The 128,320-nt window shown below is 37.7% G+C and overlaps 3 protein-coding genes and 5 non-coding genes across 8 annotated transcripts; 5 read left to right on the plus strand and 3 right to left on the minus strand.

Annotated features, from left to right (window-relative positions):
• Window positions 1–45,861: 45,861 nt before the first annotated feature.
• Window positions 45,862–62,943, minus strand: LOC128673097 (uncharacterized protein). Its single transcript, XM_053750707.2, has 10 exons — window positions 62,334–62,943; window positions 52,684–52,840; window positions 52,296–52,458; window positions 50,406–50,539; window positions 49,994–50,153; window positions 49,195–49,360; window positions 48,740–48,817; window positions 48,056–48,173; window positions 47,457–47,650; window positions 45,862–46,884 (listed from the first exon to the last, which is right to left on the minus strand). The coding sequence occupies exons 1-10, from the start codon at window positions 62,513–62,515 to the stop codon at window positions 46,707–46,709; spliced, it is 1,530 nt and encodes a 509-aa protein (XP_053606682.1). The 5' UTR covers window positions 62,516–62,943; the 3' UTR covers window positions 45,862–46,706.
• Window positions 50,731–51,242, minus strand: SmE (Small ribonucleoprotein particle protein SmE). Its single transcript, XM_053750708.1, has one exon. It carries the CDS (start codon window positions 51,139–51,141, stop codon window positions 50,854–50,856), a length of 288 nt encoding a protein of 95 aa, XP_053606683.1. The 5' UTR covers window positions 51,142–51,242; the 3' UTR covers window positions 50,731–50,853.
• On the minus strand, window positions 52,167–52,238 carry TRNAG-UCC (transfer RNA glycine (anticodon UCC)). The gene has a single exon. It is a non-coding gene; the product is annotated as a tRNA-Gly (tRNA).
• Window positions 62,233–62,304, plus strand: TRNAE-UUC (transfer RNA glutamic acid (anticodon UUC)). The gene has a single exon. It is a non-coding gene; the product is annotated as a tRNA-Glu (tRNA).
• A 91-nt stretch (window positions 62,944–63,034) lies between the features above and the next one.
• Window positions 63,035–63,108, plus strand: TRNAN-GUU (transfer RNA asparagine (anticodon GUU)). Its single transcript has one exon. It is a non-coding gene; the product is annotated as a tRNA-Asn (tRNA).
• A 3,868-nt stretch (window positions 63,109–66,976) lies between these two features.
• On the plus strand, window positions 66,977–67,048 carry TRNAG-UCC (transfer RNA glycine (anticodon UCC)). Its single transcript has one exon. It is a non-coding gene; the product is annotated as a tRNA-Gly (tRNA).
• Window positions 67,049–85,237: 18,189 nt separating this feature from the next.
• Window positions 85,238–86,311, plus strand: LOC128673250 (uncharacterized). The gene has a single exon (XM_053750979.1). The coding sequence runs from the start codon at window positions 85,238–85,240 to the stop codon at window positions 86,309–86,311; it is 1,074 nt and encodes a 357-aa protein (XP_053606954.1).
• A 38,639-nt stretch (window positions 86,312–124,950) lies between these two features.
• On the plus strand, window positions 124,951–125,021 carry TRNAG-GCC (transfer RNA glycine (anticodon GCC)). Its single transcript has one exon. It is a non-coding gene; the product is annotated as a tRNA-Gly (tRNA).
• Window positions 125,022–128,320: the final 3,299 nt, after the last annotated feature.

Below are 128,320 nucleotides of genomic sequence, written 5' to 3' on the forward strand. Positions count from 1 at the left end.
TTACAAGCAAGCAGACTTTTTAAATAATGTATAGCCATATGAATAAAAAAAAATGTATATCTGTAATAACTGCAATATAATTGCATAGTTTAAGCCGGTCCCATTACGTAAACAATTTATTTAGAATTTTTGTCTGTCAGTTTATTTGTTCAGGGTAATCTTTGATACGAATTATCCGATTTTGATGGGATTTTTAGTGTAAAGTTAAGAATGTTACGGAGCACAACTTAGGGTAGTATTTATCTAAGAAATCCACCCCTAAGTGGGGGAAGTAGGGGGGGAGTGCAAGATTGTATGAAACTTCGTGATTTTAAAGTTACAGTTTCAAATGGATTCATTGGATTTTGGACATTGGCTCCCATAAGGGTGAAATAGAGGTTGCAAGTTTGTATAGAGCATCGTCATTTTTGAATTAAGTCACAGGAAAATTAAGATTTCAATTGCATCCCTCTAAGCATTTTTACCGATAACGGGACCGAATATGTTCCGGGAAACGTGATGAGATAGGTAGCGGAAAATGGGACGAGACACGTAGCAGAAAACGGGAGGGAACACTTTGGCTGGACGAGGTACGGGATACATTGCAGGAATTAGGGTAGGACACGTTGTGGGAAAAGTACGGGACATATATTGTGTGAACCGTGACATGTAATGGAAACTAACATTGTTGGAGAATGGAGCGGAAATTAACATTTTAACAAATTATTTTACCAGTCTTGCAGAATACGCGACTTTACTTCGATTCTTTTCTTAGAAGGGGAGAAGCCGCGGAGAAAAGCTAGTTATAAATATATATTTAGATATTGTTTATTAATCAGAATGTTTATCTGCTTTCGCTGATTTGCACGTGATAACGCAACCTGGAAATATCAAATCGCTACGACCTCTACGTCGTAGCACTCGTAGCGCCAACCACCAGCGCACACGCAGCGATACGCGCGCGATCTATCGCTCTCTCGCACGCGCGCACAATGATATCGCGTGCTGCTCATTACCACGCCACGCGACGAGCTTGCCTTCGCTAGGGTTGGCAATTTGGCACGTTTCATCATTTTCCTAAATATCGAGACGCTACCATTAATCAGGAATGTCAATATTAATGAACGCCATTTTGGTAAGTACCTACATAGACAGGAAATATATTGAACGAAAACACTAGGTATAATCGAAAGATCTAAATTATATTAAGTTTCGTTAAATTTATAAGCATGTTCAAATAGAAAGCGGTGCAGTAGACTAGTATTATTTTTTACGTATTTTATGAAAATTATGATTTTTTTAGATTCTATTCTAAAAAATAAGTACCTACATCTCATCTGACAGAAGGTGCTGTACATATATCATTGTGAAAAACTATTCTTGTCATAGACTTTAACTCTACTCCGGCGCACGTGCGGGAAACTCCGCCAATCAGACACACCTCATCATTATCATTATAGTTACGCGCGCTACGTGTGACTTCATTAAGATGATCACAATATTATGGTCTAAAACTGATGCAGCTTGGGATTTACCACTGCGGTTTTAACGCCTAAAATTTTATTTATACATAACTATTGAAGAATTTTACTAGAATTTATTTCACAATTTACTCTGCATGGAGTTATAAATCAAAAAGAATATATATTTGTTTGCGTTTATGTTCACAAAAAATTACTAAACATATAAATTTAACAGTAGCTACTTAAAGATATGCAGATAGGTATATTTATGCCCTAACAGAAAGAAAGGTATTTTTATGCGGATAACAATTTAAAAAACCTTAAATTTTAATTATATTTAGTTTAGACAAATGAGGGAGAAGGCATCACTGGCCGCCTCGGGGTGCAGTCGACGGATCCAGTCAGATGGGCGGGTTTTCCACTGATGTTGGGGAAATCGCGCCGCTAATAATACCTCACATTTACCTCACATACGGATACCTTCCTCGTGCCCGCTTCTTGTGAATTTAATAAGAATATTTTCATATATTCGACCCGGGACTAGGACTAGGACAACTTTTACGAATTGCTTGGGAAAACACTACTGGCACCTACTGTATAAATGACGGCTCGTGGTGCAGTGGACTGTAATTTATTGTAGTTATTTCGGAGCCGGTTAAATAAATATGCCGAGATTACTTGGGAGAACTTTTTATTGGCAATGGAGACAAAAAGGAAGAGAGCATTCTTTTTAATGTGAGCGTAAATGTTGCTATAGTAAAAAAAATAAAAATATAATTTAGTGTTGGGATTTCCAACACCTACAATTGCTTTTGCTTCATACTATGGTAAATTTTCTTCGGGTCAAAGAAGTCAGGTACTTATTCTATACTAAAATAAGTAATACATATATGAGAACTAAAGTACTTATCTGGACAACGATATTCAGGTTTTAGTAAAAAATAACAGTTAACGACGAGTAGCTGGTGCATTGCGTGTGACAGTATTTCACTCCGGACATGATTCAAAATTAAAAACCAAACCAGCGCAGTCTAGGTCCTGCAGCCTAGTTCCGTATTACAGATTACTCAAAATTCGGACTCAAGGATGTTGCATCAAGCGACGCAACCCGCGCACTTTCACCGGCTGAGCGGACCATACGTCTTTCTCCGCGACGGCCTTGACACAGTTCGTAGTCGCTGCGACGGCGCACGGGTTAACGGGTGCTAATCCTTGGTGGAGAAAGTAATGCATTTTTTCCTGTAACGGTATTTGCGAGGCATTGACTAGTATAAAATAAATAATAATGCGGTGTTTTTCGTAAGTGTTAGATGTCTTAGTGTAATGTGTGCCTCGTTTCTGTAAATAAAACAAGACGAGACTTCAACAAGTGATTAAATTCACACTTTATCATTCCAAATAGAATGTATGTGAATTTAATCACTTAGGCATATTATAGAACGAAGTGTAGATAATGAAAATATTTTTAAGTAGACCCTTTTATGTTAAAAGGCTTTCCAAACCATTTCATGATTTCCAATGATATACCTATTTAGTTGACGTTGAACTAAGTTGACTGCTCGCACGCACCATGCCATGCAATTATTAATTAGAATTTATTTGCCTTTGTAAATATACAATGTTTCATTAGTTATTACATAATTTGATCATTTTATTGCAGTATGACGTGTGAATCTGGTAAACACGGGCTGAGGCGCAATGTTGCCAAATGTTGCGCAGAGTCGCACGACTGTTGCAAAACACACGTGGCGCAACGTAATACTAGGTACGTTGATGTTTACGTCGCGGACGCAGGCAGCAGGTCAGCGTCACTGTGGAACATTCTACAGACCAGTGGTCTGCAACCTTCTTATGGAGCCGTCACCTTAGTCGATATGACAGCTGCTAACTGATACCACCACGAGATGGCTTTCTTTAGGGAAAGAGTGATAGCATCGGTTGAAACATTGTTGAAGAAGAAGGACATAATAAGTTCCTGAGAAACTGCTCCAAAAGTAATAAGAAAAAACAAGGTCTTTGCTGGAGAACACACTCGACATATACTAATCTTTGTAAGTAGCTGCTAGCAGAAAAGCATAGAAAATTTTTTTGTTACTTAAATGATTTTTATTTATCTACTGCTATTTAATATTGTAATGTTTGTTACATGAAACATGTTCTTAACTTGTTACTCGTATATAACGCAGCAATAATAAAAAGACGATTTTTTTGAACTTATTAACGAACAAAATATATCGCCTATGAAAGGCACACTTAATGCGTATACGGTGTATGTAATAAACATTATAATGCAATTGTGGCTAACACAATGCTGCTACACGCGTAGGTACGCACGTTGTTTTCAATTCCATATTGCATTATAAATTCGCACGCCGAAAACGGCTGCACATATCTCTACCCTATAGTTTGACTTCGCGTCATAGAAAAGTGTGAACCACCAATATAATAATAGTACTATGCGAGCAATGTCCATCTGATAAAAGACTCGCGATGATCTTTTTATTAGTAAATTGGGAGAGGTCATGGATTAGGCGAGGTAATAGGTACACACACCAATATCTGGCCGATGCCTCCGTAACTATTATATGATACATATTTAAATTGCAAGAAGATAATAAACGAATTCGCAGAACAAAATAGGTGTAGAGGACGAATAAAACGATTGCACGATGCAAGCAATGACAATCTGATAAAACAAATGAGTTCAGATGATCTTCAATTACTAAAGTACCTAAGGGGTGATCGAATTCATAGGATAGGGACGTTGAACCATCAACACTATTAGTGATATGTACTTGGAGGGTTCGCAGGTTGACTTATATATTTTGTAGGATAACAACTGCATCTCGTACTCAGTTCCTGTGAGTAATACAAGAGCACCTGTCGTAATCAGGTCAAACCGTACCCGTGATACTTTCGTGTTATCCGGTCTATATTTTGATTGATCGAGTTCATTTTTCACTTTAAGAAAATATATATCTTCATGAAGTCGTCCTTAATATATGAATTTAAGAAAGATATCTAATCCAAACGACTATAATTAAAAGTAGTTATGACAAACTACTAGCTAATTGCCTAAACAGCCATGCGTCATAAGATGTTCCAGACGGAATCAAATGGCGTTCCCGTACAATATTACACTAGTACACAAGAAGAGTGATTCACTAAGTGTTCCTGCGATTGCTACGAGATGAATAAGCGACACCAAATGACTTCGCTGCTTTATTGACAAGAAACTGTATTGTCACCATATGTCTTCATTTTTTTTTTTGTAAGAAAAATCAAGAATTGCCCGTCAGACCGCAGTGCTGTAGATCAAATGTCCCTGGGCGGCGGTGATCTGCCTCATACCTTTCATAACACTTATTTCACGTTACGTTACGTCACGCACAAACCAGGAGCCGAGGCGTATATACCTAGCTAAATAGCCTGATATTTATTCCATAATTTACTATTTATTCTATGTAGTGTACGCCAGACTAACGGCATAACGTAATATTGGTGTAGTACGCAACGCTCGCTCATCAATATGTTACATGTATTGTGGAGGTGTGACCGGTAGGGCCGTGCGTGCGTGACGCGGACCTCGTCGGCTAGGGCTCCGGACGTGACGCGGAGCACCCGGGGACTTGTCCAAACTGGTTGCTGAGAACGGACGATAAGGAGATATTTATATAGATAGGGCAGTGACAGCTATGGTGACTTGGGAATGAACTCGACATGAGTAATGAGTAATTTTTGTAATGTTCCGTCAGGGTCGCGTTTGTACCGCACCAATATCAAATACTGGTGTATACGAAGCAGTGAATGTTTATTTAAAGCTATCTCGAAAGGATCAATGGCCCTCGGTTAGGTCACAAGAAAGTTTATGTCAAAGTCTACGAGTATCCGCGTTGCGTCAACCTGACGCTTGCTATCACGGTCTAAAGTCCAACTGCTAGTACACATATATTGCATCTAAGGAGATCTTGCGGAACACTCATCCAAGGTTGCAAGCCTGTACTTTGGATTCGTGTGATCATTGTATCTTTTGCTCCAGCTTATTGGTATTTAAGTCTGGCCGGTGTTCGCGAGTTGGTATAATAATAGTAAACGATATCTAGAGCGTTCAACAGGTTGATACTGTATCACAGTTAGTGCTATACCCACACTTACATAATATTCCAATTAATTATAAGTAACATGGATCGAATAAAACATTTGTGAGATGTAGCTAGATTTGTAAATAAGTGGAGATTAATACTCGTTAGTTTAATGATAATCTACAAATCTATGGCAAACAAGCCACTACGTAAATAGGAAAACACCAATACGTGTGACGCGTTAAATGTGTGAAGACGTAGGCGGCGAACAGAAATAGATTCATTTAATGATGTATACAATACAATACCGGTAACTTCGGACCGCGTCATTGGAGCAGATTTAACTAGGAAAGGTTCCATTGACGTCCAAAGTTGTAAAAAGATAAAAGGAGCGGCGATTCTGCTTACTATGACGGAGGTCCGTCAAACAATTACAAATATTTGGGCTTTGTAATTTGTGAATGGGTGTAAAATCACAGGCGCCGGCGCTAAGTGCGCAACGGATGCTGCCATTCATGTGCGAGGTGACAATTCACACCATTTGGTGTTGTCGGCGAGTCCTTCTCAGTAAGTAGTTAATCTTGATTCGCCACGACTTTTAATTTCGATGAGTCAAAAGATTAAAATTCTATTTTTATTGCAAGTCTTTTTGGATTTCGGACGATCGGTGCATGCTCGTGCCAGGCGCGTGATCTCCGGAAACCTGTTCCATCATGTTACTTTATACCGTTTTATGTTTATTACAAACGTTGTATGCATCTTACAATGAACGTTTGTATTCGTTGAGCGGTCTGACGGCAGTACACGCTTCGAGCATATATTTTGAAAATTGTACAGTCAATATTCTTATTTTTTTCATACATACTTAATATCATGCTAGTTTCTTATAATTAATTAATCGGACAGAGCAGAACAATGCAAATATTCTCAGCAAAAGGCTGAAATAAACTATTAAATTCCCAAAATTCAAGTAAGTATTAACAAACAATTATCCTCTCGTAAAACAGAAAACAATCCTACGCAACTAAAATACCGCATCATCTTAGCCAATGATGTACAGGTCGCCGTGACGTGTGATGTTGACATCAAAAACCCGACAGCGGAATATGTTAATGAGACACCTGAGTTAAGCACGACCAGCGCAACGGTATATGGACGACCTTCGAAGTGTCTTCGCCCTCCGCGGAAGGTCGGTCGTGGGAGAGGTCAGCAAAATTGAACATACAAAGTTTAATCTAAGTTACCTGAAGGAAAAGAGTGATAGGAACGTATTACCGTAATCGTTAACGAACATGATAAAAAAACGTCATGAGTCAATATAATTTACTTTCAGTGTAATCGTTAGGATCACTTCGAATTTAAATTGTTATATATGTCACAGATATTTTTAAACTTATTTTTGAAAATAATAATAAGATGAGGATAGAATTTGTCATTGATATAAAACAAAACAAAAATGAATATTTAAAGTAATGTGTGTAGCGTGTGGATCCCCTCTATATCCTCCCGTGAATGTCATACGAGGCGACTAAGGGACACATAGCCTAGGCGTCTGATAGGCAACAATAGCATTCTCATGGAGAGTCGACGTCAGGCAGGCGGTCGGTTAAAAATGTAAAATCACAGACAAATCTTCAAAATTTTAAGGTTTTTTCTTACGCTGACCCCGGGCTTCGCGGCTTCACAAACCCGAACAAAACGGGGAGCAATAATATGCATAGAAGAGAGAGAGTTCCGAAGAAAATGAAAATGATTTTTTAATTATTAGCACAGGTGACTACTACTGAGCTAATAGTAAGAACCTATGTAAATCTTTTAAGTAAAGTCACTTCACAAAGTTAGTGGTTAACCGCAGGCTTATCAAATAAAAATAACACTGTCACTGACAACTTTCAACATCATTGATTAACAAATTTGCATAATGAATGAGAAAGGTTTTAATTCTGCGGTTACTTACTCAATAATCCTTTATTCCATTATTAAATAACTAACCGCAAATTACAAACTATTACCAAATCTCTAATAACGACGAGGTTTAATTATCTAATTCATTTTTATGATTATTGAAAGTCAAGCTTTATAGTTTCGCCACCAAATTCAAATTCTTTATTATACTTATTGATGTCAAAAATTAACTTAAAACTAAGTCGGAAACTCACCAAAAGGTTTTATAGTTTTAAACAAAATTATAATTTGTCCACATATTAATAGGGATGAATAAATTTTGGTGAAATTGTTATAAGACCCTCTACTTTCAAATACTAGAAATAGCTGGAATGGAGTAAAGTTTCGGGGTGCTCATAGACCTACGAAATCGTGATCGTGATTACTCATATGAAAAATTGTAGTCTACTCAGGAAACCCCCATTAGTCTACTTTGTAATTGGACCAACCGACAGGTAGACAAATAAATTCAAAATTAACTACCCGCCCGTGAACAGAATCTTGTACAGATCATTTTATTGTTGTTTCAGTTATGTTTAGGTCATAAAGTATTGTAGCTATGTGAAAGTTAATAATATAGTTCCATCCTGAGCCTCAACTGCCATAAAACTTTAAAATTGCAAGTTATGATAAGAATTGTAACAAAATATTAGGTTACAGTTTTTTTTTTAAATTGAAAATCAAAAGAGTTTCGTAAAATTCGTCATCAGTAATCTAGGTCATTGTCAATGTATCATCTACGATTTCATTATTAACATCGTTTTAAACCGAGAATCTAGTATTTCCCATGGCAATATTATATGGAATTATTTCTATGTCATTATCACATCGGCACCAGCCAATTTGGGCGCACTCGAAATCAAATCATAGCTTCTATGTCGTCAGTCAAAATCACCACAAGTGGGCCGCGAGTACGTCATTTTTGAAGGTTTGGAGTTTTGGCGTGCGTCAAGGTGGTTGGCGTGGCCCGTGCCGCTATCTCGTGATCGCGTGTCGCTGGACTGACTCACATCGGGTTGCAGCATCGCTGGGTTTTACGCGAGTTACTCAATGTTTTATAATGTTAGATTTGAAGCCAGGTTTGCATAGTTGTCTGGGGGTTTGAAAGTTCAAGTTTGTTTATTTCTAAATGTAACTAGGTTACAATATATCACTAACCGGCGTTTATAATGTTATTGCAATTTCCAATGGGTAGAGAGAAGCAGTGGTGCAACAAATTTCCACTGCACGAAAGTCATAGTTGTATCAAAATTTGATTGAATTATATTAATCAAGACAATAATGTCCTGATTCATAATTTTCTTCCACTAAAATTTGCATATGTTACAAAAGTCCTTTCTCGTTTAAGTTGGAGTTAAGTATCTAAATGTAGTCAGGATTTATCAAAAGCTACATAAACTTTTTTTCTTGTATTCTTGGATTTCATTAACAAACGACCTGACTTTGAAAGCTTTGAGCGTATTCTGTAACGAGGGTAATTTATGTTAGGATTAAGCTGGTTCAAACAATAACCGCTTTATCTTCCAATGTTCTTAAATACAAAACTATTTGCGTATCGTATCTCAATGGTAGTTTGAACGGAAAATGTGTTAACTCAAACAGAAATTATCAGGACTAAGTGACGGTTTTTTGTTATTTGTCGGCGATAACACAGACACGCCTCGACACGTTAGCCCACCGCAAGAATTGGCCAGCCATTGACTAACACAGTAAGAATGCAAAAAAAAAACAAAAAGGGAATTTAGTTTTAATCACTTGCAAGAAAGGTTGTTTGAAAGCAATTCATCAATTTTTTGTCGCATCTTTTAGCTGCAAGTGCAAGTTTGGGAAATGTTATGAAATCCTCAACTTAACGGAAATTTTGGTCTCGACACGTCATTGGATATGAATGGAGGCAAAGGTTTTTTTGGTCTCTGAACTAAAGGACCGCATGAATGGAATCCGCTGAGGGTGCCGCACTCCACGGTCTTACAATAGGATTTATGAGTTTGTGTGTTTTTGTGTGTTGGTTATTTGTATCATAGACTTTATTAGGTTTTTGTTCTGTTCGATGCTGTAGACCCAGGTTCTTTGAAATATCTGATACAACTTATTGCACCCATTGCGTCGTGAAATGTCTAAAATATTGAACTTTACAAAAAGTTAGGATCAAAATCATAACGATTTAAAGATTAACGTAACTAACCTACGTCAATACAACTGCACCACATTTCATTAAAGCATTAGTCAGTATGCAATGCAGTAATGCAGTCGAGCATGTTGGATGTGAATGCAATGCTCGCACGCATGCGGGCGCCAGCGAGGCTTTTGCCGCGGGTTTCCCCGTTGCTAAGACAATATGGCGTAATGAGATGAAATGCTGATAGTTGACAGGTCGGAGCCACCTATACCACTCTGTCCATCGATACTAATATTATAAATGTGAAAGTTTGTTTATTTGGCCTTCTTTAACGTCGAATGGAGCATTGGATCGAGGTGATTTATGGTGTTGAGATAGTTTCGAGAGCGGGACAATGATATTTACTACTTTTTGCGGCAGCATTATAGCATTATAGGTAGGTGATGAAGTGTAAGCTATCGCTGCGGTTCTGTGTCAGCAAGGACATTCCTCTCCAGTATTCTAGTTACGAATAACGTTTGCAGAAATATTGACAGCCCCGAAAAGACAAGTAATTTAGAAATAACGTTTTAGTCACACGTTCATTTACATATTATAAGACATACAAGCAATTGATGTATGAATGGAATATGCATGAATGAACGTGAACTATTGGCCAACTATGACTCACACTTGGCCAAATTTAGTATGTTCTGTGGTACATAGGCCAATGTTTTTGCAATTTCGTAGAAACACTGACGTTTGCTTCTTCAAATGTTGGGTAAGTACATACTTCTTGCATTAGCAATATTTCAGATTGAATCCGGTATTATATATATCACGAGCCCCGAAAAGTGCTGAACTAAAATAGTAAATCATACACATTAAATATACACATTTTACAGTAAATTAGACACATTTTAAACGAGGCTTCATATCCGCTGAATTGTCGATTTACGATCTTTATTCGATTGCGACGAAATTAACAATTAACAATAATATTATAAGAAGCATTCTTATATTTGTGTCTGTAGTGAACCTTTTTCTTTTGTAAGAAATGCAAGTTGCAAACAAGAAATTCATAGACTGATATCTTTCAGGCGGTTTGCACTCAGTTGTGATATGAAACACGAGCATGAGTAGAAAAAATATATATTTGCTTTTTGCACTGAACTCAAGTATTGGTTCTTGTTAGATACAGTCGTAATCTAATATACTTTCACTTCTACCTATATACTCTGTTCTTATAACCCACATACCTACTCCTATTTACCTTTAAGAACGTAATTTTTTAATCGCATGGCCTGTAGCGGCAACACCAAGAGTAGCGGTAGTAACTAAGAGAATATCCAAAAAAATGATGTTAAGATTCAAACCACCATCATCATTCTGTGTCGCTGTACCGGCCCGCCTTGCTCTTGTACATTACAACATTACCATGCTAATTAAATGGAGGTTATGCTCGTGTGCGAGAGTGAAGGCTGCGCGACGTCCGCGAGGTAAGTCCCCGGTGGTTGACGTCACATGCGAGCCCACGTCGCGCATGAGCTAGTACTGTGGCCAGAGTGCGGACTGGTTCGACCTCTTGGGCCAAGTGTAACAGTTTATATTTTCGTTTATGATTGAGACTATATGTTTTTACATAAGCATAGAATAAATGAATATGAATTTGTATCTTGACGTCATAAACTGGCGTAGAGTCAGTTTTCATGGTATATAGTCACCTTTATCATCGAATCTTCTTTTTTTCCTAAGCGTGTTGACTAGGCGAGTCAGTACTCATTTAATTAACTTCTAATTACATGATATCTCCATGAGAAGTTGCTCAGTGCGTATAATATACACCTCTCATACAATTGGTCGCTATACCTTGAAATCCTTGAAAATCTTTGCGGATTACGGTTTTATCATCTACATCGATGATAATGATGTTATCTTTTGCAAGTCAAATTTGGTTTGGTGGTAGAAGCTACAAACTACTATAATATCGGAACGACACGAACGACACACAAACTCATATCAAACAGTTATTAGTCTCCGTCGTGCCGAACCACGTCGAGTCAATGATAATAACATCTCTTTATGAAGTTACTCTGTATATATGGTATCCTGCCTCACAGCAGCGACACCTGTTGGAGGCAGGTCCGTAGCTCGCGCGACCGCGTCGCCGCTCGTGTCAAGGTTAATGTCATTTTGTTTTGAGCGCTTTATACTCGGCACAGTTAATCTACTTTAATTTATTGCAAATTCGTTGCTATTACAACCGCATAAAGGTGCTTGTATAATTTATTTTCAGTTGATACATTAAATTTATGTTAAAATGTCGTATATATACGTGAGAATGAATACTGTAAATATTTTTCTATTTTCAATGTATATGCAACTGATAATGTCTGAGCGCATTCCCAGTTTCTCATCCCAGTCCTAGAGCGACGGAGTCTACACTTTATTTAACAATGTTTGAATTTTTCAACAAAGGCCGACCTTTTCTGAACTCAGAGAAAAAAGCGTTAAGATATGTAATATTTTATAATATTAAATACTTTATATTCCCATTCCATTCACTGACGGAGGGAAAAGGATCGCCTGATCCTTTTGACAGGAATGGTAAAGTTTACACAGTTTACAAGTTTGAAATAAAAAAATAGTTTTGAGCCGCTAGCAAATGTAAAATTATTAAGAAATGTTAGAGCCTCGAAGCTCCGCCGAGCCGCAGCCGCAGACGATATGTTTCGAGATGAACGATCTCTATTGTGCCTATAATATATATACATTAATAAAGTTATTACAAAGTCCGAATTCCGTAAGTAATGAGTATTAATGACGCAAGAACATGTTTAATCACTAAATATAGAATGTAGTTTTCTCCGAAACATTTGTAAGACCATTTGTATACCATGTGTGCTCAAGGCTTTCCTCGTAGAGACGTACAGGCCCATGACTGTTCTCGATGACGACAATGGTGGGATAAAACTTAGACGAAAATGACAATAAAAAGGCGTGTCATGTGTAGGTACTGTATGTATACAGATAGACATCCTTATATGGCCCGGTGAGGGGTCGCCGAACTTTTGTTCTTCGTCCCTGGGGTCAGGTCTCTCGTACACCTGGGTCAGAGATCTCCGCTCTGGTTTATCATAAATATACATACATATTATGCCTCTGGTGGAAGTTGGCTTACCTCTGAGGTCGGACCATTCGGTTGAACTGAAACCCTGCCTTATTTGGTAGTTTTCGTTTCTTATATCTCCGCACCAAAATATTTAAGTAAGTATTTGCTGTAAACGATCCTAACCAACCTAACTTTTGTCGCCCAGTGAAATATTTTCATTTCATTGGTATAAAGTTGTTATTAATGAGCTTTTGTAAATAGTCAGTCATAGTATGATGAAGGACTTATTACGATTTTGCAAAGCTTTCCTTTTAGTGTTGATGCGATGAGCAAAATCCACATCAAAGTTTGCGTCTGGAGCTACCACTGAACCTACCACTACCACTGGACCAAATTGCTTCTTCTGCATGGCTATTGTTTAGTAAACCCAAGAAAATGTTTTTTACCAAATTTTCAGCCTAAGCCTGGAAGCTCAACATTACGATACAAATTGGCAAAGGTGCTAGCATTACTTTATTACAAAACTTTGTAAAAAGCGGACTTAAAGTTACATATTTCCGGCTTTTCAGCGGTGATGCAGAAATAAATAATGACCCTTGAATTTTTCGGTTTGAGTCTGCAGGGGTCATTATTTAGGAGGGAGTGTCCGGAGTGAGGAACCTGGCCAGGGACAGCGCAGGAACTCTACCAAGCAGAGTCTGACGAGAGCGAAGGCCCACTATCAATCGATACATGTGGAAGTCTATAGGAGAAGCCTATTTCTAGCAATGGACCATCGTCGTCCATCAGATCTCAACAGGAATATCGTATATGGATGACGAATCTGATCTAATTTGAGGTCCGAGAACTGAGCTCAAATGCCGAGAATGAGGCAAGACAAATAACGATACAAACAAATAAATAAACAAACAGTTACGTTTCGAGAATCATCAGCGATTGCTCTGAGTGAGTCAATCATTTGTTTTCCTCGAGGAAGCTGTGGAGCACGACGCTCGCGTGCCCGCGCTCGCGATTACGATACTTTGCCATTTGATATAAGGACTCATTTACACACAAACTTTATTAATGCTCGATATTCTCACAAATCAGCAAATATACAAATGTTGAATTAATTATAGAAAGAAATAAATAATTTATTCGCCAAACACATAAAATCCAAACATTAACACTTAAGAGTACAATATAAAGAATAACGAATAATGCATTTGCAGCAATGTTAATAACAGTGTCTATCTAGCGAATTTGGAGTAATAAATAAATAAATAATCATATCATAATCATAAATAATCTATAATAGAATAAGAAAAATCGATATTAGAGCTATAATCAGACACACACAGCCACCATTCAACAATGACTTTAATGTTACATATTTTCATACATGTTCCTATTTGAGTATTCTTTTGATTAATATTTAGCCATATCTCTTCATGCACTATATGTCTAATACAAGTCACATCGCAGTGTGCGGCGACCCTAGCCTGCGCCGGCGCCGCCGCGCTGTCTGGTCGTCGTCATTACGACTTAAAAGGGAAAAACAGTAGCATGATATGACGCAACGCAGCACTGTTATAGCTCGTGGCTATAACTATGAGGAATGTTGGTAAATCCAGTGCTTGTGACGACGGCGGGCTATTGCGGAATGAGGAATCTTAGGGCAAAGCGGCGCGGAGGAAAATGGGAGTCTGGTTGATGCTGACGTAGGTTGTACATTATTTCTTGGAGGGAAAACTGGAATTTGATGACACGTTGTTCAGGTTCAAGTTCATGTTTATGGTCGAACTTTTTAGCTCCAAAAATATCACTAAGACAAATGCATTAAAGCTTACTTATAGTGACGTAGAACGGAAAAACGAAGGAATGGAATTCCTTCAAAGCAGAAGGCAGGAAGAGTTGCATCCAACATTTCATGATAAATTTGATCAAATGCGTGGTGTAGAAGAAAAATAAGGGTGTATTAAAAAAAATCGAAGAAAAAAACCTTTAAGAAAGGCCATATACACGCATATTTTCTATCAGGTAATTATATCATATTAAATCACCTGTATGTATCTTACAGGTGTATTTCATAATAATCGCAGTATCTCAAAAAGATGAGTCAATCACGCTGAGCTAATAACTATCAGAAAATTGAAAACAGATATTTGCAGAGTTTAATCATGGTTAATCAGCGACCGCAATGAGTCAGTCTCCACACATCAGCACATTCCGACTGGGACACACGCAGCCTCCGACTGACAGGTTTAAGGTGAAGTCTATTTCCTCTATCCAATCAACATATACGAAGTATTCGTTTATTTAATTGCTAACAGCGCTTTGTGAAATATTTTCAGACTAAAAATTACCGTATCTTTGTATTCCAGGTTATATTAGGATCCGTTCCTTTATGCCGTAGAATTTGTGTGATCAGACGCTCGTCCACCGAAAATTTAGCATTTATAGTATTATATTATAGTGGGATGCAAAGTTTTAGGGTATTAAAGAAAGAGTCACTCTTCTTGACACTAAAAGCTACTCATAATTCTTACGAATCATTTTATGTTTTTGATACCAGAAGAGAATTTGTAGTTTACTACAAGGTTACACAAATTTTAAAACATATATTACTTATATGTGCGATAACTAAGTTACAAATACTTATTAGAGTGGCCCTTAACTTGTCGATGTCAGAAACCACAAACAGACAATCTGTAATTTGAAAATGACTAATCAGTGGCGCTGAGAAGGGAGGCCACGCGACTAGATCAAACCCCATCATAGAAAAAACTTTTTGCTCCTAATTGAAAACTTCTATCGAAATTATAATACTTACTACTATTACGAGACGAATCAATAGCATTTTAAAAATATCCACTTGTCCCGTATCAAAACATTTTCAACTTGCAATATTTAAAAAATCCTAAACATTCTGCTGTCTTTATATCATTATCTTTATATATTAACGCACAAATATGTTATGTAGGGTGATATGTGAAGTGAACTCAGCCAGGGTGCAGCAAACAAATCGATCCCATTCGCTCTGAGGTTCATTAATTCTTAATTTGAATTATATAATCGTATACGTCAAACTACACTCGTCCCTATTACCTTTACTTATTTTATAAATTAATCTATATTCTCTATATACCTCGCTTTGTTTGACTGAAAGAAAAACATTTCCTTTATAGGTATTTATTTCCATTAAAGTTAAAGTAGATCTCAGAATAAAAATAAATTGATTTTTCATGAGATATGGGCCTGTCACCCCAAAACTGGTAAGGAATCTAGATCGTTGGGCTACAAAGATACTTCTCTAATTTCTTCATCGGAAACAAAGAAAACTGAGTGAGACGGACGCATCGAGAAATTCGTTGATGTCTTTTGTATGAATGACATTGGTCAAGAGTTATTTCACAATATTTCGCCATATTTGCTGTCAATTAGCGGAATGGCGGCAAAAAATGGCGCTAAGCACCTGATAATCACCGCTACTGATAATGAAGCCTCGAGTTTTGGCAAAACATACGATAACAGAAGAATTTCGTATGGAAGTGCTTAAAAATATATGTTACAAAAAATGTCTGGCGTGTTTTCCACATTAAGGTTCCGTTCATAACTGCGTGTGTGTGAACGAAGTTATGAATGATAGCCATAGGTATACATTATCATACTACTAAACATACCTGCCTGCACAGTATCACCGACAATAAGTGATGGAAGTAGGCTGTGACGTCAGCTTCAGTTCACGATGAAATTCAGCTTGTTCTTTCTGCATATTTTTTATTTTTTTTAATCTTAAACCGGCCATGAACTTAACAAACACATACACAAAACCACAATGAGATGTTACGTTGTGTGCGTGCCTTCCTAGAATCGGCATGTGACCGCGTGTGCAAAAGAGTGAGTGCAAATGTTATATAATGCAGCGATAACGACAGGAAGTTAATAATTTTGATTATATATATATATTGATAATTTTTCATATGTTTGTATTGCATGTTCACTGTAAAAAGAACACATGTTAAAAGCACATACATAAGAGGAAGGTAAATGGCGGACTTATCACACGAAGGGATAAGTCCGCCATTGTATATTTACCTTCCTGTCAGCCAGCGAGACTTTGTATATGTTTTCTTTTTATGTATACAGCTGCTGGAATCCCTAATCGTGGCCAGTATTCATTAATCTCTTCTTATTAGCTTGCACATTCCTGTCATAATCTACTTCTGCACGCTTAATCTAATTCATGTCTTATCGTATACAAGCCTTTGAAGAAAATCTGTACCCTTTCAACCCATGGCCGAATGCCGTCAATTGCCGAGTCAATAACTTAGAAGACTAAGGTTGTTGCACCGCTTGCTGATAATATATCTGATAGTCTGTACGTAACATATCTTACAGATAGCGTTAAAAATTGTGTTTCACGAGTACTGAAAAAAGGCTATATCGCCAATAACATAATATAGATTTATATTGCAATTAGTTGTTTCTATCAAATTGCAGTATAATATTATATCAGAAAGTGGTATGATAGACCTTAACACTTTTTGCCAAAGCGATCAATCGACACGCCACGTCCGAACCTTCTAGTGGACAATGTGTCTCACCGATCAATAATAAATTGACATTTCATCATAAACCGAAGGTGTGTTACACAAACATCGCAGTGACTGATATTTGAGGACGTCAGCTGACTCTGAATATGTTACATTTTGGGCTCGATAAGGATCGATAACTCTTACACAACGGAGCGCTTATCACGCTACGGATGTTGCGTCAGAATTAACTTGTAGTGTAACATAAGGGCTATCCCTTCCAATAATGTATTGATCAGCAGCACCTTGGCCACATTCATTGAGAAATCTCCTTTATGACCGCTACATACAGTGTATGTAGTGTAGTAACACATTGTGGAGCTGGCTGTACGAGAAGTGTCGACAGTTGTGTGGCGTGATGGAAGTGGTAAGATTGTGGCGTGACGCGACCGAAACCGGGTTACTAACACGTATGCAGTTATTTCATCAATGAAACCATGATCGTATCCTGTTATCAAGGTTTGTTTATGTACTTTAAAGATTAAAGATAAAATTGTAACTTTTTATTTCACTTTGATTTATAAACAATCGAGCGAGTATAGTCCAGCTGGCTTCGACCATATAAATGTATTAATCTACTTACGTTTAACTGTTGTTTAGTGGCAGTAAAAAGTAGTCTATATTACTCGCCAGACCTCCATTTCCATAAAAAAACCAATAATTCATAAATATCTTTCGTCGGTCATCTTGCTCTCAACATGCTCAAAGCATCTTCTAAATGTTTGTCACTATATCTTCTTTCACTCCACGCATATTGTTAATATTCACATTAATATGTAAATTCTTTATTCGATCTATTATGGATGGTCAAAATCAAATTCTTTATTCAGAAATTAAGCCTTCACAGGCACTTTTCCACGTCATATTCTAAATTAAATTATATTTACCAAAGCTACAAACTACTAGCATTTCGGAACGACCACTGCTGAGAAGAAATACCGAAAGAAACTCATTAAAACAGTGTTGGTCCCTATCATGCCAGAAGGGCTTACCATTTTTTAAATATAAATTTGTGTATCATTTTTATCAGTAAATAATATAACAATGTACTCGTAAGTACACAATAAAGTACATGATCAAAAGGTATACTGAAACATATTATGATTGTGATAGAGTGCTGATGAAAGGAAGAAAAATGTATAATTAACCAAACGAAAAAACTTTTAAGAAGAGATCGAGCTGACCAGTTCCCCCCGGCAGCACCCGTTCACGAGTTGATGCGTGAGTCAGCCATTGCAAAGCTCAACCACAATAGAGGGAACCTCGAGGGTTTGACCATTTGAGTGTGCATGACATACTCGATCTCCATGACCTAACATAATAGATATTATGTCACTTTCAGACACGTGAAGATCACAAATCACGTAAGTAAATGTTTTATAAATGAATGTCAAAATATATGCATTAAATATGTCAAAAACAAATTATAAAAAGGTAAGATCAAGTGTGAGCGGGAGAAGTATTAGAAAGGGTCCAAGTTTTTTTATCATTTAAATAGTCGCTAATTGTATAAAAGCATTAACCATCTCAGGATTTTTAATATATGTTTTAAATTTTGGCATTGGCAAGTTAATAGCCTCTACAGGGAATTTATTGTCATTAGAATGGAAGTAAGTAATTAAACTTCCATACGATCCATTGAGGAGCCCAATGGCGCTGAAGAGCTCAATTAAGCATTAGTTAGCGCTCTCGGCTTGCGATAGTAGCGGTAAAGACACCCTCGCAATAGTCGGTCATTGGATTGGTGACCACAACACACGTTAAACTGTCGGTCCCGATTGTATTTGCAGTCGTCAAAATCCGCCAATGGTGTGATGGCCCATACTCCTTATCCATTACTAAGCCTTTGCCCCAGCTATGGGAACATTTAATGGCTTTTGATGATAATGGCGATCCATCGTATGGAAGCAATGGATTCCAGGATTGACTCAACCATACAACACCCAATTTATAAAACGCCATTCATTGGTTCAGGCGTGATTTAATAACAATACCCATTCAAAAAATCATATTTGTAACACATGTTTATTCACATATTCATGACTAAATAATTAGCTACCGGATCTGCCATCCCTTGACTGTGATTGACCGTTATGTGTGTGTGTGTGTCTAAAGCACACGTGATACTTTCCTATGATATAAAAATCGTTTTATTTTATCGCTTTAAAGTAATGCAAACTCTTGCTGCAGGACCCCTTTTAAATTTAAAACTACTTTCAACGGTATATATGTTACTAGCTACGCGTCCCTGCTTCGCTCAAGTAAAACCTTAATAAATTATACACCTAAACCTTCCTCAGGAATAAAACTATATATAAATAAAACTCGCATCAAAATTCGTTGCGTAGTTTTAAAGGTTTAACCATACATAGGGATATAGGGACAGAGAAAGCGACTTTGTTTTATACTATGTAGTGATGATGTAAAATATCTGGGTACCAACGAAATAACATAATTAAATAGTCATCACGACCAACTCTCTTCTGAGCGTGTTTACAAGCTTGAATGTAACTGTGTATGTATGTCCCTAAGTCTCGAGTGAAATCTTGCAACTCAATTTCAAAGTTAAGCTGAAATTTTATACACACGTTAGTATGGATGACAAAATGCATTATTATGTTAAGCATGACCTAATGGTGGTCCAGGAACGGCTCCAGACGTGGGAACTCCTCAATGGTTTACTGCATGTACATGATTTTTTTGTCACACATTGAATGCAATAAGATCTGTCTGACAACAAAAAAAACTTGTGTAAAAATGAAATTTTCGTAAAAAAAAACTTATTATTTTTGCTATTCTTCCTATTATCACAGATTATACAATACTTCAAATTCTAATACTTAAATCGGTTATTATACATCTAGATACGATCGACTTAGAGGTATGGACAGCACACTACAATATAATATATGAAAATGTAGCCAGTCTGCCTCGGTTGGCAACCAGTGTCCAGTGCGAATAGACGGTAATCAGTTATAATATTTAGCACACGGCTTTCCGGGCGACTTGAGGACAACACCACGACTTATATTAAATACTTCAACAAACTATTTGTATATTTATTTTGCACAAGTATGGCTTTTCGTGGCCAGGTTGAGAAAAAGCCGTACCCGTGCCAAATAAATATACAAATATATTGATTGCCTCATCAGATACTTGTTAAGCAAAAATACCTTGACTTTGAACTTTTCAGTGCGCAGTTGGCTGGAGCAATCAGACCTAAAGTCTAGTCCATGAAACTGAATCATAAAAATTATACAGGGACTGCGGTTATACTTCTACAAGCCACGGCTTATTATATAATGAATGTACGTGTGTGTCTATGGTCTTTCATGGAAAACTATAATACTTTCTAATAAAAATCTTTATCTAGTGTGTTAATCTGCTAAAATATTTTTTATTTTTCGCTAAATTGTTAAAGATGTAACGGTGGCACCTTAAGGCGATATTTTACATAACAACACATAGTATAGGTTATAGGTAAGCATTATTTCTTCGAAATTATTACGGAAGCAACAATATACCTACAAAAGCATGTGAAGTTTTCATTACTCAATAAATATAAAGATACAATTTGCGGTTACTTCACTGCTGACTTTACCAATTTTCATGGAAATCTAGTTTCCATGCGATTGTGTGCTCACACGCGCCGGGACGTTTGCCACAAATTAGATAGGATGTGTTTTATGTTTGCACTCAGTCGCTATTGTCAATGTCTGTTAGGATCTAAAAAAAAATATTGTGTTCGCGAGGTCTAAGTTCGCGGCGAACAACTAGTGACTATGCAATGGATTTTGATGCGGGTTTTTAGTGGATAGTGATTCAAGAGAAAGGTTTAGCTGTTTAATTTTTTATGGTTTTACCCGAGTGAAGCCGCGACCGACCGCTAGGTAGTATATACCATCCCTAAATTCTTGTTCCCGCGAATGTTACCGAATTCCCGATCCCGGCGTCGATTTTTGTCACTTAACAGGTTAATAAACACAGTGTGATTAGGACTGACTTACTTTATTACTTTTGGTAACTACCAAGTGAGCTGAAACCATAATGCACTGCTCCGTGAACCATAACAAAACGCATCTTTGGACATAAAATTTGTATAAAACATCCTTCACGCGCATGATCATAATTCTTCAACCTTATATCAGCCAGTTTAAAATGTCCTTGCAGGTCCTAGTTCTGTCATTCAGGTATTATTCTATAATGCGCATCAAAATAAATTTAAGAATGATGGAATCGGATCGGCTTGTAGTCGATTGTGAAAATATTTGCGCAGTCAGTTTGCGCAGCGGTTAGCGCTATTGCCGGCAGTCTCCGCGGCGGCGTGACCGCCATCTGCTCTGCTCTGCCTTCTTCACGGGCAGGGAGAATAAACACTACGACTTCTGTACATTTGCTGACTGAGAGCAGCCCTCCACGCTTCTCTTCTAGCTAATTCGGGATCTGACTTGACGCTTGATTATCTGTCCCTTCATCCTCAGTTTCATCCTGTTGCCATCTGGTGCAAAGGTCCGCATTACGAGTATGTGCACTTGGTTTCTTGAATTTCCTTTTGGGACATGACACCAAGTTGTTACTTGTTTCAATGATTGTTTCTTGTCGTCTGTGGTATTTTCCGATTGAGGCCTTCTGAAGATTTTACTTCATTTATTGATTTTTTTTATTTATCGTTTGAATCTGCATCAACTCAATAAGAGGTCAACTATAGAATCAAATATATGTATATCTGGTTCACATACATGCTATGATATTATTTTGTGAAAAATAAGTAGTTTTGAAAACGGAATCCTAATTTGGAACAAATTAATGTTGTATTTTTATACTTATATATTATGTTACTGAAAATGCAATGTGAATGCAGCTCGAGTACAATATCTTGTGATCCAGAAGGAGTTCACTCATTGGATATATTCGTATTTTGGCTGATTTTGAATAGGGACGTGCGTTTGTATAGGGACGTGCATTTGTATAGGGACGTGCATTTGTATAGGGACGTGCGTTTTTAGTTTGTTATTTTTAATTTATTAGTTTAATATATATGCAACTAACATTTAAGCTTCGACAACATTGTTATCACTACATAGTATAAGACGAAGTCGCTTCCTGCTGTCTGTCTGTCCCTTTGTATATTTAGATATTAAAACTACGCAACGGATTTTGATGCGGTTATTTTAATGAATAGTGTAATTCCTGAGAAAGGTTTGTTTTATTTATCTATTACGGTTTTACCCGAGCGATGTCGGGGCGGGCCGCTAGTAGATAATGCTCGACCTTATTATAATTCATATATATAGGTCCTTACATATGAAATTGCTGTTTGGTATAGGAGGAACAAAAAGTCGAATATTTTTTAATATAATATATTTATTTAATCAAAGTAAGAACCATTATTATCTATGCACTTTTGCCATCTCATAGGTAGTTCATTGATCCCTTTACTAAAAAAACCATTCGGGAATCAATAAAATCTTTGAAGGCGGTTTGGACTGCCCTATCGGAGTTGAATTTGAAGAAGTCATCCAAAATTTGAAAAAAATAGTAATCTGTTGGAGCAAGGTCCGGGCAGTACGGTGGATGTCTTAGACATTCCAATTGAAGCTCCTCTAATTTGGTAGCCATCTGTTGTGCAGTGTGTGGTCTAGCGTTGTCGTGAAGCAGCAGTGACGTGGAGCGATTGGCCAGCCTCGGTTGTTTAGCAGCTAGCTTTTCCATCATAGTTTGCAATTGCTGACAACAGACGTCTGCCGTAATCGTCTGGCCAGATTTGAGAAAACTATAATGAACGACACCGGCACTAGTCCACCAAACGTTCACGCAAGTAAATTTTTTTGGATCAATTTTCGCTTGGGGCAGGATTTGGCTGGCTGGCCAGGGTCCAGCCATTGCGATGAGCGTTTCAGATTCCACTTTTCATCACAGGTAATGATTTGATTTAAAAACCCTTCATTATTGTGCCGGTTAAGTAATGTAACGCAGCAGTTTGCCGGTTTGCTTCACTCAATTCGTGTGGTACCCGCCTTTCAAGTTTTTTAATCTTCCCAATTTGCTTCAAGTGGATTAAAATAGTTTTATCACTAACATCGAAGCCTGAAGCTAACTCGGACGTGGTTTGCGATGGATCCGCTTCCACAACAGTCTTCAATTCTTCATTATCATCTCCGGCCGTTCACGGGGCTTGTTCTGCAGGTTCGAAATTTCCAGAACGAAAACGTTGGAACCAAACAAACAAGACACGACCGCCATACACATCATTAACCCTTCGAGCCGTTTCCGCAGCACTGATGCCACGGTGGAACTCGTACTCGTAAATAACGCGATATTTCAAGTTTTCCATTTTGTAAACTGAGTGACGCAAACAGAAAAATCAGAAGAAAAAAAAACAAATGAATGACTTACATGTATTTGTATTGGTATACAGCTATACATGTATTTGTATTGGTTAACGAAATAAAAATACATGTATAGCTGTATAAATTTGAATTTGGAATTCCTAACCAAAGAGGAGAAATTTGTGATTAAGTGATTAAGTTAATGTGAGTGGCCAGTACAACAAAACGCCAATTTCATATGTAAGGACCTAATATATCAAATATATACCGAAGAGGTAAAAATGACAGGACCTTAAAATATCCAAAGTCAATATGGTTATATACTTCATATGGGTGCTATTTAAATACTGGCAACGAAGTAGCAATGTGAGGCTCCCATCTTGCCAGATATTGGCCACACCGACAATCATTGAGCATACACACATTGACACTTATGCATAGTTTTCATATTGTCAAGGTTCCTGTACCCACCTGTGGCAATATGTCTTGGCCATGTTTTTAAAATTCTAAATGCCTTTTCCGTCTTTTATCCTCAAATAATAGGATATTACACTGATATTGCTTATATCATAATTATTGTTCAAAATATAATCATAATTTTTAGTAAATGAAACAAAGTTTAAAATATTTTACTATGACTTATTACTTTATTCTAAATTACTATATTTCTTTAACTTTATTTAAACAAAGGAATTACTATTAGATTTTTTTAAAAGATTGTCTATAGTTTACTGGCAGTGTATAGTTGCCGGTCCATGCAATTTCGAGTGCTCGGGCAATGACGCCGATTGCCGAGATGATGCCGCCCGCATATGATTATACAATGTTTTCCTGTCGTGAAGTTATTTTTGTTAACGGAAAATAGTAACAAAAATAAATATGATACTAAAAACAGGTGCAATTTCTATCAGCTTTTGTTCAAATTTTATAAAATTAAATGATTGTTGCACTTTATTACTCCCATTTAATCTAAATAAAAACTAAATTTACTACTTGAGACTTCTCGGACAATTCAACTTTGACGACCTCGGTGGCGCAGTGGTAAAGAAATTGCCTCTGAACCGAGAGGTCGCGGGTTCGAACCCCGGTCGGGTCATGATGGAAAATGATCTTTTTCTGATTGGCCCGAGTCTTGATGTTTATCTATACGTATTTGTTATAAAATATAGTATCGTTGAGTTAGTAACCCATAACACAAGTCTCGAATTTACTTTGGGGCTAGCTCAGTCTGTGTCATTTTGTCCTAATATATTTATATTTATTTACTCTCATAGGCGACGGATCATCAATGCCACTATATTTTAATGTCAATTCCATCAACAAGCACATCGTACATAGACGTGGCCATCGATTTTTAGTCACTCTCGACTCTGTCTACCCCGGAAGGGATAAAGAGATACTATATATGAAAAAATAGTTTTAGTTTATTTGAAGGGGAATATAATCAATTAGCAAAATACTGTATTTTTTAATTTTCGCGCCTTTTTCCGCTCCTGCAAAAAGTGCTACAAATATACACGGCGCGAAAGTTTAAAAGTTTCCAGTGTGAGTCATCCCGGACTTGCATAGTGGAGCAGTCACAGGTCTCCGCCGCTAGCGCTCCGTCGTTGAGGGTACTCCAGCCTGCCTGACGCATAGCGAACGTCACACTGATCCAGTGCAAGTCCATACTTAATTTTATTTAAAAAACAATTTGAAATAAAGAAAATTAAAGACAGATTAGAAAATAAAACTAACAATTTTTAAATCCCTGGAAACTTTCCACTTACAAAATGTTATCGTCACGTCGACGGGACTTACAAAAATATAATTCGCTTCAGGGAATTTTGATTCAAAAGTTTGTTGAGCAGTTGATTATATATTCAGTGTTATTTATACATTCTGAACATAACTGTCATACAAACAATTGTTAATCATGTTTAATTTTCAATCGATGAAGTACTAGCATTGGGACACCACGGCTATTAAAAATAAGATCAGAGATAAAATTAAGATTCAGTAAAAGTTCAGCAGGCACGAGAACGCATTACCTGGAAGTCCCTAGTCTCAAGAAAACCACATGAAAACGACTGCTACTACAAACTCGTATCATCACACTGACTATGATGAAATGAAACAAAAATTAAGTACCACGCCTAATATGAACCCCGAGAGTAAACTGTAATCTAACAACTAGATGCAAAGAGCCCGCCGGGAAGGATCCTGTCAGGTGTTCATGTGTCCATATTTGCATTATTCCCATTGACTCACGAGGTTTAACGAGCAATATCTTCACGCAGTGATGGTTGATACGCGCGATGACTCAGTGAGAATGCTTGTGCATGCTTCTTTTTAGTTTTCTCCCGGTATTTGTCTTCAAATCTTGGTAACTAGGTCAATTTTGACTCGTTTCTAATTGAGCTGTGTTGTCAATCAGAAATATAACAAGTACAGTATACTGTCATTAAATGTTAGATGGGAAAGTTCGTGGGGTTGCATGGGTGTTTAATATTTGTTTATATTATTAATCGTTATTTTGTCAAAATTTGGTTTACAGTTAGAATGAAATGAATATTATATAGAATAACACAAACCAAATTAAACCGGTTGAAAGTGTAATACTTTCAACCGGTTTAATTTGGTTTGGAAAACTAATCGATTAAATAACTCGAGATCAGATTCGCCGGATTCAGAGGCGCTAATCACTACATGTTCACCGCGTATTTCTGTACTGATTTCTTTTCAAGTTAGTATCTTTGTGTAAGTCACGTTTCGTTTCATAAATTTACTCATTGTAATTATGGTATGGTACTCTTGAACATCACCTTCATAGTCGATCTTCTGGCTGTGGATGGTGACCGCCGGTAGCTGTCCAGCCAGGAAAGCCCTAGTCATGAGAGCATGACTAGTGCTTTCCTGGCAATGCGATCTTGTGTTTGCTTCACGACTGACGAACTTTACTGCGTGTAGAAGTCCTTATCATATCCATTCGTCTATTTGTGCTCGTCCTTGACTTGGACGTCCAAAAATATGACCCAACAGGATGAGTTTCTCATCGCTGTCAGGTTTAGCCATCTTTGTGATCTCTTTAGATCAAAGGGATGGCTGAGGATAAACAGACACGGATGCCACTCCACCGACAAGGATAATGTCTTAAAATTAAAAATTGCCCTATTTAAAATCTCCGAGGGAACACAGTCCCCACCGTCATACATAATGTGGTGGGTATGGTGGCCAGATTACTGTTGTTGGGCTCAAGAGGTTTCTACAGACCCAGGTTCGACTAGATAAAAATAAGTAATTGCATCTAATTTGATCAGAACATAGACGTTAATTTTCAGATCAAACATATTAGTCATATTTAAGCTAACATTTCGGAATGATCTCTCACGCACTCCCCACGATCAGAGGGGCTTCATTATGTTATGTATATTTTTCCATTGTAGGAAATGCAAATCATTGGTTATTAATACAATAAATCCATGAATCAGAATTACAAATGGAAAAGCAAAAGAGGTACTTTTACACGAAAAATTCGAAATAACGAATCTTTACCTAAACTATCAGTATTTATTATTTTATTCGCCGACTTTAAACAGCAATTGTTTGTTTCGAAACCTTTTTTTGTTTATAAATATCTGCAAAATTAGTCAGAACCGGAATAAATCTCGAAATAAATACTATTTTTTGCTTGTTTGTGCTGACTCACGCGCTAAACTTCTATAACACTTGTCATAAATACTCAGCGTGCACCGAAAGGCTTTGACCCGTCTGTGTGTTTACAAACAAACAAAATATAGTCTATTAGGGCTGTTGTCTATACTGATATTACTTACAACGCTGAAAAGTTTGTGTATCACATAATTATTAAGAGTAATTTCAAGATTCTGAATTCTAAAATCCAAAACCGCGGCAATGTGCTAGTGTAATAAAATGTTATAAACTAAATAACTACTACTTCTTCATATATTGCCTTGGCTCTGATGGATGAATTTTAAATACATTTTTCTTCTAATCTTATAATCTTTTGATTAAAATCAATGAAATATTAATAGAAAAACTAACGTTCAGCATAACCACAACCTGATTTCAAATACAAATTTAAAATAGTAAAATTAAACATTATCCCTGAAATATTAACACTTTAGAAGATAAGATAGGGTAATTTCTGAGTAAATGATAAATTGGTAAATTAGAAGGTTGGTGACTGAAGCACTACATCTTGAATCTTGTTCTCACGCACGCGCGGCGCTCGCAGGCACGCGTAGAGTTTCCGGTGCTTCCAGTCTCACGCCAAAAGCCTTTCTAATGCCAACCATTGCTTGTTTCCTACGCTGAAGTCTCAAGATGTCAGTACAAAACCGGCAATGGACTGCGTTGGCAAGTGCATGAATGGCATGTCCGGACGAACCACCAACCCGTACGCTACTCAGATTGGAACGTGTTGAAATATTCTTGAGTCTCGTTTTAACTTTGGGATACACTGCGCAGATTTCACGTCAAATCTTTATGATTTTACTTCTGATAAAGCAATGTATAGAGGACTGTTGGATGATAGTCGTGTTCCTATGTGTACGAGAAGGTCGTCAGGTTGTCGTTCGATTCATCTGAATGCAGCCACAGCGTTCGCCAATCAATGACCTTATACGTAATTTTGCTTTATATTTAGTTGAATCACGTTTGATATTCAGTCATAGACAGACACGCCTTTAGTCATTTGTCACTAAAACGGAGTCGGTACTTCCCAATGATCTATCCCATACTCGCGCTTACGTCTAGTTTGACGCAAGTTGGTAGGAATAATGCCTAGATGTGAACCTAAAGTCGGAGTGCGGAGAACCGCAGAAGTGATCAGATCACATATATTTTTCATGATTTATATTATAAGTGGGTTATAAGGTAAGTGGTTACCATTGCAAAAGGAATTGTAGGCGCATTGTTGACTCAACCAACAATTATAGTACATATAATACATAAAAAAGTGGGGAATTGTAATTGTATATAATAATGTATTTTATATATTTTATATTATTCGTTTACCTTATATCGAAACCAGTCAACGTCAATCCATATCCATACATCCATCCATACTAATCTATACTTCCATACTAATTTATACTATATATACTCGTATATTTATAAAGAGGAAAGATCTGGGGGCACGGCAGTGCCCCCGCCAAGTCGAGCAAAAAAGTGGCACAGCCGTACCATCCTGTTCTCGAAGCAATTCAGGCCAATTTCGTACCTCTTTGCATTTTTGTTTGTAAATAATAAACTCAAAAACTGCAGGGCCGATTTTAATGAAATTTGACGGATATAAACGAAACCTGGGATAACATGGGCTACTTTTTATTATGGTTTTACCCGAAAGATGCTGAAGATAAAATCATAATGTTAAGACCTTCGTATCTAAATGCTGAGATCGCAATCGACAAAACAGAAGTCGCCAAACAGTCCAGGCCCAAATATGGCAACGTATCATGTTGAGCGCAAATGCTGGGACTTCCGATAAATCCAGGCGTACCACCAACCTGGCTCATTTCAATGTGAACCACAGTGACGTGAAGATTCGTGATGCATTTTGAGCATGCGCGTGCGAGGTCTTCAACGTAACTTCTGTTTATTAAATTCATAATTTTATACAATCCTTAAGGCTAACCTAACTTATGTATGTGGTCTGAGTGTTAATGATTTATCTTACCTATTGATTAATCTGATTTCGAGATTATCTGTTAATGCTTTTGGGGTGCATAATGGGTTTATAAAAAATTTTAAAGAAAGATAGGCTCTACTTTTAAATATCTTCATTAGATCAACATGTGCTTGACATGTTTTTATGAAATAGTATCTATGTACTAAACAATACCTATACCATATCATAACTCACACACAACATATGGTCATTATGACATAACCCGTTGGCGCGGTCTGTCGCAAGCTGCCACGGAATTTCGAAGCTTGACAAATGTCCCTAAACTAGAATTTGGACGGTGTGCGGGGCGCGGGGAGGGGCCAAGGGACGTGGTACGTGCGCCGGCGCTCGTAGGGAGAAAGCGGCCCTACGTGACGCGGAGCACGACCAGGGTTAAGGGCAGGCGCTCGGGAGTGCTTCGAGATGTTCCATTCCAATTGTAGTAACGGTGAGATAACGTAAAAATTAGCCAATTCAAAGTTTTGTTACATAGACGGACGATGAGTTGGAAGGAAACCTATATGTAGGAAGTGCTGAAACTTGGATGTTTGTTTGCTAAGATCGTGTTAAAAGATTAAATTGACTCACAATATGACAAGTACTTATTTTGTCCTATACAGTATACAGGCCTAGGCAAGTACCTAGGCCCCAGATTTTTACTTTCCGCGCAGATTGTAAAAGTCAATGAGAGCTTTATAATGATATAGTATAGGATTATTCTAATAGGTATGGTCTAGCAATATGCCTTGGCTGAATATCAATTCCACCAATGAGCCGCAGAGTCTACGAGTCTTGCGACTTTTGCTGACACGACTTGATCATTGACCCATTACTACTACTCTATTTTCGCGTGTTCTGGTTTTATTTAGGGCTGGGACTTTATAAAGCTCGGGAAAAAGCTCGGCCTCCTGCCTGAAGTTAATTTTTTGCCCTTCTTGAGAATGAGCTGATGTTGCCTATCAGCCGCTCGCACGACATTCACAATATGATATGCAATGATCCGGGATTTTAGGGATCAAATATCACTATTTTGATAAAATTAGTATCAGTATTCATAACATCATCATCACTACATATTATTAAACAAAGTAGCTTCCCGCTGTTTGTCTTTCATGCTTAGATCTTTAAAACTACGCATCAGATTTTGTTGCGGGTTTTTTAATAGATAGTATGATTTCTGATTGAACTGAAGGTTTATGTGGTTCTACCCGAGCGAATCCGGGACGAGCCGCTAGTACAAACATAAAATAATCCCTATTTCCTGCGCAGTCACCGGCAAGAAAAGTGTGAACATAATCGTGCTATGTTATTTACGAGCGAGTACACTCACTATTTACACGAATACCTACATATATTGGTTTTGTAAACAACTCACTCATAGATCAATGAAGTTACAGTGACTTGCAGACTATATAGTTATAGTCATCACCAACTACTTAAGCATGTCATACATATCGCATCCATAAAAATAAAAACGTTAAGTTTGTTTTGTATTTTTATTATTTCAAATATTGCAATAAACTTATTGCAATATTTGAAATATGACTTCAATTTTATTTGTTCCCTTAACTAGTTGTATACTACTAGGTGTATTGACAGATCATTGGACCGTTTATCAAAACTTACAGTTTTCTTTATTTTCTTGCAATGGTTAAACGTTATTTGATTATATGGTTTAGTTGCGTTTCGTCGTTTAAATCATAGATAAAAGAAAAATGTCTATGGTTTAAATGCTATCATTAGTAAGTCATTTCTAGCAACTTTTAGAGAACACCGATTAGTTTTATATAGATACAAATCAAGAGTAGAAATCAAATCAAGTCAAAACAGTCAAAAATGACGGCAAGAACATAAACGACGATTTGGGACAGTTATTTTTCGTTTCGTATAGAGTGTGTCAAAATCAATACTAATCTATAGTATGGTCTCAGATTTTATCAAGAAAATTTGGAGACAGTGCCTATACATCCTAACAGTCTCCTTTCTTGTGGAAATTTTATAGAAGACTTTTGACCCTAAATAGTCCTCTCCTATTTTTTTTTTCACAAATATCTCTTATGTACAGACATATTTACAGTTTTATTATAAGTATAGATAACCTGTCTTAGTAATTAAATTGCAAAGATAAAATCGCATCTTAGCTGAACTTTGGTCCAGATTCACTAGTTAGGTGTCAATTGGAGAACAAAAACATTCGGGTCACACAATCTGCCGCTCAGATGGTGTCACACGTCATACGGCGGCTCGTATAACGACAATGTCTACGAATATTATAGTATTTTTGCAGCTTCATGGGATAATAATGTGGATTGTAATATGATTATAAGGATTGTAATGTATGTTTCTTGTTTTAATTTTAATTTATGAACTCATTTTCAATGTATGTTCATTTCCATTTTAAACTTGCCCATATTTTGTTCCTTATTAGGAATTATATTCATATTTTGTTCATAAATTAAATTAAAATTAAAACAAGAAATATACATTACAATCCATTATAATAAATATATTAGGATAAATAAAGAACAAATGTGGACAAGTTGACACTAGATGTTGCCCGGGGTTTCGCTCCCGTAGGAATTTTGAGATAAAATATATCCTACAGCAATCTTGGATAATCTTTCTAATGGTGAAAGAATTTCTAAAATCGGTTCGGTACTTTCGGAGATTAGCCGCCTCAAATATACAAACTCACAAACGCTTACCTCTTTATAATAATAGTATAGATAATTCCTAAACGCGCTTTCTAAATTAACGGGTTATGTACCTCAGGTCCCGCAATGATGAAAAAAAACATCTGCTAGATGACCGATTCTAATATATACCTAATATTAACTAGGTATTTTTAGTTAGGTTCAGCTCTGCGATGAAGTAAGCAAACATTTTTCGTGCGTCGAACCTGAGGAAATAAAGAGGTACCGGATCTAAGCTATTACTAACAACAAATGACAAACAAATAGGTACAGCGTAACAACAAATACATAATGGTATCTGATTCAGGACTTTGACGTAATTTACTAGTTTATGATCGTCATTTGTTCTAAAATGTTCTATTATATGATCTATACAAGCTATAGCTTACCTAAAAAAATTGATACACGTGCTTCTTTGTGGTATTTAATTTTGTATATATATACACCTCCATTCTACCAAGTCGAACCAAAAAGCGTGCGGAAAAGTTGTATGGAAATCCATTATTCTCGTGGGAATAAAACAAATTATAACTCGGCGAAAAAATATGAACTTCGCTGGATACCAAAGTCTTTTAGAAAGGTTCAATGACAATTCCGTCGTGTTACATCAAAAATTTATGACAGCAATGAGTTAATTATTTTACTAGAAAGAAAGTACGATTCACAATCACAACTCGTGCTTACCACTCTCGACTCCGTCTCGGGCCTCATCATACCCCTCATTAGCATTTGTTACTTTATTTTCTCGTTATACAATGTACTATTCCTTTTCGACTGTGTGTGTAAAAATGTCAGACTGTAATATATCATGACTGTACGAATAAGATATACTTACCTACCGCCTTCCAGCGTGAACTAGTAACCTGAGCAGTCATCTAAAGCGCGGGTTTTTTCTTTCACAGTTTTCGTCAATACTTCTTATTATATTTTACGTAACTCCGGTTCTTGAAAATAGTTTTGTATGACTGTGCGTATGGCCAAAAATATGCGGATCTTGTGTTAGATGACGTTTATGCCTAGAGCTTATACATGTGCATGGTTTTTAGGTATTTGTTTATATGGCCAGTGTGTACCTACATTCATCTACAAATTAAGCATTAATAAAATAATTCTTTGTTATTTATAATCTGTTCATTTTTTCCAACTAACCAATGCTTTAATAAGTGAGACTTTATCTTGTAAGATTTAATTACAAACAGATATAAGACTTTAACAGCTTGCCATAATAGAATATATCTATTTCAATTAATTATAGTAGCTAAGTATTCGTTATAGTATATTACTGTATATATTCATGTATTTCACGATTAAATATTGTATGTTTTGGTTTTGCTAACAATAAATAGTTCCTTGCTCGGGAATATGCTATCACGGGGTTAACATAACCAGAGATGACACTAGCATATCAATTATCCACTTAGAATACTCACGAGACACGACACGAGACGCGTCGTACGTATAGCGGCTACTTTCCGAGAAGATTTACTTAAGTTCTTTCCAACACATTAAGCAAGGACTTGCAATGAACTTGTTTTGTAGACGTCCACAGCAGTACTGAAGATTGCAATAGTATTGTGTGATCACGTGACATTTCACCTGGCATGTAGGTCATATGAACACGTAACAAGACTGTATGAATAAAGTCTGGAATTTTTAGGCCGGAAATGTTTTGGGGTGAATGTGTACAACTGTACCTCTTGGACAGTCTTATGAACTAGGGCAATAATGAAAGTGTGATTTACCTAATTTATTTATTGATTGTCATTCACACTTTGTCTGCTCGAAGTGTTAAGAAGAAGAATAAATAGATGAATAGTCAACACAATTTGTCGTCAATTTGTAAGGTTCGTCTTTTATAATAGAGATTTTCGTTGTTCTATAGTTAGATTAGTCCCATGGAATAAAGTAGGTATTTCCACTACACAAGTATACACAAAATAACCTTTCTCAGTTCGCGTAATAGTAAAAAATAGTTTATAAGACGTCAAATTTCCTATTTCCTGATATCATGACAGTTTTGATTACCGGCTATTTTATTTAATGCGTTTCTTGTTAACAATGGGCATTACGTATAATTGCTAGTCTATTTCTTTTCGAGTGTGTTAATTTTTAGTGACAGATTTTATTCAAGTCGCCTAAAGGCATCTGACATGATTTATACGACTACCTACCGCCTCTAGCGGCAAGTAGTCGAACATTAGTAAACTGCTAGTTGTTCATAATTTTGAAAGTCAAACCTCTAAATTTTAGTTACAAAGGGGGTAAGTACTTTTCAACTACAAAATTTACAATTGTGTAAAGTTGAAATGATTTCCAAATGTTTCAGTGTTGATTTGATTTTAAGCGGGTGCGACCGAATCTTGCGGTTTCGCGCAGAAAACCCAGATTTCGTTCCGGCGCCGCGCCGTGGCCAACCGCTGAACCACAGTTGAACTTATTGTTTTAGGGTTCCCGAGTGGAATCGAGAAATGACAGCTTGATGATTGATGCTGGCAATGAAAGTTTCTTACTTTGTGCGAAAAAGATTTAAATTTTTAGGTAAAACTTTGAGTTAAAATAAATAATATAGAATTTTTGACCCGAATCTTTTTCTAAATTAAAATTGATTTTTGTCATTTCATTTCAATGTTGAGGATGACTATCTTAGTCCTTTTATTCTTCCTAATCCTTTTATTCTTAAAATGCAAAGTTTAAGTTTTCATAATGTTAGGACACTTTAATAAATAAAGAGAATTGATGAAAATGTGATGGTGGCGCTAGTGTGCGGGTCCAAGCGCCTTCATGACAAGCAAAAAACAACGGGCCTTCATTACGTTTTGGTCAATGATCCATATCATGCTTTGCCCAACTGTTTTTATTATGCGTCTTTTACCACTTTTTTATCGATTGTCTGTGAACAATGGTCGTGTTTCCCTAACCAGCGAATTAGTCTAGTAAATTCGTTGACAAAAAGTAATCTATTGCTACGTCTTTGCCTCGAAAGCCGAAGCTCAAAAGGTTAACATACTCATTATTATTTGTTACCCATGACCAAGTTTTCATGCCGGTTTAATTACTTTTATACAAACAAGCGTTTATTTAGTTTGCAATGTATGTAAGTATGTATGTTCGAGTGCAATCTTGTAAAACAATTTTGAAGCAATAATCTTCAACCGATTGAGATATAACTTTGTTTGGTTTGAAGGACAATGAATTATTATGATAAGCATGACTTGCTCCCAGGTATGGCTTCTGACTAGGGAACTCCTCAAAGGCTTAGTTACTGCCCGAACATTTTTTTGTCACGCATTTAATACAATAAGATCTCTCTGACAACAATAAAACTTACGTTAAAAATGTCATTTTTGTATAACAATTATTTAAAAAAGTATCTACCACTAATTTAAATGATCATGTCATGATTCTTTTAAGTTGTAAAGGGTAGGTACAGGTGATTGTTACGCACAGGTTTGATACTTGGACTGAACAGCACATCCTGACGATGTTGATGAGCAAATGAAAATTGAAATAAATTTAAGTGACCTGGCGTACACTTTACGAATTATCAATCTGTTCACCAACGGCTCTATTTTAAAAACATTATTAATAATTTATCGCAGTTCGCATGATTATTCTGCTTTTCTTTCAAGCTGGAGTTAATGTGGAAAGTTCAATCCTGATGCGTGTCCGGCTCCGCTATTTGTTGTATTCCGGCTTCACATGTGCGTCATACGAAAGTTAACATGTTCTTCTTTTTATTTTTATCACATGTCTGCTCGAAAAATGGGTAATTATGAATTTAAAGTATGTTTGCCTTTTTCCATAATCATTCCCGGACTGTGGAATTTTGTTTCATCGCTCCAGACACCACACGTAACTTACTAAAATCTCTATCTCGCCGAAATAAAGAAACCGCCATAAATTATCTATGGCGGTCCTCTAATACCTTATAGGATTGCACATAGCACGTGCCACGGCGGCGGCGCGTGGTCAAAGAAGTGCATTATAAGATGCAGTGAGTCAGAGATTCTACCGCGAAGTGCAGCGCGCAGGCGCAGGAAATAACGGAATCATGGCCATCGAGGCGGCGGAGATAGGCGAGGGAAGAATATTGTGGATAACTATGTCAAGCTCAACATAATTAAAAGTTAAAAACGTAAGTTATCATTAGGCTCTGAACAGATGAGTAATTTTGCAACTTTGGTAATTTTAACATCAAGATGTTACGGACAAAGGTCCGAAAGGACATTTCCTTTCTGATCTTCGGTTTTCTTGCGACTTATAGCTCGTTTTTTTTATATAATACAATGCCATAAGACTAAATACATTTGAACTAATTCGTGTAATATCGGTAAGAGCAATATACTAAATAGAATGTATGCTATAATATGCATAAAAGTAATATTAAATTGTTATACAAAATGTTCCCAAATACGATGTCACGCTAATAAAAATGCAATATTTTTAAGATGTTTATAAATACCATCATATAACTAAAGCCTCGGATATAGGAACAAAGAAATATGAACAACAAAGACTAGAACAAGGAAAAATAAATATAGTTCAATTGCATATCCTCGTTAACTAAACGCATCGTCGTCTGAAAAAAGGCGGTTCCAATTTTAGTCTCGTCTCGTCGGTGTCTGTGACCCAAAAATATAATTCCGTTGGAAAATCCTTCCGCGAACCCACCCTAATGGGGCCGGCGACGACCCGGGACCCTTCTCGTCGACGGCTTCCCGGGATCTACCACGCTCCCGCCGTGTTTGAGGAAAAAGCTAAGGGGAAAAGGCGTTGATTTACTTCTTCGAGTGCGCGTCGGATTTAGACGGGCTCTATGTTCCATAGATATAGCATGGTCACAAAAATCACTATATTCGTGAAAATTACTCATTTATTTAATTATCTATAAACATAAATTAACGTACACTTATTTACTTACGTTTTATAGCCATGTTTGCGATATATGGTAAGAATTTGCAACATAAATATAATTTCTTGATATATAATGTAGGAATATCTAAAGATTTCATCTTGTAATTTTGTGTAATTTTTATACTTTTCTCTCAGAATTGGGAATTCCGAAACGCTAGTAATCTATAACCAGTACAATTATCACATTGTTGACAAAGTGTAGTAAACCGTTGAGGAAAGTACCCAGGTATTATACTGAAAGATAATTATGTATAAATGAAGTTGATAATGTTAATTGTTACGTGTAATGATCGTGAAAATAGAAAATTTCAAAATTCACGTTGTGTATTCATATTTCTCCATGTATATACTTATTACTGTCATATCAAAATATTTTATCATATTTACAATTATATTTTATGTAAGTATAAGTAGTGAATTTATAAGTACTTAGATTCTTATTATTTTTTTAATGAAATTTATTGTTAATTTGAATAATACTTGGTTTTATCTTCGATTGAGCCCATCCATAAATATCGACGTTATTCGATTTCACAACTTTTTCTCACCTGCATATACATGAAGTTTAGTCGAGTTTTAGTTAGAATGCAGGGGTCAGCGCCCGGGCGCAGAATGCAGCTATGCAATTCTCCAAAAAAAAGGCCGAAAATATTCTTTTGTTCCGAGGAAAGGTTTTCATTATTATCCTTGGTGAGTAATGAAATCAGATCAGAGATAGAATCTGTTCTTAGAACGGTTGTAATTTATTACGCCCCAAATGTGAAGGGTTGACGTCTAAATGGCCAAGAGCAATTTCAGGTCAAATTAACTTTTCTTCGAAATATAATTAATCCTTAACAACTATGTATATTTCTAAGAACTATAATATAAAAAATTTACAGAGCTTATTAGAGTGAAAAATGCCTAGTTATCTTTACCATTAAATATACAAGTACTTCAGGAAAATATTGAGTATCCTTGATTTAAAAGAATTTAAAATTTACTTTATCAAAAGAAAGCCAATATAATGATTTTAAAATGTGAGTATAAATATGGAATAGCAACGTAGAACATTGTCCCAACCCCAGTCGTAGCTGGGCGTGTCCATGGAGTAGGAGTAACACAATTTTTATAAAGACCTCAATTACTAGACCTTCACTCTTTGACCACTCATGGAATAGTTGAAGCAGTATTCGCCACACCTACACCAATCAATATTGACTTAGATCCACACACGTGATTAACATGTGAACAATTCGCTAATGAGCATCTAATATTCCCTGAAATTCGCAAATCACGATCGCCGAATAGTGTTCAAATAGTATAGTGTGGCGCGATCTTGTTTATCTTGAGGCGTGCTGCATGGAGATGACAACTGAATCACTTTAGAGTTTTAACAGAATCATCTTTTTTATACGACGACCTCGGTGGCGCAGTGGTAAAGTGCTTGCCTCTGAAGAGGTCCCGGGTTCGATCCCCGGTCAGGTCATGATGGAAAGGTTAACTAATCATAGGTAACGTACTTGCTGCCAACAAAGCCAAGAGCCAAGATAATGAATAGGTATTTTAAAAGCGTAGTCTCATGCCCGTGCGTTTGTTTTGATCTTTGATCTGTTGACCATTGAGAATTAGTAACTAACTTCAACGTTCAAAGTCTTGATAATTTTAAGTTAGACTCATTGTCATTTACCGGTGAAATAACAAAACATTCGTTAATCTTGTTTTACTTTACATTTAGGATGATTCTTTATCTAAATACCACATATACACTCTTGTGAAATACGATATAACTCTATGTTTACCATTTACCCGACGTGGGCTGCCATCAATTAAAATTTCCACCATAAAAAATAAATCATCAATGAACACTACACATCGGCGTCGTGTGCGCAGACGCACAATTTTCCAGACAGCTATTTGTACAGGACATTATATATTGATTAGCAGGTTCCACATAATAGAGACAGTAATGTGTCAACACACAATGAAAACAATCCAGGCGTTAGTGGAGAAATAGCAGAGCTATGAGATCATCATCGTGGTGGAGCCTTGACAGAAAGATTAGCTTTTAAAGCTGAAACTTGGACCGATTGTTATGAAATTTGGTACACGGATAGAAAATAACCTGGAATGACACATAGGGTTTTATCCCGAAATTCCCACGGGAGCGAAGTCCCGGGGCGCAGCTTGTTATTTATAAAAATGACTATTATTTTACAAAAATATTTCTAGACAGTTATTCTTGTAGAATCTATGGAAAAACTTCATATACCTAGACTAAATAAGTATATTTAGTAGAAATATTTTTGTAAATTTATTTTGTAAAAGTTTAAGCAGTAAAGTTCTACTGCTGTAAGCAGTGTACCAGAGTGCATAAACATAGATAAAGTTTACTAACAAATGCATTAAACGTATGTAATTTAAATTGCAAGTTCAACGCAACGGCAGCCAAGTAATCATTACATAATGCGCGCCCTCAGTGCATTAACCGGTTTCCTTGTAGGTACTTGAACTTGTAAACATAGTAGATACAAACAATTACTAACACGTATATGAAATATGTATAAAACAAAACAATAATTATATTACTCAACTAATTTTTATCATTATAACAGGGTCGTAAAATAGTAAAAAATATGTATACTCTAGATAATATAGATATGTAATTTAGAATTAGTAATAATAGATATTATGATATAAGTGCGGTAAGTTGAAAATTACAGCCGAGGCGATATTGCTAGCCCGAGCCGTTGGCGAGGGCTACAATAAAGCAAAAGCTGTAATTTTCAAAGCGCACGTATGTCATATGACGTTTTGTCACCCCTTTATGAGTTATAAAATGTGATTATTTCACCAATTTCAATATGTAAACCTTCCTTGGTTTGTGTATAGTCATCATGACCATTGTGATGTGGTTATTGGTAATTCATAGACTGTAACAATGAAGCTGGATCATTATACGAAGATTTGGAGTTGGTTGGAAAATTAATTTAAAAAAATATCAAAATAAACTCAACAACTGTAAAAAAATAAAATTTTATAACAACGTTTATTAAGAAGTCATCACCATCAAATGCAATATATTAAGGTAGCTGCCGCTGCCGAACACAAGTTTTTTCCCCTATGATATTACTCTAACGACACGTTTGTATGTAGTGTATTTTAGTATGGAGCGTATTGATGACTAAAAAGATGTGTGATTTTACTTTTGTCATATCTTTGAAAGCTTGTCATTATCACAGTATTTTTTTCACTGGTGTTTCAAATAAAGCAATCATCGATTAACCACTAAAATAAAAAAATGACATTTATCGCCCTATTGTTTCACGTGACGCCACCACGCCACATTTTATTCCTGTATGAATTGTGGCTGTGGGAACTTATGGAAAAATAATTATATTTTGACACAATGAAAACCTTAATCTGACTCATATATTAGTTTTCATCGACCACCACTTGCTTCCAGTGAAGGAAAACAACGCGAGGATATTTGCACTCTGGTAGGCAAACGAAACACTCCATTAATAGTGCCAAAAAGTTGTTCTGTGTGTTTCATTCCACGTAATGATTACGAACCCCGCCAGAAACTTAATTGGCCAAGACAAACAGGCGCTGACATACAGTCATATTAGTAGAATGCCTATTTACATAATTATTACCTACTTACTGTTAATTTAAAAGAAGTGTTGGCGGTTAAAAACGCAGAATCTTTAGATAAGAGAGATATTAGCTTTTAAGTTGTTTACAAATTGATTAAATGAAAATATCTACGCATTGGACTTTAACTACGTCACATTTAATGTGACGTAATTTACCTGCATGTGCTCAGAAAGATTGCATTAGATGCATCACTCACTGGAGAATGCGTAAACCCTGACAGCAACAGCACGCGCGGGGCGCGTGGTGGAAAATAGATTGCTTTAAGTAAACAACACGTTTGCTTTTCTAATTGTACGATATTGCTTATAGAAATATGTACTTGAATTGTTTATGACAGTCATTATGTGTACTGTACCGCGCTAATTTCAAAAACTACCAAACGGGTGTGAATTATCATTAATGCGGACGGACTGCTATAATAGGTGAAAAAATATTCCCACGCGAAACATTTCCAAGGGCTTCGATGTTCTATGAATACAAGTAGCCGGGAACGCTTAGAGGGAAGAGAGCCAGTACATAGTCATTATACCTGCACTATGCAGGTGCAAGTCGCTTTTATACATAAAATACTACATAACATACTATGTATGCGTGTATACATAACATAGGTAATAATTTGTGCAACAAAGAATTATTGTATAAAATATTTTCCTGTGATGTAAAAAAAACTTTGGTCATTCCACATTTTAGCATATTTGTAGTGTGAAAGCAGGGGGTTTCCGAGCATATACCCACAGACACACAGATAACGAGATATACCGCCGTTTTCCGGCGGAAAACCTGGGAAGCGGGTTTTGCCGCTCACAACGGTAACCACGCTGCCTTAAACATTGTTATATTGGTCAATGAGAAGATTCGTTTCCAATTTTACACTAATTAGCTCTACTTAAATCATAGTGGTAACTTTACTTCAACTTAGGAGTGTAGCATAGCAACTGTGTATGTAATGTAGGTATTGTCATGGATTTAGTAAGTACTTCGTCGGAGTACCTACTAATTCCATGGGTATTGATTCTCAATTGTTATTTATGATTGTATGAAAAGTTGTCACTATTTTTCATGCCCGTCCGCTATCTGGAGGTCTAGGTATGGATTCCCAGCGTGGGAAAATATTCGCACTTGTGATCACAGACGTTTGTCTCTGCGGTTCTCTGTGTGTTGTGACCATTTCTGTGTTTGTGTACATAGGACCCGTGATACAAGCCGTTGAATGCGGTCCATTTTATTTTGATTTATATAAACTTTAACATAAAACAAAATGTAGAAAACTTTTCTACTTATAAAAAATCGAATTCCATACTTCGTCTTTTTCGTGATATTACATATTACAGCGGATTTCCCGAGGTCATCGACCCGTAAGGTGGCGTCAACAAATATTGCACAGTGCAACTGAAAAATGCATGGCACGAAAAAAGGTCATTATTCATACATGCTTAATGATGCATGAATAATGGGGCGCGTGCGCGCGTTTAGGAAAACCATCTGACGTTTTTACGTACTAGCTTATACCATGTGTGAAATGTAGAGTGCTATACGCCTACTAGAGACGAAGAGGTCAAACTTATTAACTTTAAAAAATATTTTTTGGGACGAGCTTTGGTTTTCGTAATGCGTTTTATAGTCTTTATAACAGTAGCACTGTTTGTAAATTATCGAAGCAACAGTGCTTAAAACACAACCTCACATTATAGTGAAATCAGTGGTATGTTTATCATAGATTTTATTGGATTCTCAGAACAACTGCATACTGTGTTTACGTGTGATAAGTAACAAACACACAAACAAAATGATTCAGCTATGTAATTGAAATATTATTCATTTGTTTTTGTTTTGGTCTTTAACTTTACGAACGAAATAGACAAGTTATTGGAAAATGTTTATATGATATTATAGGAAGAATTCATGTCTGTCTGTATGAACACGACATACTCAAAAATTTTTGTACGGTTTTCGCCAAAAGATAGTGGACAGGGGAAGTTAAGTGTGTAATTTATTATGGTTTAATCCGAGCGGAGCCGGGACGGGCCGCTGATTTAAAATAATAATGTTGTTATTTTTGCGTATGAAATAAAGTACCTACGTGGTAAAAACTGCATAGAAAATGATCGCTAGCTTTTTAAGTTTCTAGCTGTTACTAGAACGAACTCGATAGATGCAGAGTTGTGAACACTGCAGTTTTCAGCACGAAACTTGATATAAGTTGGTAGTTAATAATAATAAGCCGAATAAGTAATACTTTTGTTTACATACGCAACGCATATACATATTTATTGTATCAAATTGTACCGCATGCGTTCACTCGTACACTACGCCGCCTGCCACAATTCCATACAACAAACGCGCACCGCTGCAGGTTAGGCATTAGGTCTGCACCTGCCTTAATTTTGATCAGGTCTGGGGAAGGTGATGGCCGGGGAAACCCGGGCACGGTATAATCGGCCGCGACCCAACTGCCAGACGATGAAATACGTTTGATTGTGTATTGATGGTTAGGTACTGTTAGTCTATAGGCTATAGGTCACACGGTCATTGTTTTTTTTTTAACTTTTACAGTAAATTTCTTATTTCGGTCTTGGTTTTTTATACACGATGTTTACAAAAATGACATTTCGCCGCAAGCTTAATTATTGCCTTGAGAGAGATTTTGTCGCATTCCATGCGTGACAAATAGTGTGTAGGTAAGCGTGATCCTAGAAGTACCTAGGTATCCTAGGTCTTGTTTATCACAGTGATGCATTGTCATGGAATTTGGAGCAACGTGGAAAATTTCAACTCTGTAGAACTAGGTGTTTAACTTGCAAGATTTGTTTACAGACATCGGGGCTGGTGAACCTAAATAAGTTTGTATAAAACGTAGTAAGCCAGCAGTATGTCAGCCATGTTGGAAATAATGAAATCTGATTCTTACTAGTCTTGCCAAACCTATCGCCTTGTATGTAGATTGGCTACTATAACTTCAAGCTGTGACGAAGCATTCGTTGGTCCCAGCGAATGGGCCAAACCAAACCAAAGTGGGTTTCATAGCGAACGAATACGAACGAAATAGGAAATCGAAAATATTTCTCTGTAGGTATGTCACGAGGGTCATGGTCACATAAGATCTTTGGTTATGAAACTATTAAGTCTTATTGTTTCGCATACTTCCATACAATTAGATAGTACGACATAAGCTACATTCCAATCTGGAAAAAGTAGGTACTGTGCCCGTGCTAAGTTCACTCGGAGAGAGCCGTGGGCAAGAAAGACCTAATTAAAAATAATCAAAATTTCCATGATTAGATCCGACAAATCATCATTAAAGATCCTGTTACATACAAGTACCTACCTGCCTAAATAAATAAAAAAAGTTAGTAAAAAAGCGCTTGTAGTCTGTGACTTGGTATGTTATGGGCACGAGCCAAATTAATGAATGTTTGGGATAATTAGAAAAACCCAAAGACGACTATATTTATACGTAGAAAGTTGAGTGGGTCTGCGGTTTCAGCGTGACGTGAACAATCATTAAATCAATTATTTATTATATTTTAGGGCTCAAAATCAAAATCAAAATCAAATCATTTATTCAGAAATTAGGCCTTCACAGGCACTTTTTCACGTCATATTCTAAATTAAATGATGTTTACCAAAGCTACAAACTACTAGCATTTCGGAACGACCACTGCTGAGAAGAAATGCCGAAAGAAACTCATTCAAACAGTGTTGGTCCCTATTATGCCAGAAGGGCTTACCATTTTTTAAATATAATTATGTATAATTTTTTATCAGTAATATAACATGTAAGTACACAATAAAGTACATGGTCAAAAGGTATACTGAAACATGTTACGATTGTGATCAAGTGCTGCAAGGAAGGAAGGGCTCCGTACTAAAACAGTGGCAAATTACCTACAAAGTTTCTTTAGTTTATGTATACCTAGTAGACGAGCTAGAAAACAAGGCTTAATCCTTAGATTACAAATAACTCCTATAAATCCTGTGGTAACATCACGAAAAACGTTGGTTAATAAGAATTCGATTTTCTTTCAAAAAAAAAAAAACATTTTCAGTTTGATCGTTCAAAATTCATACATAGGTATCTACAGTATGAATTTTGAACGATGGTCAATATTGCATAGCAGCTACAGCATACGGAACCCAGTCTTTCTACAGCTCTTGATTTATTTTCTTATAATAACAGTGATTACTATAATAGCACTTTCATTGTAGGTAGAAAAGTTCATACCTGCCAGTAAACAAGATTATTAATTTTAATTGTTATAGAACTAAACGGCGTAGGTATTATTATAGTAGGTATTATAATAAAAAGGTTTGTGTTAAGTAAGTCCTGTATGTAAGTATACCTAAGTACATGTTTAAGACTGTATGTGAACACAAATTTGCCTGATGGCAAATCAGACAAATCAGCAAACAGACAGCTCGTATGGAAAGCAGCACGTACCTTACGTCTTCGACGGCGGCAAGCAAGGAGGGGCGGCGTAACCGATCTTATGTTTTTGCTCTTTGGGCTGCTATGCGAACGAAACCAACACTTCACAATGTCCACACGAGGTTAATAGTTTATACACCTTGAATTGAGTTTGTTGTATCGAGTAAAATTTTCGCTAAAGTTTTTTTTTTGCAGAGACCACGCCCCGACTGTTTTTTTTTTACCGAATGGCAGGCAGGCTGGCTGCTTCCACCCAATTAGTCAAAACAGATACTTTTTTCAGAAAAAGTATCTGTTTTGACAAATAATGAACAAAATAAGAATTTTCTAACCATTTCGCGTCATTCGACATTCAAAATTATTTTATACTTTAAATATTAAAATGAATAAACTGACTTATTATAGTTACATTTAATTACTGAATTTATATATCTACTCTACATAAAGTAGATATGCTACTTTATGTAGGTATATGCTTTATTTATTTTTTCCCAGATAGCCAATTTAATTTTTAGCAGACGGCGGGCGCGTGCGGCCATGCGTAGTGTGTGATCTTTCTCACTCACGCAAGAGATCGTGGGATTCATGTAAGAGTGAGACAAATGAATAGCAAATGGTTTTTTTTGTTGATCTATAGGAAATAGCATTATGAATGCGTCCAATTTTAACAACTTTTAAATACAATCAAATCACGGGCATTCACACGTTATATGTGCTAGTCGAACATTTTGACACTATGGTGGTAAATTATTGTAAAAATGCATTGGAGCGCAACCAGTCTATAGATTATTATTATTGATTATTAGCATAACACGTAATATGGTTTGCAGAGAGAATGTCCGTAACGATATATTTCGACATCAGAGTTCGCCGATAGTGTGTAGTCGCCATTATAACCATAATTAATAATGTACTATATGGAAATCAAAATCACAAATAGAAAAGAAAGTTTATTTTCTAAATTCATATCTTAATAACTATACAATACTGATTTAAAGTTCGGACATATTTTAATTTTAACATAAATCATACACATAACCACTTGATATGTAGTCAATAGAGCAAGGAAAATAATTATTACCATATATTGACACCGAAATTAACATCACGAAACTATTTTCGATCTGCGTATGCATAATAAAAGGCCGGTACAGACCAAGACGTAGCGGTACAAGTTTACCGTGTACATGTGTGTGTACCGCGTACAATATTCATAATTTCATGCAAAAAATGAGCACCGGTACTTATTACGCATAAATCATAAACTCGGATAAATCATAGCATAAAATAGCATCATAATAACATAAACTTTGCCGTCATAAAAAAAAAAACCAATTTTTTTCAGAATCCATATAAAAATACTGGCAGATTGCCTTATTGCACTGATAACGAATATGTGAACACGAACTACCATTGCAATAACTAATAGAATGGTCAAAATTGGTTGATAAAAAATATTTCACTACATAAATTATATTAACGGGACTTAGCACGAACCTGTTGCTGACTTTTCAACGACCTTGTAGTCGCGCCGTGGTCGCAGCCAGAAACAATATCGTCAGCCACGAGCATACAGCGACCTTGTTTTCTATTCTTTATGGACAGACTGTAACTCTAATTGACAGACTGGAATGGACAGACTGTAACTCTAATGGACTAACTGGATTCTAATGGACAGACTGTAACTCTAATTTGAAAAAAAAAAATGGGATGCGCTTTTGTTTATTGCGGCAGAGTTTTTTACGTGTCGATGTCGTTCCATGTATGATGGATTGAATATAATCAGTTATGCTTGTAGGTAAAGATCTCGTAATCGCGAACGGAGAAGTTGTAGTCCTGCACGAGCGAGGCGGGCGAGGTGGGGTCGCCGTACGAGTGCAGGTTGCTGTAGCTGTCGCTGTTGCTGCTGCAGTGGTTGGAGATCAGCAGGTCTGCGCCCGCGCCGAAGATCGGCCCGCAACTGAAATTAGTGGGAAGTGTAGCTGTTTTTTATTCTATACAAAAGAAAATTTAGACTTAAATATTAATGGCGTAACTATTTATGAGTTTATTGATGGTGTATTTGTACATAGGTGCTGTTTACGTTTCTTTCAATTGATTCGAAAACTGAAAATGAGTTGTTTTGATTTACACTGAATAATGTATTATCGGTTGAATGCTTTTCATCTTTGCCTATCTTCAGCTAGGATTTTAAACAGACAAAAAATTGCAGAGATTTGTTAAACTAGACTGGTGGAGCTAAATAGTATTACTGATCTTTTTATCTGTTTAAGTACTATAATGAATCACCCGAAAATATATTTTTTTAGGGGTTCGAAACTATCTTACTTTTGTAACTCTTCCTTGAACCTGTCAATCGTCCTCGTTTTTATTACCAAATGTTTTTTTGCTATGAGAATCATCACAGACGTACATGTATCTTTCTTGTATAAATTTTAATTTATATACTCATATTTCGTACAAAAAAAGTAAAACTACACAATCTCGGAATTTCCACTCGAAGGGGCAAAGCAAAGCACAATGAATACTGACTCCGGATGGTAACAGAGCGCAAAGGCTTTCTTAACGAGCGGCAGCCGCAGCGGCGCCGGCCGCAGCGCGAACAGGAACGCGCGGGCGGCGCTCACGTAGCCGCCTGTGCCTCCTGTGCCTCCTGTCCCGCCTGAGCCGGCGCCGGCGCCGAACGACACCTCGCTGTAGCCGCCGATGATCTCGCCGCGGGGCAGCTGCGAATCATTACGATTGTATGGAATTCACTTTTGTTATTTGGCGCGCTCGGAGTAACGATCTGTGTGGAAAGCCATTAGTCCTTTTACCACGCCGTGGCTATTTTTTACAACTCTCGACAAGAATAACAATTTGCGTACATAACAAATTCAATACTAGCGAGAAAGAAATTGTATAAATAACAGTGAAAACCGCATCAAAATCCATAAATAAATAACAAATTCTACACTTTCTTTTTCTAATCTTTCTTAAAATATATGAACAAATCACACAGATTGAATTAGACTCAAAGTAAATTTAAAACTTATGTTATGAAATACTAATTCAACATGCTATATTCTTTTATTAGATACAAACATTAAAAATAAATCAGAAAAATATAATTGTCCATGTTGAGCCCCCACCTGAGCCAGCAGCAGCAGCGGCGCGAGGCCGTCGCAGTGCTGGTGGAAGGCGAGCGCCGAGTGGTCGTGCGCCGACGCGCGGAACGCCAGGCGCCAGCTCTGCTTGGGGGTGCCGCACCTGCTCAGCACCAGGTTTCTATTATACTCATCATCATTCTATTTTTAAATACACGGAATTTCAATGCTTGTACAAAACTTTAGAAAAAAAAAAATTCACCTCTTCTTTCTTCCGATCTATAGATAGCCTTATCTAACGGCCCGACCCGGCTTCGCTCGAGTAAAAATATCTAAACCTTCCTCAGGAATCACACTTTTCATTGGTGAAAACCGAATGGAAATCTCTACAATAGTCTTTTAGTTTATCATGAACAGATAGACGCATCAGAGGACTTTGTTTTATAATATGTAAGGATATTACAAATCAATGATTATGACTGCGTGTGAATGCAGCCACAATGGGAGTTTTCAACTAGCGAACTACAGCGCTGAACAGACTGAGAAGACAATGACGCTCTCTCGGAGACCGACTCTCTAGCTTGGGGTCACTGAGCCAAAGTCGTAGAAGTGAAGCAGCTATTTACCCATAAAAATAAAAGGCCCAGGACAGTAAGCAAACATTTTTTAACACATTTATTTACAAAAAAAAATTAGATGAGGATAAAATTGTAAATTCTGAAAACGTACCAGTTGTTGATGATAGCCTGGAAAGCGCTCTTGTCTTGTTGCAGAATAAGGCTGCCCGCGAACATGTTTACTGCCAATCTGGAATACAGACCAACATACATATTTGTATACTTAGAATATTTTTTTAGTGTGAACACTGTTTTACAATTTTAATAAATAAAATAAAAATAAATCAATACAAAATATTTACAAGTAGTTTCACATTTAAAATAATTTTTTTTTATTACCTATTGGCTTTTCTCCAACTAGTCAAATGAGATACTTTTTTTAATGTCAAAAACAACATTTTAAATGGAGCTTGTTGACAGTAATGTATTGTAAAGTCACTGATTTTGGAATAAAAAGCACTTATAGTATACTTCTATAAAAATCGGTTTAGTAGATTTTGTGTAAAAGAGTAACAAACATACACACCACAAACTTCCACAACTATAATATTAGTAGGATTTATAGACCTGGGCGTGGTGCGCTTGTCGTGCTTGTGTTGCGGCGCGGGCGCAGGTGAGGGCGCGGACGAAGGCGCGGGCGCGGCGTGCAGCGCGGCGCGGCGGTAGCGCTCCAGCGACAGCTCCATGGGCACGGCGCCCGTCGGCTCCACCTCCTCCGCGAACACCGCGCTGTCTGCACACACCACACCATCTTATGATCTGCCTTTCTTGCAGTGTGTTCATTACTAACACTGGCATTACTTTTATGACTCTAACAGCTATCAGGTAATCGCATACAAACTAGTGTATTTACACTGTAAACAAATGTGCAGGTTTCCTCTCGATATTTCCCTTAGGGGTCGTCTGTAACGACTACTATACATGAGTCAGTGTAGTAACAAACTCATGAAGCACAGGATTTGAACCTGGGACCTAGATCATAGGTCCACACCACCACTTGGCCACCACCGCATCTAGTCCCACTTATTGCGTTTGATTTTTTCTATAGCATTTTTATTATTTTTAGTTGTCATTAACAACCTATTGTGAATGCTCTCTTTTATAATCACATACTTTTATGTAAAGTGACCAAATGTAAGTAGAACAAATCCCCAGTAAACAATGAATACCTAATAATTTTATGCCAGCAAAAAATTACTGTTTTTCGTGAAATTTGTATAAATTATGACAACATTATCTCATGAGATCAAAACAACAAAGTAAGCCAAAAAGATGGTTTTACAACTTAGATACCTGTCCCATATAATATTTAACCTAAAACATATTGTGCTATTCGAGAGTACAGCTTTTATCATGGTGCACTCACCAATGAGCAGCAGCCGCACATGCTGCATGAGCGGACACAGGTGGTGGCAGACCCGAGCTCGCTCCTCCTCGGTCCAGTGTGGGCTGGGCTGGGTGACACCGGCCCGCTGCTTGGCCCAGGCCAGCGCACAGCGCCACACTTCCTCTTCTTCTAGACATAGCTGGAGTAAAAAAGTTATATTGCCCATTAAATAATAAAGTATGTGGATGTCATACAGGGCATCTGATCAGGTCAAAAGATAAAAAGTTTTAATATCATGCCCAAAAAGTGTTGACCTAACTCCCATTGACTGTCATAATACCACAAGACGAGCATAAAAAAGTAACTAAGTCTTTAAAATTTTAGTTACATTTTTTGCTTTTTATTTTTACGCTTAGGTGCTTGACATTATAATATTTGGATCAATACTAACAAAATCTGATGAGATGAGCTTGATGACTGCTTCTTTAGGCAGGTTCAGGAACGCATTAGTCTTGACACAATCTGCTGCATTGTCTCCAATAAAAGCTATGCAGCGCTCCATGAATGATGACGCACTTTTGCCACCTGCAATTTAATTCCAGCAGTTCATTTTATGTACAGTTATGCATTATTTTCATATTATTAGAAATTGAAGAGTATTTACCTTTTTGACTGCAAGGTCTTAATCATAAATAGACAAAACTCAAGGGTCCAATAGTTACAAAGAATTGATGTTTTGATGTGAACTGTTTGGTAAAGCAAATAAAAGTCATTACTTTTGAGAACTTAGATGTATTTATTTTACATAACCGGCTCTTACCGTAAGTATAGGTACTTAAATCATACTTAATATTTAGGAATGAAAATGATGTTCACTTAGATTTTATAACCTAACACTTTTACACAGTCGCGTTGGGGTTTACGTTTTGTATTAGTGTAATGTTGTCCCCTTTCATCATAATTCTTCCAATCTGCTTTCTGTTTTTCGTTTTTATATGTACTTCTTCAGCGTCGTCCAAAACAATGTTCATGTATTCATCAAAGCCAACAATGTGTCCCTCAATTCTCAAATTCACGTTCTCATACAACCAGATTTGCACACGACTTCTGTTTTGAAGATACCTGAAGATAAGGTTGATGGGCTGCACCATAACCTTCTGCACTTTCGGTGGACCTTTGTAAGCCATTTTTACTAGTTTATATTAGCCTAATTCAGCTAAAAATTGAAAAAATAGTGCCCGCGAAAGCCGGCGACACGAAAGAACGCTTTGAAATGTCAAAGACAAACAAGATGGCCGCCGATGGTTTTATAGTCTATGATTTTTATTTTTTCTTCATTACACAGAAATTTACTTTACTTTCTTTTTTTCTTTATTCGTTTACACAGAAATATCCATTTATTTAGAAATTATAAAAAACATAAAGAATCTATCTTAAAATTAAATTCAAGGAAACGTGAAATGCGTGTTCACTGTGTTCAGTCGTTTCGAAACCATCATACTTCTCTAGCAGAGTAGGAGGCAAGCAACGTCGTCGTAGTCGGGGGTTTTATAAATGTTTAATTTAATTTTTATTATTGTATTAAGGGTATTTAATACTGAATGTATATTATTTTACTTTTTTTAGTGTAGGTAGTTAATCATTTATAATCATTATTATTTTTAGTTAAGTAGTAAATGTAAAAAGAAGTAGTTTTATTGTTTAACTTAGAGTAATGAACTATGTAGTTTGTAATTGTAGTCTGATAGAAAACAAGTTACATTACTGATGGTTTTATGTATACTTACGTACTTACTGTCCAAATTTTCGTATGATGAAATTTATTTTTTTAGCTACTTAAGATTTGTTGTATAGAGTATGTATGGATGTATTGTATATCATTGACACTAACTTGAATAAAGAATAATTTTGATGGGGAAAAGTGCCTGTTCCTTATAATTAGGCCTTATAATTTCCGTTTTTCGGTTTGGTTTGTAAATGTAAACACTCTTAATTTAATTACAGTATGCATAAATGTAACATAAGAACTTTTAGTATGTATTATTTTGTGTAAAACAGTAACAGCCTAAAGTAACAAGCAATGAATCGTGTTCGTATGAGTCAAAATCAGATAGGTAAGTATGTAGGACTTATATCATGTTATTATTGCATTTTTAGACTTCGGATCACAAAAAAAAAAGAAAAAATAGAATAAAACCGGGGGCAAAAAGTGTGCGATGGCCGGGAATCGAACCCGGATCAACTGCTTGGAAGGCAACTATGCTGACCATTACACCACCATCGCACTATATGTAGTTGACAAAATTTGTGTTCTGTTTTTGTGTGTGTGTATTGTATTTACCAGGTCTGTCTTGAATCTCCATGGCTGCAGCCAGCAAAGTGCAGGCACTCTCCACACTGAGAGTGGAAGTGACGTGATCTTCGCAGGCAGCCCGTAAGTCCTCCACACCCAAATCGGCAGCAAGTGTCATCATTTCAAAAACGCCAGAATCTTGAAGTAGAAGCTATTTGTGCGAGAATAATAAAAAAAATGATAATCCTATAAATGTATATACTGAATCCGAAATACACACAGAACAGATCGGAGAAAGTACCATTCCATGCAATGCTTATGTGTCTAACTAGATGATAGTTCAAGACGTGAACTATAGATGGCGCTCAACGTGATTGAAATTAAATCCATGATAAATTAGGTGAATTAGTAAAATTTTATTGTTTTAGCTATTTACCTTCCCAGTATAAACATATTGAATAAATAGCCGAAACGTATCTGGCTGCACGTGGGGCATCCTTATAGGCGTGGGCTGGGAGCCAGCAGATGGCGTTACTGTACATCCGGGAATGCGACAGACCTCACCGCGCTTCGTGTTTTGAAAACTTTTGCACCTGAATAAACAAAAAAAAGTAATTGTATAAAATTAAATGTTAATATGCATATTGTTGTGTGATAACTAGAAGTCGGTATTATCGTTAACTTATGTTCATCGAGACCAAAGAAAAACACACGGTAGTGCGAGAGGCAAGTTAGGAAAAAATATACGTTTTTACATGATATATTTCAAATTCCTTACTTATGTAACTAAACATAACAAAGTTGACACAATTTGTGTTTTGCAATTGTTATATTTTATTTTCATAGGCTATTTCCTTTGCTATTTTTATATGTGATACTTTTTGTAGCCATTCAAAAAGTTTTGAATAGCTACAAAGTAAAGTTAAGTATTAAATACAAAATAGATACATAGACAATTTTTTTCACAGAATTACCTACAATGAAAACAAAGCAATAAATATTGAATTGTGATGATGGTAAAAAAATAATTTATGTTCCTAAAATTTGTTTAACGTCGTTTAATTTACTTTGCCAAAGTTAGAAATAAATATAAAATGGGAGTTACCAAGTAGCTATACTGCTTTGTAATGAATGAAACTCAATATTTAAAGCAAAATTGGTCAACAAAGGCAACTTTGCACTTACAAGGACGGCCACGGAACGATAAGCACTGAAAATTTTGCATCTAATGAAAAACCGATAATCTCCCTGAGAAATAATATATATAATAGAGCGTTCTTTGAAAATTTCGTGGAGCTATGGCAAAGGAAAAACTTAAACTTTGAGTGCTCCAACTTGTAAGTTATGCGAGAAGTTCGCGAGTGGCGCTCTCTGTGCCTGCACCGCGAACTAATGCCACCTAAATTTATTTAAGTTGTCGATACTATCTGAAGGCATAAGTTGTTTGGGAAATTACATTTCGCTTCCATTAAGAAGTTTGAGAACGTTTTGAGATTGCATATCGGAGAATTATTATTGCTATTTTAGTTTTTTGTAAAGTTTGTAATTTTTTGCAGCCACCAAAATGAAATGTACCAAGACGAATAACCCATTAACAAATCATATCAAATCAGATTAGCAAGTAGACATAGCTAGTTGTAATTCGGTTTACCTTCTTGCAGTACATCGTGTTATCTGCATTTGATTGCAATCTTGTGAGCAAACACACGACACGGCAGCCACATACCGCATGGCTCTGATTGTCATTGACAAATTACCTGATTGATGCTGTATTGGCGCTGTGATTAACGTCAGCCAAGTCAGGTGGCACTTGCATTCACTGATTAACTGGGATGCAAATATGCTTTAAGCAGATTAGTAATATGCCACTTTATTTTCCAGATCTAGGACGGAATTTAATCAAGTCGAGTTAGGTTAAAGACTTATTTGAAACAATATATTTGCAGGTGAAGCCTGCATAGCAGTATATAATATAGCATAGCATAATGTCTGAATCCATGACAACGTCTAAAAGCTGTTGATTTCTTTTTTATGTTTATCTATATTGAAGTATTTGTTTGTTCAAACTCTCATATTTATCTCGTCGTAGCCGTAGCGGTTGCAGCAAGCCCACAAAATTGAATAACGAATGCAGCCTGGGGGCAATCCCTCGCCTCTTGCAAAACGGATTAAAAGATCCACCGGAGCCCTGGGCCTGCGGGAGGCTAATTGATTTACAGCGCCGTGGTCGCCAGACCAAGACTGTCAGGCATGACGGGAGGTAGATATCCAAATCAAATCTGTCACACGAACAATTTAATTCCAATGAAATACAATGAAAACATATGAGATTTTTTCTAAAATAAGAAGATAGAAGATAAAAATCATGATTGTTCGATGACCGCTATGTGTCTCCTTGTTTGTTTACGCAACGGTTTTTTAAATAGATCGAGTGATTTAGCAGAAAGGTTTATATGTATACATATAGTTTACCGAGTTTACCTGTTGTGCTTTTGTTGTGCATTACTCCGTTTTTGTTAGTCAAAAGTAGCATAGAAGACTTGCCCGTCATGATTGCGCCTACATAATATTTTATATTCAATTTATTTATTGAAAGGCCTACTCCAGTTTCAGCGGCCACCGCAGATGCATAATTAATCACTATTTAAATCTAGTCTTGCTGTCGCGGCTGTGACGCCATTAATCTTGCAGCCTGTGGCGAAGTGTGGTGAAAACACGATTATCCTGCGTCAGCGTGATGGACGCGGAAGATAAATAGCCATGATGGCTAAACACAGGCTTCTAATACAACAACCGATTTAAGAATATCTAAAAATATTGCATGAGAAATACGATTTCTACGAACAGCAACATTTTTTTTAGCCGCAAACAAATTATTTCTTCTTTTTTCATTGCACGTTCCGAAGTAGGAAAAAGAAGAATAAACGTACTCAAAGAAGGAGTCTTTTGAATATAGTAACGGGTAACTAAATACTTTGTCCGTTTCGAAAAACAGAAAGAATTGTACCTATGTTTAGCACTAGTCGTAACGTGTCAAACCAGTCCGAGGGTGATTCCTCATTACACGAGAGCTCCTTCCTCGGACACAATACATATTAAGTTGTCTGTCTGTCCGTTGCAGGCTGCGTCTAATTGACACGCGCCCTCGGGTTTTTCTCGTCGGGAATTCTATCAGGAACATTGATTTGAAGGGTCGTTAACGGAAGAAACGCAATTTCTGGGATATACGACATGGACAAGCTGATTTCTGTTAATTTGCTGGCACGTTTATGATATTTCTTGTTTTACGTTTGATGTAAGATTGGAGCTGTGGCGTGATAGTATGTAAGGAAGGAGGCGAGAGATTTAGATGACTGTTCGTTTTAGACTCCTTTATTGTTACTACTATTACTACAAAAGAATCTAAAAGAATAAATATTATTTATATTAATTTATTTAAAATTAAATAAATGAACAGACTATATTTATTCTATTATATTCTCATAACAGAGATTTTGTTCCTGATAGTTCTGATCAAATTTATTGCTGACTGGATGAGATTTAAACAGATAAAGTTTTAGGCGTTTTAGGGTTCCATACAAAAAATAAAAAACGGACAGGATTTTTAAAGATCTTGGATTCAAGAGGAGTTGAATCAACCCACAGTAATTACCAAATCTCGAGCTAACTATACAACACTCAGAAGAAAAACTGTTGATTAATTACATGCCTTCACCCACAGATGGCGTCGCTGCGGCGGCTCTAATCGAGAATATGCAAATTGCGTGTCAACGAGCGGCGGTCGCGCGTCATCCGTCATGTCGTGCGACGTCGCGCGACACAAATTGTGTTGCCAGTTCTCCGTGAATGATTACCCGCTCAAAAAATGTTTAGATAAGAGGATTTCGGGTAAATATGCTCGCTCGCGTTTGCTCGATTAGGCCGCGTCAATCATTTAAAGAAGTATCTTTGGAGTTTTTCAGAGTGGAGTTTAATTTATCATTTTGTTGAGACTCTTCAGACGATGGAGCAGATATCCCTACAAACATCATCAATAACTCTTAATAATCTACAAAAAGAAAGGAAAAATTATTTGCCATTTCTAAATTTAGCATTTTAGTATTGTACTAATACTGAATAATCAAATGCTTATTTGTTAAAAAGCCAAAAATATATTTTCATTCTAAATAACACCTATTCCCACAATTTTCTTTGAATCAACGACACTTGTTAGTGAATTCGGTGCAGCGAATAACTACAGGAACTTCTAATTCCACCATTGACAGTTCTGAAAGCCAGCGTAAATTATGGCGTATATACAGCTTTCCGTAGTGACTCCAATTGGCTAATGAGTATGGTTTTTCACGTCCTTCAGAGTCATAAATTGAGACGGTAAATTCTGATTGCAGTAATTCAATCTGGAAATTAAACGGACGAATGCAATGCAAATAATTCCGTGATTTTACTGAGATAACGAAGGTGTTTTTCTGTTTCAACATTGAATTTTCATGTAAATTTAATATTACCTTTTGATTCCATACATCGACAAAAAGAAGAAAAACTGTAATCAAATGACTGGATGGATGGGAAAGAAAAAGTCATTTAAATACAAAGGCATTCCGATTGAGCAATTAGTAAATTATTGAAACTCTTATGTGCTCTTATGGCAGTATGCCACACACAGCGAATTTTAAAATTTGAGTCAAAATTTTTATTTCCCTACAAAATATTTTCACTCTGATATCAGACAGAGTGTAAATTCAACGTCTAAATCAAAATAAATCCAATCAAATTCCTGATCAATCCCAGATTTATTTTCTAGCAAAGAGATCGCATTTCGAAATTTGAATCGTCGCGTCGCGCCACGCGTGTTGTCGGCAAAACGACAAGTCTCCTTATTTGGCGGGAAACTGCAATATTGCTCGAAATTACGTTATTTGGACACGGTGGAAATGAAATACACGGTTTGTGTCATTTTTATTGGCCGCTACACAGTTGCACTTGGCGTTTTAAGATTCTGGCGCCAAGTTTTACACCGCAATCAAGAGTGTATAAAGCGGTGATGTTAGATGCGGACGGTGTTTTCAACATTTCTGAGAGTTTTTTGTGGTAACATATATTGTCGAAATAGTATGGTACCTCTGTTATTTTGATAAATATGTTAAAAAGCAAATCACATTATTTAAGGTAAAATCTTCATACAAACACTTTTTCGGAAATTTATAATTTAACATAACACCAAAGCATATATACTTATTATCAAGCTTTGTTTAAGTATTTCTTCCTCCATAAACTTGGACAAAAGTACAAAATGTCGTAAGCAGTAGCGACAAATCGCAGCTCGAGCGAAGTAATTCAACTTGTATTGTGTATTTAGCATTGTTTCCGTTTCCTAGAGTTCCGACGTTCTGTTTATTTAACGCCAGGGTTACCATTACTTTACTTTTTAAATACCAACAAAAAACAAAAACACTTATAAGTAATACAAACCAGGTTGAAATCCTCTTACCATACTAAACTTATTATAAGCTACTATCGCGGCCTAGCCTCTTGCTAAATTAGTTTCAAATATTTTTGCAGCGTCAGCTCAGTTGATAATATTGAAAGTGGCAATGTTCAGGCGTGGCATAAATATCGCATCGTGTTATCCGACACGTTACGCCTCTCGCGGGAGTACAACTTTGCGGAACTTTGCTGGGATAAATCAACCGGGACCCTGATATGTGTACGTACTTTTGCCGGATGGTTTGGGAATATAAATATAGTCATGACATTTTTAACAATTTTGTGACAAATTGATGCGTAATATTTGATAATCATTTATGGCCCAGCAGTAGTTATTACTATTACTTATTGTTACAATTCAGAATCCTTGATTTGGATTGGTTTATCTGCCGGTGTATTCTAGTCTAATCCCTCACAGAATTTTAGTAAATTTTCATGGATTATTTATTAATTAGTTCCTATTATCATGAAACTACACAGATTTAACCTTAACATTATAAAATATGAATGTAACGTAACAAGAAAGCAATTAATTACATTTACATTCAAATAAATTTTCGCGACGGTCACCGCAAAACGAGGGATTCGCGTGTACGCGGTTGTAATTACAATCCGTCTGTTTGTTCGTTTGTTTTGTCGATGTGCCGGAAACATTGTTGTTCGAGTGTTCGACAGTGTTGCCCGCTTAGATTTACCACAAATTCAGAAAAACTGATTCAAAAATTCATTTTGATAAAATGTTTGAAATATGCAAGGCTTATTGAAAGTATGTTTTTTTATCTGAATCTGACGTGCCTTTATCTAAGTGTGAAAATTATGTGTGACGAGCTCTACATGCCTCGTTTAAGTTATGGAAAATAGCCTGACACACATATTTTTATAAGATGTAGTTATTGGACAATTACAGTTTCATGGTATATAGTATGTGACGTCGTGTCGTCCGCGGCTACCAGAGCCTAGATTAGGTACACTATCATAAATACCTATATTAGATTATCGAATGAGAGTCAAATTGGAAAAATAACAGCAAATCAAGCTATTTTGAGGTAAGTAAATATTTTATAACAGGTACAGCGGCGTTATGCTAGCAACACCAACTTAACACTTGCGCTTAACACCAACTTAACACCAACTTAACGCTTGGCGACGGAAACTTTTCTCATTTATTCCGACAAGCGTGTAGAGTACTCTGTGCTCACGTTTTTGATAATTTGTTTTGGTTTAACCCCGTTCGAAGCAGCTGACGCCGGCAACAATGGCTTGCGTAATACGAAACGTTGAAGTTTGCTAAGTCTAATACGATCAAGTGTGATTCTTAAATTAAGGACAATTAATTCATAGTAGAGTTATTTCTGGATGAGACGCTTAGAAAACATACGTGACGCAGAGTCTTCTATGTTCTTACTCTAAGAGAAGTTTCAAAAAAGACTGTGTCAATAGTAAAAGAGGAACACTTAATTAAGATTTCCGCTAAGAATGATATTGAAAGAACGGTAAGGGTTAAAAAGTAGACTTATCCCATACTTAAACATTTTATATCGAGAAAAGAAAATGTCTGTAGAGATACTGTAAATATCGAAGAGAATATCATGTAACTTATGTATAACATTGATATTAATATGTAAATACAGCATATACAAAACATAAGCAAGAGTTGAGTATTTCGCTTCCAAACCAACGTATAGATTATCCACCGTCACTGAACCATCAATCAAGCTAGCTTGTAATTAAGTCTCGAATAATCCAACCTCGGTGCCATGAAACCCTCTAAATAAACACCTCCTGAAACACCCCTGTTGCGTCCCTTTCTTACATTAGAGTTTCCGGCCGAGAGGGAACATGGCAGAATCAATTGGGCATGATGTTTTTTATTACTGACTTGGCGACCTAAGGAGAATTTGGCAATACATTCCGTTTTGAATACTAGTTACATCAAACATTTTATTTGTTGATAGTTTAGACGATCGACGAGTGGAACTATTGCCAAAATCAATACAGCTACAAAAATAGTCTGGGCTTAGTTATGAATCATAAACTGATGACATAGAAATATTGTTAATAATGGAGCTTGTAAATCAAGTTGTTTTTATCCAGAAATTCCCACGAGAGCGAAGCCCCGGGGCGCAGCTAGTACAACATATATTTGAATTACATGTACACTAAACTGTAACAGGTAGTAGGTAGGTACAAATTGACGATTAGTGCGTAGCATTTCGTCGACAATGAGTCAGCCTAATGAGGCGTTCTAAACATGTAATTTACAAAGCGCCCGCTCTTGTCCTGGCACGTTTCCGCACTTATTGTTTTATTTCGCACTCATTTATATGATTTACGTGCTTGTAATGGCTCCGTGTAAAATGGGTTATTTTCAGACAGTTTCGAAAGCAATTTTAAATAAACACTTTCAGAATTTCCATAGAAGAAAGTGCATCAGAACAAATTAATTATGTGTATTTGCGAAAAATGAAGTACACTCCATGTAAATAAAATGATTAGGCGTTTACGATAAATGAGTGTTGTACAACTTGTACACAAATTATAATTTAATAAGAAGCGGACGCTTATCGCGGAAGATTGATTGCACGGCAGTGCGCGCGCCAAGTCCCAACTTTTTAAATTAATCACGTAAAGTAGCAGGTACGCTAGCAGGCGACGGCAGCTGCGGTTGAGTATCAATTTGCTTAAGAATATTGCTTACACTCTAGTGTAATTAGCTATGTCGTTTAAGAGTAATTACAAGTAAAAATATTATTACAATGTAATATATATCAGGTATTACTAGAAATAGAAAAATACACAAATACTAAGTATACTATCTCTAATAGGGTCGCAAAAATTAATTAGTCTATAAAGTTCATAATATTACTGAGGTTGACCGCGGAAATAAGAGTCCTTTAACATACTATTAACGAATAATTCATTTAAAGAAACTATTATGACTGTTGGTCGGCAGCTGTTGGGTACTATATGTTTTGCTAATGTAGGTAATTTGTCTTTATAAATAAACGCTATGTTAAATAAATAAATTGCAATTGCACGCACCAAATAGTCATACGCTACGTATGTAAACGTTGTTTAGACTTTTGTTACGTATTATATATTTAAAGTAACTTCGCTTCGTACTTTGCGAAAATTTGGCATATCCCACATATCACAAAATTCACTAAGTATTATAACATCATCCAATAAACAGTATGAATGGGTACAAACTACGAAACTAACGTCGTATATCAACTCGAATAAGAAAGTTTCGCCGCGAAAGCAAATATAGAGTTATTTTTCCAATTTATTCTAACAAATACATTCGGGAAGTTTTCGCATAAGTTGGAGCTAGTTCGGACTCGAAGTTGAGGCTCCTTTTTGTCCCTTCGACCACATGTTGCTAAACTATTTTATTTGCATGCAAATTGATAGCTCTTATTTATCTTACTGAAGCAAGCTATAGTAATAGCTACCTGTCAACGTGTATGCCAAGGGAGGGGCCTAGTTACCTGTAGCACAGGTCCTTTTGGACCTATTTCAGGAACTAGAACAAGCAATGCGAAGTCATACCTAGTAGTATCAAGGTATTTTTAATTACTTAGTTTAAGAGCATTCTGTGAAGAGTAAATAAACGTTTTTATTATTATATTATTATCATCATCTTAGAATGCTTATATTTATTTAATAATTTTAAGTCACTTACATATACAAATAATTTATAAATTCATAATTAGTAATAATTATAAATATTATAGAATGGTACGGTGCCAAAAACGCGTGCCCTACCAATAATCTTACAGTGCTGGCGTTATTATCGCCACCTAGTGACTAATTGGTGTAAATAAATGTACTAAAATGGACAATAGATGGCGTTAACAGTTTCAAAGTTTAGCTTTTCTAATCCAAAAGAACTACAAGAAAAAGGACAGGTCTAAAAGAAGTAGGTACAAATTTATTTTATTATTAATGCATCGTAATCATACATCACATTTGTATGTATGTTTTGAATGTTTATCTATGCTGTGGACCTACCACTCGAACTGGAAAAAAAATATTTTACCTAATAAAATATTTGTCGTAGATAAGTGCTCGTTGGGGGTAATGAATGGCGCAAGTTGTCTTGGCGCGAGTTAAAATCATTTGCATCTGAAACACTGAATTTTGCGGCGATCGTGAAAGGCTGCAATTTGCCTCACAGCCACGACTTTCTGCAACTCGCAGAAAATAGTCGGCAAATTATACGACAGACCCGGGCCTCGGAGTAGAGTAAATAATGCCCTTTTCGCTAACTAAAATTGGCTAGGTATTATTATTTATTCATCTCTCGAAGCAAACGTTGTTTTCGACAAAAATCGTACGGTTTAGATAAAAAAAATTATTTTTTACAGAATCTCAAAATTTAAAGATTCAAATCAAATCTTTATAGTTTCTATAAATTTCTAAAATCGAAATCCTATAAATTTTCTTAACCATTATTAATATGTAGTTTTAAAAACTTATTTTCAGCAAGTCCAACAACTCCCGTATGGTCTAGTGGCTAGGATACCTGGCTTTCACCCAGGAGGCTCGGGTTCGATTCCCGGTACGGGAAACTCTTTTTTTTGTTTTTTTTTTCCTTACCTTGCAATCATGATTATTTTGTGCGCGAAAACTTTTTCTTCCGCTGTGCCGAGAATAAACACAATATCAGCGGAGTCATGGTCTTCTGCGAGGCGTTGTAAATCGCGAAGCAAGCCAGGCAAGCCCGCGCGCTCCACGGAGGCCGCACAACACGTACCGGGCACTCGATTGGCCATTGCCATCACAGATAATAAAAAAGAAAAAAATATCAACACTGGCAGTTTACAATAATAAAACGTTTTATCCAATTTTGTTTAAGAATTCCATAAGTCGAATAACCACTAAAATTTAATGTAAGTACACTTTTCAATACACAAGAACACAATACTTTCTTTTAAGCTTTTTGAAGGCAGAAATCAAAAACTTTTGCAACAACTTGTCAACATAACCTCAAATCACAACTTGAGCTTGCACTGTAAACCATCTATAAACATTCACTTTGACGTTCGGTTTGAGGTTTCCAATTAAGCAGCATTCATGAATATCAGTGATTAAAAATGAATGTGGAGGTTTCTTGCTAAGTGTTCAACTTCAACACAATAACATCAACAGGAACGTGGGATAAAGTTCTTTGGAATAGTTCAAAAACTGGTTTCATTTTGCTCAGGTAAAAAGGTGTTGACGATATCTCTGTCCTTGTCTTATATGATAGCTAGTTACTTAACGGAATTAGTACCATAATTTCACTTCGTGGGTCAAGTGCCTCCGTGGCGCAATCGGCTAGCGCGTTCGGCTGTTAACCGAAAGGTTGGTGGTTCGAGCCCACCCGGGGGCGGCAATATTTTTGTAACTTTTTTTTACATTACCTATTACAAATGAATTTTCATTTCGAAATAATAAGTTTTTTACAATAAATTTATTTTAAACACAAGCTTTTATTGTTGTGTATATTTATTTACGTAGAACCAACACCATACAAAAATAATATATTACAAGAAGACAATTAATTTGATCTAATTAAATTATTACAATTTTTAAGCAACACATTACACACAAGTAACAAAGTTAGATCATATCGTATTCAATGCATAACAAAAAAATCATGTCCGTGTAGTACACTGTTGTGGAGTTTCCTCATTGGGATCCGTTCCTGGGTGCACCATCAGGTCACGTTGATCATAATAATGCATAATTTCAGATCAATAGTATGAAGATTTCTGCTTCAAAAGCAACACAATTTCATGCGGATTTTAAACAGAATCTCAAAATTTTAAGATTCAAATCAAATCTTTATAGTTTCTATAAATTTCTTAATAATGTAAATAGTGTAAAGGTTTTAATCAAAGCTAATCCATAGATAAGTACCTATTGAAGAATAGTACCTACTATATAATCTTATATGTAAATAAATAGCCTTTGCCTGCCAACTTTTCCACTGAACGACCGATCCCATTACAAACAATACAACTGTGAAAATAGGGGGAATTTGATGAGGGCCCTTCCATACTGTTACCACCAAGTGACATTCGGAAATTGCAACCCGTCACTGCTGACGGGCGCCGCGCCGCCGCCGCAGCCCCGACTGCCTCGCGCCTCGCCTACGCTAGCGCTGCGGCGGTGTATTTCGGAACTAAACCACCAATTTTACTTCATTGTTTAGTAGCTTTACTTCGCTCTAACTAATTTTCTATACATTTTTTGTTCGATGTATTTCTGATGACTTGTTAGTATTTTTTTCCAAATGAAAGTATGTTGCCAACACAGAATGTATTCTGAATCAAAGGTTGCCAATAATGAACTCTAATAATAGTAGGTATTTACCTAGATAGAAATTATACGTAAATAATTAGAGGGCAGTAATAATAAAATTTTTCTATGATAGAACATGTTGTTACTAACCTTTAAAGTTTGATTAATTGGTGTTTATTCATATATTTTTTTTATCTATGTTGTCATTTTCATCTAAGCTTTAATCGGTACGGCAATCGGTATTGTTCAGGTTACTCATGCTCTTATCATCATAACGTAAGTAGGTTTTTATTTATACAGATGGTCTATCTTTCAGTGTACGAACGGGAGCGCTAACAGATATATTAAGACCCAGTCTGGTTTCTGTGAAAGTCACCATACATTAGTAGCATTTAGTAAATAAAGATAAAGTAACAGAATACATTGGATAATAATTCCATCACTTTGTTTTCATTGGCCCGTACTGTTCGGGTCGAAACGGCCCCGCTGATGTGTTGATGAGTTTGCTTTAATTGTGGTATTTTTATGTGTTGTATTATAATTCAAGGTTAATGTTAATTATCGCTGTTTAACCTACTAATGTTATTAGAACGTCAGCAACTCGTGGAAAATGTAAAACGAATTTTATTAGCGTTGAATCATCATAAAGTAAACAAAAGTAGAATTAGTACCTATTTGTATATTTTAAAAAGTCTGAAATACCTATTACATTATGGTAGGTATATTCATTTCATGACATTGTACCGACTCGATAATGCCAACTATAAAGCGATAATATGCAGAATTGGTAGTGTATTAATATAACTAAATGTATATTTACAACTTCTGTAGACAGTCGATTTCATTTAAAAAATTGATAAGATATTATGCATAGTCGTCGAGGCAATCATTTTGTAGTTACAAATAGCAACATGGATAAATGTGTACCCGTAATAAAAATCAAATCGCTTATCGGTCGAGTTGAGCGTTAATAAATATGTGCGATTGTATCAATCACTGTCGAAAACTCCGGCTGTCCGTGACCGAGCCGATAATACTGTTTATTTCCGATAATGTAATCAATAACGGGATTATTTCCTTTTCGGAAGGGCTCACCGTGTTTGCTAACACGTGTACATATTGATAACGGGCGTTCCGATAAACAGGAACGAACGAAGTTCATGAGTATGCTAATTGTGATATAAGAATATTTATTTTGGATTGGTTTGGATTATGACTCGCACAGGATACGGAAGTTCTAAAATTGCGATGTGGAATTAATTAAATAACAATCAGGGACCGGACCGCTAAATAGTTAGCTATGTCATATGGGAAATCCTTTGAAAGGGTTAGCCTCACCATATGGGATAGTCATTGAATTGGGTTAGCCATTGAACAGGTTACACAAGAATATGGGAAAGCTTTTCAAAGGATAAAGCAAACGAACGGCTTGTCCGGTCCCTGATAACAATTATATTATTTATGTTTATGCTTGTAGTGGGTTTTACCAATGTGACTTTTTTTGTCTTTTGATGCTGTTGTTGATGAGGTGTCTACATCACTAATTTGTTAAATTATATTTTTAATTTATGAAATTAATCGACTTTTACAAGCTTTAACTGACGTCAGAGGCAACGAATAGAAATGTCTTGACAATCAAAATTAATCAAAACGACGAACAATGGTGGCCCTTCCCATTGTCCTGAAATAAGGAAACCAATTAACAGGGAACACTAAACGTCACCTAACTGCTGAATATGAATGGGTCCGATGCGATCTGCCCGCGGTTGCTTCACAAAAGAATCAATTACACGCCGCGGCGCGCAAAGCAGAAAGAAAACAATATTGCACTCGCAAAGCTTACACTCTTCACCGTTTCTGTACCTTAGCTTGCGATTTAGTAGAGCTAGTTGGAGATAGATCTGTCTTATGTCAGAAATAAAAGCAACTTTATACAAAGTTTTTCTCGACATCCGCCTAGTTAAGTTAGCACCTATCTCTCAGTTGAGCATAATAGATATATTCAAGATTTCAGGAATTAAATTCTAAGATATGCATAATATGTTTTTTACATATTTTAGAGTCAAAAAGCAAATTATGTATCTGGTGCTATAGTAATATTAGTAATACACGAAATTAAATTATTTTTACTTATAACATAATCTAAAAAATGTTATTAGTCATGCATTTTGAAACATTATGGAAATTGAATTCCAAACAACATAGCGTAGATACTGAAACTCGAACTCTCAAATCCCAAATCGCATCGAAATCAGAAAACCTTGTAAGTAGAAAGTCGGGAAAGTTTAAACAACATTTGCCGTGTCTAACTTCCTCGTCGCTACGACTCGCGAGTTCGGCCCTTACGGTTCTCTTTGAGCTGCAGATCAAAGCACACACGCTTCTATTAGCCCTGATTACAGGGCGCTCTCGACTTGCCTCGTGCCTCGCCTCGCTTGCCTCGCCTCGCATTGTCTACTGCGCCGCGGTCGCGGGTTAAGATGCGGTGTAGTGTCATTGCAACTTTAATTAGCTTTATAGTGGCATCGTTTGAGTTTTACTTACATTAGCCGTAACAACTCTTATAGCTGGTCGTCTGTAAAGGCTAGGGGATGCATCACTCAATGTCTAAAGTGGCACAATAAGTATTCATTTATTAGCTTTGATGTTAGAAGCATCGGTTCCATGAATACTAGACTGGAGCCATGATTTTTAATATATATAATCTTAACTAGGTAAAAACCTAGTCATGTAGTGACCCAATAAAAGTCAGTTTTACTGCGAAAAGATTCGACGATGAAAACTGAATTACCTAACACTTATTTTAAAGCCTCGGGGACTACTCTACAGGTACATTTTGAAGAGATTCATTCAGAAGATTTTGGGGGTGAATAGCCGAAAGAATAAAATGAAATTAAAGAAATCTATTTGTTGTGTCAGGCAATCTAGTCAACAATTTCGACAGCTTTAGTAAGGCGTTGGTGGTGTAATGGTCAGCATAGTTGCCTTCCAAGCAGTTGATCCGGGTTCGATTCCCGGCCAACGCACACTTTTTGCTTATGGTAAGTATTATTTTTATTTATTTTGCTTTTTTGCTGAATTGATTTTTCAACTAGGAGCTATAAATATAAATATATTAGGACAAATGACACAGATTGAGCTAGCCCCAAAGTAAGTTCGAGTCTTGTGTTATGGGATACTAATTCAACGATACTATATTTTATAATATATACATATATAGATAAACATCCAAGACCCGGGCCAATCAGAAAAAAATCATTTTCCATCATGACCCGACCGGGGATCGAACCCGGGACCTCTCGGTTCAGTGGAAAGAACTTTACTATTGCGCCACCGAGGTCGTCAATCTATGAAAATGGAAAACCTTTTATGTGTTTAGGGATTACGAGTAAACACTTTTTGATAAAATCAAATCATGTATTTGTATTGAATTTGTCGTAATTACTTACTATATTAGATAATGATGAACAATGAAATCCAAAAATATTGAGAAATGTGTTGCCCAATATGAAAACTAGATGGCGCCACATGACTCAAATCATGTTTCTTGCCTCAATTTCTTGCAATTACTATTAAATTGTGCGGAATCGAGTGCTGTTTGCTTCTAGCACCGGAAATTGTGTCTTCTGTCAATATTTGGGACGATTTTACCCCTGCGAAGGCATAGGGACATTTGTCGCGGAAAATTCATTTTCTTTCCTATTACTCGGTAATAAATGTCATTCTAATGTCTTTAGATTTTGAGAGGTTGTTGTTAGTGTAATTTTATAAGTAACGGGCGTTAGCAAAGATTGGCTGCAATGCAAGGTCGAAGTTATCGGTTGCAGGTAATTTTGTAGCATTGTACCTATACATAAAGTACCTACTGTTACAGATATAATTTGTGTTATCCACTGCGCTTATAGTACCTAACGACTGGAAGTCCTACAAATTTTTCTTCTATATGGGTAGGCTATATAGGTAGGTATACCTATATGAAAGCGAAAAACACTCACTCACTCATCACGAAATCTCGAAAACGCGTGCGCGCCGCGGGCAATGGCTAGTACTTATTATAAATGCGAAAGTTTGTTAGGGCGTATAGGTATGCGTATGGTGTGTATGTTACTCTTTCACGCAAAATCTTCTGTAAAAAGTAACAAACATACATCCTCACAAACTTTCGCGTTTATAACATTAGTAGGATAGGATTTCTTATATTTTTTCTTGAATATCTCCTACGACTACATGGTTTACAACAGTGCAGTCTAGTGTAATAGTACAGTGCATTGCAGGCGACTTTGTGTAGTGCACCGCAGCGAATTCAGAAAGGCCACTCCTGCGTTTAAACGTCAGTTCACACTTGGGCGCCGTCAAAGCGAATTGTTTTCTTGTCGGCGCATGGTTGGTTTGGTTTTTTTTTTTTTTTTGGGGTGCTAGTGCGGGAAACCTCCTCGAGCGCCCGGTCCCTTGAAGGCTTTAGCCTCTCTCACTTTATCCGCAAGGATCCGGTGAGAGCGGCGGGCTGACAAGGGATTCGGGACGGTGCACCCTGGGCGGTAGCCAATAACTCCCTGGTAGTCGGGGTCTTATTGGTTACTGGCGAATATCCTGCTGGTGGGAGCCACTCCTTCCCGTCTGCTTTCAGACGGTGAACGGATGTGGCTCACGTTTAGCGCGGTGGTCTTGGCTTAGGCCAGCGTCGGGCACCTCGTTACCCCATTTCGGGGCCGAGGGTGCTGTGCCACTTTGTGGCCTGTGCCGAGAGGAAGAAAACCTCACCAAAAATAACCCCAATCCTAAGGTTCGGGCGTGCCGATAGGATGAATGGCGGAGGGGGAACTCCGTCCCTAGCGCTCACCATGTAGTGTGGGAGATCAGGGACCTCACCCTTGTAATAAAGGAAACTAATGAAATGGCGAGTAGTAAAAACAATCTACCCCAGGAGGGTACCGGCTTAGCCGGAGAATCCCTTCCCACGCCTTCAGGTGTGGGCTGCCCCACCGTATCTGGGGGGGGCACTAACCGCCTGAGGAACGCAAGTTCCTCCAATTTGACGTCGCAGCCAGAGGCTGGCTCACTATCCGACGCATCGTCGTGGGTGAGCGTGGAGAGCGTCGTGGCGGCGTCCGACGTGGAGATGTCGGAGCCGAGGCGCCGGAAAAGGTGCCGTAATCCGGTGGAGCCGAGGGCTGATGGGTCGGATGGCGAGTCTGCGCCGAAGATCCGCCCACCAACAGCATCGGCAAAGAAAGGGGGCCGACCTAAATCGGCACTGACGGCCGAAGCCAGGCGTGAGCTGGCGGTAGCACGTCGTGATGAGGCTGAACGGGTGGTGACCCGAATGGCTGAAATCGCCCTTGCGAAAAGGGCGACAGTGCTCTGCAGCTCTACGGTGGAGGGCCAAGTCGGAGGTGCCCTTAAAGAATTGGCCGACGCCAATATTGGTGTCATCAGGAAGGTCGCGGCCAGTTCGAATAATCTGAAGGGCACCTTCGTGAAGGGCCTTAAGGAAGCAGCTGCGTCTCTCGAGGAGGTGGTGGCTGTTCTCATCAGGCGCACTGCCAGCGAGGAGGCTGAAAGGCTACAGGCGGAGAATAAACGCCTGGAAAATAAACTGGATGCGCTGCAGAAGGAGATGGTGGAGATGCGTGCTGAAATACAGCGGTCCACGCAGCCTACGGTGTCGCCAGCGCGCACTTCCTTGGCGGACGTCCCTGCTGGGGACATAGAGTCGCTGAAGCGGCTCATATTGGAGACGGCGGGCCCCTTCGTAAACGCCCGCCTGGACGGCATTGAAGATCGTCTCCTGCCGAAACCGCAATGGCGCCCCCCGCTGGCGACGGACAAGCGCCGCACAGGTTCAAACATTGTGGGGACTGTCACGTTGACATCGGAGTCGGAGGAGGAAGATCCCCCTGCGGTCGCTAGCAATGTGGCCCAGTGGAGGAAGACCCCGCTCACCCCCAAGCCCGTAAAAGGTAAGGGGAAGGGGAAGAAAAGTGGGGGGAAGACCTTGGAGTCTAATCCCCCTGGGGCTTCATCGAACTCCTTCGCCCTGTTGGAGTTGGACCCACTGCCATCAACGGCGAAGGCCCCGCCCCCACCTCCTAGAGCAAAGCCAGTGCCGAAAACCGCGGAACCTCTGGCGACACCTCGGTCGGCGCCTCGGTCGGCATCTCAGTCTGCGCCCCAGTCGTTGCCTCAGTCGGCGCCTCAATCGTCGCCTCAGTCAGCGCCTCGACCAGCGCCACGTGCCCTTCCTCCAGCCCCGGCGTCTATGGATGAATCATGGACGACCGTGGTGAGAAGGGGCACCCGGAAACAGGCGACTTCCGGCACCCGTCCGGGAGATCAGTCTGCCCCCCAGATGGCGGCGAGGCCTGCTTTGCAGAAGCCTCAGGCTAAGTTGCGTCCTCCGCGCTCGGCTGCCATCCTTCTCAAGATGCAGCCGGATGCCGAAAAAGGGGGCGCCACGTATGGCCAAATTTTGGAGCAGGCGCGGCAGCGGGTTGACATCGGAGAGCTTGGCATCTCCGGTGTTAAGCTAAAGAGAGCGGCCACCGGTGCCCGTATCATCGAAATTGCGGGCACCGAAAGAGATGCCAAGGCTGACGCCCTGGCCACCAAATTAAGGGAGGTGATGGACCCTCAATTGGTCGATGTGTCCCGCCCCCAGAAGTGTGTGGACCTGCGCGTGATGGGGCTCTGCGACTCGGCCACCCAGGACCTGGTGCGCGGTGCGGTCTCCCGGGTTGCTCAGTGCCCCGATACTGCCGTAAAAGTTGGGGAGATCCGGGTGGACCGCACTGGCACCCGAACAGTGTGGGTACGGTGTCCCGTCGTGGCGGCTAAAAGGTTGACCGCGCCTGGCACGCGTCTCCTTGTTGGCTGGGTGTCGGCGCAGGTGAAACTGCTGCCGACGAAACTAATGCAGTGCTACCGCTGCCTGGAGGTTGGCCATGTCAGCCAGGTATGCACTGCAGCGGTGGATAGGAGCACGCTGTGCTACAGGTGTGGCAAACCAGGCCATAAGGCCTCCCAGTGCACGTCTGCAGTTGCGAACTGCGTGTTGTGCTCTGAGTCTGGCAAACCGGCGGGACACCGGGTCGCGAGTGCGGCGTGCCCGAGTGCGCGCAGGAAGAGAGGTGGAAGGCGGGGTGCGTCCGCGGCTACGGCCCAGACGCAGCCCGCCCGTGCGGCTCAGCGAGCCGAGCCGATGGAGACGGGGGCCTCCCAATAGTTATGGCTCTCAAAGTTCTCCAGGCGAATGTCAACCACTGTGCCAGGGCGCAAGACCTGCTGGCCCAGAGCGTGGCGCAGTGGTTGATAGACGTGACGGTAGTCGCTGAGCCGTACTTTGTCCCCCCTAGGGACAACTGGGTGGCGGACCGTGACGGCATGGTCGCCATTGTCTCGTCGGCGAGCTCTTCGCCTCCAATGAGTGTGGTGCGCGGTCATGGAGCGGTCTCGGCTCGTCTGGGCGACTTAGTTGTGGTAGGGGTTTATTTCTCTCCCAACCGTCCACTCAGCGAGTTCGAGGCGTTCCTGGCCGAAGTCGAGGCGCTTGTCCACAGGAGCCATCCTGTCCCTGTGCTTGTTGTTGGGGATCTCAATGCCAAGTCAACGGCCTGGGGATCTCCAGCAACAGATGTCCGGGGTGAGGTTATGGAGGAATGGCTCATCACCGTCGGACTGGCGGTGTTGAATAGGGGCACAGTTAACACGTGTGTGCGGCAACAGGGCGGGTCAATAGTGGACGTTTCGCTTGCTAGCCCTGCCCTGGCAACCCGTGTTCAGGGTTGGGAGGTGTTGGAGGACGTGGAGACGCTCTCCGATCATCGCTACGTGCGGTTTGATCTTTCCGCGTCCTCGGTCGCTCCGAGCGGCCCTAGCTGGGCCCCGAACGAGATCGGTCCACGGTGGCAATTAAAGCGCCTCGACAAGGAGTTGCTCCACGAGGCGGCTATCATACAAGCCTGGTGCCGTGCGCCAGTAAACGTGGTGGTTGAGGATGAGACCGAGTGGTTCCGCGGCGCTATGACAGCGGTGTGTAACGCGTCAATGCCCCGGAACAGTACTCGTCCTCCCAGAAGGTGGGTGTACTGGTGGTCTCCAGAGCTTTCGCGGCTACGCGAAGCCTGCATTGCTGCGAGACGCCAGTACGCCCGGTACCGGAGGAGACGGCGCCGGGATGAGAACGTAGAGGCCGCCTTGTGTGCAGCGTTAGTGGAGGCGAAGAGCGCGCTGACGAACGAGATTGCGGCCGCCAAGGAAGCGGCCAGGGAGGAGCTGCTGGCTTCGCTGGATCGCGATCCGTGGGGGCGTCCGTATAAGCTGGTCCGCAACAAGACTCGGCCATACGGTGTCCCTTTGACGCAGAGCTTGGAGCCGCAGCTCCTCGGCGAGGTAGTTGCCGCTTTGTTCCCGCAGGGAGCGGCATTCCAGCCCCCCAGCATGGCTCCACCATTGGATGTGGGGCTTGAGGACCGGGAGGAAATTCCTGAGATCACTCGGGACGAGTTTGGCGCGGCCGTGCTCAGGCTACGCGCCAAGAATACCGCCCCGGGTCCAGATGGTATTCCAGGTCGAGCGTTGGTCCTCGTTCTAGACGTCCTCGGGGAGCGACTGAGGGGGTTGTTTAACGCCTGTTTCGGGCAGGGAAGGTTTCCCAAGGCGTGGAAAGCGGGACGTTTGGTCCTGCTACGGAAGGAGGGACGACCGGCGGATACCCCGTCTGGCTTTCGTCCAATCGTAGTGCTCGACGAGGCAGGCAAATTGCTGGAAAAAGTCACTGCTGACCGCCTCGTCGAGCACCTGGAGAGAGTAGGTCCTGACCTCGCGGATTGCCAGTACGGGTTCCGCCGGAAGAAGTCAACCGTCCACGCCGTTCTGAGGGTGAAGTCCATGGCGCAGGATGCGGTCTCCCAGGGTGAGGTGGTCGTGGTGGTGTCTCTTGATATCGCCAATGCCTTCAACTCCCTCCCCTGGCCGTGCATTATGGAGGCACTTCGCTACCACGGGGTGCCGGCCTACCTGCGCCGGATCGTCCAGGACTACCTCTCAGATAGGAGGATAGTATTCCCTGCTCGAGATGGTTGGAAGGAGAGCACAATGACGCGCGGTGTTCCACAGGGTTCTGTCTTAGGACCGCTCCTGTGGAACATCGGATACGACTGGGTGCTGCGGGCCGTAAATCCACCAGGTGTGGAGTTGGTGTGTTATGCCGACGACACCCTGGTCGCGGCCCGTGGAGCCACATATCGAGAGGCGTCATTGGTCGCTACTGCGGGAGTAGCGCAAGTGGTGCGCCGAATCCGCCGGCTGGGTCTGGAGGTAGCCCTTCAAAAATCCGAGGCGTTGTGCTTTCACGGCCCTCGAAGGGGGCCCCCGCCAGACTCCAGCTTGACGGTTGGCGGGGTTCAGATCGCCATCAAGCCGACGATGCGGTACCTAGGCATCGTCCTTGATGGCAGATGGAATTTCGGCGCCCACTTTGCGGCGTTGGTGCCGCGCGTGATGGCGGCGGCTGGTGCGCTGACACGGCTCTTGCCAAATATCGGAGGTCCGGAGGCGTCCTGCAGACGCTTGTACATAGGGGTCGTGCGATCCATGGCCCTCTATGGTGCCCCCATCTGGGCAGAGGCCCTGAGTAACCAAAATATCGCTCTTCTGCGACGTCCGCAGAGGGTGATGGCAATCAGGGCCTCCAGAGGTTATCGCACGATCTCCTGTGAGGCAGCGTGCTTGCTGGCCGGTAGTATTCCTTGGGACTTAGAAGCCAGGACCCTCGCGTCTCTGTTCAAATGGCGTGAGGAGGCACTAACCCGGGGCCACCGGCCAGCACCTAGGGAGATTGCGGGGCGCCGCAACGAGCTGTGTCAGCGCAGCATTCAGGAGTGGAGCCACAGGTTGGAGCGGCCCTCTGCTGGGCGTAGAACCGTCGAGGCTATTCGTCCAGTTTTGGCCCAGTGGTTGGCGAAGCAGCACGGTTCGCTTTCGTACCGCTTGACGCAGATGCTTTCAGGGCATGGTTGCTTCGGGGGGTATCTGTGTCGAATAGCGGGGCGTGAGCCGTCTGCCGTTTGCCACCATTGCGACGGATGTGCTGACGAGGACGCCCAGCACACTTTGGAGGACTGCCCAGCCTGGGACGAAGACCGCGCGCAGCTGCGCGCGGTTGTGGGGGACGACCTCTCCCTGCCGGCTGTCGTAAGACAGATGGCCCACAGCGAGACGTCGTGGACAGCGGTGCAGGCCTTTGCGGAGAGCGTAATGCTCCGCAAAGAGGCGGCGGAAAGGGAGAGGGAGGATACAACCGACCTCCCCATTCGCCGCCGGCGCACAGGGCGCAGGAGGCGGGCATACGCCCTGCACCTGCTGCCCCCACAATAGGGCCGGTCGGGTGGCGGAAACGGGATTTCCCGTCGCCCGGCTTAACGGCCCCCGGGTAGAAAGGCGCGCCCATGCCAAGCGCGCCTTTACCCAAGCGGGTAGAAGGCTGACGAGCCGTCCCGCTGGCCGCTCCGAGGAGAGCGGCCGAGCCGAGGCCGCCGTGGTAGCGGCCGCCGCGCCGGGGCTGTGGAGCGAGAGTAGCACATGGTCCCGGCACAAATGCGGTTGGCGTTGGCATCGTGTGGTTTTAGTGGGTTCAAGTCCCACACACCTGTCCGGCTTCCCGTGGCCGGATGGACGGGACGAGGGTCTTTCCACACGTTAAAAAAAAAAAAAAAAAATGGTTGGTTTGGTTTGGTCGATCTAATTGGCTCTCCGATCGAGGGCTCTCGCCAACGCGAGATCTCTCGGAACACTACGTGAGGATTACGGATTTATGGAACTTTTCATGTGTGGATTTTTAAAGGCTAAAACTATTAGCACTGAATTCGTGGTTCGTTTGTTTAATGATTTTTTAAAATTAGATGTAGGCAAACGTATTTACACGGTTAGATATTTACCTGGAAAACGGTGAATACTTAGAGATGAAGACTCTTTGTTCTTTTAAAATTGAAATTCAAAATTAATTTAAAGATTGTGAGAGATTAGTGCCTGAACTGAGCAGGGTCTGTGTCTCAGCTCAGTACACCAGATCCATTGTAATAAGCATATATATATATATCATCACTACTTTCGCCTTTATAATATTAGTATAGGATAAAGATGAGGAGGATGTAAAAATTACAGATTCGACTCCATCTACTTGCATATGGAATGAGATAAAACTGGTAAAATGTGTTTGGTTCTACTTCAACAGCTCCCGTCGAGACACAGGCAATAGTTTTAAGTGGGCAGTCGAAGCGATCAAAGGAAGCGGCGCGTCAAAGCTGCGGTAATAGCTTTTTAGCGGGGGTGAGAGGGTGCAACTCGAGGGGGGAGGGGTGCAAGTGGCTGGGGCGAATTGTTGCGTACACTCGTTTTTGTTTCGGGGCTGTTTGTTAATGAAAGTCACTTGTAGAACCCTTGTCTGGTTTGATGTCCTACCGGCGGCGACGAGATGAAATGTCACTTGATCTCTTCGGAACTTCATTGGATTTAGCTTAGAATATTCAATTCGAAAGTTCTTGTTGTTGCGTACAACATGTTGCATTACCTACTCACAACTGTGGAAAATAGAATTAAACTTCACCATTTGACAAAAAGTTTCAGAATTGTTATTATCTTGAGTCCTTACATTTACATATTATAAAAAAATGTCGCCTGTCTGTATGAACGCGGTAAACTCAAAGACGAATTTTGGTTTTCACCAATAGGTAGATAATGATACCTGGGGTTTAGTTTCGTTTATAACGGTTTTACCCAAGCGAAGCCGGGACAGGCCGCTAGTTTTGTTCCTTGGAAAGAACTACTTATACTTTCCGACAAGAGAGCTCAAGGAACCTTGGATTATATGCCGCAAGATAGTCTTGTAATTTTTATTTATAAGAAAAAAGAATCTATATTCTGTATGACAGTGTAGCCTGCAGTCTGCAGTTGCAGCGGTGCAGTAAACACAAACAGTCGCAGACGGTCTGTTTGCAGTCAGGAATTAGCGTTGCATAGCGCTTTGCGGTCGCCGGCCGAGATCCTATTCCTTGCACCTTTTTTATTTATATATACGTGCACACGTAAAATAAAAGTTTATGATTTGCTGAATTTGTTTGAATTTGAAATCATTTATGATAAGCAATAAAAAGAAGACGTAAGACATAACAAAATACATCCAGTTGAGTCGAAGATAACACGTGCGCTCGAGTCGATAAACCTAAGTTGTAATACATTAACATAATGTCTAATATATAATGTGGTAGGTAGAACTGAAACCTGTGTATACCATCCTGAACTTATGTATTACTTATAGGTTATCGTATCTTTACAGCAAGAAAAGATACTGCAAACGACACTTTCGAAGAGATTCCTTTAGACATAAGAATCACCTATTCCTTGTGTAATTTATCTAAACGTGTGTTTTATTTCGTGTATTTATAACTTGCAAAAAAATAAAGAATAAGAATATATTCGCTACGTTTACAGGTTTTCTATCGAGCTAGTTACATTTCGTCCGCAATCCAGCCGACAGTATCAGCGAAAGATGCTCTTAATCCTTGACAAGATAAGATCGGCGACCATTGAGCGTGGCGGCGTCCGGAATAGGCGGCCAAGACGTCGCCGCGGGCGCGACCCACATCCTTTCTGTACATTTACTATATCTCTGTTTGACATCGCAATCTGAGCCTCTGACTGCATGTTCTTCAGGGATCTTCTGATATGACACTTTTTGTTAATGCCCATTCAACCCTTCAAACTATAACATTCGTTTGAAGGAAATGTAAGATCGAAGAGAGAAAAGAAATTGTGTGAAGAGCCATGCTCCGGATCAACTGTGCTCCGATGAGACGACGCAGCACGTCGCGGCTCCTGACGTGCATTGAAAAATGATTGGGCAGTATTCTTTACTCTTCATAACCGTTCGTCAACACGCTAAGAAGAAGTACCACATGTGCACATACTCGTAATTGTTCTCAACCCTGAAGACTTTTACCTCCGACTTCTATCTTTTGAGTGGATCTGTTCCACCCGGGGTGCGAATTCGTAATCAATATGATAGATTAAACGTGTTTACACTTTGTATCTAGTTTTTACCTAAACAGTTCAGCGCAAAACCATCTTCCTGCTACGATGCCACGTACAGACATATATACAGATTTACATATTTTAAATTATCTACCCTCCTTCTACCGTCGGGGGTTAAAAATATGAAGATAAACACAACGAGAAATCTTGTGAAGTCGGGCGTTCGGCAGTTGAAGGCAAATACTATGGTACAGTGGCCCGGGGCTCAAACAGAAGTCACGGAGGCATCGAAACTCACTGACATAGATACAATCCACTCCTGGGTCATAGACAATCACAGAGTTAGATCACGACCGGAGCCCAGGGTAAAATTAAGTGCGTCTGCGCGAGCGAATCCAAACGCTACGTCACACGCGGATGCCTCAGTTTGAACAGCTTTAAATTTTCAGCGTGATTTTTAAAGCTAAACCAGTTAAAGTCAATACTGTCTGGCAAAGCTGTTGCTGTCTATCAGATGTCAAGGCTTGTTTTCCCGTAACCCCTTGTAGGTATGTGCAATCTGCGTGAGGATCAGGAATGTTATTTTTCTAGAGCGTTCTATATATGAATGGTGGTGATATTCGGGAGCGAGAGATTTCGCTGTAACACGAAAGAAGTAGACGGCGGCGGCGCCACTGTCGCTGACAACGTGACCGGTCTGTTATTGATAGTTCCACATAGAGTGTTCCCATTGCTCAGTCGTACTCCGTTGCGTATTAGAAACATAGTATATTCTCTATATATTTGTAGTCGGTGTGAAACTCAAATCGCTTTCCATGCGAGCAGTCACATCTCACATCGGAGCAAAAGGCAGTGTTCTTTCATGTTCGGTACACGACAACATGTTGTGTTTACAACTGGATAACTCGCGGACATGGGGAGCTCGGTGGCCTGCGATTATTACAGTTAAGCGACAGCCGCCATGGTCAATAATTGGATGGGTGGGTTCAACGGTTGATCAAATAAAATCGAAGTATTTATTAAGAAAATTTAGACTTGGCTTGGCTTTCGCTATAGAGATTTAATTACTTTTTATTATAGAGAAAGAAACAGCTTTATCGAGACTTGGCTAGTTTTTTACATAATGTTTTTGGTGGGATATCATTTTCTCCAAGAACTACCAACTAGCTACTCATTCGAAATATTATCGCATGTGATAGGCGCTGAGGAAATTATAAGCTAGGTATCTAAGTTAGTTCAAAATCGCCATTGCCCGGGAAGATCTCATTCTGATATCATTGGGGGAGCAACTCACACAAAGAAGAAGTTTAAAATCATCAAAATTTTTATCGCGTCCTTCTTGCATATTGCGCGCACTTCCGAGTACAAAATAGGTACCTATATAAGTACTTTTAAAGTGATACCGTAACTGAAACGAGATTACGAGATATTCTACTGACAGTCACCCACACTGTCACATGACGTGAGATAGCTAGGAATGGATGAATATTTCACTCCATTTTAAATATTTGAACATAAAATTGCATTGAAGTCTCTCAATACGGAAGCCCTCAAAATGCGGGCAATAAATAAAAGCCTTTGAAATATCCTAGCGTCTTCAAGATCGATTCTTTATGGTTTTCCTGACGTTTTACTTCAGACGCACATGCACCCCTAGCGGTAACTTCCCTTAGTATATACTGTCTCGTTCACACAACTTCTAATGCTATAAAACTATCCCTTTCATTGCAAACGTCATTGCGTGGCGCATTGTCTGGCCCGACTCACTATTTTTATTTCAGACTTTAACCCAATCATTTTATGTGTGAATTTAGATTGTTTTTCGAGAGTGAAAAGGAAATTGGCATTTACATCGACGGTAGAAAAGCCAGTTTTCCCGCAGCAAAATTTGAAAATGGAATTCGGACGAATGTCAAAACCACGTTAGTTATGCCGCCGGGATTGGACTAAACGAACTTTAATCTAATGTATCAAGACGGAAAATTGCTTAATCTTTTAATTTTCGCGTGAAAAATGAAATTCGTTTGGTACATACAAAACACGCCGGCCGGCCGCATTCGTTGACATGTACCGGCACGCGACTGGTTTTGTTCCATTTTCAGTTTTTAAACGTAAATAGTTTTGTTTAAAATGTCACAGTGATCGTGGATTTTACGTGGCGTGTGAAACGGCCAGTGACTTCAAGCTGTGGAATATTGTGTTTATTAATTGTGCGGTGGCTTGTTTATATACAATTAACTTAAATTTATAAAGTAAGGTTAGGTTATGTGTTTATAACAAAAACTTTATAGTTTGTAGTTTAATTTGTGCGAAACTAACATTAGTATAGATAGGATATTTCCTGTAAGAATTCAAGAACATCTGGTAAGTTGCATTTACAGTTTTTCATTTTATTTTACCTAATTGGATAGGTACCTATATTTTTAATTTTCGAATAAAAACAATGATGAAATGAATTTGTGATGATGAATTTATGTGCTCCAAAATGAAAATTTGTATCTTGGCTAGTAATTTTAGTCAAATTTTAGCGTCATTTTTTTTTCTGAAATGCGAATTTTGGCGGTCTGAAGGCAGTATGCACCGGAAGCGCGTGGGTCATTGCCCCCGTCTCCATGGCAACCGCGCCACCATGTGCGAAGCCTCCCCTAGAGCTCGATTGCAACAATTTGTTTGGGCCTCCAAGGGACCGGCTTAAAATTGGTTTATGTTGATGCAGCAGCTCGTTAATGTTTTGTGTGGCGAGACCTTTATCGATTTTGTCCCTGAAACAATGGAATTAGGTGAATAAGTACATTATTTAATGGAAACGATGAATAGAAAGCCCGCCTGTGATCGAAAGATCCCAGGTTCGAATCCAACTCGTGCCATATGAGTTCTTATACAAATTTACCTTCTCATATTAAGCTGTCAAATCTCCTTATCAACAGCGAATCAATGCACATTACATTGTAACACAGTTGTAAATCTTCTAGCGCCCCCTGGCGGCCATTACTCGTTTTATTGCTACTTAATTGTTAACCCTGCCCTACGCACTTAAACTTAACTGGCAGGGTTAGGACACTGCTTTTTGTATGATTTATTTATGTACGACTAAATTGTGCCCGCGACTTCAACCTCGTGGATTTCCCAGCTAAATTATTCTCGGTACTTCGAATTATACATACGATTCTAGAAGATTGGCTGAGTAGATAAAACGGGAAGGAGTAAACACCTAAAATCACTTACGCATTTATTATAGGTAGCTTATTCCGATGTAGGAAAACATCGTGAGGAAACCTGCACACTGGTTGATTGTTATTAACTTATGTGCGAAATGGAAAAGGCAATGGCAAAACCCTCCATTAATAATGCTAAGAAAGTTGTTGTGTGTGTTTCATTCCACATAAAGACCACGACCCTCAGCCATAAGGAATATGACTATGAAGAGATATATTTTATATGTGAAACAAGAAGATTGGATATGTAGATAACAGGTTGACTTTTTGAAGAACAGTTGAGTGTTTTCCCGGTTGCTTTCTTGTAAGTAACTTAGACTTAGTTAGTAAGCTTAGACTTGCTAGCTCTTCAATTACTATGTAGGTAGGTGGCTAAACAACATAGTATTTTTATTGTGCCCACTCATTTTGCGGCGAATCGAACCCTGACCCCTTTCACGTCGATCACGGCTTTATGGCGTCGTAAATAAGTTTGTTACTTGTTAAATACTGCTATGATAAAATTTGATTGCTGTATAGTACTTATTACATATATGATTATTTCGTTTTCGGGATTTGAAAAAATCTTCATTCATTCTCTAAAATTCTTAAAAAATAAACGATTTTATTATTATTATATTTTATAAATGTTTTCTCCTTTTTTTTTTAATAAAAATAAAAAAGGGTATACGCCTCATACGCGGGCCGAAGCCAAGCGTAAGAGGGAAAAGTTTTAAGTTGTTTTATGCTGAAGGTAGATGTGTGGGTGGACGAAGTTAGGAATTTACGTGTGATTCGGCATGTATTTAGTATTACCGCTTTCTGGATCAAGATATATAGTTTGATTCCTGAGGAAGGTTAAGGTGTATCATTTATTATGGTTTTACCTGAGCGAAGCAGGAACGGGCCGCTAATTACTGATAAATGGCATTAAAAACTGACAGATGAAGTAGTATTTTTGTCATACCATACCGCCCCTTCTGTTTATGGTTTATGTACAGTGGGGTGCAAAATAGCTGATAGTTTTATTTGTATCGTAATTGTACAGTCGTCGTGCGAACAGTTTTTATGACTAGACTGATTAGTGACATAAATGTTGGTTGTAAATTAATAAGTTTGGTTAGCAAGTCAGCGGTTAACAGTTTTACTGCTGAACAGGCAGTTATTGTTTTACTTTATTTGTCTTTGTATTTCACGAAGGGTTAATAATTCTTTTTAAAGTTGTATCTTTGTCTGTGATTTGATATTTTGAGTTTGGGACAATAGATAGATAATTTGACGACCTCTGTGTGGCCGAGAGGTCCCGGGTTCGATCCCTCGTCGGGTCATGATGGAAAATGATATTTTTCTGATTGGCCCGGGTCTTGGATGTTTATCTATATATGTATATGTTATAAAATATAGTATCGTTGACTTAGTAACCCATAAAACAAGTCTCGAACTTACTTTGGGGCTAGCTCAATCTGTGGGATTTGTCTTAATATATTTATTTATATCTATTTATTTACATTTATTTATTGATGTCAAGAAGACAAGAACGTCTACTTTCAATACATATATATAATAGTTATGATGGAATTGAAATTGAATGATTGTTTATCTAAATCAAATGAATGAAAGATTGTTTGAAACGATTAGAGGGTTTTGGTATTGTTAGAGTAGAAGCTAAAAATATTCTGTATTGTAGACATTTTATACGAAATTGTATTGTCTTAAATCGAAGATACAAAATACAGGATGCCATCAAACCTATTTCACCACGGAGTGTACATCAGTTTACTGCCAATACAATAGCTAGTTTCAGTCTGTAACTTACAGCGATCTATCAACCGGCGCCAACCCCGTCTCGCCGGAGCCTACAGCACGTCTTATGAGTCACTTATTCCCGATTAACTTGCTCAAGATTTGGCACAAAATTCCTGCCTTCGTTTATACATACATATTACAGAATACTAGATTCGTGATTGCTTCAATAGCACAGTTTTAAAGACTTCATGATTCAAAGGAACCAGTTGCGAATTCGATGTCCGGTCTTTGAGAGAATATTTACTTTTCGGAGAATATTTTTTTTGTAAATTGTAGTGTTCGAAAATTTTACATTGGGAAAACACATGTTGCCAAACATACTTCTTTAATTCATACTTTTGTAAGATGGTTTCACAGAAATCAGATGGCTGTCTGTCTCGTTTCTACGCAATATATTAATTGTGAAGAAACTGATGAAATAAATTTTGTTAAAAACGTTATTTCCGGATTGTTTTGTCCATGTAATGGACATGAACTTAACATACTTTTTAACCCGAAATTTTTTACGGTAGTGGACTACCAGTTAGTTAATGTATATGTTTACAACGAATATTGTAGGTACGGACTTAATTATCAAATAGTTTAGTAAAACTTTTATTAATTGACCACATTTTATTCGAGTATTACAGCTCCTGGAAACAAGAGTACTTTTTAATTTGAAAATTATAATAAATAATGTAGAGGATGCAGGCAGAGGGTGGGGGCGGATCCATCCCCCGGGACCGAGCGAGGTGTCCAGGCACAGCGCGCGGCGCACTCCGCGGCGTTATCTTGATACGGCACTGTATGTTCTATTTTAAGGTTCCGTAGTTATCAAAGAATCCTTTTAAAACTTTACTATTTAAAAAACAGAAAAAAGAAGAGATTCTTATTTTTTACCAACTACAAATTTAAATCCAAAATTACATGTGTCTCACTTCAAAAATGACGAATTTTCATACAAACTGGCAAACCCTATTTCATCCCCTTAGGGATGGAATTTCAAAATATCCTTTCTTAGCGGACGTCTCCAAGTCTACCTTCCTGCCAAATTTCATTTTCATGAGCTCAGTAGTTTTCGAGATTTCGTGATACGCTTTTATATCTATACATATAGATAGATGCGGCGTTTATTGTACGTAATTGTAGCTGCCTAAGAATGTAGGCAGCCGTTAAATTCCATCTCTCTCTTTCTCCGTCTCAGCCCTTGAGCGTCGGAGCCCAGAGTCCACTTTCCTCACTTTCCTACCCTTTCGTCTCAACTTCGCATGGTCGTTGGCATCCCTAGTTATCAGACTATTGGTAATTGCACTTCCATAACTACCTTACAATAAAAGCGCAGCTACGTATTACGGATTCTATTTTCACCGTCTTATAAGATATAATTTTAAAATGGCATTGACAAAACCATTTTAAGTGCGGGTTGAGATCGTGATTAGACGCTCGGACACCTCCTGCCGTAGGGATTCCCTGGGGATCGATCCACCCCCCCTTCTCCCTCCTCGACCCGCTCGACTGCTAGACGTCGCAAAATGGACTGCTTGAAAATGTCCACATTTAGCTTTAGCCCAATTGGTTTCAAACTTGAAACAATATTTCTTTTATTGTATATTGTTAGTGTTGTTTTCTATTCTTCTTCATTGTGTTTCAGTGGCAAATCTACAAACTATATAAAAATACATATTTGTATATTACTTTATGAAAAGCAATATAAATTTTTTATATGAATAGTTGCATATTACTAAGAAAAAACATATTTTTTTAATAACTAGCATACCTTAAAATTATTTAAATGATATGATTTTCTCATGACAATGGTCTAGCAAACTATCATTAAATATCCTTAATTCCACCAGTAAGCCCGCCTGAATTGTACGTGAACCTCGAGTTTCGCTGCTCATCACCCCGTTAGGGATAAATACTTGATAAATCTGTATTTGAACTGATTAATTTACTTATAGTATTGCCCCCGCTTGCAACGAAACCACCATCCGATGATACCAACCTGTCAATTTAATTTTAAGTGTACACTGTACAAATACGAATGTAGTTAAGTTTACGAGTATATTCGTAAATGTTATGTAAGTCTGAGCCCTTTTAGACAACATGAATAAAATTTGATACTAGTTTTACTAATAAATGCTCGATTTTAAATTCAGTCCAGTTTTGGCCCGTCACTTGCCCATTCCTACTCACACCCCTTCACTTATTATAATTCCATATTAAATCCTCGCCTTTTACGGCGCGAAGGCTTCATGCTTAAGTTCAACTTGTAAATTGCTTTAGGATCGTATTAATTGTTCAAATCATTCATATCATTAGGGTTGATTGACTTACGAGGAATAATTCGTGCAAGTAATGTCTTTCGTCAGACACATAAACGAAAAAATGTGCGTCGTGTCGTATCAAGAATTGAAGCAATTAGCTATGGGGAGCAATGGATTGCGGACCCTGGGCTCTGACGCTCAACGGCTCAGGGAGAGACAGGGAGAGAGAGAGAGTAATGGAAGGGACTCCACCGACAATAGTCTCGCCCTTAAATATTATGATGGTGATTTCATTGTTTCCTGAAGAAGTTAAAAACCTACTTTTATCTCTAAACTTCATTGATATTGACAGAACGAGGCAAATCATAGTTTAGCTCAAGGTATGCTTCAACTTTTTAAAGAATATGATGGTACACTACTTGCATAAATTGGATGTCGAACTTTTGTATAAATGTTCTACTAAATCATGTTTTAATTTATAACCTTGTTTCAAAAAAATTGCATTCACAGGTATACGAAATATATTTTTTATTCTTATGTGTGCCGATAGAGGTCTATGGAAGCAGAAAAGGGAGGCCTTTGCCCAGCAGTGGGACACTTACACAGGCTATTAAAAAAAAAATAGTGCCAGTTTTTTTGATGTAGTGTAGTACAGTCAACAGCACGTCTACCTACACAAATTCATTGCAAACTCAATGCGAACGCGAAGGTCATACAGGGTAACTTGATGTGCTGTTGACTACAATTTTATAGTGAGATATAAATGAGACCACAAGCAATTGCAGTTGTTTATCGCGGTAAGTTGATACGGTGGTCTCCAACCCGGCGATGCAACCCGACACCACAGATTATGTTCATGTCAACACCTGCCGTTGCAGGGTTGTCACTCTTAGGTAAATTACTTGCGCACTGACAATGTCGTGAAGATTCACGAGTAAATAACATGGCTAATATTCATGCATCTTGGGGTTGCTGTTCGGCTAAAGCAAATGAAGAAAGTTACATAGTATGCGACATATGTGTAAAACAATATCATGCAGAATGTCTTGGTATGACGTCTGACTACATACCTCAAGAAAACGAGAAGTGGATCTGTCCCATCTGCAAAATGACTTGTGTAACAAACCACAATAATGACAGCACACCTGTCCGCTTCAACCCGAATGTAACTGTACGTCCTACCAAGCGACAAGCGCTTCAATCGCCCCCAAATTCCTCCACAGAGGAAGCGGCAATAACTAAAGAAGATGTACGTGCGATTATTGAGGAAGTTTCACAACAGCAAATGGAGGGTCTTGTGTCGCAATTCCGGGCGCTTTTTTCCACTATGCTCGAGACCCAAATGAAACCATTACGCGACCAGCTGACGGATGTGAAAGAATCAGTCACTTTCATGAGTGGGCAATATGATGAAATAATTAAGCAAAATAAAAGAAATCTCGAGATCATCACTGATTTGCAGTCCGAGTGCGATGGTATGAAATCCAAAATAAGAGACTTGTCAACCCGTTTGAACAATCAAGAGCAAAATGCGCGTTCCTGTAACATAGAAATTCAGTGTGTCCCGGAAAAGAAGGATGAAAATCTTATCACAATAGTGACGAAACTAGGAAGCATAATAAAGTGTAACACTCCACCGGAAAGTATAGTCCAATGCACCAGAATAGCAAAAATTAATCGGAACTCTCCTCGACCTCGGTCTATAGTCGTTCAGTTCTGCAGTCCTAAAAAGCGCGACGATTTCTTGGCTGCCGTCGTAAATTACAACAAATCTAAACCAATTCATGACAAGTTGAATTCCACTGTTGTTGGACTGAATGACCAGAAACTACCAATATTCGTGATGGAGCATCTTTCCCCAGCCAACAAGGCTTTGCATGCTGCTGCGAGACTGGCGGCGAAAAAGAAAGGCTACAAACATGTCTGGGTGCGCAACGGGAGAATATATTTGAGGAAAACGGACAACTCGGACTATATACTGGTAAAGGATATGGACTCTATTGATAATCTCAAGTGACGGATCCTTCTTAGTTCTTGATTTTCTTTTGTCTGGTATGTACATTTTTAAAATTCGATTCCTCACTATCAATATATTACCAAAATGTTGGTGGCCTACGGAGTAAAACACATATTTTTTCTAATAATGTAGCTTGCACTAATTACGATATTATAATCATAACTGAGAGTTGGGCAAACGACAGTGTGTTTGATTCGGAGTTGTTTGGTGGAAGGTACACTGTACACAGGAGGGACAGAAATATTTTAAAAAATCACCAAAACAAGGTGGATGGTGGCGGTGTTATTATTGCCGTTTCTAATAAGCTCCCGTCTCGACGAGTAGCAGAGTGGGAGAGTGAATGTGAGGACTTATGGGTATTAGTCGACATTCCACGATCAAAATCCTTCACCCAACTGGCTTTTTGCGCGGTCTACCTTCCACCTGCAACTGCGTTATCTACGCTCGAACACTTTATCAATAACTGTAATCGCATTAATGAGGTCAATAATTTGCACACTTTCTATATTGGTGACTTTAACTTTAGTAAATTAAATTGGTCTCTAGTGGAAAGTGACAATGACAACTATCAACCACCAGTTTTGTATCAAACATTTTTAGATTTTATGAACATCAATAATTTGTCTCAGTATAATTCGGTGAAAAACTCAATGGGAAGAATTCTGGATCTTGTTGTAACTGACATGTGTTCTTGTGATGTTAGTGAATCTGCTGATTCTTTGTGTAACGTTAGTCCACTGCATCCTCCTCTTCTAATCAAGATTCCAACCTCCGTTGAAAATACCTTAAATTACAATGGCAATAGCAGGCCAAACTTCTATAAAGCTAACTATAATGCAATTAATCAACACCTAGCGTCTGTCGATTGGGTGAAACTTTTTTCAAATATCTCGGATATAAATCAAATTGTCGATATTTTCTATCAGCAACTACAAGATGCTATACAAAAGTTCGTTCCAAAAACTAAAAAGCGTAACAACAAATTCCCACCCTGGTTTAGTCGAGAATTGATCAATAGGCTGCGGGAAAAAAATAAATATAGACAAAACTACGCTAAATACAAAAACCCCCGCGATTTATTTTCTTTTAAATTACTGTCAAAACGTTGCAAGACTCTCGCGAATGAATGCTATAAATCATACATAACACGACTAGAAGAAGATATTGCCAAAAATCCAAAATCTTTTTGGAGTTTTGTAAAGCGTAAGCGCGGTGGTGCAGGGTCTTACCCAGGAACTATGTCTAATGGTACTATAACAACTTCAGACGGCACAGAAATTTGCGATCTCTTCGCCTCATATTTTTCATCAGTATATAACGAAGGGCAGAGTACGAGTACGTCTAATAATGCCAATAGTGACAACTCGCTCGGCTCCTTCGAGGCCCATGGTGATAACCTGTCATCTATAACAATCACGAGACAGGAAATTTTGAGTCAGTTAAAAAATTTAGATTGCTCAAAAGGCGCTGGAGCAGACGCAATTCCTCCAATTTTTCTTAGACGTTGTGCAACCAGCCTAGCTGATCCAGTTCAATTTATCTTTAATAAATGTCTCACCCAGGGAGTATTTCCAGAGGTATGGAAATTGGCTAAAGTCGTTCCTATTCATAAAGCTGACGAAAAACATCTTGTCAATAATTACCGACCTATTGCAATACTATCTTGCTTGGCAAAAATTCTGGAACACTTAGTACGTCCGCACATTCAACGGCACTTTGACAAGTACTTAACCGAGAGACAGCACGGCTTTGTTAAGGGCAGATCTACCTGTACTAATCTTGTTGAATTTACTGATGAGCTAACTAAATCTATTGATAATCAAAAGGAAACAGATGTAGTCTATACAGATTTTAGCAAAGCCTTCGACAAAGTCCCACATAACGTCGTACTAGAAAAGTTAAGCATGTATGGATTCAGCGGAAATGTACTCAAATTTTTTGAAGCGTATCTGTCTAACAGGTCATTTTATGTTGTAGTAAACGGATTTGTCTCATCACAGTACATCTCTTCTTCAGGTGTTCCTCAAGGGTCTATTTTAGGTCCCATTATCTTCACAATATTCGTTAACGATCTTCCATCCCAGTTTCTAAATTGTTCATCGTTTATGTTTGCTGATGACCTAAAACTTGCCAAAGAGATAAACTCCGTCGACGACAGCTCACTCTTTCAAAAAGACATAGACGCCCTATGTCAATGGTGTTCTAAAAATGGAATGCACTTGAATGCCAGTAAATGCTGTTTGATTAAGTTTACACGTAAACAGAACATCCATAAGACGGAATATCATATCAACGGAAATAAAATACAGGAAGTCGAAGTTGTCAGAGACTTGGGAATATTACTAGACAAAAAACTTACTTACGTTCCCCATATTAATTCTGTGATAAAACGAGCTTCCCAAATGCTGGGCTTCGTAATTAGAAATGGCAAAGTTTTTCGCAAACCGGCAACTAAATGTACTCTCTACAAATCCTTAGTACGCCCAATTTTAGATTACGGCAGTGTAGTTTGGCGCCCCCATTTCGCGACTCATGCATTGCGGATTGAACGGGTACAAAGAAGGTTTACACGTCATCTGGCGTTCATATCTAGCAATGCAACAAAAGAGGATCCATACGACAATCGTTTGGCAATATTTAATCTTACTACCCTTGATAAGCGCAGAGATATCCTTGATCTGTTGTTTCTTTATAAAGTTATTAATAATTATATAAAATGCCCCCAAATATTAAGTAAATTTAATTTTAGAGTACCACGACGACCACCTCGTAGACCAATCCAATCTTTTGTACCCCCCTTCCGCAGAACAAAGTTAGGAAGAAACTCAACTATAACCAGAATTTGCATATTATACAACGGGATCAGTGGATTGGCAGATATTCACAATTTATCTTTAAAAAAATTCCGCACTTCAATTTTGAGTTGCTTGAGTACCTAATTAACGTAAGTAAAAGTACCTAGTTATGTTGTTTTTAAAAAAAAAAAAATTTTATTATTTTCTTCTTCATTTCTCATATCTTGTAATACTACCTACACACACATTAAAAATATGGATTGTTACCCATTGCATGCTGGGTTTACCTTTAATTGGTCGATCAATTAGAACTAATTCTTTTATACATGTATCATCTTTGTATAATATGTTGTTTCGATTGTTGGTGAACTAAATAAATAAATAAATAAATAAATAAATAAATAAAGATTATTTTGTGCTTGATGCCAACGACAAGTTTCCCTTAGGGCAATGCTGTTATTAGTATCAACCACGTAACCACTTTATTGGCAATGTTTATAGGGTTGACATTTTCTTTGGTCATGGCCATATTAACTGATTAATTCCTCACAATAGGCTGCTTCAACAGAAGCGAGCACTTGTTTCTAATTAACTAGAGTTCGATTGGTATACAAATTTATGTGGCACGAGAAGGAACCTGAAATCTTTTCAATTGGCGCCTCCGCTTCCCGGGTCAACCTATTTATTATTTCCGCAACTCGGCCCTATGGCTATTCCATACTTCGTCAAAATTGGTCCAGCGCGCAGTGAAAGCTATTTAGACAGAAAAAAAGGCAGAGAGATAGACTTTCGCATTTATAATATTACTAAGGATGTTTGGATGGATGTAAGAATCGGCAACCCTTTCACCAATAATGGTCAGTTTACCACTTCACACCTCGCGGTGGTGGTTACTTTCCGGGAACGGCGCCCTTGCCGGACGTCGGGGATTAACGTAGAGTTAAATACTCATGGAATATTGTGGCAATTTCATAAAATGAATACAAATTTGGCGGTGTGGCGTAGGGCTCCACGCCATTAAGGGTTACTCCATATCCTCTCCTGGAAGCCGTACGAGGCGACTAAGGAACACATCTAGCAGCTGATAGGCCGTAATAGCATTCCCAAGGAGGGTTGATGTTAAGCAGGCGGCCGGTTATAACATCACTCTTCATAGTCGTATTCCTCATGACTGAGGGTCGTGGTTATTACGTGGAATGAAACACACAACAACTTTCTTGGCGTTATTAATGGAGTGGTTTGCCATTGCCTTCTCCATTTCACACACAAGTTAATAACGAACAACCAGTGTGCAGGTTTCCTCTCGATGTTTTCCTTCACCGGAAGCCAGTGTTGGTCGATGAAAACTACTATACATTAGTGAGATATACAAACTCATGTGGCACGAGTAGGATTCGAACCTGCGACCTTTCGATCTTAACCATTACACCACCACCGCTTCTATATAATCACATCCGAATATATATAATATTCTATAATATCACAGCCAAATCTTAAAAATATTAAAGCAAACAAAAAGTTTTCGCTCTTCCACAATCAGCGTACTGGCAACTTACAAAAGACGAATATAAGTAGCAATAATCCAGAAAATAGTGCAAATGTCTTCATTATCTGAGATCTGCGGCAATAAATTCGGAGGTTACTGAGCACGCGAGCTTGCTCGGAACCTGAATTCAGACTGCAGATCTAGACAGGCATTTCGGAAATACCCTGCAGGCTGGAGAAAAGATTAAGATTTAAAATTATTGAATGAAAAAGGAAGGTTACTTTTATGTTTGGCTGTATATTTATTTTTGTATTTTATATATATGATATGTGTGTAATTAGTAAATAATACATATTCTATTGTATAGTTTCATCTGCCTGAAGTATGTAAGCACTTTGTTGTTAGTTAGAAGTTACACTTTTCACAGGCACATCTTCGCAACAGATTATAAATTGTATAGGTACGTAACAATTTTCAAATCTATATAAATAATAACAAATGCAGAGCGCCAGGATCATAGATATCAGAATAGTCAGGATTGAATAGATTATGTCCGAAATGATTTTCATTACCTGATAAATTCGCAATGAATGCGAATGTCGCAATGCAAATGTAGACATTCAAAATATTCATTTGTCGTGAAAATGTAACAAAATCCAATGAAAATAATATTAGCATTGTCGGCGTTTGGCGGCGGACATTTTAGAAATAAAAATACTAGTTTAAACCGGATATCCGGACGCATATTGGCATGATGCATATTTGATATCACATCCTTTGAGAATGCTTATTTCTATAGATCTCTTAACGGTCTCGCTCGAATATACCTAGTTAATTTTCAGTTCAGGCAGAGTCCACGATTTAACCACTAGATAAAACATGAGTCAGTCTGTTGCTAACTTGTTAAATATCGTGTAGCAAAATGTTTGCATACAAGACTTTATATAGCCAAATGCATCTTGGGTGTCCTTTACCACAAGTTCGACGAATACACAATGTTTTTTGGCCAAATATTAGACCTTGATTTAAGGCTGATGTGCGTGCCAATGGTCTGACAACTAGGGTGCAAAGTGGAGACGAAAAAGTAGGATTGCGGACCCTGGGCTCCGACGCTCAATGGCACCGGGAAAACGCTCAAATGAGAGAGAGAGAGAGATATAGAGAGATTATTCCTTGATTGTCACTTGCTTTCCGTAACGAATAGGTACGTCTAGCTTAGCTATGCTATTAATTCATGCTATTTGCTATTGAAATTGTATTGTGAAGATACCTAACCAGGGTAACCAGGTATCAATTACTGTAAACGTTATCTGTTTTCGGTCAATTTATTTTGTTTTCATTCCCGTGAAACGTCACGTTAATTGAACCGGAATATGTTTGCAGTCCGCCCGGATGAAATGGCCCGGCTCAGAGATATGCCTCTTTTGATCGCCTTTGTTCTCGGCACGGGCACCTCGTTAACTCACACCTGGTTGGTTTTCCGCTAACATTTTTCTTTTATTAATGTACAAGATTTTTATTCAATAAAAGTATTTATCCGAAATCATTGTTTTTAACATATAAATTAATATCTGCAGCGCTACAACCCCTTCATCCACTCCATTTTAAAACAATGATCCTTTCATATTGTAAAGATTTGGCTGTGGTTTTACGACCACCAGCCAGCTTGACGTCAACTTTTTGGGAATGCTGTTTTTGTTCATCAGGCCTTTTTTTCTTTCGTCTTCGACATCAGTCACGGGAGGATATGGAGTGGTTCTAATCTAGGGCGGGAATCACATGGTTTTTTTTACTTAATTCATTACTAGCTTTTGCCGGCGGTTTCGCCCACATATTCTGCGATAGCATCTATCGCAGAATGTTTAAGTTTGTATGAAAGTCTTCATACAAACTTTCACCCCAATTTTGGGAATGATGAATTTCATTTTCATTTAAGGGTTGATTTTTGAAAAAAAGGAGCCTATAAGTGTTTTGTAACTACATGCATATTAAAATTAATCAAACCAGTCCTTTTCCAGACTTTTACATTTATAATTTACTAGCGGCCCGTCTCTGCTTCGCTCAGGTAAAACCTTAACCTTCCTCAGGAATCAAACTATATATAAATAAAACTCGCATCAAAATCCGTTGCGTAGTTTTAAAGATGTAAGTATACATAGGGATACAGGGACAGAGAAAGTTCAAATTCAAATATCACTTATTGACGTCAAAAAAATTACTTAAACTAAGTCTACTGCCGGCTTCCAAAGCGCAACTGAAGAAGAAGCGGCGCAACAAACTTCACCGCAGCCTTTTCTCCAAGGACGTCAATTAACAAATATGGGTTTTATATATATATATATTAAAAATTAGGACGAATTTACATCATTATTAAAAATGTCAAAATTTGAATAAATAAATAAAATAAGCATTTCCAATAAAATTATTGAAAATTGTCACACAAAAAAAAATATATATATATAAAAAGCTAAATGTACAAGCGACTTTGTTTTATACTATGTAGTAATAGTGAAGTGTAGTAAGTATGGATTCATAATTTATGAATTCCTAAATACCCCATGTAAAATCACTACGTCGAACGCGAAGCTTTAGCTTAGAAGAAGAAGATTTTTAAGAAATCTTAAAAATTACTTACAACATTAACCAGCGAATCTCTTAGTCGTTTGCAGTTTAGCTCTCGACACATACGGCACACGGCTGGCGAGACCCACGTTAATTTTCTTGTAAGACTAATTACACACGAGCTTATTTGCCCCGCCTCGCCTCGCGTCGAGGTGTGAAGTGCGCCTCGTGACAAAAAACTTTGAGAACTTTTTTAAGGGTGACGTGTTAGCTTGTTAGTCTCGGAGCTGATTGAAAATTTAATAAATAAAATTTGAAATAAAAAAAAATGATTTATGTATTTTTCAATTAAGCTAATTACTATTCAAATTAAAATAAGTTGAAGGTGTAAATTCATATTAATTACAACTTTTATTTGATAGTTTCATAATATTCCTTTTTGTTAATTTTGATGTAAATTTTATTATGTTAGTGGGTGTCGTTAATGTTGTAAATACTAACTCTGTATACATAATTGTGAAGTATTTGAGCCCGATACCATAAATAATTCCAAATGTTATTTGACTATTTGATGTTATCCAGCGTAATTAATCAAAATAATTTTATTTATTGAAACTAAAGTTTGTGCACTTTTCACGGCAATTAACAGAATGAATGCTGTAATCATTCTTCAAAATACCAATAATTAATTTCATCCTTTATTCATCAGAAACTATTTTATATACGTCGCATTAAGTATTTAGTATTCTACATATTAAAACTCATTCTTTCCTTTTTCTCTTTGCGCTTTTATACAAGTGGCATTATCTTAATTTACTATTATGCGTGAAGATTAGTTATCGGCATTTAAATACAGTTTTTGTATATTTCTAATGTGACGCTGATAATATTTTGAATAAATAAAAAAAATACTCAATAAATTATCCCTTGGCCTACATCGGCAGCTGTATCAAAGCGAAGTCGGATCGCAATTAACGTTCTCATAACGACATTAATTACAGACCTCTTTCGGATGCCTCGCCTCGCCTCTCGCCTCTCGTCTCGCCCGCTCGTGTAAACTAGCCTTTAGCGAAAGAAAAATTTGTGTTCATTAAGAAAATTAAGAATTTCGCGCACTTTGTTGTTAACCGCTTTGGTTTTGGAAAATTTTAGTGAAGTCGTTTGAAAAATTCGTCGTGGCGTTTTTTTCAAATTGGTTTCGTTACTTGAATTATTTTGTGAAAGAGACTGGGTGGCGGTAGACAAGAAATGTAATAGAGATACATTTTTCTTCACTTTTAATTTAAAAACTAGTCTCACAACTCAGTTTTTTTAGTTAGAGCAGCTAACCAGAATATAAGATTTTTACTTATTTAACTTTATTGCACAAAATACATTTCGTAAAGGTACATAAAAAAGGTAGATTTAATGACAAAAACATTATCTAACAGTCTGCCATTGGCTCATACAATAAGTTCAGTCAAAATCAAGCCAATGTTTACTTAAACAGATTTATGTCTCAAGGAAGGTTTTATTTTATTTACTGGTATAAAAATTATGAACATTACATTTATAATTTATTATTTCATCATGGTGGGCGTCTTACGACGTCTCCTGAGTTATTGTGTTAACCCAGCCCTCCATAACAACGTAAATTCATAAAAATGGCGGGCTTTTGTGCGGCACCGCTTAATTAAACAAATAACTGTGGTAATGAGTGCTGGCCTTGACTGGGTATCTGGCTGGACCATGAATATATCTTTACAACCACCCTCAGCCCTCTTCGTCTTCTTTGCGTGTCGATAGCAAGTCTGCAATGCTTTATTGGGTGATAAATAGTATAGTCTTGCCAACCTTCTTGAAGGATGACATGAAGGCAACAGCCTATCATCAGATATTTTTCTCGTACGACATCGACGGGAGGATATGGACGCTTTTAAGGCAGGGACGTTCCGCTCTTTCTTTGATAACGTTAACGCATCCTGATGTAACAACTAGTTATTCCATAAAATTGATCGAGTTTCGTAACTCATGTCTGTCTATATCTACCCCTCAAGGGATAATGACATGAAACTGTATGTACACGTTAGTTGTATTTTATTGCCCGAATTCTTTTAGCTTATGTAAGCTTTCCTCATCTATTATCCAGTTTACCCGCGGCCCCACAATAAGCTATCGCCGACTGACCCCAGGCACCTCTCTTGTGGTTCTTCCTCAACCTTGTCCTTTTTTCGCAGACGCAACAAAAATGGACGCAATTTCTCTTGAATTATGCTTTGTTTTAGCGGGTTTTAATGATGTTTCGTTGTGGGCGTTGGCTTCAAAACCGCTGTTGTTTCGGCTCATTGTTTTATGAAGCCATAATGTAAGGACAGTTTTAAGGTTTTTTTTAGCAACCGCTCTCAGACGCAGCCCTACTTACGACACTTGAAATAAATAAGAAGAAACTTTCCCCATAGTTGTTCCTTATAGATGGATAATGAATATGGGTCATGACCCACCACGAGGGCCCAATGCGGATTGGCGGGTTCTAGTAACTAAATTAATAATATATTTTTTTCTAATAAATAAATGTACTTCTGTAAGATTTTTTTGATAATTTTATGCACAACTACAAAACTGGTTGCTTAGTTTTCCATTAATTCTTTCGAATACAAACAATCTTCACGTAGGCAAGTTATTTTTGTATTTAAGTTTGTGCTAGAATTCCAATCCAAAGAGATCAAATATGTGGGCCTAATCTAAGCTAAATTTGTAGTTAGGGCACTTGCTGCGGCCCTGTGCCATCGTGCTCCCTTCATACATAAAGTCTATAATAAAGACTAGACAAAAAGGCGTGAAATCTTCCACTAGTCATTACGGCGCTAAATGACAGATCAATTCCGCAAAGTCACGTCCCGCGCGTTTTTTACCAAACCAGCGTTAGTGTAAATTGCACTTTTGTTGCAGATTCTGTGGGGCTGTGATCCAGTGAGAGCGAGCTAAGGTAAGATGTTATGTTAATGTATGATCCCTAATGCTTAACACGAATGTTGGGACTCGCTTCGCGATGCATACTGCGGACTGTTGTACATGCGACTGAAGTACGGTTATATTATCATCAAGGAGCTTATTGTAAAAGGGCTATGTGTGTATGTAAGCTGGTGATAATTTCATATGGCAGTCTATATAAAAATTTATAAAAGTCACATTATTACATAAAATACAGCCACAATGAGTGACAAAAAAATCTTGGTATTTGTTTTACTTAGCTCAGAAGATGCACGGCACAACGGCAATCATATTGAGTAGTTACTATTTGTATTTTATAACCATCCATTGAAAATAGTTACTATAAAGCGTTTTCGTTTCTACTACTTTTAAAACTTGAGATTCAAAACTAGTAATTTGAAATATCTGTAAAATAAATTCCTACAATATCTTCACGTAGCTGCCACTGTGCGCAAGCGCACTCCACCCCACTTCATTACTCAGCCCTCGTGCAGCGCACGTGTGCCGCATGCACAACCCCCACCCCTGCAGGGGTAACCTTGTCACTGCTAGGTGCCAACCTAGCCTAGCGAACGTGAGGGTGTCAAACTTTTTGGGGACATTTTGCGTATCCATTTCATAGACTTTTGAAAATAAGTGACTATTAATAAAGTTTTAATGGGATCATATTGAATGCATTTCGGCATATGATGTTAATGACATCAAAGTAGTTCGATTTTTTTGGAGTGAAAACTTCTTTAGCGGCGTTGTGCACTTTTTGTGATGGGTAAAAAATGTTAAACTCGCGTCAGGACACGTGACCCTGATCGAAAATGCGTAAGACGTCACACATGCACAACGTTAATATTCAAGTTTTCTTTCTCACTCCCGGAGTGCAACCCGTTTTTTATGTAAATAATTCATCAATGTTCACACATTGATGCATTATTTACATAATAAATTACATACTGTATGCACGTGTGTGTGTGTCATTCGAAATTATTCGACACACTTCAAGTTTTCAACTTATAATGGTATACAGATATAAATCGCTTTATTAACGTTAAAAATTTACTTACCTAAAACAACAAAGCTTAGTGAAGACACAACGAATTTTACTGATGAAACACATATATAGTGGGGAAATAAATTACACTATAGGGCTAGCGTGAAATATTAATATTATTGCGATAACAAACTCACTGAACCGTCCCATCCATAATAATTAATTTAAAATTTACCCAAGATAGCGTAAATAGCAAAAATTGTGGGGCTAAATTAATGGGAACAAATATTTGCGGAGAACCCGAAGGACAGGGGCCTTTCTTGGGTCCCCTTCTGAAGGGTGAGAGGGGAATTATTAAAATTATACACCGCTTGCCCCTGGACTCGCAACTACAAGTATTTTACTGAAGGGAAACTGATTGCTCCTACAAATGTATTGCCGTTTTATTTATTCTCTATTGAGACGTGGCTCGCAGACTGAATGGAGTGCAGATTAGATATTATTCTGTGGTTGTGTTATTGTGATGAATTTATAATGAACTACTGCGGAGTTGGATCTGTAAGGGTGTGATTTATTTTGAGAACGTTTGGTATGTATATAAATGCCGGTGGAAATTCTATCATTGTTGAAGAATATAAGGAGAGAGATCAAATTTTTAATGTTTATTTTAAGCATTTTCTTTATTATGTGTTTCTTTATATTTTACTAGCTGCTGCTCGCAGATCCGTTCGCGGTAGCCTATGTTTAATCCCGGGTCATTACCTATGCTAATTATAAATTTCATGAAAATTAATGTAGACACAATCAAGAAACCAGAATGTATATTGGCAAAAAACAAAATGTTTATTGCACGGAATTCTTGAAAATATTAATTGTGTTTGCGGGCAGCTGCGGTGGGCCGCAAACTTGTTTGCCTGCTTAATTGCATAAAAAATCTACTTGTAATGTTTTACACACCGTAAAATCCATCAGTGGTTTGAAGAAGAAAAATACGATCCTAGAATGTATTCTAGGATCGTATTTTTTATTTAGCAGGCAGCCTCGTGCCGCTGTGTTCTAAAAACGAGCTCGATTTTGTATTTCCACAAATTTTCTATTTATAGCCTAAAGGAAATCGATCTGTAGTTCGACAAATACTATTAAAAATAAGCCCGATCCGGTCCTGTGCAAACAGTCAAGGGTCTTCCAGGCATTGGAGATCCTGAGTGAATTCTCTGTTTGCATATCTGTTCTTAGAAAGACGTAAACTTTGTACTGTCTAATGTCATGGAGGTAGAGGCGAATTTATAATGCATTTGGCTAGGTAAAATTATAAAAAATGATCTGGTTTGTAAAGATTTTTTACGCTGTCCCTGGGCTTCATAGCCGGTAATGATACCAGGAACACGCGAAAATAAGAGAGTAAAATATTTTTTTTGTTATGAAAAATTAGTTGTTTTTTTCTGTTCGTCTCTCGCACAATTTTATAACTTAAAGCTTTATATCTTATATATATTATATATTATAGATATGTACCTATCTGTCTCTTACAGTGATCACTCCCAAACATCGAGCAAGTCATCCGAGCGCGACTCGAGATGACGTACCTTACTGTCGGGTTGATTTCCACTGGGACTAAGTCTTCTTGAAGGGCTTGCGGTTCAATGATTTATACCACAGTTTATACTATACAACTTCCTTGATTATTAACTATTGTACACGTGGTAACCGTATTAATATCTATTGGGGCATATTTTTATATGAGGGGTAACTAAATTAACGTAGAATGTTTCACAGTTTTTTTATTTTTATTTATTTATTTATGTTACAATAATTTATATGAAAAATATAAGCACTACCAACAAAAACCTATATATATCTTCAGCGGATGCAGATAATTAAACTCGTGTAGCTTCGAAACTGAGACATTTTTGGAGTAAACTGAAGACCAGACTTGGCCTCCATCAAATCAAGCGGTGTTGATTTTGTCTCACACGCCCAGAATGCATCTAATCAACTAAACACAATAGGTTAGTAGATAAATAATTTGTTTTGACGATTATTCGAAGGCCCTTATATTTATAGAAACACAAGTGAAAAATTATTGTGACACTGACAATACTTTAAAAGATATGACAAAAATAAAATCATACATTTTTTGATCATCATCACGAACAAGTGTCGTCACAACTTGCTAAAATGTTCGCAAAGAAAGATAATTATGTTTGTTCGACAGCTACAAATTGTGTAATGAATTATCATAATGATCCTAAATATATCTCTAATATACCTAGATACACATTGAGAGACCTAGATACCTAGATGCATATATGAAGTCTGTGTTTTCATAAAAACTGCATGTTTTTATTTAAGCAGTATTATTAAATTAATTGTCAGTTATTTGTCTCACATTCATTTGGGACAACCTTAGATGCAATAACTATAGTTTTTATGAACATCCTACAGTAGTGAATTGCAATAAATAGCGCCCCCCTCTATAGGGTCGTGTAATGACGACAAATTGATGCGCCCTATGAAATAGGACGTGTAGGGTCACGGCCCGTGACGTCATGAGCCCCGGTAATAGATGGTCAGAGCTTTGTGTTAGCACGGAACCGTATTTTGTCTTAGTTATTTATTCTTGTCCACTATGAAATACACGTAAGTATTATTTGTTTAGGAAGAATATAATCATAATTTTAGCTAGCGGTTTGTATATGGCTAAAGGTCAAACTCACCTCTATATGTACTTTTTTAAGTAAACTAAAATGTTATGATCGATATTTTTTTTGCATTCGACACGACAACTTCGACTGTAGTCAAAATAATATAGGTGTTTGTGTTAATATTAGTAGGTGTTTGTTGCGGTTGTTCTGTATCTCATTGCTCTTTCGGTTTCGTTAAAAACTTTAATTTTTGTTGTTATTTTTATTAACTGGTAGAATCTTTTTAAAGTTTTTTGTAATTGATCCTCATTGAAACACCCGTATTATATCAGTATGAAAGCAATAAATTATTTTGTGTAAGTCAAATATTATATTTCTATAAGATATATTAATAAAAAGTAGACTTACATTTTGTCTTATATGTATTTTCGCGTCTGGGGATTCTATTGAAAAAAAAATTTTGTATATGATTTACCTTTGAATAGTCATGGAAATAAAAACAATATCATATACCTACTCTATTTACTTTTGTTTTTTGTTTTTAAAAGTTGTCAAACAAGTAATTATACATTTTTAGTTTTTGAAGTGGCTAGTAAGAATTATTGAGTGTTTGTAGACGTCTCCAGAGCTTCGAGCAATTAAAAATAATCGCAAAAACGATTCGTTTGAAGCGGAACGAGGTGAAACTTTGATCTCCTTAGATGTTTGCATCTTTAGATATTTTTATAAGACTTTGTTTATTCGTTACAAATATAAACATAACCATATTTCCTCTTGTAAGATTTTTTTTATGATGTTAACATAGATATAGATTATAGGTTATATTTTCACAAAAACTGTACTGTGAGCTAAACTAAAAATAATCTACGTACTTTTACAAAATTTTTAATCATATTTTTATATACTTGATAATTCGCTACTAAATTTAAAATTTCAAAGTTTATTAGATCACTGAGTACGTTTCTGAATATTTATAACTAAACGCAAACGGAAACAAATTACTCGATTAAAAATCAAAAGTTTATGCACAAACAATCTTTCACAGGTCACATCAAGTCACATTATTCGAATACGATTATGACTCTTAAAGCTACCAACCACTATATTTTTTTATTAACTCCACGACTTACCTCTGAATTGAACTTTACAGTACATTTCCCAGGATTTCATTGTCATATATTTTTTTCAATCACTCGTGGAAAGTATAAAAACATTTGAGTCGCAACTCAGGCGAACAGCGCCCCGGGCGGGTCCTGGCGATATCTCAGGAACAACTTTCTTCAACCGGGAACAATTTGCATAATATCTGCATTTTTATCCCGACTTTCTTCGCTTGTGAAACTTTTGCGTATTATTGAACGTGCGCTGTTGCTGCGTAATTATATTAATACCTCTCTGGAGTTTGCGAGTTTTGTTCAAAATATTTAAAGTTACCCAAGAAAATGTATTTAATGATAGTAATGATTGGCTATAAAATATAAAAATACCACTACAATACTACAGTATTGTAGTGGTATTTTCATATTTTATCATATTACAATATAATTTCGAAAGTGAACGAAAAATACATGTTAACATCATAATAAGTGCCTTTTGAAATAATTTGAAAAGCAATTCCCTTCAATATAGCTGAAAGCACCTTCCCCGCGATACTTTTACTTTACGCAGAGGTGACGGGCCGTGCTCCGCGAGTATAGTATTGCCCGAGGCTAGTGTCGTCTACACACCACGACATGCTAACGGGAGTTTTGAAAATTTTCTGATTGCTTTTATTGTCCAGTTTGATTTTAATGTATCGTTGAAATTATTCTACATTACGACTTCACCGATTTAATTGTCATTGTAGTGTAGGAATGGGACGTGTGAATATACGATGGCTCGTGTAGCATGTTTTAACTCACCGCTCGCACTCGGCAAGATCAAAATGTAATCATTTGATGAATGAATGAATGAATTAATTTTCTTTGAAAAGTTGCGGTATAAATGTACTATTTTTTTACACGTGACGTACGTAATTATGCCATGTTTTACTCTTGGACTGATATGGCGTTTTGTAGAGTAATTTTCTTTTTCCTAATTGCGTCCCGGAGAACCATTTCTGTAAAAAATTCGAAATGTAAAGTACCCTTAGCTGTGCAAAGTTATATTCTTAAAGTCCCAAATTTCATCAAAATTCATCCTGTAGAAAATCCAGCCTGATTGATTAACTAACGCACGTTATATTTATTTAAAAAGCACCTCAAGTCCTTACTGATTGATAAATGTTACTATAATTTGAACGATTTTTTTAATGATAAACTCAGATAAAAAATTAGTTCATTATATTAAAACGATATAGATAAAAACTATAAAAACTTAATCCTACATGTTTCAAAAATAAACATTTTTTGAAACATGTAGGATTAAGTTTTTCTTTTGACGCCACATTGTGAAAAAGTTTAAACTCATGTTTTTGCTAATAAATAATAATGTTTGTCTTCAAAACTTTCTAATATTAGTAAAATCAGTTAGACCATAAACTTGAAGGTTTTGTCATCGTGCCGTATAAACCGCCCTCTCCCATCAACACCTTGAGTGATACAACCTTTTCGCAGCACGCGGAGCTTCCCCGAGCTTTCACATCATACGCGACATTATCGCTAAAGCTCCTTACAGCCTACCTGTTTGATTACACGAGAGTGGAGATTAGTCTACTTGAGTGGTCGTTCGTTTAGAAAAAATATTGCATTTGTCATTTCGCGCTATTAGTAGTGTTGCTTATAATACTGTTGTACTACCAAATTAGTTGCATTTTGTTAAGAGAAATTGATAGAAACAGTTCTACCTTTGAACTGAGTTTCAATAGATGTTTCTATTCTGTTATATTTTAGTTGAATGTATGAACACTTTTAATTAAATTCTCTTTAAAAAAAAAAAAAAGATCAAAATCGGATCATCCATTTGACTGCAACGATGCCACGGACAGACAGATACACAGACAAGATAAACGTATAACACCTCTCCTTCTGTAGTCGGAGGTTAAAAATAAAACATTCACTACAATTTTGAATTCTATGGCTACACAAAAAAATGCTCAATATTTTTTTCTGTTTGTATCAGTTGCGTGTGTAGCTCTACCATACAGACTCGTAGATGTGTCGTAGCGGTGCTACGACAGCGCTACGAGTGCGCTACGCCCTGGGGACCCGACACGCATTGCAAAGGTGCATTTGTTTTGCACAAACGTGTATTATATGAGTGTCAACTTCAACTTTTTTTAGCATATTTTTTTCTATGTAGGTACGGTACAATACTATAGTATAAGACAAAGTCACTTACCGCTGTCCGTATATATGCCTATTTATAATAAATTATATGCTAATTTCGCCCTTAAGATACAAACCTTTAAACCATAACAGAATACCCAGTTATACAGATAATCTGGACACACCTAATGCAATAAAGCTCATACCCGAATTAACTTAGAAGGCAACATAGATTTTAGAATAACGACTGAAACAGAAGTGCCGTTTCTATTTCTGCCATCGATAAAAGTTGATAAAAGCCCTGACCCAAACAATATCATCTGGCTGGTGGTTTGCTACATACACATCAATCCAATCCAATTTCTCAGTTTTGATGTGAAAGACGGACAAACAAAGTATCACACTTCCACAGTTATATTACACTAGCTGCGCTCCAGGGCTTCGACACCGTAGGAATTTCGGGATAAAAAGTACGTAAGTATGTGTTATTCCAAGTTATTTTCTACCCGTGTAGCAAATTTAATAACAATCGGTCCAGTAGACAATGCATGAAGAGGTAACAAACTTACTTTCGCATTATTAATATTAGTTGGGACTAGTAAGTATGCATATGGACTAGCAAGTATATATATATAAGATGCCTAGTAAACAATACAATAGTATATAGATAGCAAGCGACTTGAAAATTCGATTCGATCGAACCCTGGGCTCCGACGCTCTAGGGCTGCGAAAGCTCAGACGAGAGATAGTATGCTAAGGATCTTCAGAATCATATGCGGCTTACGTCAGTTGGCGATAAAAACAATGCCAATTCTATTCGGCTCATATTATCCCAAATTCTGTGTAAGGCAGTTAAAATCATAGCTACGTGTCTGGGAGATTGTGAGCTCAAGACTCGACCACACTGCGCAGTAAACCGACTTAAAGCTGCGATGTGTAGGGTTGCCATGAAACGAAACATTTAGATGTAAAGGCCAAAGTTTTTCGCTCTTTTATAGATCATTCGAACTCCCTTTTTTAGGTCATATTATACACGCAAAACCAAAACCTGTTAGTTTGCGCAAGAGCCTTTTTAAATATGAAACCATATTATCGACATACGAGACATGTCATAATACAGAAATTTATCGTCAAAAACCGTACAGTCCCATGAATATATACGGAACGTGTGGAAACCCTAGCAATGTTACACGAATGGACTTGTCCATTCTGGACGAAAGCTCGGGAATTGAGCTTTACAACGCACTTTGTTAAAGTTGAGGAGCGTTCTTAGTGTACAATGAAATGTATTATTATGTACGGTACGTGCGCGTTTAATAACTATTTTAAGTAGTTAATAATGTAACACAAAAGTTTACAATTTGACAATAAAAATTGTCATACAAAAATAATTTCATTAATTCAGACAATTGTTAGAGTAGTCCATCAGTCATATATCAAATTAAATGTTTACAAGTTAATGAAATCTATTTTTGTGGAAATTTGAATATCACGTAATTAGGTTATTTCTTGATTTTTTTAACATTAAAAAAATCAAGGATCTTGTGTAAAGGTCGTCACACTAAACTACTGGAAGTAAACTGAGAATCTGTGTTCTAAACTGTGCCAGAGGTAATTAGGAGGTAAACAACTGAAGTATGTTGCACCGTGTCTAGGAAATCTTGATAAATTAATTTATATGCCTTTAGATATTTATATTTATAATCAATAAGATACACTAATATATTACAATATTAAACATCCCAATAATTCGGTAAATTATATGAAAAAATACATTATCCCCAAAAGGATTCTTTATTCCGTCCGAAAAATAAGATCTTGTTTGGGCACTTAGCCCATGTCAACACTGCCTCATAAATCTTCCCACCAATATATCCTACTTGGACCAACTTTCTCCTAAACTTCCCTTAGAAACCAGTACACAATGAACAAATTTATTTGCAAGAGAGTAAATAAATAATTTTCTTTTTGAAAGTAAGCAGATAAATACAAAGTTGCGGCGTTCCAACGTCACAAACATACAAACATATACAAAATGCCCACATTAATATCCCGGGGTAGGATTTATTAATATCTGCCCGCTGTGGACTTTCATGGCGCACTGGTAAAGTTCTAGCCACTGAATCGAGGTCCCGGGTTCGATCCCCGCTCGGGCCTTGGACGTTGATCTATATATGTTTATGTTATAAAATATAGTACCTTTGAGTTAGTATCCCATAACACAAGTCTCGAACTTACTTTGGGGTTAGCTCAATCTGTGTGATTTGTCGTAATATATTTATTTATTTAATTTCGTTTGGAGGAATGGAAATGTAAAAGTATTTAAAAGGATAAAAAAAAAAAATTACGCTAAAGTCGGCACTAATATACAAAAAAACGCTACATATATATTAGCTATATACTTATGTATCCTGAAATTTTCATAACAAATTTTTAAATACTAAAATCCAGTATGCTCCGGATCTTTCGGCGTTTTTTGAAACGGCTTCTGTAAGGAATGAAACTGATTTCATTTTTTCATACTTTGTTATCCCGCTAGAGAAACAAAAAGCATTCTAACTTGAAGAATAATTCAAACGTGGCAATTTCAAAAACAATTTGAACAGAAGGAATCTCTGAGCCTACTTTGCATATTTAATATCCCGATTTCACATTTCTGCCTAATTTCGGCCAAAAAAATCTCTTCCACAATAAGGTGCATTACTACTGATCAAAATTTTAAATTCGGAAGCCGCGGCCGGCAGATGGCGCTTTTGTTTCTGACCACCGCACAAAGCCACACGGTTCACAACCCTTGCCATATATCTGTTCACAGATATGCGATAATCAACTTTATGTTATTCTGTATAAGAATGATTTGAAATGCAAATTTATTTTAAATTGAGATTGTTCGCTTTTTGAAATATGCACTTAGTGTACCATACAACTTTGTTTTTAGACTATCATTGTCGCAAAATAAACTCTTAACTCTATGCAATACAGCTTTTTGAACGGTTTTAAACTGTCGTGCTCTGTTTAAAATATGCAAGTAGTTGGGACGAGTAATTTGAGCGTCTCGTTGATTTAATACTGTTCAGACAAATGCCTTTTCAGGCGTTGCGCAGTTATCAAACTTAGTTACCACACAGAATTTCGAATAATAAGGCTATATATAGAAGTGGTATCTGCTGTCTTTCAAATGGAAATATATGTCGCTCTTATGGTTACTAAAAATAATCACAATTGCAATAGATACCTAACTAAAATTCAAATTCAAATTCGAATGTGTAGTATGTTGCAGATGTCAGGTGTCAGACGACGCAAGGTGTCCTTCTTGGTCCAATTGCTGTAGTGGACAAAGACACGACAGACATTGTTCTTCAATATTGTGAAATGTGCCAAAATGCAGCTTTGAAAGGAGATTGAGCGAGTGAATTCGAAATATTACCTTTTGATAGACGTCTTGCAAGGTTTTACAGTTTTCAAGCAATCGAGTGAATTGAAAAATAGGGTTTGGTTGAATAAAGCTGTGCTGAACGCCTACAATGTGGGGGGCACAAAATTCTAATAATGTAGATTTACAATAAAAAATTTAGCGGCTATACGTTTCGTACGTGTTGATTTTTGTAATAGTAATTGTTATAAAGGTATTGGCGACAGTGTAGAGCTGACACTATATGGGGAAAAGGAGTGTTTTTAATTTCTCGATTCTAAAAATATACAAGAAACGTGTACTGTACTCCACTATAACACGTAGGTAGGTCTATCAGGCTATTAGATCACCGCTCGCAGATCGTCGCCCCGGGCTGCTGACACGTCTGTCCCGACGCTGTCCTGTTTAAATATAAATCTCATATATCGCTGGTACAGAGGGATTGTCACTGGCCATGAAGGAATGTGTGAGTGAGGCATCGTAAGTAAGCAATCTAGGCGATTTGACTTCACTGTGAATATCGTAAAATTGTTAAAAGTTACTGCAAAGCAGAGATTTTGAAGATTTTTGGAACGCTAATCATGTGACGGAGTCCTAGATTATAGTCCTAAATTATTAAACTTTTTATATGTATTGAACTGATGATATGACATTATTGTGTGTACCAATAGCGGACACTTTTATTAAACTTTTATAGCAATACTTTTTTCAATAAGAACAATATTTTCGAGAACTGATGCTTTTCGGAGCCCTAGGGTACTGCGGTACACATTTTGAGACACACGCTGCGCGAAACAATAATGACGTACAATTCATAATATATCCAGAGCAACTCGTAGATGGGCTTGCGCCGATTATTTTGTATTAAATGAGACTAAAATTAAATGTTCTTGTACAAATTCCTCGTCGAATTAGAATTAGAACATGTATATAATATATACTGCTACTGCTAAGTAATAATTATATTAGTTGGGATTGGGATTATAATCAGTTAAACTGTCTACTTAGACATGGTGAGATATTTGGACTGTGACATACGCTGCTACGACCATTTCCAAACTTATCTATAGAACCGTTTTGCGTTGTTCTCATAGATCAGTGATTAACTTCAATGCAGTTTTAACAACAATATTCCACAATACTAGAAATCAAACAAATATAATCTCTTGAAGATATTCCACACCAGCCCAACCCGTGTCGTCGGTGGTGTCGGTGTCCAATAAGGCGACGCATTCGATATTCGTCTCGGTTCCGTCAATATTTGCACGCCACCTCTATACGAGTGATGGATTATCGGGGTAATACGGGGGAAGTATGTTGTTATAGCAGACTAGTTTTACCGTAGGGTCACACTCTTTAGGGAATTTACACTATTTGACACTATTCGCATACTCAAAAACAGGACCTAACCGGTTTCACCAAGTGGTAAAACCTGAAGACAATGGCTTACTTATTAACATGTTTAATAAAGTGCTTGAAATTCTATGAAAATATAATAATAACTTCATAAAAACTCTCTATTTTTGACAGACAATCCGAGATGTTTTAGCTTTTTGCCATTCTAATGAAGTTTAATTGTTTTGATGGCCGCTCTCCAAGGGCCACATTAGCCTTTCTTAACATTATTACTCTTCACATGTTATTCTAAATGCACGTCACGCCATGTAGGAAATCATGAAAAAGGACTGAAGGGTTAACTCAGGGTTGACAAAGTTAATTATGTAACGAGGGGTAAAAACTGGACTTCTTCAAAGAGTCTAGTTTGAGCCGGTTTGGTTGCGGCTGAAACCGGTTCAGTCCAGTTTCGGGCGGACTGATACCCGTGTACCCGTAAGGCCTCATGTGATTAATTCACTTAATCATGGTGACCGGGATGAGAGACGGGTGAGGAATGAGTGCGAGAGAGAAAGAGGATTTATTGGTTGGTAAACTGTACGGACGTTTGCATTATCAATGCAATGAAATTATACACCTCATGTAAACAGTTTACCTTTAAGTCAGTATATAAGTATAATTTTTCGACCCGCGGGCAGAAGTTAATAATTAAGTACTATTTGTTAGCTAAAATTTATTAATACTTCGAGCAAAGTAGGTATAGTTAGTATTTAAGCAATATATCATACCTTAATTCAGGCAGCTTAATTTTATTGTAGCAATTTGCATGAAATTAATACAAAAATTAACTTCGAGTACAGTATCTCATTGAGTTGTAAATAATGTATGAAGGCTGTAATTAATGTAAACTCATAGGTATTAAAAGTTGGAGAGTAAATTAAAAGGACGAAGGATTTAAGGCGGGAAATTTCGATCGAGGTTGTGAAATTGTAGATTTTTTTGTAAGATGTCGGTGGTAGGGTAGTGGTTAAGTCGTTTTTGATGATGTTTGGAAAGTATCAGATTTTACAACCGGATAAAGTGGCGGATGAAGTGGTAATGTTGACATAAGAATGTTATAGATTCAACAGAACACAGACGCGCAATCCCAGTCACAGCCGGCATCTAAAGCAATTTTCACTCAATAAAACGACCAAATCGAATCACTTGAACGCGTAGACGTTCCGGGTGTAAGTGAGTTACTACCCTCGCCCCTGCCCCGCGCAACCCTTCAAAATATTGCACTTTAGGCATGCACTAAATGACTAAATGCACTTAATGCATTTGGTAAATTTTGTATGTCGAGTGCACAGGATCGATTTTCAGTCGTACATAATTTGGAGGATCAGGATAGATAGCACTTATGCCTATCGGTAAGAGTATATAAATTCCAATACACAGTGTTTATATAACTCCCGACGACATAAGTGTTGTTTGTAACATTAACGTGTCTGTGTATCTGTATGTCTATCCGTAGCATCATAGAAGCTAAACGGCTGAACCGATTTTGATCTAGTTATTTTTTTTATTTGAAAGAAAATTTAATCGAGATTGCTTTTAGCTATGTTTAAAAAATGTGTATTCAGCCGTTTGGAAACCGTCAGCCCTTTTCTAGCGGATGAGAGGATGCCAGCAATTTCGGAGTGGGGGGTTTTTATTCCCTATCCTATTTAAAAAGCACCTCAAGTCTTTTTAATGATAGACTCGGATATAATTTAGTGCTAGTATATATTATAATTCTTTTGTTTTGTTATTTGTAGTGGATAGCAAGCTCCTCTTTATTTATTTATATTTGCATACCTATATTCGGTAAAACATGTAGGTTTAATTCATTTTGACATCAATTTGTATATTTGTACTCATGTTTTTGACAAATGTTTTCTTTCTTTCTTTCCCACAGGGACGCACGTACATTTACATATCCACCAATCACATTTAATTAATTCCTTCAATAGCCCAATCTAGTAAGCCGTGTTGTAGGTAATATGAACAGATGTGTGCCGCGCCTGTGCCGTGCCTTACGGCGCTCTTTCTGTCTACAAATCGAATAGCTCGAGTTGCGTTTATTCCTCACAGACTTTCAGTGAAAACTGTCAAATAGTATATTACCTTAACTTCCATATCCTTGCACTAAAACACATATTTGAAAAAGTACCCTTACATCTAACACTTGATTGGTTTTAGAAACAAAGGGTATTGAAACATCACCCCTTGCCTAATGACTTCCAGCTTTCCTGACCACCGTAATGGTTGGAGATGACTTGAATATTTGCAGAACAGGGCTGAGAGTTGAAAGTAATGGTCAAACATCAAAAGTGTTTACGTAATTGACGAGTAAATCAATCATCCACCAATAAATCATTAACATAAAATCGACAGACAGACAAAGCACACACGAAGATATTGGGCATACAAAACTAAAAGTTGGTATGTGAGTTCCTTGGGGACGGTAGGGGAGAACTAAGAGAAGATTTCTCTTTCCGAAATTCTTATGGGAAAACGGAAATTTAGTTTAGCGAGCAAAAGCTAGTGCATTGATTAAAAAAACTGCCTTTAATTTTCAAAGCCACAGTTTAGAAAATTGTACTCAGACCTATGTTTCAACCACATCACTGCTTGATACATTGCTTACTCTGTTATAAATGCTTACTTATTCGTATCATATGTAGTAGCAAAAGAAAATACCATTCAATGCTATTTCTTTTTGTATAAAGAACTCTTTCAATAATCTGCGATTAGCATATGATTGCTTATTAAAGTAACTCGGCGCGCGAGAAAATCTGTAATTTAAATGTTCCCCAAGTTACTTCAGTCCTTTAAATCTATTCCTCGGATAAAACTAACAATTTGAATAATCCAGAACTTGTTTAATGGACGTCGTTATGGTAATCGCTCTGTAAGACTTTACACTTCATTGATCGCTTCAAGTCCTGGCTTTTAGTTTAAACGTCTTTGAAAGACAAATTTGCGTAATAGTTTTAAATTATGGTTAGACGTGGCAGCTGTCCTATTTCTTTAAATTCAAATTAAATATTCATTAATATGACCTCCATTTTACTAGAGTTGCCTAAGAAATAATATCTATGTATGTGTGTGTATGTGTTGTCGGCTTCTTCACTGGGCGCAGCGTCAAAGTGGTCGAATGCTGGGCTGGCTACACTTTTTCTTTTGAAATGATTTGCAACAATCCAGTATCGTTCTTTTTACACTCAATTCAACGATATCATATTGTATAACATATAAATATATAATCGCAGATTAACAACTAAGACCCAGGTCAATCGTTTTTCATCTTGACTTGACCGGATTGAACCCGGGACCTCCAGTGTAACTCAGTATAACCAAACTTATGTTTGAACTCTAAAATCATCTTACACCAAAATAACCGGCTGTCAACCAGCGTACGATAATATAAGAAAAAATCCGTGATCTAACCAAACTTCCTAATAGAATATTAGTCTAATTTTATGGCTTGTACACCATTCTGTCACGCGCGGCACTCATGTCTCACAATAAATCAAATAATTTATTGTCCATAAATCTTGCGATGGCCCAAACTCAATACATTTGACTACATTAGTCAAATTATCGGCCTATATATTCTTACAAGCATCTTGACAATATATTTTCAACGTTATTCTTTGGAATTAAGGTTCAAACTGTGTTGAATCAAATTGGAAGTCATAATAGGGTTGCGTAAAACCTTTTATGGGTGTTCGATGGAGTCGTAGTTTGTATGGGGTTCGCGCGCGTTGTTGGCATGGCTTTCGGTATTTTTGGTAGAGCGTGCACAGCTCATTTTTGATGAACCAATATTTCAATTGATTTGAAAACCTATATTTATTTAACTACATTGCAATGTAGTATTTAAAACTTGTTTGGTAAAATATATATGAATTCGAATGAACTATTCATAACAACGGAAATTTAAAAATATAATACGTATTCAGTCAATCTGAAATTGGGGCAATAATAAATAAATAAATATATTAGGACAAATCACACATATTGAGCCAGCCTCAAAGTAAGTTCGAGACTTGTGTTATGGGATACTAACTCAACGATACTATATTTTATAACAAATACATATATGATAAACATCTAAGACTCGGGACAATCAGAAAAAGATCATTTTCCATCATGACCCGACCGGGGATCGAACCCAGGACCTCACTGTTCAGTGGCAAGAACCTTACCACTGCGCCACTGAGGTCGTCAAAATTAATACTATATTGTGTTGTGGTTTTATTCTGAGATAAATGTACAGTATTGCACAGTGTATATGCCCAATATTTTCCCAGCTGAATCCGAAAACCTGCTGCTAAGTATTAATAATCTGTGGAAAAACTAAAAGATTCTTCTCCCAGCAACGGAAACCCATTTATGGTTTTGAGCTTTGGGAAAGTAAGTTGAGAAATTGTTAACCAACCAGTTACCTCAGTTTTTCAGTTCAATTCATTTAGCACACGAAGTTTCTGGGCATGCGCGCTCTATGTAAACGTTACTCTAACTCTAACATCACGGGGAAGCACTTTTATGAGCGCAGCCGCAGTCGATCGCGACGTGATAACCCTGACCGACTATATTACTGTTTTATGGACTTGCTCGCTTTTCCGCTATTTTATTTTATTTCCGTAACCGGTTAGAACTTGTCGAGGGAACAACTCATTTAAAGTATATAGTCATAACTATAAAACAATTGTTTATATCAAGCGTTAAGTTACTTAATTCTGAGTAGACTTTATAATTAAATAAATAAATATAAATATATTGGGACAAATCACACAGATTGAGCTAGCCATAAAGTAAGTTCGAGACTTGTGTTATGGGATACTAACACAACGATACTATATTTTATAATAAATACATATATAGATAACATCCAAGACCCGGGCCAATCAGAAAAGGATCATTTTCCATCATGACCCGACCGGGAATCGAACCCGGGACCTCTCGGTTCAGTGGCAAGCACTTTGCCACTGCGCCACAGAGGTCGTCGAATTATATTTAGTTAGGCTTTATAATGCAAAGCCGTAATCTAATTAATTGTTATCATACAGCGCCCAGATAAGATTTTTTATTACAACTTCTGGCGAAGGAAAATATCGTGAGCACACTGACTGATTACTTCGTTAATTAAAGTTAATGTAAAGGTGCTAATGATTGCTGATTAGGTTCACACTGCTATGTTTGATAATTCGAGAATACCTCACTAAATGCATCTTATACCATTTATTTGTACTTTTATATCTACACAAACATAATAACCGCAACCAATTGTAATATGTAATTTTAGATGTTAAATGAAGTCCGTGGTGATTTGTATTACAGGTATTTTAGAACCTATTTCAGACACCACTCTCTCACAATACAGGTTAATTTAACTTGTACGTTGTACTAATCCTATTTATTTTACTAAGTGCTTATGTGAAGAAAAATACGATTATTTTATTTATTTACACTTTTTCATACAGACTTACCTTCATAATGTACGATCAATAGCCATAAAAAGTATGTCCAATGCTTTTAATCAAACTCTAATGTTAGATATAACACGTTTAAATTTAAAAAGAAATGCTGCTGACGAACACCTATGTTATTTACCAGGCTTACCGTATATTTAAACCCCCTATGGGTTTAAATAAAAGTAGAATACAAGGGAGATGTTTCGCATGTCACGTGACAATAAATCAGCGATATTTGTTGCACGCTGCAACAACATGGATGCAATGATTTGTGGCCGGAGAGACTCATTAGTTTGAGAGGCAAATTGCCTGAGAATTATATTTGTTTCACCATTTCCATCGAAATTCAAAAAAATGTCGATTTATTTTCATAGATACGCCTTATCATGCCTGTTGGTGGTATAAGCAAAAAAAATAATAATTAAGAAACAATAATGGTAAATCCCTTCTGGCAAGACCTATCATGCCATGAATGATTTATTTTACATCAAATGTATTTATTTATATAAAAAACATATTTCGATATTTCACCATGAAAAGAGTGGTGGCGAGTGAAATTTGTCAATTTGAAATTTCCCCTGGCCAAATATATGCCAGTAGTTTATATATAGTAGTTTATAGCTTGTGAGAAATAACCATTTAATATAAAAATTGTCATGAAAAAGCCTGTGAAGGTTGAAGGCTTGTCTGAATAAATGATTTGAATTTAAATTTCAGCAAAGACTAGTGAATTCCCCTGGCCACGATATTTATTATTAGCCTATTCCCCGTTTCGTAGCAAGCTCGTAACCTCGTAGCTAGCTACGACTACAAGTTCGTAGCGTAAACATTGTGGACATTAAACAGTCCAACAATAATTAAAATCCAATATTTATTGCAACCAATACAAAAATGTAAACAGTTCTTTGTTCCACTACCATCATTCTGCCTTTAATTCGTGTGTAAACAAGTGAGTGTTGATGTATGGTGCAGTGTTTTGTGGTTACACCGTGAGATTGAAGCTGGCTGGAAAATTTCAAAGTTCAAAATATAGTTTTATCTTTATTTAAAAAAAACTTGTAAATGTTTTTATGTCACACTTGCGTTCCAATTTTAAATTAATTTTTAATGAGATTAGGCAGGGGCGTAGGTACGATGGTTCGATTCGGGCGAGTCTGAATTTATAATCTTATTAAAACTAACGACTTGACTCGGCTTTGCATGAGATCATTTATAAATATATAAACAATAATATATAAACTTTAATTAACAACGAAAACTGCATCAAAATACGTTGCGTTGTTTAAGCTATTTTATAAGCTTACAAACGGAGACGCGGAGTACGATTACATTTTTTAAAATCTAGTATCAACAGTGTTGTTATTTAAACTCTTCCCCTAATCTTTATAGATTTAAAAATGTTATTTATATATCAAAATTTATTAAAGTATACCTTTAAGAAATATCAGGGCCACTACCCTGAACCATGAATATATATTTGTTTTGGTAGCGACTGCCTTCGCTCGCTCACTCCAACCGCCACCTCTTCATTCTCGAGTGGAAAAGCATAAAATTGCACAATGAGCAAACCTCATTTTGTACTTTGTACACGGTGTATGGTAATGATCATTCGTTATTTTCTGTCTGGCGTGACATCTAGCTGTAATGACGGCGATGTTTTGTTAACATTCAAATTTGAAGGGTTAGAAGCTATCCTGTATTTTATGGAAGTGTGTAAAGTGGGATTTCTTTTGAGGAGTGAACAAATGAAATGAATATTTCTTTCTTTTTTTAAGATCTACAGCATACATAGCATCAGACATACAGCAGGAAGCGACTTTTGTTTTATATTATGTAATTATGATAATGATGTTCTTATTGGTGGAGTAACTCCTTGTATGGGACTACACTACGCATATACTATTATCAAAATATAGACAAGTAAATCAATTAGATTCCCAGAGCAAGATAGTAAGAGAGGCATGCGGGCCAGTAATCCTGCCGGATTGGAAACGTGGATGTCTGATTGATTGCGGCTGCGGGCGAGGCTTATGTATCAGGTGCTGATTGATATTGCTCCTTGTAATTACTGTAATGTTTAGCATTATCTATACGAGTTGTGACGTCCCACGAGCACGATATTGGTACCTTATAAAGACAAGCGCTTCGCTTGCTCATTTTAATTATAGATGCGTGTACGACGCCGTCAGCGACTGCCTTCATTATGGTATAGTTCTCCTCCCTCCAGCATGGTATAGTTCTCCTCCCTCCAGCATGGTATAGTTCTCCCTCCCTCCAGCATGGTATAGTTCTCCTCCCTCCAGCATGGTATAGTTCTCCTCCCTCCAGCATGGTATAGTTCTCCTCCCTCCAGCATGGTATAGTTCTCCTCCCTCCAGCATGGTATAGTTCTCCCTCCCTCCAGCATGGTATAATTCTCCTCCCTCCAGCATGGTATAGTTCTCCTCCCTCCAGCATGGTATAGTTCTCCTCCCTCCAGCATGGTATAGTTCTCCTCCCTCCAGCATGGTATAGTTCTCCTCCCTCCAGCATGGTATAGTTCTCCCTCCCTCCAGCATGGTATAGTTCTCCTCCCTCCAGCATGGTATAGTTCTCCTCCCTCCAGCATGGTATAGTTCTCCTCCCTCCAGCATGGTATAGTTCTCCTCCCTCCAGCATGGTATAGTTCTCCTCCCTCCAGCATGGTATAGTTCTCCTCCCTCCAGCATGGTATAGTTCTCCCTCCCTCCAGCATGGTATAGTTCTCCCTCCCTCCAGCATGGTATAGTTCTCCCTCCCTCCAGCATGGTATAGTTCTCCTCCCTCCAGCATGGTATAGTTCTCCTCCCTCCAGCATGGTATAGTTCTCCTCCCTCCAGCATGGTATAGTTCTCCTCCCTCCAGCATGGTATAGTTCTCCTCCCTCCAGCATGGTATAGTTCTCCTCCCTCCAGCATGGTATAGTTCTCCTCCCTCCAGCATGGTATAGTTCTCCTCCCTCCAGCATGGTATAGTTCTCCTCCCTCCAGCATGGTATAGTTCTCCTCCCTCCAGCATGGTATAGTTCTCCTCCCTCCAGCATGGTATAGTTCTCCATCCCTCCAGCATGGTATAGTTCTCCTCCCTCCAGCATGGTATAGTTCTCCTCCCTCCAGCATGGTATAGTTCTCCCTCCCTCCAGCATGGTATAGTTCTCCTCCCTCCAGCATGGTATAGTTCTCCTCCCTCCAGCATGGTATAGTTCTCCTCCCTCCAGCATGGTATAGTTCTCCTCCCTCCAGCATGGTATAGTTCTCCTCCCTCCAGCATGGTATAGTTCTCCCTCCCTCCAGCATGGTATAGTTCTCCTCCCTTCAGCATGGTATAGTTCTCCTCCCTCCAGCATGGTATAGTTCTCCTCCCTCCAGCATGGTATAGTTCTCCTCCCTCCAGCATGTAGGCATTTTGAGATAATTATAATATAAATAACAGGTATTAAACGTTTTAAAGTAGTTAAACAATTATAATTGAAGATTAGGTATATAATATATACCTATCATCGCATCATAAATATTTATTATTGGCATATTTATGAAAAAAATTGTACTGTTTAGGGCAAATCTGAACAGCTCCAAACTTCGCGGGTAAAAGAAGATAGAAACATTGCTCAGAATTTTAATAATAAATACCACTGCGGAATATACTCGAAAAGCAATAATCACACGTAGCAGATATTTGAGGCAAACACCCGACACCTCGCTCGCACTCGGCTATGCACACAGCAAGCCAGCCCCTACTCCCTAGGGAACCACACCTCTATACGAGTATCTAACTCGTTCGACGCCCTGGAGGTGTGTGTAAAAATTGGAATTGCAGATAATATTGCCAACATCGTTTATTATAAAGAGCCATTTTTTGGCTTACGTAGACAAGCATTACTCTGTCCTGAAGATTCTAATGAGAAAATACCAATAAACAATACATATATTCGATAAATCTTGTCCAGGAACTAAAATGATTAAAAAGGAAACGTTATAATATTACTTTTTTTAAGGTATCGTGTTGTATGATAATATAAAAGATAGGTATTACACTGTGATTCTACAAAGGTTGCCGATTTACTTTTTTTTTGGTTACCTTTTTTATTAATTATTTACTGCCAGTAAGTAAGTATGTAAATATCGAACAAATCTCGTTTTGCCGCTTGCGTTTAAAACAGACTATATAGATAATATCCAGATAAGTAAGTACAAATAAGTATATAATGGTTATAACTCTGGCAGGTGTCCCGAGTCTGTTTGCCTCCGTTCCGCCACAGACTATGTACAACTATACAGATCCCACACCGCAGTGATTTGATTCCTGTTTGCGCTCCGGTTCAATGAACTTAGATTGCTTGGCAAACAAACTGAAATAATGAATTTTCAACAATTTCATTATGAGGAGATTTGCAGTTGATTTTCAATATTTGCGGAGATTATATTGGATTCTAAAACTTTTGCTGTCGACTTAATTCCTAATTATTCCTAAAAATTAAGTGTTAAAAGCATTCTTCTTCGGAAATTATTACCAAAAATTTTAATATCATTACTACGATTTACCAAGTTGGAGATATTTATAAATCGCAAAAAGCAAAGAATTCCAAGGACCATCGAAACTCAATCAGAGTGCAACGCGCAGCCTCAGCTGTTCGACAAAACTCGAGTTTTCGCGCCAAGGAGCTAATAACATTCCGCCGGCGAACTCGTCGAATTCGGTCCAGGAATTCTGATCATTCGCAGAGGAATGTTAATAATAAAAAAAATCCACTCGGTAATGCCGTCCCTGGATGTTGAGAGAAACAGTATTCCAAAATTCAACCGGTATGGGTTGATTAACCTATCTACCGATAGGAATCTAGGTACATGATGAAAAATCCGAGATCAGTGAGACCTGTCTACATTTATTAACACATTTGTCGCACGTATGTTAGTAAGCTGTTCCTGCGATCTCAACAAGATGCACTTTTATGAAGTCCATCAAATGTTCCCATTTCATTGTTTGTGGTGTGGTCGTTTATTGTAATTTTTGTAAGAGTTGAAAAGTTCACTCTCTCTCTCCTTCATCTGTGCATTTTAGGTCCCTTCCACAGCCGTTGAGTGTCGGAGCCCATGGTCCGCTTTCCTAGTTTTTGTTTGTAGTTGTTAGACCATTCAACCATCGATTAAATGACTATTTATCAATAAAGGCCGGTGCAGACCGAATTGGTGTGCATTTGTAACGCATGCGTGCACGCATACGGAACTACGCCGTCACCGCCTAATTCCATACAATACACCGCACAGCTACGCGTTAGGTCGGTACCAGCCTTAATAAATTAATGAATAATAAAGGAAAGTTTTACACAACAATAATACAACTTCATTCCTCCGCTTCAAGTATTATTCTCTTTTTTAAGCCAAGACACTTCTCCGATCAAGTTATCCGACTGCACGAAAGAAAATCTCAACCATATTTCAGACACGAAGACGTAGAGCAAACTTATCAAGCACTTGACATAACTATGATTTGAAGTCGGAGCATTCCTCGAAGGAACTTAACAGGAGTATAAAATATCCAGAAGTCAGAAAGGCGCCCGACAAAGTATAATTTTTAAAACACGCTGCGTGGAAATTATTCTTCCTTTTACTTAATTCTTCCTTACCAGACTGTACCATGTGAGAATATTATTTATAGCTTTTTTAAAATATTATTTTTATATTCGATGTATATGTAAGGATTAAATCCGAATCTACAGGTTTATCAAAACATAAAAAATAATTTTATTTTCATTTAACGTGATAAATTAAAATGGTGTCGCATCTGCCTTATTTATATTTTGTGTCAGCAGCGAGTCAGAATCTCGCGTTGTATAAAACACTAAGTTTAGAGGTAATAAAACGCCAAGTTAAATTGCCAGTATCCGCGGGGCAGAAAAGTGTAGAACGTGCCGGCTTTAGCAAGAGCCTTCTCGTTTTTAGATCTTACACAAGTCTGAATGGTGCACCGATGATGCTTCATTGAAATTAAATAAATTTATTTATCAACATTAGATGTCATATGGCTTAGGTATTTCAGGGTTTCAGGTATATGTTGTTATAATTTGCTGGTTTACGGATGTTCACATAACAGATCTGAAATGACAGCCAACGGCAAAAACTTCCATGCCTAAATCTGAGTTTATCTCCATCGGTCATCGACAATTTTCCACTTCTTTGTAATTTCTTTACATTTTCTTCTTATTCTATTCTTACGACTTTTATTTGCCAAAAAGTGTTTCACGAATTTATCTAAAAATATTACTTATTTCACTGAGAATATATGATAGTAAAATATATACTAAAATAAAAATTTAACACGAAACTACAAAATTTATCAGAAAGTTACACAAAATTTTAACACACAACATACCAATATAGGAGCTACGAACCGATAATGATACTCGCAAATAATCGGAATAGCGTTGAATCTTTATCGAATGCAGATGCATCGGCGCGAGCTAGCGATCGCCATCGAATCGCGACGATTCGCGACGATTCACGCCTTTCATCCGCGTTGGCGCAAATTTTCCAATTTCCGATTGAGCGAGCGGTTGTAATAAATACAAGTTTCGCGCTACCTGTATTTTAGGGTTCCTTTAGAAGTAAGCGAATTTCTTGTGCGAGAGAGCGAGTTGGGATGCCAGCACTCAAAAGTTTTGATTGTTGTGTTTTGGTTTTGAATCAGACTCACTATACCATATAACAAATAATATGGTTACATATCAAAGACCCGGTCCAATAAAAAAAAAAATCATTTTCCATCATGACTAGATCGGGGATCGAACCCGGGACCTCTAGGTTCAGTAGCATGCGCAACTTTACCACTGCGCCACCGAGGTCGTCAAGGTTTCACCGACTATATTTTTGAGTTCCATATTAGAATTGTTAGTTAGTGGTATCAATAAAATTAATAAATCTACACTAATTCCATTATTATTAAAATGGCTGGTCCATTTTAATAATAATGGAATTTCACCAGTTATTATGTTATATCTTTCGATCTTTAAATTCAGTGGGTGGCGGTGATTTTAACAGGTTGTTGCTTAGCTTTAGTTCTTGCTTCTTTCTTTTGTTTTTAAGTAACCTGTGTTACAAATGTAGGTGAGGTCGCGATTTAATTAATGTATAAGGAACCATTGATGTCTGCATCAAACTCGCGCTTTCCATTTCGTATTTCCGATTGAGCCACCGGATCGAGCGCTTCATAATGCTCACAAGTTGCAGAGTACCCGCATTTTTACATTTCATTTGGCGGTATTACGTTTAATTAAGTCTATGGCGGCTGCTGTGTTTCGTTCCATCGATCGTATCTTGGAAAATTAAAATTTTGCATCACTGATACTTCGTTTAATTAATGTTCTTTGAGGGATTTTCTGTTGGAAATATTTAAATACCTAGTAATGCTGTCCAGAATGGAATCTTATCTCAATGTACTTGCTTCATACTATATCCTTTTGTTATCTTTTTTAATGCGAATCTTTACTAAAAACGTACAATCTGTCTGGTCAAGGAAAGTGTCTTGGTGAAACTTGCATACTGATTACATACTGATTGCCGGTTCAGTCAATTCATAGGCGATCATAGTCACATATATATCATAGTCATAGTCACAGGCATCGTCGACATCATATACTTCCTCTTGGAAGTTAGATACACATAGATATTTAAAAGCGATTTTATAATATAATAAAAAATAATATTTTAACGGTTCATGCCACACTACATAAAGAATTTTATTAATGTGTAATGTGTGGTAACAGGAAGCCAAAATTTTATTTACACTTATTTATTTAATTGGCCACCGTTTTCAACTGCGACTACATTATACTCTAAGAAGTATAATACTTTCTATAAAAATTGTTTATCTAGTGTTGCATAATCTTTTTCGGTTAGTTCGGTTTTCGGTTAGTCGGGGGTTATAAATAAAATAAAACAAACATAGGCGTTAAACTCTAGATCCGTGTATTTGGCGTTATTAAGCATCTGATAACAGTGTACGTAAGAATCGAAAGTATCTGGTTAAACAATATTCAATGGAAATTCGAAAAGTCCCATATATTAGTTAACACGTATCTATGTATAATACCACCTATAAAATAAATTAATGAAGCCTGTCTCCATTAAAATAAAACCTTTTTAAAACATCATGACGAATTCTAAATCGTTTTAACATTATTCGGTTTAAATATTCCATAAAAATGGGATTCCAATTCAGCAGTCGGCAAAATGTTTACCTTCGGAATTTGTCGACGTTAACAAAATTCGGAACTCAATAAATTTCAACCAATCAAATGCCGATTTATTTTATTACGAGGACAAACAACAATATTTTTCAACGATTGTTTTACTTTCCAATCGTAATTTATTCGCGAACGATGAAAATTCCATTGATTTGTGTTTGGATTTGAGGAGAAGGTATGGTACGGTCAACATAATGGACGTGGCAAAATTGTTTGAATGTTCGTTTCTAATATGCCACTTAGCGATAAAATTATATTATTATTCGTTTCTTTCGGCATTTCTTCTCAGCGGTGGTCGTTCCGAAATGCTAGATTTTTATTACTATGTAATACCTATGATATTGGAGGTAAAAAGGGCTAAAATCTTACATACCTTATAATTATACTTAGTAGTAGAGAATGCCACGTCATTGTACATTGTACATACATTTTGTCATTTTGAGCAATATTCTTTTTAAATAGAATAAACACACTCTATTGATCCAAAAACAAGATACAATATAAAATTTTGATCAAAAAAACAAAGTGAAATTCCTTGGTGCTGATTTAAATGAAATTTCTTGCATAGACAGGGTGGAACCTGGAAACGTACTACACACAACATAAAGTGAATAAATATCCCGAAAATCCCCCGTGATCAAATCCCAGGGTCACTGCCAGTTACAGCGGTTATTTACTTTCAAGCACACTATCAGACAGTAACAAGTAATCACTAAAGAGACAAACAACAGTTGCACGTTCCCACCGCTCAATATACTGCGCAAACACGGCGGATCCATGAATCCCGAGATCCGACAGATGCGCGGGAGCCGGGATTAGCGACGCGTGCGTAATCCCTCTCCAAGATGCAAGGATTAATGGACTGCATTTTGCATTTATTTTGTAATGTAGCATGATAGTTAAATTTTAAATGGCGTGTCTCTTTTGTTATTCTTGGCATTAGCGTACGAATACCGAAATAAATTGGATTATATCACCATGTCGTCACATGAATACATACAATACACATACTTATAGACATTGTTTCTGTTATATTCGGAAGATAACGACAAAATGCAACTGCAAACGAAATGCAAATACAAGTTAGTATAAGCTCATCTTTCTTACGCTATAAAAGTTCGTTTAGTAAAAAAAATTAAAATCTTTTCTTTTGTATTTAATTTGTCAAATTGCTAAAATTACCTTTGGATATCTGTTTATAGAGACAAAATTATACAGGCGAAAAAAATTGTTTATATACCTATGTAATTAAAGACAAATGGCAAACAGGCAATAAAAATATTTTAAATGTTTAGATTAATCTTAGTCCGCTGGGGAAGGCGGCCTTGTTAGAATAGTCTCTCCGTCATTGCTATCCCGACGTGTTGTGAGAGGCGACTGTGGACTCGTGTGAATTCCATCTTTTCCTTACATCAAATACAAATTTAAAATTCTTTCCTAACATTTTCTCTGGTCTAGCCACTCAGCAATAGAATGAAAACCTCGGTGGTTTGGCTGTCACATCCTTAAATTTATTATTCTCCTTTCCAATATAGTCTTTTTCTTATTTTACTTTTGCAGTTCAAAAATAAATATTGTAGATACATAGCGCTTGACAAAGCCTTGGCGTCAAAAGCGCGTGAGTTGTGACGAGGGTAGGGTCGGGACTCGGTCTAATCCCATTTGAATGTTGCGGGATTACGGGATTGCACCTTGCGTTGTGCACCGGAATGACAACCAGGTGAGATGGTACATTTGGTGTCAAAAGATGATCTTAGATTATGGCGGTAATATGGAACAACTGGGTGCTAAAATGAACCAGCTGTCACAAACCTTATGGACCCAATCTCTAACTGTAATCCATTTCTACCTACGTCCAGATATTATATCAAAACAGTTCTTTATTTTTAAATAACCTAAGTTTCCTTATGGAATCATGCACGATAACCTTTGTTTGGTCTTTGGACATAAATTTATATTTAAGAAATGGTAAGCACTTCTGGCATAATAGGGACCAACACTGTTTGAATGTATCTTTCGGCATTTCTTCTCAGCAGTGGTCGTTCCGAAATGCTAGCAGTTTGTAGCTTTGGTAAATACCATTTAATTTAGAATATGACGTGAAAAAGTGCCTGTGAAGGCCTAATTTGTGAATAAATGATTTGATTTTGGGGAAGGTTTTCCTTTTTTTTTGTAAAATATTTTTTTTTCCGAGTCCCGTGTCTCTTCTTTATAATTCGTACGATAGTTTGGCGCGTCGCCAATATTGGATTATTGCCTATTCAAATTCATATAAAAAAGGTAGATAAAAATAAATTGGTTGTGTAGTAAACTATCATCCAGATTTGATTTTAACAAAAATATATAGGTATTTATTTGATTTAAATTTAACGATGATTCTCAAACTATATCCGCGGATCTGAAGAGATTCCAAGACGCAACCACACTAGTAAATAATAAACAATATATTCAGTAGGAAATAGTAACAATGTGAACGCACAGACAGTCAGACACTGTGGACTATCGCATGTCGCCACTTCCGCAGATCTAAGCGGAAGTCGGCGCGGCATACTATACAGACAATGCTTACATCGCAGATGTTATCTGCATATATGGTTACATGGCTATCAGGTCTTTCCGCACGGATAACTTATCTACAATCAAGATCTATATGCATCAGGATTAGCACAAAATACAATGTATCTATCACAATCAGCATTAGTAGGTAGTTCGCGAGATCGTAAAGCGAAGCATTTTGAACGACACAAAGATTTGTAACTTTTCACAAAAAAATTATATGTCTGATTTTACAATATATTTGATACAATATTTCGACTACTTACATATATTTCTTTGAATGGTCTTATGACTGTACGAGTAAGAGTGTGACCCGATAAAATAGATGATTGTTGTACTTACACAGACTTTATGTAACGTACCGACAGCTTACAACTAAAATGAAGCTGACCTTTCATTCCAGTAACAGTTTTAGTTCATTCAAGTGGCGTGTGTGTATATTTAAATAGTAAAGTATAGTCCGATCTAGTACGGTCTTAATCTACGGCTGATCTAAGCTAAATTTCCCACTACAACATCCAATATCTAGCCAGACCAGTTGGTCCGCAGCCGTGTGTCGCCACATCCGCACGGTCTGGTCTGGTCTGCTCTGGACGGAAGTACGCTGTCCTTGTGATTTCGAGTACAGTCGCTGGTATGCATTTAGATATGCATCTACGCAATCATGAGGAGAAATCTGTTTGTTTGTAATACATCTCTCTCATTTAATAAAGTTAATGCTGGTTAATATTTTTGGCATGTTGATTCCTAGTTTGTTATTTAGATAACTAGATCTAGAATTAGCTGCATACTGTAAATGATTGTTATCACATTTCAAATTACGTCATAAATAATGGTAAAGACTAATTTCGATATATTAATGACTAATTTCGATTCGAAGGTTATAAGCATCGGTGGTTCAGTGGTAGAATGCTCGCCTGCCACGCGGGCGGCCCGGGTTCGATTCCCGGCCGATGCAGCACTTTTTTGGAGCTTACTGCTTATTTTGTTTTTGTTTTTTGTCAATTTGTTAAAATATTTCTGTTGTTAAAACATTCTGATAAAAAGTTTATCCAAAATGAATGAACATCATAAAATTATCCCACAATCCTACAATTTAGATTTTGAAGGCTAGAGTTAATACTGAACAGGCATTTTTTGATTTTGTGTAACACCTCCTTAGACCTCATTTTTTCTTTCCATCAGGCTAGATCGAGGTTAAACGCAGATTTTAAATAATCGTGTCTTTGTTGCAAATACCGAAAATTATAACGCCTGGGAAAAATTAATAGCACAAACAATTTTCGTCGTCATTCTCCGATTTTTACAATCCATGGAATTAGTAGGTACTCCGTGAATTACTTACTAAATCCATGTTACAATCATTCAAGCTTACTGCTACGATTATTTTCATTAATTTTAAAGTAACCCCAGATGAAACCGCAAGCTTTAGCTAGTACATACTAAATCTCAGTGAGCCCCTCGGTTATACACAGAACTTCGAAGTCGAGTCGTAATAGATTTTGCGGAAGGCAGTAAGTGGCATTTAATTAAAAATATGTCACTCGATGTCTGACTCCCTTGGCACATAGTTGTACTTGTGTATATAGTGGTGGCTATATTGTAATGTTGTCGTTGGTTTGGTTTAGATTGGAGAATAGAATAAAGTGATGTTGGCAAATCACGCTATTCACAAATTCTATGACACAGATATATATTCTTCATAATATAGATTATATAATTCGTATATTAGTGGAATTTTGATGCACTGCGTTCGGTAAATAAAACTTTAGACAGTTAGGTCAGCAGTTGTTAAAAGAAATGTTTGTGAATAACTAATAATTGTGATGTTATTATTTAGGTACAATCATTTCGATAATTTAAAAATATATCCACATTTACATCATAGTTACATAGAGGTACAATTTGTAAGTCCCGTACTCCGCCTGGAACACTCTTATACCTAAATATTTTAATAGAAATAAGTAGATCATCGTCGCAGAAGTCATTTCAACCCACAGACAGACCACTCAAACTGGTGGTTTGTGTTCCAACCTCTCCCAATTTGGTCTCTTAATTAATAATGATTATTACGATCCTCTTTATTATGTGAATATGAGGTCGGATCCATTCCGACACGGTATTTCAATTAGGCATCGAAATGAGCATAAGGCTTTGATCATACCAAACAATTTTGCAGCCAGCTAATATTCTATGTATGTATCACGTAACACATCGCTATAACAATATCTTATACGACAAATAAATACTTATTGCTCTCCAGCTCTCCAACTATCTCCACACCAAATAACCACCACAATTTTATGCTCCGTTTTGACGTAAAATTGAAGTGAGAAGAAGGACAAACAAACACACTTTCACATTTAAAAGATTGTTAATTCATATTTTTTTAATCTGATTAAAGATGTTGGTGTGAACAACGCATTAGATTTAATGTGATCATGCCAAATGATCATCTGTGCGAACGAGAATTGTTTGTTATTACATGGGTAAAAACCAGTAGCCGCTTAATGTATAAAATTAAATTAAATCAATGGTAATTAATGAAATCATATGGAGGACTTATTATTGTTTAAATTAATATGTACCGGATGAGTAACACTGGGAATTCTAGAAATTATCCTTATCAAACTAATGTCCATGTGATTTATTTTCAAATTATTACAAATCCGTTTTGTAGTCGTGGGAATTACGGGTTTCTTGACCTTAAAGCCTGTTGCTATTATTTAGATTTAATGATTTTCGAAATTAAATCAGACTGAAATAGTTTGCAATACAAACTTAGAGCGTGTGGTTCCCCCCTAGAATGGGACCACTCCATACCTTCCCATGGAAGTATTGTACGAGGCGATTAAGGGACATTTGATAGGGAACATTGCTTAATGCGATCCAGTTCAGGATCTAAACTGATCTGCAAATTGGTACCATCGAATTATTTTTTTAGTATAAAATGAATGCGATTGATTTTAGGTTTCTTAATTGTTTAGTTGCATTGGAATCGTTCCGTAAAAGTTGATGGTAGGCCTGTACAGATTTCAATAAGTACTTATTTTTCCTTGTATCCAGAAAATACGTTTTCAGAATAAATTCATACTTATCATAGGAAGTAATATATTCCTTGATAAGATAATATTTGCACGAAAAAAAAACCATGAAATGTTTCATCACAGTCTAAAAAAAAATGCAGTCCGAGTCTATGACAACTAATGTGAGCATGGGTCTTCTAGGGGCTGTTGTCCTACTTTAAAAAAAATGTATGTCAATTGTTAGCAGTATGTGGTCGCCCCAAGTCCAATAAATACCAAATTGACTCCCGACTCGATAACGACGTGTTGGGGCAGTAAAAGTAATCATTGGTTCAGTGGAGGGGTGGGTTTATGGCCAGTGGAGTGGTAGTAAACTACCTAATCGGTGTATATCGCCGCTAAAATGAATATAAAGGCGCCCCTGTGGTGTTTAACAATACGTCTTTAACTGGCAATATTATCTGTTTGTGTTTTCGGACGCGTTCGCCACAGAGGGCGTCACGTGGCAGGCGGCCGGTCGTAAAACCGTAGCCAAATGCGGCGCCGTCGAACTAAACGTCACCTTCAATTTTCGCAACTTTTGGCTCTATTAACTCCGTATGGTATAAATACAACATACACATATTTCTTTGGTTAGAATTTGGTAAATCGCTCTGGCTGATAAAACACCGACTAAATCAAAGTGTTAAATTAAATAAATTTTTATCAAATAAACAGACAGCATGCGACCCACCTGGAAGAAATTGGTCACCAGCAATTTTATATATTATGGATCTAGTGATTAAGTGGACGTTATCAAAAATAGCCGCGCAACTTGAATAATAATCAAAATGAGAGGACAATGTGCTAATATAATCAAATCGAGTGGGCATTATCATTATGCTCGTTATCTAGTGGGCAGGCTATGGAACAGATAAACAATTAAATGTTATATACAGAACTGAACTCTTACAACACAAACCCCGAAAAACCTAACAAACACAGGTACTTTTTATTATAACAAATCTCTCAAATAATTGCCTCACAGCCACACGACAATATTCATAATTTCCATGCAATTTGCTGAATTAGGTGGTTCAATCTGTATTAATTAATTTCGCCCGAAATAGCTTGTCCATATAAAAAATACCCGCACCTTTATCAATAATATCATTAAATCACCTGATCTGTTCTATATAATATATATGGTCTGTTTTAAATTAAAACAATTGTTTCACCTTTGAATAAAAGA

This window comes from Plodia interpunctella, chromosome 10 (genome assembly GCF_027563975.2).
Source record: "Plodia interpunctella isolate USDA-ARS_2022_Savannah chromosome 10, ilPloInte3.2, whole genome shotgun sequence".
NCBI classification, from domain to species: domain Eukaryota; kingdom Metazoa; phylum Arthropoda; class Insecta; order Lepidoptera; family Pyralidae; genus Plodia; species Plodia interpunctella.

Excerpts from the sequence above, each read along its gene's own strand:
- SmE (XM_053750708.1), bottom strand. The coding sequence starts at position 51,141 with ATGGCTTACAAAGGTCCACCGAAAGTGCAGAAGGTTATGGTGCAGCCC.
- LOC128673097 (XM_053750707.2), bottom strand. The coding sequence starts at position 62,515 with ATGGCAATGGCCAATCGAGTGCCCGGTACGTGTTGTGCGGCCTCCGTG. Across the intron at positions 50,540-52,295 it reads GGAGATTCAAGACAGACCTG|GTGGCAAAAGTGCGTCATCA; the intron begins GTAAATACAATA and ends ATTAAATTGCAG. Across the intron at positions 46,885-47,456 it reads GCGCTCTGTTACCATCCGGA|TTGCGGGCCGATCTTCGGCG; the intron begins GTCAGTATTCAT and ends CACTAATTTCAG.
- LOC128673250 (XM_053750979.1), top strand. The coding sequence starts at position 85,238 with ATGGCTAATATTCATGCATCTTGGGGTTGCTGTTCGGCTAAAGCAAAT.